The sequence below is a fragment of the Camelus bactrianus genome, chromosome 1 (assembly GCF_048773025.1).
Source record: "Camelus bactrianus isolate YW-2024 breed Bactrian camel chromosome 1, ASM4877302v1, whole genome shotgun sequence".
Classification (NCBI taxonomy): Eukaryota; Metazoa; Chordata; class Mammalia; order Artiodactyla; family Camelidae; genus Camelus; species Camelus bactrianus.
In genome coordinates this window covers 75117219-75251183 of record NC_133539.1, presented here as the reverse complement: position 1 = coordinate 75251183, position 133965 = coordinate 75117219, and the positions used below count along the sequence as shown (strand labels likewise).

General features: G+C 35.8%; 1 protein-coding gene and 1 non-coding gene across 2 annotated transcripts; both read left to right on the top strand.

Moving 5' to 3' along the window:
* The first annotated feature begins 23004 nt into the window (after positions 1 to 23004).
* On the top strand, positions 23005 to 102670 carry PIK3CA (phosphatidylinositol-4,5-bisphosphate 3-kinase catalytic subunit alpha). The gene is made up of 21 exons (XM_074367541.1): positions 23005 to 23431; positions 69221 to 69648; positions 70183 to 70392; positions 71766 to 72016; positions 73134 to 73379; positions 74070 to 74155; positions 77897 to 78002; positions 78509 to 78661; positions 78750 to 78884; positions 82101 to 82225; positions 83138 to 83219; positions 84059 to 84223; positions 84438 to 84541; positions 85540 to 85711; positions 87394 to 87500; positions 88018 to 88139; positions 88978 to 89056; positions 92323 to 92493; positions 93067 to 93184; positions 93290 to 93441; positions 94242 to 102670. The coding sequence occupies exons 2-21, from the start codon at positions 69297 to 69299 to the stop codon at positions 94510 to 94512; spliced, it is 3207 nt and encodes a 1068-aa protein (XP_074223642.1). The 5' UTR covers positions 23005 to 23431; positions 69221 to 69296; the 3' UTR covers positions 94513 to 102670.
* On the top strand, positions 56944 to 57045 carry LOC123614808 (U6 spliceosomal RNA). Its single transcript, XR_006722283.1, has one exon. It is a non-coding gene; the product is annotated as a U6 spliceosomal RNA (small nuclear RNA).
* Positions 102671 to 133965: the final 31295 nt, after the last annotated feature.

Here is a 133965-nt window from a genome sequence, read left to right as displayed (position 1 = left end):
CCATAGTAGTATTTGCTGGGGATGGGGGGAGGGGTAAAATATACATAACATAAACTTACCATGTTCACTATTTTTAAGTGTTCAGTTCAGTGCCATTAAGTACATTCACAGGGTTGTATGCTTATTTTTTAATCATTAATTAAACTGTCAAGGAGATCTAACTATAGCAACATGTGCCCTAGTAGTAGACAAACTACTGCAGGAAATTAAGGCTATTTCTTTGGCTGAAACACACCTTCCAGTACAACCACCAACAAACCAAATTGACTGTTTTCTAGAAATGGCTTCATAAATACAATGATTGTTTAGCAATCACACCCACAGCTAGTGTACATAGGCCATTTGGGGAGAGTAATCCTTCATGTCTCCGTAGAAAACACAGAATTTTCTGAACTGATTTTGTTTATGTATACATACTTTATATTAAAATTTTTTAAATGGACACATTGTTTATAGGGAGTCTGGTTTGATTCTTCTGCATGTAGCTGTCCAGTTTTCACAATACCATTTACTGAAGAGACTGTCTTTCCTTCATTGTATATTCTTGCCTCCTTTGTCATAGATTAATTGACTATATAAGTGTGAATTTATTTCTGGGCTCTGTATTCTGTTCCATTGATCATTTTTGTTCCATTGATCTATTTTTGTTCCAGTACTATACTGCTTTGATTATTGTAACTTTGTAGTATAGTCAAAAGACAGCATGAAACCTCTAGCTCTGTTCTTCTTTCTAAAGATTGTTTTCACCATTTGGGGTCTTCTGTGTTTCCATACAAATATTAGAATTGTTTGTTCTACTTTGTAAAATATGTCATTGGTATTTTGATAAGGATTACATTGAATCTATAGATTGCCTTGAGTAGTATGGTCATTTTCACAGTATTAATTCTTCCAATCCATGAACATGGTATATCTCTCTGTCTGTTTGTGTTGTCTTCAATTTCTTTCCTTAATGTCTTATAGTTTTCTGAATACAGGTCTTTTATCTCCTTAGGTAGGTTTATTCCTAGATATTACATTGTTTTTTATATCATGGTAAATGGGATTTTTTAAATTTCTCTGATAGTTCATTGTTAGTGTATAGAATGCAACAGATTTCTGTATGCTAATTTTGTATCTTGTGACTTTACCAAATTCATAAACTCTAGTAGTTTTTTGGTGGTGTCTTTAGGATTTTCTATGTATAGTATCATGTCATCTACAAACAGTGACAGTTTTACTTCTTTCTTTCCAATTTGAATTCCTTTAATTCTTTATCTTGCTTGATTGTGACTAGGACTGCAAACCCAAGCAGACTAATAGGGGGCATGATGCCACTTTGATATTTTGTTTATCAGTGTCAACTTATTTCCTGTAGTGTCTAATAGTCTTCAACATGTCCAGACAGTTCTCTTTCCTCAGTGAACAGAACAGTCACCTGAATAAATGAACTTAGGTCATTGGACAAGGACTGAGGCTACTGTCAGAGCATGTATTTGCTGTGATGTTTCAGGGACCTTCTTCTTGAGAATCTGGCCACCTCTTCATTCAGCAGGTTCTAGACCTGAAAACTGACTCAGGTCTGGGCAAGGGATCATCTCTTTTTAAATTATGATAAAATTCACATAGCATAAAATTCATGATTTTACATTTTGGAATGTATAATTCAGTGATTTTTAGTACACTCACAATATTGTACAACTATCCACTATCTAATTCCAAAATATTTTATTACCTCTAAAAATAAACTCTATACCCATTAAGTAGTAGTGACCATTCTCCATTCCCCCAATCCCCACCAGCAGCTGATAACTGTTCATCTATTTTTCTCTCTCGGTGGATTTGCCTATTCTAGACATTTCATATAAATTGAATCATACAATATGTCACTTTTGATCAGTACTTTTTTCTATTTTATTTATGTTTACTTGTAGTATAGCTGATTTACAGTGTTTCAGTGTACAGCAAAATGAAAAAATATATATATATATCAATCACACACACACCCCTGGATGGATTATTCTGTGCCTTAATCTTAGTTATTGGCCTGAAAGCCAGGGGAGAGGGCTTCTGTTGCTTTGCAGCGGAGAGGCCTCTGTAGTGTCTTCCCCATGGGGAATAAAAGGTAGTAATGCTGCCTCTTAATAGGGAGGGGCAGGTCATCTCTGTAGGCTCTGAAGGTTCAGAGAAATCTGAGGATTCAAAATCTTTGAGGTTATCCACACAAATGTCCTCATCCCATGTATCAGGGACCCAAGTTTCCCAACCAAAGCCCTGATCTTGACGAATTGCTGTCCTGTCTTAGCTAAGAAGTAAATGAAGTCTATGAAGCTTGATGACTCAAACTAAGTCCCGAATATGGTTTTCAGTAATTTCTGCTCTCTCAATGCAGGAAATAAAAGCTATTGTAATCACTAAAGAGGCCTTATGACCTCCACACTTGGTTTTCAACTGTTTGTTAAATGCCGTCAACATTTCATTAGCCTGCTGTAAAGCAAAGCATCAATGAAATGTAATACCAGCTAGATAATTTCATGTCTTTGTATTCATTGTCCACCCACCACTACCCTGGCACTTTTCCAAAGCCTGAATTATTGTACCAGTCAAGGTATCCTCCACCATTTTCCCAAATCACCATTGGTGAAAATGTTAGCAATTTGGCTGTTAACTTGTGCTAGAAAATATTTCTGTCTCACATACCACCTGGAATGCAGCTATCATTGCCAGCCAAATGATGAATGATCCAGTTTATAATCTTCACTGCTGGTGCCTTACTTTGTCACTAAAGGTCCTTGAGTAAGCAGACACTATGATGGTATTAGGAGTGCATGAGGTTTGTGGAGGGTGATATCTACCAAAGTTAAATGGAGTAAGTCAGGGTTGGGCAGGAAAAGTCTTCAAAAAACAATGTGGCTCTAACAGTCTTGGCCAACCTGATGGGGAACTCCAAAATAAAAACTTCCTATTAGAACCCTTGCATCCTAATTTATAATATGTGTCTTTGAATATAGAAACAATGTTTTGAATTAGTTACCATCAGGGAAAAGTTTAGTAAAAGCACAGACTTGTGGTAAGTGGACAAAATGCTGTAACAAAGAATGTACCAATTTTGCAAAATTGGATTGAGGCAAGCTCCTACCAAGCATGTTTTCAATTTCTTGTCAATTTTCTCTTTTCTCTTGAGGTAACAATACTTTGAAGACCCCAGAACCCCATAAATGTGCAGAGAGAGATAACAAAACTTTTGTTTGTAAGTGTTTGTTTGTTTTTTACTACACTACAAGCTAGGAAGAGAAATCACCAAAAGGAGAAACTCTGAATACAGGTACAAAGATAATTGAGTGCAAGCAGAAATTTCAGGCTGATGTCAGACATTCTGTAAGAAAAAGCCACTAGTGACATAAGAAAGACTGAAAGTCTCCTTAATCCAGGGTCAGTATATTTTATCATTTGGGGATTACTTGTCAAAAAACATTTTCAATGAAGAAAGTGAAGTTTTACCATTAAAGCTATAATTTTTAATCACATGTAAATTTAAGTCTCAAATGGTTCATGATCCTCAAGAACAACTTTATTCACCTACCCTCAAAATTAGTTTTTCATTGAAGCATGCTATTGTTTTCAGTAAAAAAAAATTCACAATTTATCACTTTTAACCATCCTGTTAAACATACTAAAAGGCAAATTTTTTCAGGTGAAATGTTCTCAGTAAATGGTACAGTATTAGCTAATAAATTCAGGAGACAACCACCCCACAGCTTTATATGTGATAGATTTCACCCCATTTATTAATTTTTTCAGTTGCTATTCTGTGCACTGAAAACTCACCATCTTGTTGAAAATATTTTTGTTTGCACTTTGCAAATAAAACAAATTCACAAATATTCTCATAGTAAATAAAAATAAACAAAAATCAATGAAAAGCTACATGAATAATATTTGTCTTAACATGTTTGAGTACATGTTTTGAGCATATAAAAATGTGTCCTTCGATGGTAAAGTTCAAAAAGGTCAATTGTTTCCGCTTAGATACGAATTTTTGAGGTAAAACATATTTTAGCCAAATCTACAGTACCATATTACCACCAAATTTTCTCCTATTTAGTAGCATCATTGTCCACAAGAATTCTAAAATTGATTTCAAAGGCAGATTTAATTATTTCATTTCTTGTTAAAAATTTTAGTAATTTTTCTTCATAGTTTGTGTGGTTGGTTTTTAAATACCACCGAAAGGTGGGCGGTTTTACACGGCTACTCGGACTTTATCCCCATAAGTCATACTAAAGTTCAAGCTATTTCGCACGTCCATGATAGTAAGACTCACGCTTGAAGAAGCATCCGTGGCAGAGACATATCCTGCTCACCAAATATACATGAGCTCCATATTCCTTTACCCTTGCCATTAGATAAGCCCATGTGGCCAGCTTTGGGCTGGGAAAGAAAACAATGCCTATCATTTCTAACTCAAAGCATTTAACAGCCAGTATGTGATCTAATCTGGAAGCCAGATTTTGAGATAACAGTCACAATATGGAAATAGATTTGAAACAGAGCTGCCCTGGAGAGTCACTGGACCCACAACTGACTGGTCAAATGAGAAATAGCCACTGTACTATTAAGCCACTAAGATTTTGAGGTTAATTTGCTACCACACATAACCTAGTATCTGAATATAGTCTACATTTTTTAATTACTGCTGACTCTTACTATTATGATTGGAGTACTGCTAACTCTTACTTTCTGCTAGTGAGGCAGTCTTCAGGGACAATGCTCACAACCTTTGATCATTTCCCTTATTTTCTTTACTTGAGTATGAGTAATTTATGTATTCATAGGTTTTAAGCTTATACATCAAAATTTCACTTGCCACTATCAATAGGTGGCCCTATTTGAAAATACAATTTTAAATATATAATATTGTATTTTTAAGAAGAAAAAGAGAGGCATTACAGTAATTTCTAAAGCAGAATTTCAGATGTATTTATATTAAAAGGGAACTCACTGCCATGGAAAGTATAACTAAGTGAAGTTTCATAGTTATAAACAAACGACTTAATTATGGGAAATTATGTTACCAAGTTGAGATGACTTATGAATAAAATATTTTCTATAATCAATATCATAAATAAACAACTACACAAACAAATGCATGCAGGGGTTTGAAAAGAGGTGATCTCATTCTTCAAAATACTAAATGTGTGAGCCTCCACAGGTAGCCTGAGATATCACACAGCCTAGTTTTAAACACTATTTTGGAGGCAGGGGGAGGGGATGGATGATAGGGAGGAAGTGGGCTCACAGCAAAAATGTTCCCAATTGGGAGGGGTCAAAGGGGCAAATATATGAGATTTCCTCAATGTTACAGAAGTCCAAATTTCCCAGTAATTCCTGGTGTATAAAAATATTAAAACATACACAAATTGAACAAATGTAAAACATAAAATTGGTAAAAAAATTAATAAAACCATGAAAGCACAAAACAAGATGACTCCTGATTTTTTTTGTGGATTTATGTGACACAATATTTTGATAAAAAATATTCACGATTTTCCTCCAAAATCTTCATATAAATTTAATGCTTCAGAAAGATGGGACATGTTAATCCTTTGGTTTAAAGTATCCTCAGAACACTGATATCTATAATCCCAGGAACAGAATTATGTCAACATGGGAAGCATCACTCTAATTTCCCTAAAGATTATCCTTGTATTATGCTAATACATCTGAACACTTTGAATTTTGACTGATTGTGTAGATTTCTTGTTATCAGTGCTTCCACCTAGAGATATTTTGTTTTTATGCCATCAGTTTACATTAAGGGACGTCAGTCAGTTCAGGCTGCTATAACAGAACGCCATAGATTGGGTGGATTAAACAATGAAAATTTATTTCTCACAGTTCTGGAGGCTGGGAACTCCAAGATCAAGGTGCTGGCAGATTCAGTGTCTGGTAAGAGCCCTCTTCCTGGTTGGCAGATGGCCATCCTCTTGATGTGTCCTCACATGGCGAAGACAGAAAGAGAGAGCACTCTTTGGTCTTTTCTTGTAAGGGCAAAATTCCCACCATGAGGACCCTGACTCCATGTTCTCATGACCTCATCTAAATCTACTTATCTCCCCAAAGCCCCACTTCCCAAAATCATATAACATGTATATGATAAACTTTGAAAGGACACAACCACTTAATTTATAACAAAAGGTAACATAAAAAACATTCATATAGAATTCTTTCAGGCATATTGCTGAGAGCATTTTATATGACTTCATATAATATCCTCTTTATGCATTTCCATGAAATAAATTAAATTTCTTTCATATCTCAGTTTGAGGTGGGAGGAGGAACAGCTTTCTTTTTCCAACAAAACTTCTTTGTGTTTTAAATTAATAATGCTAAATCTTTTAATTTGATCATTGCGAAGCCATTTGCCAAGATGGCCCCCAGTGATCTCCAAGGATCACATTCTTGTGTAGTTTCATCCCACAGTGTAATAGGGTTGGTCTGTGTGACCAACAAAATACTATAGAAGTATTGGTATGTCATTTCTGAGACTAGATCATAAAAGGCAATACAGCTTCTTTTCCTGCCTTCTCTCTTAAGTCACTCATTCTCAGAAATCCAGGTACCATGTTATAAGGACACCCAGGCAGCCCTGTGCAGAGTCATGGTGAAGAATTAATGCCTTCTGCCAACAGCCAGCCAGGAACCAAGACCATCAGCCTCAGCCAACTGTCATGTGATGAACTACCTTGGAAATGGATCCTGCAGCCCCACTCAAGCCTTCAAACAACTGCAGCCTTGGCTGACATCTTAACTTCAGCCTTGTGAGAGACGCTGAGCCAGAACCACCCAGCTCCAGCCCTCCTAGATTCCCGACCCCCAGAGATAATAAATGTTTGGTATTTTAAGCAGCTAAATTTTGAGGTAACTTGTTATACAATAAAAGATAATTTATCAATCTGCTTCCCTCTTTCTTTTGACTGTTAGGAATCCTAGATTCAAACGTGAGGCTCACCTCTAAAAGTTATGCAGGACTCTCAATGCATTATTTCCTTATTTTTATTTTTCTCATCTCCATTTCCTCTTCTTCTTATTTAATTTTATTACAATATATGCTAAAGCCACCTCAGATAGTTTTTATGGGAATGAGGCAAAGTACTTTTTATGACAAAATGAAGAAATATAACCAAAGGAAGATAACAGGATATAAGGAAAGAAGTAAACATTCGATGTTAGACCTAAGTTTGAGGCTTTCTTCAATGTGGAAGAAACAAAGTTATTACCTGTATCACCTGAGGCTTTCTTAAAGGATTTGAACATAAGTTCTAGGTAGGAAACAAAAATTCAACAAAAATATGTTATTTGAAATGAAGATTATGCTTTTATCCTCTGAGCAGTGATTCTAAACCACCAGACCATAAAAATAATTTCACCAATCTGCTAGAAAATGAGAAAAATAAGGACAATGCAGTCAATTTTCCATTAAGTTAAATTTATTTAACTAAAATTTGACTCTTTATACTGAAACTATGTTTTTTCTAATCTTGATGTATCTTTTTTTAAAATATGATAATGATAGTGTATTGTGGTGTTTTTTTAATGTTCCTAACCATACAATTTCTCCATTTCTCCCAAAACTTACTTGTTTTTGTCTTATTAAATGTTCCCTGTGTGTGAAATCTCCAAGGGCAGAAACCACTGCTCCTGGAGAGGTACTGAAGGGAGGGTGGGGAGGTGGCAAGGCAGCACACAAATCTCAAGGCCGGAGAATGTCTGAGGGAGAAAAACATACATATTTTCAATATACCCTTTGTTTTTATAACACTAACTCCAGAGAGAGAACTCAACCAATATGCATCTCAGCCCCCTCCACCCTCAACCTGGCTTAATTTTGATGTTCCAGAGCAGTAGACAGGGTCCTACCTTTGCACCTTGGACCTGTAGAGATAATACAAGAGATTATCCAATCCTTTTGCTCACTTAACATGATGTATAGTCTGAATAGTATCTCCAGATAATGTATGTACTATGTTCTAAATGTAAAGAAGTGCTAGGCATAACTAATCAAATTCCATTCAAAGTGGTCTAAATTCATGGCAGGTTTTTATATGTGTGTCATCTTCTAATTACTAGATACAAAAATATAATTACTATGAGATGGGCATCATAAATTGTTTTAGGTTTTTAATAAGGGCCCTTCAATAGTGGGGAACTGGTGCTAAATAAATGTCTTTGGATAGGTTTTAGGGGCTTGAAAGTAGAAAATAGAAAAGGAAGAATGAAGTGCTTAAATCTTCTTTCCCATTATACAAACTCCTGGGAAAGGTTCTTAACAGGGATAGAGTCTCAACCTAACACATAACTTTTTATTTCCTTTATCAGGTTAAGTGGATCCTTGTGCTATCCCTAAATGAAGTAAAATGCCTCACTTTTAAAGGTGAAACTTCCTTTTTTTCAGATTATCTGAAGAATGTGTTCATTAAGTCTAACATCCTAGTTATGAGACAATAATAAGACCAATTTCCATAAACCACTCTAGAAACTCAATAATTACTTCATAAAAAGGAGCTCCAGTTTCCACAAGTACTGTAAGTAGATGGTTATAGCCTGCAACTTATCAAAGATGAGTCAGGATATTCTGCAGCTCCTGCGGTGTTCTGAATATTTAAACATGCCTCTAGTACATACTGTACCTTCCATTTCATTTTATCTACCCCCAGCTTTAGGCTTCCTTGTGAAAAACTGTGTATCATGAACTTACATCTTTCCCAATACTGGATATTGAATCCTTTTAATGACAGAAACACTTGTTCAGACTTAATCTACCAGATCTTTTTTTTTTTTTAATTCTGAGAGGATGAGGATATGTTTGAAATGATTCTGCTATCTTTTAACAGATGGACTGAAAAGAAAAATGGCAAGCAGTTAACCTTCCTTATTTCTTTCTTTTTTTTTTTTTTTTTTTTTTTTGGCAGTGGGGAGGTAATTAGGTTTATTCATTTTTTTTTTTTCAGTGGAGGTACTGGGGATTGCACCCACGACCTACTGCATGCTAAGCACACACTCTACACTGAGCTATATGCTACCCCCCAGCCTTCCTTATTTCTCCAACAACTCTTTTACTGTAATTTCCCTCCCTGTTCAGGAACTGTTCTGTAAGCAAGGTTTGCATTTCCCTCAAATCTAGAGCATAAATAAAGTTCAGCAAAGTAAGTAGCATAAAAAAATCACTGCAACTTAGAGATGGAAAGGACACACACACACACACACACAAAGCCCATCTAAAGTCTTGAATTTATAAAAGAGGAAAGTAAGGCCCATGTGTCTCGACTGTCATACCATCACTTATAACAGGAGCTAAAATTCAGGTCCCCCCGCAGGAGCTCGGAGTTTCTTGTATGTAGGAATTCATGGTGTTTGATAGTACAACTGGATGGAGAATTGGGGACAGGAAGAAAGATCAAATATTCTAATAAGAGATGTCAATTCTAATTTGGTAACTCCCACAGGAAACTCCAAGAGGCCTTAAGCCTGGAAAGGCAGGAAGTCCTCCTTCCGGAGTCTCCTCCATCACAGCAAGTGCTGGCTTCAAAAGCAATTTAATTTTACATTTGCCTTGAAAGTCTAGTGATGATGTCATGGCAGACCTACCCAGTCAACACTTTCTTCAGGGCCACAGGTTTTCTAAAGTGAAATAAAAACCAAAGCAGTATTTTCCTTTGCACAGAATAAAAAAGAAAGGGAATGAGATGGAGGGAGAAAGAGAGAATGACATTATGATAGGCAGATGACAATTAGAGTCAGTGAATAAATTAAATGGTATTTTCTGACCTTAATTTACTTAGGGTTTTTTTTAATTATCAAGAAATGATACAGTCTATGTCATTTTTAAACATTAAAAGTCATCATTAAGTAAATGTTAATGAACTTTGAGCAGATGGAGTACAGGAACCCAGGAGACAGTAACATAGGTGTTCCAGATTGCACCATGTTCTATTGCACTACCTTAGAGTGTTCTTAATTTTTAAAGTAATATTAGTTACCTTTTATACCCACGATTCCATGAATTTTATATCAGATTATTTCACTGATTTAGCTTTAATATATAGACTCTAATCTGAATACTCATTACTATTAAATAATACCATCATTATGACACTTTCCCACTTTTTATTCAAATTTTAATTATGGCTTAAATTTTAAAATGAAATATGAATGCTTAGCATGCACAAAGTCCTGGGTTCAATCCCCAGTACCTCCTCTAAAAATGAATAAACCTAATTACCTCCCCCCAAAATAAAATAATTAAATATAATAATAAATAAATGAAATATTTTTTAAAATAAAATGAAATGTGAAGGGCAGTACTCCTAAAAAACCAACAGAATATCATGTTAATTAAAAACAACATTACAAAGAAGCTATATGAAAGGCCGACAGATACATGAGAAGATGCTCAGCATCACTAGTCACAGGGAAATGTAAATTAAAACCATAATGAGATATCACCTCGCAACTGTTAGAATGGTCATCATCAAAAAGACAACAGATAACAAATACTGGTGTAGATGTGGAGAAAAGGGGACCCTTGTGTACTGTTGGTGGGATTGTAAATTGGTGCAAACAGTATGGAGGATTGTAAAATGGAAAACAGTATGGACAACCTTCAAAAAATTAAAAATAGAAGTATCATGTGATCTAGTAATTCCATTTTGGGGGGATAGGAATATATCCAAAGGAAACAAAAACACCAACTCAAAAAGATATCTGCACCTCCATGTTCATAGCAGCACTATTTATAATAGCCAAGACATTATATACATATTATATATTTATATTATCTATAATGTGAGATATAGACATTATAAATCTATTATATAATGTGAGATATATAGATACATCTAATGGAATATTATTCATCCATAAAAATGAGGAAATCCTACAATTTGTGACAACATGGATGGACCCTGAGGGCATTATGCTAAGTAAGATTAGACAGAGAAAGACAGATACTGTATGATCCCATTTATATGTGTATCTTAAAACAAAACCAAATAAAATAAAATGAAGCAAAAGAACCAAATTTCTAGAAAAGGAGATCAGACTTCTGATAACCAGAGATAGAGGGTATAGGGAGGGGGAATTGGAGGAAGGTGGTCAAAATGTACAGTCTTTTAGTTATAAGATAAATAAATACTAGGGATATAATATACAACAAGATAACTGTAGCCAACACTGCTCTACAATATACAGGGAAGTTGTTAAAGATGGTAAATTCTGAGAGTTCTCATTACAAACAGAAAATTTTTTTCCTTTTTTCTTTTCTCCTTTCTTTCCTTTTTATTATTTCTGTATGAGAGAATGGATGTTAGCTTAACTTATTGTGGTAATTACTTCACAATATATGTAGCCATCATGCTGTACACTTTAAAATTACACACAGATATATGCCAATTATTTTTCAATAAACCTAGGGAAAAAGCATTACAACATCAACTTTATTACACTAGATGGCAGCAAATAATTAGAAGGGCCAAATAAAGGAAATTTTGGAGTATCACATAAATATTGAAGCACTGGAGTTAGTAGTGCCATAAAGGTAATATTTCAGAAGGAAAAACAAAACCTGGCTGACTCCTGAACATTCTTAAAGATTTATCATTTCCTTATTCCTTCATTCAACAAACATCAACAAAGTATGAAACAAATACTTAGACTATTACCAAGTGCTATGGGAGTACTTCCTCTACGCCGATTTTATAATTCTTAGATACCATGTTAGGACTTACTTTATTGCTCTTCTACAGGTAAGACCTATGTTTTGGTGTTTCAAGACTCTCTCTTTACTGTATAACTTTGATACAAAGTAGGCTCTCAGATTTTACATTCAGTTACTTGCTAGTTTCCAGTCATAACATGCACTCTCATACCTCTTTAGTTTTTCATGTTATTCTCTGTTGTTCTGTATATCTGGAATTATGCCCAACTCCCTGCTAAACACACACACCCGTACACACACACACACACAGACACATACACACAGAGAACGCACACACACACCACCCCTTACAAGTGCTTTCCCTTTGCCTAACCTTCAGTGACCATTGTAAGCACATCAGAGTTCACTCTTGTATGTGCTCATGGCATTCTGAGAACGCCTCTAACTGTGAGTTCTGTGTTAAATTTGACTGTCTCCTCCACTAGACTACGAGCAGTATGTTATATTTTTATATAGCCACTACAGCACAGTTTCTCTCACAGAGTAGGCCTTCTGTAAAAATTTGTTGAGTGGTTTAGCTGTGTTACAGAAATCAAGCTTCTATGTTAGAGGTCTGCTTATGACTTAACAAATGTAAGTGCCGATATCTTATTATTTGATGTTGCAGCATATTGATAAGACTTGTAAAAGTGGCCAAAATGCCTGAAGTCCCTCCAAAACAGATTCAAGGTTCATGATAAGACACTGTTGTATAATACTAACATAGGCACGCATCGGAGATGTCGCAAGTTTGGTGTCTGACCACTGCAATAAAGCAAGTATCACAACAAAGCGAGTTATGTTGATTTTTTTGGTTTCCCAGTAGATACAAAAGTTTGGTTTACACAATACTGTAGCTTATTACATGTGCAATACCATTATGTCTAAAAAAAGCAATATACATATCTTAATTAAAAACTTTATTGCTAAAAAATGCTAACCATCATTTGAGCCTTCAGTGAGTCAATCTTTTTGCTGGTGGAGGATCTTGCCTCGATGTTGATGGCGGCTGACTGATCAGGGTGGCGGTTGCTGAAGACTGGGATGGCTGTGACAATTTCTTAAAATAAGACAACAGTGAAGTTTGCCACCTCTATTGACTATCCTTTTCAAAAATGATTTCTCTGTAGCATGCATTGTTGTTTGATAGCATTTTACCCACAGTAGAACTTCTTTCAAAATTGGGATCAGTCCTCTCAGACCCTGCCACTACTTTATCAATGAAATTTATGTAATATTCTAAACCTTTGTTGTCATTTCAATAATCTTCACAGCATTTACACCAGGACTAGTTTCCATCTTAAGAAACCACTTTCTTTGCTTATCCTAAGAGGCAGCTCCTCATTCATTCAAGTTTTATCATGAGATGGCAGAAGTTCAGTCACATCTTTAGGCTCCACTTCTAATTCTAGTTCTCTTGCTATTTTCACCACATCTGTAGTTAATTCCTCCTCTGAAGTCTTGAACCCCTCAAAGTCAACCATAAGGGTTGGAATCAACTTTTTCCAAACTCTTATTATTAATGTTGCTTTTTTGACCTCTTTCTGTAAATCACAGATGTTCTTAATGGCACCTGGAATGATGAATCCTTTCTAGGAGGTTTTCAATTTACTTTGCCCAGCTCTTCAGAGGAACCACTATCTATGGCAGCTATAGAATTTAGAAAATGCATTTATTAAATAATAGAACTTGAAAATCAAAACTATTCCTTGATCCACAGGCTATAGAACGGATGTTTTATTAGCAGGCACGAAAAAATATGTCTCATTGGAGATCTCCATTGGAGCTCCTAGGCGACCAGGTGCATTGTCAATGGGCAGTAGTATTTTGAAGAAATCTTTTTTTCTGAGCAGCAGATCTCAAAATTGGGCTTAAAATATTCAGTAAACCACGTTGTAAACAAACGTGCTGTCATCCAGGCCCTGCTGTCCCAGCAGAGACAGAGGAGGTTTTGCATCATTCTTAAAGGCCCTAGTCTTTGGGGAATGGTAAATGAGCTTTGGCTTCAACTTAAAGTCACCAGCTGCATAGCCCTCGTAAGAGTCACCCTGTCCTTTGAAGCTCTGAAGCCAAGCAGTGACTTCTCCTCTCTAGTTATGAAAATCCTAGATATCTTCTTCCAATACAAGGCTGTTTTAGCTACATTGAAAATCTGTTTAGTGGAGCCACCTTCTTGATCTTAGCAAGATCTTCTGGATAACTTGCTACAGCTTTTGCATCAGCATTTGCTGCCTCACCCTGTACTCTTATGTTGTGGAGATGACTTCTTTCCTTAAACCTCATGAACCAAACTATTCTATCTTCAAACCTTTCTTCTGCAGCTTCCTCACCTCTCTCAGCCGTCACAGAATTAAAGAGAGTTAGGTTCTTGCTCTGGATTAGGCTTTGGCTTGATGGAATGTTGTGGCTGGTTTGATCTTGTATCAGATTGCTAAAACTGTCTCCATAAAAGCAAAAAGGCTGTTTCACTCTCTTATTATTCATGTGCTCACTGGAGTAGCACTTCTAATTTCCTTCAAGAACTTTTTCACAACTTGGCTAATTAGTACATAAGGCCTAGCTTTGGGCCTATCTTGACTTTTGACATGCCTTTTTCACTAAGCCTAATCATTTAGAGTTTTTGATTTAGAGTGAGAGATGTTCAACTCTTCCTTTCACTTGAACACTTAGCGGTCACTGTAGGATTATTAATTGACCTAATTTCAACGTTACTGTGTCTCAGCGAATAGGCAGGCCTGACGAGAGGGAGAGAGACTAGGGAACAGCCAGTCCATGGAACAGTCAGAACACATACAACGTTTATCCATTAAGTTTGCTGTCTTATATGTGTGTGATTCATGGTACCCTAAAACAATTGCAATAATAACATTAAAGATCATGGACCATCGATCACCACCACAAATATAATAATAATAAAGTTTGAAATCTTGCAAGAATTGCCAAAATGTGACAAAGAGACATGGAGTGAGCAAATGCTGTTAGAAAAATTGCACCAAGAGACTTACTTGACACACGGTTGCCACAAACCTTCTATTTATCAGGAAAAAAAAAAAAAAAAAAGCAATGTCTGCAAAGCGTGATAAAATGAGGTATGCCTATGCTAAGGAGAAATATGAGGTGGAGGAGGAGAAGCAGAAAAGGGAAAAAATGAGAATAAAGAGGAGAAGAAAATAGAGAAGGTGAAGCAGATGGAGAAGAAAAGACAGGCAACACTGTGCCAGGCACCATTCTAAGCAATTTATCTCATTAAATCTGTATAACAACCCCAGGTAGGTACCATTAATATGCCCATTTTACAAAAGAGGCTCTTAGCATTTGAAAAACATACTCGAAATAACAGACAGCAGGAATGGAGTCTACAATGATTCTACTGACCTTCAGCTTCGTCTGAAAACTACTGTCAGACTAATGCAACACTCAATCCACTTGTTATACAAACAATATGTAAGTTTTCTTAGCACAGTCTTATAACTTCTTGGCTTGTCTATCATACAGTTTTGGGAATAGAAGAATTCAAATTCAAGTAAAACAGTGTAGAATAACCACTGAGTATGTCTTACTTACAACATATTAGAAATCTTTGTCAAAGATGGTATGGATTAAGGAACTTGAGTACTGATGATAGTTGATGAAATTGTGAACAAAAGAACAAACACCTCTAAAATATATTCATATATCTCTTCCTCTTCAGGGATATTTAATCTTCTCCTTTCACTTTACTTTTCTTGATTCCTGTAGCAGACCTTAGCCTTTGTTTTCCTCCTCTTCCCTGACCTCACTCCCAGAACCTGTATCCCCTTCCATCTCTTTGACTTTTTTTCAACTATCCTGAATCCAAAAAAAATGAAACTCAAGGGAATTAGAGACAATGCAGTGAGGGAAAAAAACAAAACTTAAACAAATAAAGATTACTAATGTCCTGTGAAATGACAGAAGACAGGGCATCTATGAAACAAGAACAGAATACTAAAAAAAGAACATACAGTATCACTTACATTCTTTTTCCTTCATTAGAAGCATGTCATTAAGCCCAGTCTATACTCAAAGGAAAGGTTATTAGGCTCTACTTTATGATGAAAGTATCAAAGAATTTGTGGAAATACTTTGAACCAACACACAAGAAGGAAAAAATAGCTCTAGGAAATTATAAATAGAGTCAAAGCAAGACCATCAAAATAAAAATTTAACATGCACATTAAAAAGTCAACTTGAAAAAAGTTGACAAAAAAGTCAGAGACGGCGCTTGGAAACTTATAATTTAAAAATTCCACTCTGGAATCTTTTAGGATCTCCTCTTTATTTCTGGTGTTACCATGTTTTAGTTGGGGTCATTTTTTATACTTTGTGCTAGGCAGTAGGGAAACTCTTTTATGAAGTTAGGGATTTGTGTCCTTCAATTCTGGAAAAAAAATTTATTTAATTATTCCCTCTTTCCTTTGTTCCTTCTTCCTGATATTCCAATTAGTTGGGAATTTGAGAATCTGGATTAAAGGTCTATTTTTTCTTACAGTAACCAAGCACCACCTATCTGGTAATCAAATTTAATTCATTTGCATGGGGACTAAAAATCTTTATATCTACTAAGTTCCCCAGGTATTTTTAAAGATTAGTCAAGTTCAGAAACCATCTTAAACCAGTGAGGTTTAAGAGTTCTGAGGAGAGTGAGATAAATATTATCATACTGAAGTATTGCTTTTCACTAAAATTGTTGGACATATTTTTCCAATATTGTGCTATACATAAATCCATTGTTTTTTGTGGGTGGTAGAATTAACCTCATTTTATAGAATCATGGCAGAAAGTGGAAAAAAGAATTTCTAAAGTACACCTTAAGCTAAATTTTAGTTCCATGTAACATTCTTCTCAAATTTATACACAAGAACTGGTAACCTGTTTTCTAATAGCATTAAAGAAAGAATAAAAGGAAATGACTTAAACTACAGTAAAATAGCCTTAGGGTAAGGAAGTTTCCTGACATTGAGATTTGTTAAACACTAACATGGGTTTCCAGGGATGTTATGTAATATTCACCTTGAAGAGTTTTTAGAAAATGTTTCCCATCTGTCTGAGTTTAGAGAATAAGCCTGAAGGAAAGAAGATGGTTGGAAGGACTGAATAAATCTGTTTACTAAGTTCTTGTTGAACCTACTGCTAAGTGTCTGGCACTATACGAGGTGCTGGGGGGTATTTTAAGACAGCATTTTTCAAATTTATTTGATCATAGACTACTTCTCAAATAAAAAGTATCTCCATCAAGAGGAACTTCTAACATAACAATGCTTTTTTGCATAAAAAGAAAATAGAAAAAAAAGTCTCACAAATTAATGGCTGCATAAAAATAAAAAATAATATTTATGAACAAACTTTATCAAGCTTAATAAAACAGCTTTCATTTCATATTCTTGTTATAAAATGATACACATTTACAAGTTACATTTTTACACATTTACATAAAATAATCAACTATACTTTTTCAGAACTTGCAGTTCATCAAAGGGGTCAGTACAAGGCAAATATACAAATCTTTTCTATAATCAATTAGAAATGTAATGCGGGAATTGGAGTAGGGGGTCTATACCCTAGAGCAATCAAAAAGATAAAATATCTATCAATATGATTATAGGAAACATACAAGCTTTATAAGAAGAACCTGTTAGTAATTTACTGAAATATATTAAAGAACACTTGGATAAACAGAGAATCTTCAAAATCAAGATTAGGTATCGTAGAAATATCAGTTCCTCTCAAATTAATCTATAGATTCAATGAAATTCTATATAAATTCCCATGTATGGAGGAGTATGTATAACATGGGAAACTGATTATAAGTTCATCAAGAAGAATAAATACATTAAAATAGACAGAAATGGATAGCACATTGACAGAAGTTTAATTCCTCTTTTTCCAAAGTCCCACCTAAAAATGACATTAAATGGATTCTTGAAAAAGAACAAACTCATGGGGGAAGGAGGACAACGGGATACTAGCTGGCAAATGACATCAGCAAATTTTTGGAAAATGGAGAATAGAGAGATGATAATAGAAAAGAAGAAGTTGCTGTAAGTTAAGATGCTTATCAAAGAGAAAGATGTTGATTTACCTCACTGAACCCCTGACAGTCTCCAAACATGGATGAATCAGATCCTCAATGAAAGTCTCATCGATGAGAGGCAGGGATGAAAACAGAGAAATTGGCGAGACGTTTGTGTGCAAAATGACTGGAATGACAGGTCTTCTCCTCAGTTCAGCACAGCCAAATCACTATCCTCTCTGAAGAAACTGAAATCAGAAAGTCTCTCTGCTTAAACCAAACAGGCACAGCAGAGTAGAAGTAATTGTAAAAACCTGAATCTTGTGTAGTGAGAAACCAGAATCCTTCCTTCATCCTAGGAATTCCAAGGATCAGTCACATACCTCACAAGCAGAAGACTAGAGGATCCTTTTTTAAAAAGAAATTAAATGGCTCTGGAACAATTACTTAGTAATATCTAGTACTAATGTCTAGGGATTCTAACCGCTGAATCATCTTACTGTGAGGCCTGCCACTCAGCTTTTTTAGCACCTCATTCTAAAATATAAATGGATAGTCTGGGTCACCAAACATTTGAGGAAATGCATAATACATGCAGAGAATACAATATTCTCTAATACATAATACTGAAACAAACAAACAAAACAGAGGTGAGGAGTAACTGAGGGGGAAGGACCCCCAATGTAGATGCAAGAAAATACATAAAAGAAAACATCCAGGCATATTGTTATGCTCACTAGTGGGTAAAGGGACAATATCACATATATAACATGGCTTCTGTGTTGGTGTTGTGAAATTAGATGCCATATATTAGAACAGGATAGGTTGGGTTTTTTTCTTTAAGCAACAATCAGAGAACAAGAAATAGCTCTGGAAAATTTAAAACATTATCATAAAAACTAAAAACTCAATAGAGGGATCAGATCAACATTCCAGATGAGGAGGGAGAATATAGCTCAGTGGTAGAGTGCATACTTAGCATGCACAAGGTCCTGGGTTCAATCTCCAGTACATTCATTAAAAAAAAAAAAAGAAGTTAAATAAATAACCTTATTACCGACCTCTGCAAAAAAAACCAAAACAAACAAACAAAAAAAAAACACTGAAATAAATACTTTCCAGATGGTACAGCAAAGAGAAGATTAAACTGACAGACTATAGTGCAGATAATATTAACAAAAATAGAACGTCAGTTTTTACTCATCACTTAGCAAAAGTTAAAAATTCTGACGTGATCAATTGTTACAAAAGATAAGGGGAAATTCACAACTGATAGGATGGTAAGTTGGTATAGCAACTGGGGAAAGCATTTAGCAATTCAGCAAAATTGAAAATGTGTGCACAGTACTACCTAGACATTTGCATTCATACATGAGCCATAGAAGGATATCCAAAGCATTATTGCTTGTAATATGGAAAAATTGAAAATAACCTGACTATTGATTGGCATATCACTAAAATCCATTGGTTCATTCAATACATATTTATTGAGTAGCTACTCTGAGCTAAGCACTACTCTGAAAACTGGAGACATACATAGCAGTGAATAATACAAATAAAAATCCTTGCCTTCATGTAATTTACACTCTTGTAGAAGGAGACATATAATAAACAAAGGAGCAGGTAATATGTTAGATGGTAATGAGCTATGGAGAAAAACAAAATTGGGAAGGGATAATAGGAGCCCTGGTTGAGAGAGTGTGTGTAATTTTTAAAAGGCTGGTCAGGGAAATGCACCTTGACATTTAAATGAAAAGAAGTGAGCAAGCTAGCCAAGAGAATATAGGAGTTGGGAGTGGAGATTATCCTTAGGTTCTCTAAAATATGCACAGGAATACCTTGGAGATACTGCAGGTTCAGTTCCAGACCACCTCAATAAAGTAAATATCACAATAAAGCAAGTCAAACAAATTTTTTGGTTTCCCAGTGCATACAGAAGATATGTTCTTACTACACTTGTCTATTAAATGTGCAATAGCATTATGTCAAGAAAATGCACATACTCATGTATAATTGAAAAATTGTGCTCTACACTGGAATTTGACACAACATTGTAATATGACTATAACTCAATAAAAAAATGTTAAAAAAAAAGAAAACGCATATACCTTAATTTTAAAATGTTTTACTGCTGAAAATGCTAACCATCATCTGAGCCTTCAGCGGGTCACTGTAGTAACATCAAAGATCACAGATCACAGATCATGAGAACAAATATAGTAATAGTGAAAAAGTTTGAAATATCATGAGAATTACCAAAATGTGACATAGAGACATGAAGTAAGCAAATGCTATTGTAAAATATGGCACCATATAGACCTGTTTGACTCAGGATTGCCACCAACCTTCAATTTGTAAAAAAATGCAATATTTGCAAAGTATAATAAACTGAAGCACAATAAAACAAGGTATGCCTGTATAACTGTTGAAGGCAAAAATTACAGAATTGTCTGATGGGGTTTCCATATATATAAATACAATACATATACCAAGTATAAAATAGAAGTCAGTGAGTAGGGGAGAGAGGAACCTAAATGGTTGCAAGGTGTCTTTCCACATTTTACTTGAAATTATATAATATTCACACTCAGCAGACCATGAAAGTTTACGTGTATATATTGTAAGCCCTAGAGCAACTATTTTAAAAAATACAAATAGATCCAAAAGACAATATATAAATTAAAATGTAATATTAAAAATATTCAAATATTCTAAAAGAAGGCAGAAAAGTAGGAACAGAAAAACCATGGGGAACAAACAGAAAATAAATAATAAAATAGTAGGCCCAAATGCAACAATATCAATAATTACATTAAATGTAAATCATCTAAACACAGCTATTAAGAAAAAGATTGTCAGATTGACTTAAAAAAAGAGAGACCTATGTATTGTCTACAAGTACCCATTTTAAATAAAACAATACAGATAAATAAAAGATAGGAAAATATATATCATGCAAATATTAGTCAAAGAAAGGTAGAATGCCTACATAATATCAGAAAAAAACAGATTTCAGGACACAGATATTACAAGGGACAAAGAGAGATAGTACATAACAATAAAAAGAGTCAATTCATCAAAAACAGAATTCTAAGTGCATGTACACCTAACAATACAGCGTCAAAACATATAAAGCAAAAATATACAGAAGAGAAAAAAAATAGACAAATTCACAATTATAGTTGTAGACATCAATGCTCCTCTCCCAGAAACCAACAAAATTACTAGAGAAAATCAGTAAGGATATACAAGACCTTTTTTTTTTTTTTTTTAATGGTTCTGGGGATTGATTTCAGGACCTCACACATATCAAGTATGTGCTCTAGCACTGAGCTATACCCAAACCCCAGAAGACCTAAAATTATCAACCAACTTGATATAATTGATATAGAACATTCCACTCAGCAACACACATGAAATATTCCCTTACAGGTGTACATAGGACATTCACCAAGATATTCTGGGGCAAAACAAACCTTAACAAATGGAAAAGAAATGAAATCTTAAAAGTATGTTTTCTGACCATAACCAAATTAACGTGTTACACGACGGCTCACTTGTGTTATCACTCGGTGTTTTTACTGTTTGACTTGGCAATTTTATACATCCAAAGTATATTTCTTTGTAAGCAAGTTGACTCCTGTTTCCAAATGACTTCAAAGTTTAGTAGTAACTTAAGTGTTAGAGAATGTTTTGACTGTCACATTTGTGTATCAGTTACCTTTATTTTCAATGGAAATGAAACCAAAAGGCAAGTAACTTTTATTATCATTCCAATGTGTTAGAATAGAATGATAGAATAGAATAGAATAGAATAGAATAGAATAGAATAGAATAGAATAGAATAATAGAATAGAATAGAATAGTAATAGAATAGAATGTCTTGGACATTTCACCTCCTGACTTTAGAAAATAATTCTTTAATTCTGAAGTGTTCCATTTTTATTTGATTAACAGTCTAAGAATCACTATTTCAGTTTTTCCTTTAAAACATTCTTTTTTCAGTTGCAGGAACTTGAGCAATGGGTTTTGTCATATAGATGTCTTAACATACACTAAATACTGAATAATAGTGCAAACACCTTTGGAAGCAAGATAAAACATAATAGATCAATAGTCACCAAATAAACCAAATACATCAACTGTGAATTGGGCAGTAAATGCTAACCCTGCACCACTGAACAATCATACATTCACTTACGATTGGGTGTAGGCTTGTGGTATTTGAGCAAAAACTGGTTATTGGTGAGCTTTTTGCTCTGGATGACAAGTTGTAACATCTCTAGGGTGGGTCACCTCCAAGCCCTTTACTCTCTAAAAATCCAAGTGAAAGCCCTAGTTTTAGGACTTGTATGGCAAACTTCTAAGAATCATTGTTTCTACGCCTTTCCACTACAATGAAGGACCACTAGGGGGAGAAACACGCAGAAAATCCGACTCTTACCAGTAGCGATCCCCAAAGGCAACAAGATCCCATTACTCTCAAGCAAAAACAGGCTTCTATGGTACGCAGTACCAAGCACCACTTTGAATCTAATTTGCAGCCAAAATGGCTTTTTTGAAGTCTCTGTGGCAAAGACGCGAAAAAAGTACGTATTCTGAATAGTCAGAATTGAATCCTACAAGCTGATTCAAATCTGAAAAAAAGGACATTGCAAAACGTCTCCCCGAGTGAGTCAAAGGATTGCAGAGGGCTGTGGCAGTGTATTCCTCTTTCGGGATGGGCTACAACTTAACACTTACGTTGGCAGGACGCGCAACAAAGTTTCGTAAAATGCCTTCTTTCTAGTACCGATATCCACTTCTGGTTAGCCGCTGACAGCCGCGGTTAGCCACCGCGCCCCCTTCTCTCTCCCCACGAGAGGAAATCTCATTTCCTTAATGGGCGCAAAAGTGAATGGACTCACTTGTTCCCAATACTCCTTTCTGTATCTCTACTCTAGCCCGCCTGCTGCTTGTAGAAACAGATATACTACACATATGCAGCCCTACGATGACACACAGCCTCACCACTGCAAAAGACAACAGTATTAAACACACGCCCAGCAGGAAAACACCCCAACGCCACCAGAACTTCGGGCAGAAAAGTTAAGCGCAGGCGCAATGGCACACTGTAACCCGATTTGCCCACTTCCCCCTCCTGGTCTCTGGAATTTCACTTCCCCTCCTTTATGCATCTGCTTCCGGAGCATAGTAGGCTCGGCCCCTCCTCAGCTCTTACCCTCCTCTGCCCGAGGAGGGGGGAGTCGAGGGGGTGGGGAAGAGTTCGTTGTTTGTTTACACGATGTGAGCGGAAAAAGAGACCAATAAAGTTTATTCTGGAAACAAAAGGAAAAAAAAAAAACAAGGGTGACAGAGAAAGGAGACGGGGGCGGGGGCGTGTGGCGGGGGCTAGCGAGGAGAGCAGCTAGGAGGAGAAAGCGGCAGTTCCGGTGCCGCCGCTGCGGCCGCTGAGGTCTCGGGCTGCTGCCGCCGCGGCCACTGGGGCTGGGGCCGCCGGCGAGGCAGGGCTCGGGCCCGGCCGGGCAACTCCGGAGCGGCGGGGGAGAGGGGCCGGGAGGCGGGGGCCGTGCCGCCCGCTCTCCTCTCCCTCGGCGCCGCCGCCGCCGCCCGCGGGGCTGGGACCCGATGCAGTTAGAGCCGCGGAGCCTGGAGGAGCCCCGAGCGTGAGTAGAGCGCAGACTGGCCGGGAGCGGGAGCGGGCGCGGTCGGGATGGGGCCGGGTGGGTGCCGGGGACTCTCGGGCGCGTCCGCCGTCTCGGGCGGGGGCTGCCCGCCGGTCGTCTCTCGCGGCATCGGCCCGCAGCGGAGTTCGCCTGCGATCGCCGCTCCCTCTCCCTCGCCTGCTGCTGGCCTCACCCAGATGCAGAGGCGAAGGCTCGCCGCTCCTTCTTTTCTCCCTCTGGCCGCCGCCTTGCTCCTGGTTTCCTTCCTCTCCCATTTTTGGGGATGGGGCGGCTGGAGAGTGAGGAAGTGCGCCCAGGGCCGCCGCCCCGGCGGCTCAGTGGCTCGGTCCCCCGCGCCCTTGCACACCCACCCGGCCCGCGATCTCCGCGGCGTCAGGGATCCCGGCGCCGAGCCGCGAGCAGTTCCTGAGGGGCTGTCACGCCCAAGGACTCCAGCCCCACCAGCCCGGCGACCCTGCGCTTGCTGGGTTTAAATCGCCCGGCTGGGGCATGGAAGGAAAACCGCTCCCCTCACCCCGCAGTTCTCCTCCCACCCTTACACTCGAAGTTGTTTTTTTCCTTTTAACCGAGAGACAGTCAAACGTATTGGATCTTTCATTCATAGACCTGAGAGATTGTCTCGTGATTTGTGTCTTTAGTAAGTCTATTATGTGATACCTGCTTCATAGCTCCCAAGTGGTTCAGAAAGGTAGGGTAGCGCCCAGAATTGTTCTATGTAAACACCAGACGTTCGGCCACTGTATTTTGACCGCGGCTTGAGGGGTTTATTTTAGGATGCTAAAGGAATAGTGGCGATGGTGGCTAGTTACCAGACTTGGGAATCGAAAGCTGTTTTCTTAGATGTCAGTAACTGGGGACCTGTTTACGTAGTTATGTAAAGGGTAAGGGGAGCGGAACAAGAGGGGCCTTTGTAAAAACAGCGTGCATATTTTTTAATGAAGTAGAGTTGTGATTTCGTTTGATGAAGCTTCCTCATTCCAGCACTGCGCCTTTGTGCACATGCAGGACATGGGTTTGCGAGATGGTATTTTGAATCGTACTTTGTGAGGCCTGGAGGAACCCCTAGAAAACTTGGGTAGGGTAAACTCCTGGTAGCTCAAGTCGTCGAGTAATTATTACGGCCACATTTCACTGTGGGCAGTATTGGTCGCGTGTTTTCCTGCTTAGAAACTAGGTTTTCTGGGTATTTGCTTACATTGCTCCGTAGAAAATTTGTTTATGTGCTGGATTGCGTGTAGTTAAGGAAAGACCTGGAAAATATTTAAGATACCATGTTGCTGATTTGTATAAATCGGAACACCGTCTTTATTAATGGACTTTAGAAGCAACTGCAGTGTTAATTTGTTAATATGTCTGTGTATTCAAGTTTTAACATTTTTTAACTGAAGCATTGAATTCTGGTTGACAGCATAGATCTCTATCTAAACATCACATGTTCTGGAAAATTTTAATTATCAGATTAACTGTTCTGCAGTGTCATCAGCCAAAATTATCTGTAGAGGGCCCAGTGGGGGTGTGTGTGTGTGTGTGTGTGTGTGTGTGTCTGTATTGGTGTTTTGTTTTTTAGTTTTCTCATTTCATGTTTTTGGATAAAATTAAAATTTCATCCATAACTTTTTTCAAAATTATCGTGTGCATTCTTCATCGTTATAAAATAGAGTGCTTTCCTATTAAAATCACAAAATAGGTGGTTGAAAGAAATGATGGCACATCATAATGGTAATAGCATCATGGGGAAAGTTATAAGAAAGTGAATAAATATTAACTTAATATTTTATCATTGACTATAAATATAAAGTTTGAAAGGCATTCTTACCAGTTTTAGTTTAAGAATTTAAAATGAACCACATTTAAATGCACAACAGTGTTTTTATATGTCTAAAGGTTTCTTTTTAAACTTTAAGTAAATTGGGTATAGCATTAAAGAAATGTCACTAAATACAAATACTGTTCTTAAATAAAAAAAAATTGCTACATAAAAGTATATATTCTCACAGAGCTAGATATTTGTAAAAGGGGGACTGTAAAGGAGTAGTGGCTTTGCCTGGCTCTGCATGGAACAGCCCTTGTCAAGGCAGAGCTTCCTTCCTGTCAGGATAAGATCCTCTTCATCCCAAATAAGTATTCCCTTAAAAAAAAAAAACTAACTAAATTTATAAATAAAGTACTTACATAGTAAAGTAGGTCATAATAACTTTTCCTAAAACAGTTTACTTTGTGTATACCTTTCCTTATTAGTGCCCTTTACTGGATAAAGAATTTTTAACATTTAACATTTGCTATTACTATTTAAAGGACATTTACTCTGTTGATCTGTTTACTTGAAAGGGGCTAACTTAATCCTGTTTGATCTCTTTAGCAACTAGAATAGTATTAAAAGAATCAGTTCTTTTTTATTATTTTAATATCTTGAATATCAAGGCAGGAGTGATTCTTTAAATGAAATAGGTTTCTTTTTGTTTTAAATTGAAGTATAGTCAGTTACAATGTGTCAATTTCTGGTCTACAGCACAATGTCCCAGCCATGCATATACATACATATATTCGTTAAATGAATTATGTTTCTTAAGCACCTTAAAGATTTCGTCTCTGGTGAAAATATTTATGATCTTAAAAAAATTGTGCAACTTTAAAAGCATAAGTCTTGGAAAATCATTGCTTATATTTTATTTGCACAGTTATTGAGCTGTTTTATTAAGAATACTTATCTTGAGCTACACAACAATCCTGTAGAGAAGGCAGTATTACTGTCTCTGAGAAATGACGTTTTTATCTAAGGTCAGACAGGTGTCAGGTGATAGACCATTGACAAAACTAATGTTTTGTGACTCCTTTCATTATCTCATACTATCTCTAACTTGCTCCAGCCTGCTTTTCAATAGATAAAGAAACTAGGGCCCAGAGATATATTTAATTACTTAAGATCACCTTTTCCCTTATTCTTAGTAATTGTGTGTGTTTAATTCCCCCTGTAGCTTAAACAGTGGTTTTCAATCCTGGCTTCGTGTTAGAAGCATCTAATTAGCAGTGCCAGGGTCTCATTCCTAGAGATTCTGATTTAATTGGTCTGAGATGGTGCCTGGACATCTGTTTGTTTGTTTGAAGTTCCCCAGGTAATTCTAACAGACAAGATTGTAAACCCTTGCTTTTGAAGACCTATATGATTTGTTTCTTTCTTCCCTCTCTGAATTTCTCTCTCCTCCCTCCTCCTGCAGCTCCCTTGGCCTTTCCCTACTTCACGTGCAAATGCTGTTTGCTTTTCCTGAAACATTTGCACACTCTATACCCCTTCCTTAACTGGCTAACTCTTACTCATCTTTCATGTCACCTCCTTTGAAAAGTCTAGTCTGGGTTAGGTGTCCTTGCTTCCTGTTCCCATAGCATCTTGTACTCTCACTGTCATAGCATTGACTCATGCATTGGTAATTGCCTATTTATTTGTCTGTATCCTCCACCAATATGTAAATTTTATGAGGATAAGGACTGTCTTATTCAGTTGTATTCTCATTGCCAAGCATAGTAGCTAGTACATAATAAGCACTTATTGACTGAATAAATAAATATATTGGCAACAGACTTCTTTACAACATGTAATAATTTATAAATGCTGATTAAATTTTTATTCTTGCCAAATGCATTAATTATTTTTGGTCACTAAAAATACATATCCCTGAACCTGCCACACATATGAATTTCATTTGGAGACAGTTGAGATATTATAAATTGTATATAAATTATATCAAGAGTGACACTCAAACACACACACACATGCACACACATGCAAAAATAATTATACATAGAAATCAGGAGATACGAATTCAGATCCCAACCTCACCACAAGTGTGTGTCCTTGGGCAGGTCTCAGTCTTTTGGGGCCTTAGTTTCCTTATCTGTAACATAGATGAATTGTATTGGGTGCTCTACATGGCACTTAGTGATCTAACCTTAAAATCCTATGAGTACTAAAAATATTGGCTTTGGGAAATCTGAACCTCTTTGGTTCAAAACCTGGCTTCTATACTTACTGGCATGATTACTTTGGACAGATTTCCTAATCTGTATAGTGGGAGTAATTGCTACTTAGCAGGGTTGTTATTGTTTTTGTTGTTGAATTAAATGAGATAGTGTAGATCCAAGAAAGTTTTTGTCCTGGATCAGGTGTTTAATACATGTTCATTTCCTTTACCCTTAGGAGGTGTTAGAGCTCATGAGTGGACTTATCTGAGATAAGAAAAAAGACACAGTTTATGTAATAAACCCTATCTTCCACTTTGCTGACTGCCAGTTTTACAGGTGTGACTAGGGACCAAAAACCGCATGGCTTTTAGTTTCATTTTCTTAGAAACCTGTTCCACTGTCAAACACCCAGGTGTTAGTCAACCTGCTTGGAAAATAATTATGCCTAGAGGTTTGAACCATGACAAATAATACATAATATGGAGGAAGGGAGAATCTAAACTGATGACCTTAAACCATCTCCAAAAAAATGTAAGCTCAGACTTAACTGTTCCAAAAGAATGGAACAAATTAAGACTAAGGATGATTTACAAAAGAAGACCCAGAGATTTTGGTGAAATCTCTGTTCACCAAACTTTAAAATTCAGGGACAGTATTTTGGAACTTCTAGGAGATAAAGAAGTATACCTCTGGTCAGGACCAATTTCAGAAGATAAGAATGTTCTTGATGTCAGATTAAGCAGTTACAGTATCAGTTAGCAGACTGAAGTGATTGATATTTTTCTCTATTTGGGAGCCATGTATCTTAATTTTGTATAGTTATTTTAACCTTTATTTGGTAATAGAAAGTAACCTTATACACAATATAATAATATCTCTGCTGAAGTTTCTTGATACCAGTCTTATTTTTGTATAAAGCAAATTAACCTATTTGAGTTTTCCTTAAGTTTATGTATAAAATGAACTCTATCAATCTTTTTAGAAAAAAATTATAATAAAAATTAAAAACCATGGGTAGGAAAAAATGAAGTCTTAGAGTGTGAAAAAGAAACCTGAGTCAACACAATAAAGTCTGAGGATTCAACTTACAGTCTTGAGATTTCCAGCATTCGGAAAGGTCACTTAACCTTAGATATACTGATAATGTTTTATAGCTATTTATATTATTCACATTTAATCTCTTATTAATACAAATTAATTGATGTAGGTTAATGAATTTTTAGATGTTCTGTCTCCCCCTACCCAACTATGCCATTTGGAGAGTTTAAAGTTAAAATGCTTCAATACAAAGTTTGTAAGTTTGTAGTAGAAGTGGTGGCTTAGAGCTTTTTCTTTAAGGTTAACGTTTCTTAACAGTGAAACTCTTAAGTACGGATTTTAGCACTTTGGTCTGGATGGCTGAAAGACTAAATTCCAATCCCAAAGTGCTACTTTGTTTGGGGAAAAGGAGGCAGATATCTCTCATCTTTGCCTCTTTTCCTGCAATAATACAGTAGGAATTGCAGTATGCTGCTTGCTGAGTAATTCATATGATTAACAAGATAATTTAAATGATCCAAATTGCATAAAATTATTTAAGGAAACATAAATACATATTAATCATTATGTTAAATTTATATTAATAGAAGAATAATATGTTTCTTTTTTTTTCAAATTTCAAATTGGATCTCAAGTATATTGGTATATATGTAAGGAATAACATGTTTCATTTTTGGCCCCCAAAACTTACTTATACTGTATCATTTTAGTAGTTAGCTTGATAATTTATCTGAATTGTGCTCATTTTTAAGAGGTTAAGTTTTAGTAACTTTTAGTATATAATTGCAGTTGTTACAAAGAAGTCTCTGTATCAGGGCCAGCATTGCCATTTGAAGTAAGTGTGAGATTTAAAAACAGAAAAAGGTTAAAAATTCTTGCAGACTATGCTCATCTGGTCTGGTACACTTCAGATTTTAAACATTTGTATAGTGGAAGCCAAAGAAGTCAGTGTTGTGATGTGACAAAAGCTGCGCTAGGGATAGAATCATTCTGTTCTAATCATAACTCACCTGGAGTTATTAAGATTCAGTGGAGAGATACATCTTATAAAGTACTATAGAGATTTAAGGCAATATTAAGACGATAATTTTAAGCATAAATTATTTAACAAGAGGAGACAATGTTTGTGTTCATTCTTGTGTCCTCGGCATCTAGCATAGTGCCCAAAAGTAGGTGATCAGTAAGTGATCTTTTTGCAGTAGAATCATAATTGTGTATCAAAATACTTTTCATATCTTTTTATTAGTTAGTAGCTATATGCTTTAAGCTATCTGAAAAGTAGGTAAATTGCTATGTGCCAGTCTTAGTTTATTATTTACTGAGTATAGTTATGAAGGATACAGGAAATAATTTTCTGTAAGTTATTGAGTAGTTGCCTATTCCTATTGATGTTTGTGGACATTTTTAACAAAGATTGATAGGTTAGGAGAGACTGTGTCCTAAAAGAGCACTGAATCAAGAGTCCAAAAATCTAGATTCTGTATTGAACCAGCCGTTTGGCCTTAGATCTTGACCTTTCAGCACTTGCTTGTTCACCTGTAAAGTTTCTGATATTCTTTATCATTGCTAAATTCTCTGAGATTCGTAGCATTTTAAAGTCTTATGTCTGATTTCAGGGAAGCGTAAGGAAGCCACTTCCTAGAGGGAAGATAGTCTATCTCAGTTTGTTGTATTTTCAGATGCTAAAATCTTTTTATATGCCTGATTATAAATTTGCACATATTTGAAGTCCCTTATATAAAATTCTGTGGCAGAGAAGAGCTGCCATCAGAAAAGAATGGACTAGAAAAATTTTTTTTCTTCCCAAAATCATCAATGACTTTGGAGGATCAGACTTACTGCAGGCATGGCCATTTTGGTTGCTGGCACTGAGAGCAGTTAGATGACAGGCATTGAGAGTAGATCATCCATTGCACACAGTTGCCAGGGTTATGAAGGCCAGCAAACCTGTCACAGCAGCCTTAATAGCCACTGGACACCATCCTTACTTGTTAAAGACTTCTAGGAAAATATGTTCCATAATTTCCTTTGGTAACCCATCCCACTAGATGGTTTTCAGAAAATAGGTTCTAATCTTAGAAACATAATTCCAGAGGCATAGCAAGCCTCTTTTTTCTAGATGTCTGTTGTGCAGACAAATATATGGAAAGATGACAAAAATAATTGTCCTTGATCAGAAGGCAGTAGTGTGTATGTCATTGATTTGTTGTTTCTATAAGTATTCAAATTACTCACCTTCAACTTTTGAATATTTTTTAACCAGCAAACTGTTCAGGTAATGAGATATTATTTAGAGTTATTTTGAGTATGTACTCATTTTTCAACAAGCTAAGCAGATTTCTGTGGCTTATTTTTCTTTTACAGATTGTAGTTTTCCAAGTACTTTTCTGATGAACTTACTGCAGGTCTAGACCTGAAAGTAACATTGCATTTTGAAACAATTGACTGCCTTTAGCCTAAAAGCAAGTGAATTGTGTGTTTTCCTTAGGAGGTTAACTTCTTGGCACGTACAAAAACCTTGGAGTTTTTTCCTTAGTAAGCTACTATTCTGGAATGTAGATTTACAGAACATGTAATCAAATGTAAAGCAACATCAATGGAAAAATTTGGGAGGAAAAGATTGAAATTAGGTACTACTATGAAGTCTGATCTAAAATCAAACCATACATGACAGCAAAAAAGGAAAAACTATCACACTATCATTTTTATACATATTATATATATATATATATATTAGTAATAACATCATTTTAAAGTCATTTTCCACATGAAGATTTCCTTAAAATCTAATGGCTATTATTATTTGCAATTGAGAACTTGATAGGCAGCATCTTAAAGTATTTATGAAAGTAATGTTTATATTCTTTTTCTTTAACTATGTGCCAGTTGTAAAAATTGAACTTGGCTTTATCAAAGCAATTTCTGTGCTTGTCTTCATAATTACAATGGTAGTAAAACTCAGTGCAACTTATAATATTAATAATTTTATAGTGTGGAGACTGGTAGTTTCTTTGTTTTTTCTTCACTGGAAGTGACCAACTTTTAGCTTTCTTAGCGATAATGTAGTACTTCAGATTTCCTCAAAATCTATGCAATTAAAGCCTGCTCTTTTTACAGCCATGTGATGTTCACAGACACAGCTAATATACAGCTAAATGATCTACTAATGAACAACTACTAAAGCACAGCTAAATGAATCATGTGATGGTCTTTTGTTGAGTATAAATATCAGACATAAATTGGTTGAGGACATTCCTCCTGCAAATAACTTTTTTCCCAGTCAGAATGGGGTCAACTAATCTGACAACTGTACAGAATATTTGAAGTCAGGAAAGGCTTAGAAAATCCACAAAATATTGTCAGTGTATGTAAGGTTCTTTAATTTAACTTTTCTTCTCCTAAATATGTCACAGCGGTTAAGACCATATACTCTGAAGCCAGACTATCACAATTACTAGTTTTGTGTTTTGGGGCAGTTATTAACCTGTCTGGGCTAAATATTGTCTGGGTTAATACGTATTTCCTCATTTATAAAAGAGGGATAATAACAATACTTACATAATAGCATTATAATAAAGATTAAATGACTAATACATGAAAGCATTTAGAACAATACTTAGCACATAGTGAGCACTCAGTGAGTATCTGTATGCTTCTTGAGAGCATGAACTATGTCATATTCATATGGATTTATTTAGGGGATTTAATGTTGTGTAGTGAATTGAATTCAGTCCCTTCTGAGGATTTGCTAATGGAGCCACTCTCTGGAGAGTGAATAACAAGGTTTCTTTCTAACAAGCTTCTTGACATTAATGCTTGGTTTTTGTTCTATTATAACTTTTTTTTTTTTAAGTTTTGTTCTTACTCTGGGAATTTGAAGTTAGCATATGGAGATTTAACATTATAAGAATAAGGAATTCATGGACAGAAGTGAATTAAGTAAACAGAAGTACATTTTTCACAGCTGATCTGTGCTTCCTATGGATTTATTTTCCCTGTCCATTCCTAGAATCTCAGAATCCCCAGAAGATACCTTTTTTCTCTTTTTTTAAATTGAAGTATAGTTGATCTACAATATTATATTAGTTTCAGATGTTCAAGTAGTGATTCAGTATTTTTCTAGATTATACTCCTTTTTAAAGTATTATAAAATATTGGCTATATTCCCTGTGCTGTACAATGTATCCTTGCATTGTACAAACAATATATCCTTGTTTATTTTATACTTAGTAGTTTGTACTTCTTAATCCCCTGTCCATGTCTCTTCCCTTTCCCCACTGGTAACCACTAGTTCTCTATATTTGTGAGTCTGTTTCCATTTTTTTATATTCATTCATTTATTTTTTAGATTTCACATATAAGTGGTAACATATAGTATTTGTCTTTCTCTGTCTGACTTACTTTGCTAAGCATAATACCCTAGAGGTCCATATTGTTGCAAGTGGCAAAATTCATTCTTTTAATGACTGAATAGTATTCCACTGTACGTATATACCACATTTTCTTTATCCATTCATCTGTTGATGGACACTTAAATTGCTTCCATATCTTGGCTGTTTCATGAGACTGACGTGCTACCTACTGCACTAACGAAGCACCTATATCTTGGCTATTTTAAATAATGCTGCTATGAACATTGGGGTGCATGTGTCTTTTCAAACTTGTTTTTTTATTTTCTTTAGATATATACCCAGGAGTGGAATTGCTGGGTCATATAGTAGTTCTATTTTTACTTTTTTGAGGAACCTCCGTACTGTATTCCACAGTGACTGCACCAATATGCATTCCTACCAACAGTGTATAAGGGTTCCTTTTTCTCCGCATCCTCACCAACATTTGATATTTGTGTTCTTTTTGATCATAGCTTCTCTGACAGGTGTGATATTACATCTCATTGTGATTTTAGTTTGCATTTCTCTGATGATTAACAATCTTGAGCATCTTTTCATGTGCCTATTGGCCATCTGTATGTTTTCTTTGGCAAAATGTCTATTCAGCTCTTCTGCACTTTTTTTAATTGGGTTGTTTTTTTTTTTTTTGATGTTGAGTTGTATGAGTTATTTATGTATTTTAGATATTAACCCCTTATCAGTCATGTTATTTGCAAACCTTTTCTCCCGTTCTTTAGGTTATCTTTTCATTTTGTTGGTGGTTTCCTTTGCTGTCCAAAAGCTTTTAAGTTTAATTAGGTTTCATTTGTTTATTTTTGTTTTTATTTCCTTTGTCTTAGGAGACAGATCCCCCAAAATATTGTTATGATTTATGTCAAAGAGTGTTCTGCTTATGTTTTCTTCTAGGAGTTTTATGGTTTTCAGTCTTACATTTAGGTCTTTAATCCATTTTGAGTTTATTTTTGTATATATGATGTGAGAAAATGTTCTAATTTCATTCTTTGACATGTTGCAGTCCAGTTTTCCCAGCACCACTTATTGAAGAGACTATCTTTTCTCTATTGCATGTTCTTGCCTCCTTTGTCATAGATTAATTGAACATAGGTATGTAGATTTATTTCTGGGCTCTGTATTCTGTTTCATTGATCTGTTTATTTTTGTACCAACACCATACTGTTTTTTTTTTTTTAAGAAAATATATGTCCTTTTATTATCTCTGAGAAAGATATGTAGCTTTTAAAAATTGAGGTATGGTTGATTTACAGTTTTGTGTTAGTTTTGGGTGTCAGTACCATGCTGTTTTGATTACTGTAGCTTTGTAGTATGGTCTTAAGTCAGGGAGTATGAAACCTTCAGCTTTGTTCTCTTTTTCTCAAGATTGCTCTGACTATTTGTGGTTTTTTGTGGTTCCATATAAATTTTAGAATTGTTTGTTCTTGGAAGATGTCATGGGTATTTTGATTGGGATTGCATTAAGTCTCTAGATTGCTTTGAGTAGTATGGGCATTTTAACAACATTAATTCTTCCAGTCTGATACATGCATGCACTTGCATAAGACAGGATATCTTTCCATTTCTTTGTATCATCTTCAGTTTCCTTCATCAGTGTTTTATAGTTTTCAGAGTATGGGTCTTTTACCTCCTTGGGTGTATATTCCTAGGTATTTTATTCTTTTTGATGTGATTTTAAATGGGATTGTTTTCTTGCTTTGTCTTTCTGATAGTTAATTATCAATGTGTAGGTAGGCAGCAGATTTCTGTATATTAATTTTATATCCTGCAACTTTACTGAATTGATTTATTAGTTATAATAGTTTTTGTGTGGAAACTTTAGGGTTTTCTATATATAGTATCACATCATCTGCAAATAGTGACAGTTTTACTTCTTCTCTTCTAATTTGGATGCCTTTTATTTCTTTTTCTTGTCTAGTTGCTGTGGCTGGAACTTCCAGTACTGTGTTGAACAGAAGTGGCAAGAGTGGGCATCCTAGTCTTGTTCCTGATCTTAGAGGAAAAGCTTTCAGCTTTTCACCATTGATTATGATATTAGCTGTGGGTTTGTCATATAAATGGCCTTTATTATGTTGAGATATATTTCCTCTGTATCAACTTTGCTGAGAGTTTTTATCATAAATGGATGTTAAATTTTGTCAAATGCTTTTTCTGCGTCTATTGAGATTATCATATGGGTTTTATCCTTCCTTCTGTTAATGTGGTATATCACATTGATTTGTGGATATTGAATCATCCTTGCCTCCATGGTGTAAATCCCACTTGATCATGGTATATGATCCTTTTTATATATAGGTGAATTCTGTTTGCTAATGTTTTGTCAAGGATTTTTGCATCTATATTCATCAGAGATATTGGCCTGTAATTTTCTTTTTTTGTACTGTCACTGTCTGGGTTTGGTATCAGGGTAATAGTGGCCTCATAGAATGAATTTTGTGGTGTTTCCTCCTCTTCAGTTTTTTGGAATAGTTTAAGAAGGAAAGGTATTAGCTCTTCTTTTATGTGTGTGTGTGTGTGTGTGTGTGTGTATATATATATATATATATATATATATATATATATATATATATATATATATATATATTTAATTGAAGTATAGTCAGTTTACAATGTTGTGTCAATTTCTGGTGTACAGCATAATGCTTCAGTCATACATATATTTGTTTTCATATTCTTTTTCACCATAGTTCATTGTAAGATATTGAATATAGTTCCCTGCACTATACAGTATGAACTTGTTGTTTATTTTATATATATTAGTTAGCATCTGGATATCTTGAACTCCTAATTTATCCCCTCCCTCCCCCCACTTCCCCCACCCCCTCGGTAACCACAAGTTTGTTCTTTATGTCTGTGAGTCTGTTTCTGTTTTGCAAATAAGTTTGTTTGTCTTTTTTTTAAATTCCACATATGAATGATATCATATCATAATTTTCTTTCTCTTTCTGGCTTACTTCACTTAGAATGACAATCTCCAGGTCCACCCATGTTGCTGCAAGTGGCATTATTTTATTATTTTTTTATGGTGGAGTAGTATTAGCTCTTCTTTATATGTTTGATAGAATTCCTCTCTGAAGCCCTCTGGTCCTAGACTTTTGTTTGCCCCCAGCAGATACTTTAAAAGCACTCTGCTACTGAAGCAGTACTTGTTTCATGCTACTAGGTATTTCCTTCCCTTGTCTTTCTTCATACACTAAGTAGTATTTGTGTCATATTGTCGTATGGTCTGTGTGTTACATGGCTTTTGTAGAATTCTCAGGTCATGTTTTAAAGCTTCTTATATCTATCTCACTTCTCTCTTGTACTTTCTATGAAGTCTTTAATACAGATTTAACTCTTTTGTATATCATTCTGATACCTAGTTTACCCTGACTAGACATTGTATAAAACTTATATGTCATTTATGTGAAAATAAGGAAAGCAGCCACGTGTTTTGAATATTTCCATCGATTCAGTCTCTTAAGTCTTTGCCTTAATCACTAAAGTAGCTGCCTGGCATCTTTGATGCAGATTTCTGCAGCATCGTCTACCTGGTTTCAGTACTGTTGTTGGCACCTTATGTAAGTGAGATTATTAGTTTGTATTTAAGTTTTTGGTAACTATATGTGAGGTTATGTTTTCTTACCTCTTACTTTTCAGCAGTTTTTAGATTGCTCTCAGTGTCACACAAGGTAACTTATTTTTCTCAAGTTGATAATCCCATAGTCTTTCTCTCTCAATAAAACCCACACACTTTTAAAAACTACATATATTATTATAATTAATTTATACAGAAGTTGCTTTAGAAAGTATCTAATTTTTGGCATAGTCGTTCAGCATTTTTCATTGTTACTTGCTTTTAAAGAATTATTAAGTATACTCCCAGACATTTTTTATACATGTAAAACTGTATAGAATTTTGTATCTTTTGGGTGGTGGTGGTGGTAGGCACAATGAAAAATTAAAAAATAAAAACACAACAGTAGACTGCCCTTGTACAATAATGAAGTTACTGACAGACTGTGGGAGAAAATGTCCTTGATTTTCAAAATGTACACTTTAGTATGTATATTGTGAGTTACCTCAGACCCAAACTTTAGTATCATGAATCTGGGAAAGGAGAATATTACAGACTTTATGTTATCTCCCTTCATCTTCACAAATAGCGCTCCAATACACATTGTCTCTCCATTTCACAGATTAGAAAACTGAAGTTCCACATCTAATCAGTAAACAGTGGACTCCCATTACATTTAATTTACATGAATTTAATTGTACACACTCAGCAAAAAGTAAAAACACGACAAAAGTAATTATTTAAAGAGTGCATTCATATCCCACTGCTGAGCTTTTGCTTTAAAGTAGACATGTGATTTAAAATGTGACTTTGCTGTCACCTCAGTGGATCTCATTGTGTAGGTATGAACTCACTTTGTTGAGTATGATTCTGTTACTCAGACATACGTAATGTTTATACAGCATGGCCTCTAATACCAAGTCTCCAGTGCTGAACCAAAAAAACCAGCAGTTTGTCCCAGTGCTGGAAGAAAACTGTTGTTTTAGACTTGCTAAGCAATTGTGTTGATTTCCAAGATGGCCTGCAGTTATGGCCACAACAAACTATTATCTATGCATGTGCATTCTCTCTGATACATGCATGCACATGCATAAATCCACAGCATTTTAAGTACTACATGTATTTTATATATTCCATATATAATTTTGTTGTATTCTAGATTGCTGAATATGTATTATATCTTTTCACAAAACATTTCTGTACAAGGTGGTATAAAAAAATGTACATTGTAAGTTAAGAGTGATTTAAGAGTTTTCAAGGAAAGTGGTGAGTGTGTAAGTCCACAGACTATGTTTGTGCTGTTTGCCACCATAAACCCAGGGTCTAGCATGTTACCAAGCACAAGGTTTATTGACTAAATGGGGAAAAAATGTTTAATTATTCAGCTACTTTTTAAAAAAAAATACAGATATACATATATGGATCATATTTTCTCAGTCTTAATTTTTGAAAGCACTTTGAAAAATCTGCTTTATTCCTCAGATGGATTACTCTTAAGTCATATTAGAACAATACAGAAAACAGAACATTAGAAATTACAACTATCTCACAACATCTGGTACTAATGTGACCACTGGACTTACTGTTATTTATGTTTCTTTCTCCCATCTGTTCTTTTATATGTATATGGATTTGCTAAAGGAAGCACAACCACACTAGGCAGAATTTATTTTGTGAAAACTCTGAGTAGGTTTCTGCTAACTCTTTCACCTAGAGAAGTGGAAAGTCTAAGGATAGAAAATGTAAATAAGATGACAAATCTACGTGTTACTCTTATCTCCATATGTCATACTCATCCCCTTTATGCAAACACTTTGTGAATCCCTGTCAGATCTGTCTGGGGAAAGAGAACTTCCCCTAGATCCTTGGAAAGAGAAAAGTGTACCCCTGAGCTGCCACGTGCTATTTTTTTTCTAGCTGGCCTAGAAGACATGATCATTGGGCTGAGAAGACATGATTTCTCTCTTACACTGGGGAGAGGGCAGAAAGAAAAGGTTTGATGTGGTAAGATGGGACATTTGCTTATAATTCTACATCAGAACCAAAATATCTAACCTGCCTACTAACCGCATGACACTGAATAAAACCACTTACGTTTTATGAGGCGGAAAAGTTGATACTGAATGGCTAGTGACTGAAAGAGTTATTTCCAGGGTGTTGTATTCCAGAAATGAGCTTGTGCAAACAGACTTTTAAGAACATAGAACTCAAATAAAATAATAACTGTAAATAAAATAGGAGCAAAAATAATTCAATAGTATATTAAGTGCTGTGTCTTCCATAGAAATACGTAGTCAGAAGACTATTGCTTATGGAAAATTTATAGTAATTTAAGGAAATGTTTTTCAAGTGAAAAAAAGCAAGATACAAAATTACTATGCTGTATGAGCACAACTATATAAACCAATGAAGTAAACTAAAAAATATGTGTAGTAAAAAAAGCTGTAAGACACTACATCGAAAAATGATAATGATTGTATCAGATACATTTTTGACTGTTTTGTTTTCCTCATTCGTCCATGCACCACGTACTCTGTGTAGGTACAGAGCACAGTCCCAGGATCTTAATAGACACTTAAGTCAGTATTTAAGTGAATGAATTTCTATAATAAGCATGAGTTACTTTTGCTTTGAAAGAGATATGAATACAGTCGACATCTAAGTTAAGGAGAGTGTGGGAAGTGTTCTAGAAAGGAACCTGGTTAATAATACCTTACACTTAGACTTCCAGTTTTGAAAATGTTTTTACATTTCTATTTTATATGATTTTCTGTTCATAGCATCACTACTTAGCCAAATTAGAAATTTCTGTTAACCTTGGACTCTATCATCTCTGACCTATCAAAACAAAGCCAACTGATCACCAAATCTTGGGTATTTTTCCGGAAAATGCCTCTTGATTTCATCTCCATCTTTTCTCACAGTCACTGCCTTAGTTTAATCTTTTCTTGTATCACAGTTGTATCCCAACCAGTCTCTCCACTTTTCTACTCCTCTCTCTTTTACTTTCCACACTGCCACCAGAATTTTCAGACATGTAAATAATCAGCAGAATTTCGTGTATGTCCTGTAATAAATAGGTTCTGTGGAAGAAGGCAAAGAAGAGATTGGCACTGCTTCCATGCTCCTGCCAAAGTATTACCCTACAATACAAACTTGATCTGCTTAATGTTTTGTAATTCCTTGTGATCTACATTGCTGCTTCTCAAGCTTTAGGTGTATTAGAATCACCAGGGGGAACTTGTTAAAATGTGAATTACCCAAACCCTAGAAATTCTGATTCGGTGGATCTCTGGGCCTGGAAACATACATTTTAACAAGCTTCCTGCTCTTAAGCCTACTACATGTGACTCCGAGATAAGATTTTGAGGAACACTGACCTCAAAGTAGAGTGCAGTCTCATTCATTTACTGTAATTCTTCTCACAATTTGGCACCATACTACTTTTCTGTGCACATTTTCTACACTATCCCTCACTGAACACCTTGCAGTCTAGCCATTGGGAACTGCCTCAGACTCACCTGGGCCTTACTGGACTCCTGTGCTTGTGCTCATGCTGAGCCCCTTTTGCTGTGGCTGCTTCCATCCAGTAACTTGTTTACCTGGCATACTCTCTTCAGCTTATGCGTACTCTGTGTAAAGTGTTCCTGGACTTGCTCTCCTAGGCAGAGGTGGTCTCTCCCTCTGTACTTCCGTAGCCTCTATTACAGCACACACACTAAGCTATATGCTTACTTATTTACATATTTGTCTTCCTCAATAGACTGTGAGCCTCTTGAGGTCAGGAATGCCATTTTATTTATCTTGTACCTCTAACATAAGCTCGGCACATAATTGCTTAATAAATGTTTGTCATATGAATAACATTTCAGTAAAGAAGTCAGGGAAGGAGTGATTAGTCCCACTTTTCAGTGAGGAAAATGAGGTCTTAAGAAGTTAAGTATCTGCTTACAATTACCCAGGTTGTAAGTACCGTAGACGTGAGATTTGCCCCCAAGATACCTGGCTGCTTTTCTGATTTTGGGCTTCACTGAAAAGGTAGATAGACTATCATAGTAAAATTATGCACACATACACACCTTTTTAAGCTTTTTTTTCCTGCTTGTGTATTAATTTATCTTTTATAATGTTTGGAGGAGAATGTATTTTAATAAATTTTTTAAAACCATATTCACAGTTAATAAAATAATATCTATTCCTCTAGGGTAGGAACACATTGCTGAATATTAAGCTATTTGTCTCTCAGTTTTGCATCCAACCTCCTGTACTCTGCTTTGTGATGCTTATTTGTACCCTTTGCAGAAACCATATTATAGGACGTAATAGGGTGTCCATATTAAATTCAGCTGACATTTATGTGTAGTTAGCATTTTATTCTGCAACAATTAAGACAAAAAGCTATACATATATAATACATACATAAATATTCAACTGGGTTTGCATTGCATTTTTAAAGTTCAGTTTCCAAAGTTTAGATGTGTTTAGCTTTACTATAGACAGTAGTCTCGAAGTGTTGATGGAAATCAACGACCAGCTGCAAAGTTCAGATCCAGTATGCCATAGAATACATCTAGCCATGGCTTAAACCAAATGTTAGCAATGAAATATTTAGTAGCAACTGTTCTTTTAAAAGAAACGTTTTAGATAATTAGAGTCATCTTGTAATATCCTTATACCCAGCTGTCAGCTTTTTACTTTTTCTGCCAATATTTCTGGAACTGAAATCAAGAAAATGGAAATTAAGGTACCACACTTTGAAATACACTAAACACTTGAAAAACTGTTATATCTTATAAAGATTTCCAGATAGAGTTCCTCAGTTAGTGTTTCAAAAGATTTTTATTAAAAGCAAATAACTGTAATAACCCTCTCCAGTATTAAACTGAAATACATTAGTGAATAATAGCATTTGAGAATTGCCTCTGTTAATAGTCACTGTACTTGAAGATTATTAAAGTAAATTTGGGCATTTGAATTTCATTTTTAAAAATTTCTGCTACTGTTTCTTAATTGTGTTACCATGTTTAATCAGCATCTCACTATCCTTTCATTCCCCCTTTCTTTAGCTTTTGTTATTACTTTTCTACTTTTAATATATTCACATGTCCATTTGCTGTTACATCAACTTTCAGTAATATTCCTGATTCCCCCACTATGTTAGACAATGATGATAGTACCTTATTTTTCCTTTCAGGTCTTCTTCCACCCTTCCACAGCACGTTATGTATGCAGTTACTTAGTACATTGTCAAGTAGTGTGGTAACTTTTACATTCTGTTCTATGACCACACTTAAGTCTTCTTATGTTTTGACTACAGGTAGATTTTAATAGTTGGAGTTAATGGTATTTACATTAATATGATTATGTAAAAACATTTCACTCCACAGCCAAATAGAGTGCTAAGATTAGATTTCTTTATATATTCAGCATCATGAACCACACAAAAAAATTCTTCTTATTAAGATGACATGGTTCTTCTTTTTATACATTCTGTAAGTTGCTCAATACTGTGCTATTTTGCTTTGTATTTTAAGCATAATTGTATTACACATTTTGTTGTTCCCCCCCCCCAACATTTCAAGTTGCCTTTTTTCCTGTTTTAAGGATAAGCATATGCATTCTTCAGCGTGTCGTTAATACTTCATGACTCCCACGTTTTTAATTTGTTCCTTAGAACTTGTTGTATTCTTTTTTCTTAACACTTTTTACTTGGGCCACGCAGATTTCATTCCAGTTTGGGCTTATTACTCTCTATGGTTGATGTAAAACTTTACCCTAAGATCACTTTTTCTTAGAATAAATAAGATTTATTGTGTGATTTGGCCACTGAGTCGGTTCCACCACTTGTAGCATGTAATATCTTCTTTCTTGACCTCCACCTTTGGTTGGCTGAAGTAATAACAGCTCAGGTACCTTAGAATTGGTACATGGAAAGTAAAACCCATGGAAATACCTTTATATTTTCTTTACAATATGATTATTTTTTGGCTATAAAATTTCTGGTCAAAATATTTTCCAACAGATTGTAATTACTAGTTTTTCACTTTTATTGATAAGAAAAGTTGCCAGTCAGATAATCATTCCTTTGCTATTACTTATTCCACCACCCCACTAAAGCCTTTAGGCTCTTATCTTTATCTTTTATTGTCTAATATAGGTTGTTTTTTTTTTTTTTTACATTTAGCTGCTCAGTGGTCCCTTTTAATCTGAACATGTAAGTCTCTCCAGCTCAGAAACTTTCTTCTTTTATTTCTTTAATTTCCTTTCTTCCATTTTTCTCTTACTCTAGAATAAGTATTTGGTTATGGACCTCTCTTTTATATTCCCCCCCCCCCACCTTTTTTTTTCAATGTATGCCTTTTAGTGCTATTTTGCAGCAGTTTTTTTTTTTTTTTAGTTTTGAAATTCCAGTAGGCAAAATGTTTTATCATTTAATTTGCATTTTTATTATGAATAAAGATAAGCAATTTTATTAACTATGTTTCTTTTTCTGTGTTTCTTTCATATCCTTTGTCCATTTTATATTGAATTGTTTTTATTTATGCAGCAGGGATTTCTCCCTTTGTCAGTTATATGAGTAGCAGATAGTTTTTACTAGTTTTTCTTTTGTCTTTGCCTGTAGTGTTTTTCTCCTACATACAGGAATTTTTGTTTGTTATATAGTTGCATTTATCAGTCTTGTCTTTTTATGGCATCTCCATTTTACTCAGGAAAAAATGTCCTTGCACATATTAAAAAGGATCATCTCATGTTTTCTTATAGTACTTTTATGGTTTCATTTTTACATTATGTTTGTTATTCTAAGTAGAGTTTATTTTAATGTAAGGTGTAAAGAGGGAAGCCACTCTTACTTTTTTTGCAAGTGTCCAGCTACTTGATCCAAATGGTCTTTTCCTTATTGATTTGAAATGACACCTTTATCATATAATACATTCTTTGTCTATTTAAAAAATTTTTTTCTTTTGATCTGACTCTTTTTGAACTGTATCTTACCATTGTAATTATTGTAGTTTTAGCATATGTTTTCATGTCTGCTAGGGCTAGACTCTTCTCTCCCCCTGATTTTTCCCCTCCTCAGATTTTTCCTGGGTTTCCTGCCTTGCCTTTTTTTTTTTTTTTTAACATTAGAGTCAGCATGATTAATTCTATACACCCAAATCTTGTTGGTATTTTATTGCAATCATGTTAAATCTACAGATTATTTAAAAAGTAATTTTTGAGTCTTCCTAACCAAGAATGTTATATTTTTCTATTCCTTCAAGTCTTTTATGTTTCTCAAGAATATTTTGAAGTTTTCTTTGTATATCTTAAAGCAATAAGAATTCAACTTTTTTCTCCCCTCCAAGTAGCTAGTCACTTCCACCAGGACCATCTGTTAAGTAATCCAACCTAGTACCCTAATTAGAGACTCTGAGTTCTTTCCTATACAAAATAGCAGCAGTGACTTCAGTTCATTTCTGAAGTCAGTTCTATTCCATGGGTCTATATGAGCCAGTACTATATATTCTATTTTTGTAACCGAAGCTTTAATGTCTATTAAGGTTTGTCTCTTCTCATTACTTTTCTTTCAAAGATTCAGTGTATTAAAAGCTATTATAAAAATTAGGTACACTGTTTTATAGGCTCACACACACAAAGAAAACTAGACTAGTCTCACTTCAGGTAGTATTTATCCTAAATAAATTATTAACTAACAGATTCAATAGTCTGTTAAAACACACACATACACGCACACATGTACGCACACCCCACAATCAAATGGCATTTGTTGTAGAAATACAAGGGTCATTTTAATTTTAGGAAATCTGTAACACTTATAAATGCACATGTTCTCTCCCTCCCTTCCTGCCTCCCTCTCTCTCTCTCTCTTAAATACACACACACACACAGAAATACACACAACCTTAGAAAATAATAATAGAAGTCTATTCCTTGATATATTAAATAAGAGTTATCACAAGCCAGAAGTTTCACTCAGGCTTAATAATGAAAGATTCACATTTCATTCATGTTATGAATGATGTTGGGAACAATCAACTATTTTCTCACCTTTTTTTTATGTTGATGTACAATACTAGTTAAGTTAAATAAGGGAAAGAAAATGAGTATAGTAAGAAAAGAGACAAATTAATTATAATGTGAAAAATTTTACTTTTTGTATTCATTTCTGCCTTTCCTAACTGCCCACTCATATCCTGCTCCCCAAAGTGTAGCCAATGTTAACATGTGGTTAATTCTAGCAGAGGAAGTGGGAGGGGGTATAGGGATATATATTTATGTACAATATTTTAAATCCAGATTTTTAATCTTTTTATATAGAATTATAATCAACATTTTCTTGTTTGTATCTTCCAACTGTCATTATATTCCTCTTTTAAATTTTTGTGATCAAAACAAATGTATCTTCCAGTAATGATAGTGTGAAGGTTGGGTGATTCCCTTCCACAGAAAACAAGCATAAGAAAGCTGGAGTAACTATATTGATATCAGCCCATGTATTTTAAAACAAAGAATAATACTAGAGATGCAGGGATATTTCAAAATTATAAAAGAATGAATACAGAAGGAAAATAGAAAAATTTTTGAATATACATGCACTTAATAACAGAGGCACAAAATATAAGAAGTAAAAACTGACAGATCTGAAAGTAGAAAAATAGGCAGTTCAGCATTTGGTTTGAGATTTCAGTCCCCTCTCTCAACAGTTGGTAGGATAAGTAGACAGAAAAACAGAATATAGAAGACTTGAATAAAGCAGTCAACCAATTCGACCTAATTGACATCTACAGAATACCACACCCAACAACACATACACTGTATTTGAAACAGTCATCAGGATAAGCCATACTGTGATCCACAAACATAAAATATGTTAATAAATGTAAAAAGATTGCAGTTATGCAGTGTGATTTAAACTAATTTAAAAGAATTAAATTAAAAATCAATATAGAAAGATATAATGCAAATCCCCAAATATGTGGAAACTGAATAATGTATTTCTAAGTAACCCATGGGTGAAAGAAGAATTCATAGGGGAAATTAGAAAATAGTTTTAACTGAATGAAAATAAAAATAAAACATATCAAAATATTTGGTATATAGCTAAAGCAATGCTAAACAATTAATTTAGAGTTCTAAATGCTTATACTAGAAAAGAAAGGTCTCTACAATCAGTTATCTAAGCTCCTGCCTTAAGAAGCTAGAAAAGAAAGAGTAAATTAAACCCAACGTAAATAGAAGAAAAGACATAATAAAGGTCAGAGCAGGACTCAAGTAAATAGAAAATAAAGAAATCAATTAAATGAAAAGTTCATTCTTTAAAAAGTTCAGTAAACGGTTGATCAACTTTTAACAAGAAAAAAGGAGAGACGTAAATTAACAATGTTAGAAAGAATAGATACTATTACAGATACTATACATTCTTAAAAAGTTAATAAAAATATTATGAACAACTTTACACTTATCAGTTTGACCACATAGATAAAATAGACAGATTCTCTGAAAAAGACAAATGACCAAAATTGACTCAAGAAGAAATAGAAAATCTAAGTAGAGCTATGTAGAACAAGGAAATTCAGTTAGTAATTAAAAACCTTCCACCACCAACAAAAAAATTCAGGCCCTAATGGCATAGCTGGTAATTCTGTCAAACACTGAATAAAGAAAAAATACAAGTCCTACCCAAATTTTCAGAAAGTATATGTGTAAGGATAACATTACAACTCATTTTAAGGGGCCAGTATTACCCAGATACCAAAGCCAAAGACATTACAAGAAAAGAAAGCTAGTAGCCAATATTCCTCATGAACATAGACACAGAAATCCTTAACAAAATAATAGCATATTAAATTTAGCAATGTATGAAAAGGATAATACATTATGGCCACGTGGGATTTGTCCCCAAAATTGAAGACTGGTTTAACTTCCAAAAATCAATTCAGTGTAATACACAATGCTAATAAGACAAAGTCAGAAAACTGTATGATCATCTCAATGGATGCAGAAAAGGTATTTTATAAAATTCAACACAAACACATAGTAACTCCTAACAAACTAGGAATTGAAGGCAACTTTCTCAGGTTGGTAAAGAATATCTATGAAAACAAGAATAAAATCATACTTCATGGTGAATGACTGTATGCTTTTCCAGTTAAGATCAAGAACAAGGCAAGGATGTTTGCTCAACTTAAACTCCACTTTTACTCAACATTAAACTGAAGGTCCTAACTGATGCAGTAAGATAAGGGGAAAAAAATGAAAGGACATACAGAATAGAAAGAAAAAAGTAAAACTTTTATTCATAGATGATATGTATGTAGAAAGTTCTAAGGAATCTGCATTTTTAAAACTGTAGAATAGATGAATTTAGCAAACGTATAGTTTACAAGGTAGTAAACAAGAACTAATTGTATTTCTGTATACTGACAGTGAACAATCCACAAGTGAAATTAAAAAACAAACCATGTTAGCATTATATAATTATTTAGAAGTAAATTTATAATTACTTAGAAATAAATTTAACAAAAGATATGCAAAATCTGTGCACTGAAAACTATAAATTTTTGCTGACATAAATTAAAGACCCTAATTGAGTCATACCATGTTCTTGAATTGGAATACTGAATATTGTTAGGATGGCAATTCTCATGTAATTGATCTGTAGAGTCACTGCAGTACCAAAACCTTGTTAGTCTTTTTCATAGAAATTGAAACCCTGGTTCTACAATTTATATGGAAGTACAAAAACATAAAGTAGCTCCCCCCCAAATTTTTTAAGTACAAAATCTGAGGCCTTATAGAACCTGACTCTTTAGACTTCCTGTAAAACTACAGTAGTCAAAATAGTACAGTATGAGAGTAAGGATAAACATACAGATGGGTGGAAGAAATTTGAGAGTCTAGAAATAGAACCATGCTTAATATAATTGATTTTTTTCAAAGACACCAAGGTAATTCAAGGGGAAAAGAATAATCTTTTCAAAAAATGGTGCTGGAATAACTGGATATGTATATGGAGGGATTGAAAAGATTCTTAACACTGTCTTTACACTAAACTCCAAATTTCATTCAAAGTGGATCCTAGACCTAAACATAAATGCTAAAAACAACATGCAAAGTGAAAGAAGCCCGACACAAAAGATTACATACTGTTTGATTCCATTTATATAAATCTCTATAGAGTAAGCTGAGCTAAAGAGACAAAAACTAGGTTAGTAGTTACCTAGGACCTGGGGTAGGAGTGGGAATTGACTGTGAAGTGAGAAAACTTTTAGGGATGAGTAATTAAAGTATTTTAAACTTGACTATAGTAGTATTTTTCACAACTGTATATGTTTACCTAGATTCATTGAACTGAATTTTAAGTTATACCTCAAAGCTGAAATAAAAAATAATAAAATATAGATTTAAATTACTACTGAAAGGTTAATAGAAATAGTGTATTATCCCTCTTTTCTCTTATCCTCTTTCCCTAACCTCTTTCCCTAACTTGTCCTATGTCATTCTTCAAAAAAAAAAATTGTCAACTATTTTCACTACTTCTGTTTACCACCTTATAATAATGGGGTATACTGCTATCTCTTGGTCCACCAATATTCAACATCCATTGATTTCCTCTTATAAAGTATAATTTTAACTTTCTTGACATCTTCCTTCTCCTTATCTTGCCATCCAGATATTTAATTATTACTGGTTAAATAGTAATTTTCATTATGGTCATATAAATGTTGTTCAACAATGAAGCAAAAAGTGCATGTGATTATGTCTTTTCTAGTACAACTTTTATTGTTGTTACTTTAATTAAGTAATTGCCTCATTTAAAAAATTTACTTAGTTATAGTTGCATTTCAGTTTGTCTTCTCAGAGGCTTCAATCCATCTTTGTAATAATTTTCACCTCTAAGATAATTAGCTTGGTTATTTTCCTAAGACACCTTCCTAGAACCTTCAGTTTTTCTAATTTAATCTTGACTACTCCCTAGGTCTGTTTCACAGCTCTTGTCATGAGGCTTCTCTTTTCTTTCATCCTGGAAATTACCTACACCTGCTTCCTGTGTTGGAGCCTTGCTTTCCCGTTCCCCATACCTTCATGGTATACTCCCTCTTGTGGCTTCCTGTAAAGGGATAACTGAAGGGTGGATTTCTTGAGATTTTTGCATTTCTGAATATGTCATAGTCTACTTCTGCAGTTATGTGATATTTTAGGTGAGTGTAGAATTCTAGATTGGCAGGTGACAATTCTACCATTGAACCACCAATGCCCAGCATAGAATTCTAGATTGAAAATCATTTTTACTCAAAAAATTTTTAAGTATTGCTGCTTTAATTATCATCTGGCCTCCAGTTTTGCTGTTGAGTGGTCCAGTGACATTCTGGTTCGTGATCTTTTATTTCGCCTTTTTGGTGGGAGGGGTGTTGTTTTTCTCTTTAGAAGTTACTATTATCTTCTCTTCGTGCCTAGTCTTCTGAAATTTATAGCGCTGTACCTTGGTGTGGGTCTTCGTATTAGTTCAGTTCTTGGAAGTTTTCTCGGTTTACTTTTTTTGATATTTTCTCTCCTCTGTTTTCATTGTTCTTTCTGGAATTCATACAAGTCAGATATTAGACTTCTTGGATTGCTTTTTCTAATTTTTTAACCTTTCTTCCCTATTACTCATCTCATTCTTTTTAATTTGCCTTCTAGAAAATTGCCTTGACTTTAAACTTTTACTGAGTTTTTTTTTCAGCACTTATTCTCTGATTGTTTTCTTATTGGTTCCTCTTCTGATCAATGATGCAAATTTTCTCTTATCTGAGAATATTTTAATTAATTTCTTTGACATTTTTCTTCTGTCCCGTCATTCTCTCTGTTTCTCAGCACTCTTGTTTTGGTTTCTGTCTTTAATATTGGAGACTTCCTCAAATGTGTGAAGATCCTTGGCTGTCATTCATATTTAAAAGGCATTAAAAGCTGATTAAAAGCTCTGAGTTTGAGGGCAGAACTCTTGTCTGTTGGTGGACTGTGCTATAGGAAATCCCTAAATGTCATGATCTTCTCTAGGTAAGTCAGTTTTGGATCTTCTGGAGAAAGTCTACCTTCTCTTGTGTAGGACTGCTTATGTTGTAGAGCTTTACTGAAGAAAGGGGCTTGGGATCTTACATAATCCTGATTTTTAGTAATAATTTTACACTTATCTATTTCTGTGTCTATTTAAGTCCAAAGTTTCTTGGATTTAGTTTTTCCAGAAAGTATGCCTTCTGATTTCCGAAGGATTGGAAAGTCTTTGACTATGCTAAGTGTTGGAATTCTAGTAGTTTCAGGTATTTCCTGCTCCTGAACTGTTCTGAGGTTCTTTAAGAATTGGCTTGCTTCCTGTCTGTAGGCACTTAAATTTAATATTTCTTATCTCACTTATCATTCTTTTCTTCCCTATCTTTATAAATTATAGTTTAGGATTATAATTTTCTAGCTTCATCAAAGAAGGTGTTTTTTTTTTATTCTTAGGAATGATTGAGGGTACAAAGGTCTTTACTCTATTTTGAAATCTGAAATCTATCCCCCTTTCTTTTTTATAAACACACTGTTTTGCAGCTCTTCTCCCACCTCCTTACTATGTCTTGGTGATCTTTCCATATCAGCACATACAGATCTACATCATTCATTTTAATAGCTGTATGATATTTCATAAAATGCTTTACTATAACTTATGTAATCATTCCCCTTAATGAATATTTTGGTTGTTTCTAGTTTTTGCTTTCATAAATAATGCTGCAATGAATATACTTTAACCTAATTTTTGGTGAATTTTTACAGATGTATCCATATTCCTAGTAGCGGCATTGCCTAGTCTAAGACTGTGTGTCTAAAATTTTGAATCATATTGTCAGTTTGTCTTTTAGAAAGTTTGCATTCCTGCTAACAATCTGTGAGTGCTATTTTTGCAGTAGTGGGCTTCATCAAACTTAAATTTTTTTCAATCTGATAAGTAAAAAATGGAAATATATCCTTGTTTTTATTTGCATTTTAATTATTTTTTAAGCTTATTCATTTAAATTTCCTTTTCTGCAGAATATGTATTTGTAATGTTATCTTATTCATCTTTTTCTTATTGACTTGTCTGAGCTATTTGTAAATTACAAAAAAAAAAAAAATTAGCCCTTTGTCATATATGTGGCAAATACATTTTTCCAGTTTACCAGTGGTCTTACAATTTGATTTATGTTACTTGCCCAAAAAGTCTTTGACTTTTTAGTCATCTTTGTCCATATTTTTCTGTATGACTTCTTGGTATTGTAACATTAATATATAAATAAACCATAGTTTTCCTTTATAGGAACGATAACCAGTTATATAATGGAAGAGAAGAACCCATTCAAAAAATTAACAAAAAGATCACTTATCTAGAAATAAGCTTAATAAACCGTAACAGAACTTACATAAAGAGATCTTTTAAAACTCTACTGAGAAGGCAAAAATTTCTAGGACAAGGTATAGATAGTACTAATCATGAAAGAAAATTAAATAGGACTTTATCAAAATTAACATTTTTTGCTTATCAAAAGACATTGAGTGGGAGGAAAGAGTATAGCTCAAGTGCTATACTCAAGAGCACACGCTTAGCACGCACGAGGTCCTGGGTTCAACCCCCACTACCTCCTCTAGAAATAAATAAGTAAACCTAATTATTTCCTCCTTTCTAAAACAAAGACAACAGGAAGATGAATAGGCATACCACAAAATAGAAAAAAAATTATTCTCAGTACTTACAGGTGACAAAAACCTTATATCCAGAATATATAAGAACCTGAAATGAACATTTAAAAAAAATCAACTACCTAATATAAAAATGGGTTAAAGACATAGACATTTCACAGAAGATATACAAATGGCCAATAACACATAAAAAGATTCTCGACATCATGAGTCATTAGTAAATGCAAATTAAAACCAGAGTGTTTTAGTTTGTAGAGATACTACTACATTCCCACTAGAATAGCTAAAATTAAAAACTGATACCACTAAATAGTTATGAGTGTGTAGAGCAACTAGAACTCTCATTTATTTCTGGTGGGAGTACAAAATGGTCAGCCACTTTGGAAAACTGGAAGACAGTTTCTTATAAACATAACATTTACATTGTGTGTCCGGAGTTGACCAAGACCAGGTATGATGGTTTGCTAGGAGGACTCAGCATGTCGTCATACTCATGGCTATGATTTATTACAGCAAAAGATACAAAGCTCAGTCGGCACAGGGAAAAGGTACATGGGGAGAAATCCAAGGCAGACAAGGTGCAAGCTTCCAAGGGTTTTCTCCCAGTGGAGTCATACAAGATAACACTGAATTCCCCCAGCAAGGAGGAATGTGTGAAATGTAGCCAATAGAAAAGCTTGTTAGAGATTCAGTGCACAAGTCTTGCTTTAGAGGCTGCTCCCTCTGCCTAGCACATACCCATGTTCCAGAAGGAAAGCAGGTCTTAAACATAAACCGTATTTTTTTCATGAACAGTTTAGGTACACTGAACCACTCTTATCAGTTAGGAGATAGAAATCCCCTCAGTATCCGAGATCCAAGTTCTCAGACACTAAGGGCCGGCTTTGCAAGCAGGCCTTTTTAAGGATAAGCAGTCAGTCTATACACCATACAACCCAGCATTTCACTCTTTAAGTATTTACCAAGAGAAATAATGGTATATGTCCACTAAAACAAAAACAGTAAAAACTGATGTAAGAATGTTTATAGTCAAAACTCTAAAAAGCTTATATCTTCGACAACTGGAGAATGGATAAACAAATTGTAATAAATTTTGGAATATTCCTTGGTGATTTAAAAGAACTAATTAGTAATATATTAACAACATGGATAAATCTCCAAAACAGTGTGTTAACTGAAAGAAGCCAAACACAAAAGAGTATATACACTGTGTGATTCAATTTATATGAAGTCAAGAACCAGTAAAACTACTCTGTAATTACAGAAATCAAAATATGATTGGGGGCAGAGAGAGAAGTTAATTGGAAAAGAGCATGAGGAAACATTTTGGAGTCATCTGTATCTTGTTTTGTGTGATGGTTACACAGATGTAAAAAGTTAAAAATCATCCAGCTTAATACTTAAGATGTGTGCAGTTTATTGTATGTTAATTATAGTTCAATTAAGTAACTACTGATGAACATTGAACAATACTTAGAAAAGTGAAAATACATACTAGAATAAGAAGATTATCTTGTAAAAATGTTAATTCTGTCTTAGTATAAATCAAAGTGTTCTTAATTAAAATATGACCAAGTATTACTTGGAGCATTGTATTTGAACCTAACAAGGTGATTCTAAAGTTCATCTGGCATTGAAAGCCAAGTTTAATGAGACTGTGAGGAACTATAGGGAAGATATTTGGGTTGAATTTAAAGAATCAGTTTGATTGAAATGGCAATAGGGGATGGAGATAGAAGAAAGATCATGAACGTTATTTACAAATGCAAAGAAAACTGAAGAGAAAAGATTGATCCAATAGGATTAGAGCTTAGAGTGTGAGGGAAAAGAGAGTAAAGGCAGAGAGCATTGTTGTAATGGTTCATGAGGCTTTGAGTTTGAGCTATATTCTATAGATTCTAGAGATTCATCATATTATTTTAATTGAGTAGTGATATGATTAGATGTGTGTTTTAGGTAGTCAGTTCTAGTGATACTGTGGATAATCAATTGGGGAGAGGAGAAATTATATTGTGTATGCTTTCAGGGCTTTTGCCTTAGTTCATATTGCCCACTTAACTGGCTGTGCCCTCTGTACCTATGAGAAATCCTTTTCGTTCACTGTCTCCCTTAATAGGACACATATACACACACACACTTTCTCCTGTAATTATTACATTCTACCTGTAGATTAAAAGGTAATGGGCGGAGGGGCAGGTATAGCTCAGTGGTAGAGTGCATGCTTAGCATGCACGAGGTCCTGGGTTCAATTCCCAGTACCTCCATTTAAAAAGTAGTAAAAAAATTTTTTTAATAAATAAATCAACCTAATTGCTTCTCCTCAAAAAAGAAAGATAACAAAGGTGAGCATTCTGTCCTTCTGACCTTCATTTATAAACATATATGAATGATTGTTTTTCCTCTCTTTTTCATCAGTTATCGCTTCATGTTAATTTCCAGCATCTTGTAGAAAGCAATTGCTTAATGAATGCTTGTTGAGCTAGAAACAGATCAGTGTTCCATGTGAGAACTTTTTAGGGTCTAATAGTGATACAGAAGATGGCAAAGAAAAAAAAAAAAAGGATGAATTTGAGGGCAGGTTTAGTGGCTGGAAGTGACATCATGTAAGAGGAGTTGAGAACTCCAGAGGTTCTAACCTTGCAGATTGAGAGTGGTGATGTCGTGAAAAATGCCCACATTTGACTAATGAGCAGAGTAAGAGCGACCAACAAAAGAAGCAATTTAAGGAGGCTAGGAAAATATCACAGAAAGATTATTTTGACTTTTTATTAGGATAATTTGGGGGGAGCTTTAAATCATTTATAAAATCAATAGTCCCTTACCCTGGTAATTTTAACCCTTTAATTTTGAATGTATTTTACGATGAGATATAGCATATGAACCTGAGAACCTCTTGACGTTTAACCTTGTAGAAATGTCCACTTTTAGAATGGTCTCATATATATTATAGTGACTTTGTAATACATGCGCAAATAGTAAGAGAGAGAGAGAGGATGTGTGAGTGAGCACATGTGTATATGTGTCCGTATTTTGTCCTGGGAAAATGACATCCTAACAAAAGAACAGTTCTGAAAATAGCTAAAGTAAAGGTTGTTTTTCTGTCACCACAAAGCAGATATGGAGAGTAGTGAAAGCAGACAGATGGACAGTTCTGCCAGTTTTGGACTGTTCTAATAGAGAAAAGAAACATTCTGTTCCTTTTACTCAGAAAATGAATTTCTAGGCTAAATTACTGGTTTCAGTAATAAATTTCCTATTCTGACCAAAGAAACATAATTTTTTTACCCTAGGGATAATGACTCATGCTCTTTTCAGAATTTTGCTTTTGTGGAAACTAAAGTGCAGTCATATATATGGCACTGTTATTTGGATCTTAGTGTTAATGATACTATTATAAGTAGACTAGTGATGGGTAAGAACACTAGTATTTTAAGGCCAGTTTAACAAAGGAACCAAGCACAGGTTTTAATTAGTTGATTCCTGGAGATATAAAAGTAGATTTGTTTGTTTGTTTATTTTCTTTTCCTTCCTTTTGCTTCTTTTTTAAATGGAGGTACTAGGGATTGAACCCAGGACCTTGTGCATGCTAAGCATGCGCTTTACCACTGAGCTATATCCTCCCTTCAAAAGTAGATTTAAAAAAAAAAAAAGAATAAGCTAATTGTTGTGATTTTGTTTATTATGCTATAAAAATAGAGCCCATACTTTTAATCTTTTTAGAAAAAGATATTTCATTGTTTTGAGGACTTTGTGACAGAAGATGAATTTCTGACTTCCAAAAGAGACAGTAGAGATACTTTAAATAATTTTTTTCTGCCTATTTTTTTCTTATACCATTCAAAATTGGTTGAGACTACCAAATTATAATTGCATAGGCCATAAAGCAACTATTAAATAACAGAGATTATTAGTATTGACTACATGAAGTTAAACGTCTGTGTTCCAGTTTTAGTTTAACCTTAATCTTGCAATTTAAGAAATAGAGATTTAAATGTACTCCTTATCTAATAGATGCTCTCATGCTGAATTTTCATCGCATCAAGATTGTCCATCAGTGTATCCATTCCTATAATAACCATTATTGGACACAAAACACACAAAAGTATGTGTTAATGTCCCCCACAATGTCTCTTCAACCTAGAAATTTCTCTTATCTCTTCGCTTTAATCTTTGCAATCATTCCCTTTCTTGAGGTACTGCTTCCTAGTGAAGGTTTAGAATTTTAGCTCTTTAAGGTTGCTTTTTCAAACCTTCTTTTCTATTTCCCTCTGTGCATTTATTTTAATTTCAGCAAAATTAACTAATGAATCATTATGGGTGAAGCAGTTTGGGGGATAATAATTTAATGACTTATGTTAAATAACCAGTTTAAAAGTTTTTGTCAGTCATTACATATTAAGGAAGCACTTAACTTACTGAATTATTATAATGTAATTTATTGTTTAACTGATTGCCTTCGATGGCCAACTGATGATATATTTGCACCAATGAATAAAAATGAAAATATTCTACAGACTGATCACTTATGTTGATGTTTATACAGCTACACTGGTTTCAGTTTGTCATTCTCATTGCTCTAATTTTTAAGGTATGGTAACTGTCATTTCCCACATACTTGGTACATTGTGCTGTATCAAGTCTAAGTGAATAGTAAATATTTGAAAGGACAAAGTGAAACGCATCTACTAATATTTCTCTTCCATCATTAAATGGATTCTGAAGTATCTTATCCATATTGTGTTGGCTAAAAACACTGAGTTTTTTTAAAAAGTACCTGTGCTTACATGACTGCATTGTTGCTGTCATTTGTAGGACTGCTGCTTTCACAGCTGGGCTAGGCGATGCTTTTGCTGAAATTAAGCTACCATCTCTCTGATTCCACTTCTGGGAGATTTGTATTCCTTTGCTTGCCAGGCAGCTATCCTGCATTACTCCAAATTTTGCTTCTTTATTGAAGTAGTACTGCTTTTACCAGAGAGCAAATACTGAAGTGTGATAAATCACTATTAAAGTTGATCAATAATTGCTTGCAATGGAATTTTTCACCATTATTTGTGTAATACTAAAGCATTCTGTTATTGCCAGAAAATGGAGCAGATATCAGAATATAATGTTATTGTTTGGTCTTTATCATTGAAAAAGCAAATTTTAAAAATCAAGTTTCTACTATATTTCACATCTTTCATCTAGTGTCGTTGCATCCCTCTTGAAGTGTAGTGTTACCTGTAGATAGAGTTGGGTGGTATTCACTGAACAAATAACATAGTATCTTAAATTCATTAGAGTATAGTTTGAAGAAAATGGAACATATTTGCAAGTAGCTCTTTATAGGTTTATTTAAGTTCAGTAAAACTTGGGACTACTTGTTTTGGCCAATAAATTTGGCATGTGAAATGAGCAGATTAAGAATAGACATTATGTGATCATCTTAAGTGAAATGTAGTGAAATAAAATTTCAATGCCCTATGTATGCTATGCTTTGTATCTGTTGTAAAAATGTCAGTAATATATCAAAAGATACAATATAAGAGAAAGAATTTCTTGAAGAGATTACAATAATGGCTTCTAAGAAAGGAAATCAGTTCAAGGACAAAGTCTGAGATTGTGGTATTGGGGCAAAAGGATAATAGCAAGGTTAAGTAAATAAACAAAAATTTCAGGGATCTACATATTGATGTGATAACCAGACTTACTCAGTACATCTTCAGCCAGATTTATAAGTACTTTGTAAAACTAAAATGTGTTTTCATGACACTGTATTACACTGATGCTTAATTTTATGGGATGAATGAAACTAAAGGCAACGTCCTCCTAGTATTTTTGGTAAAAGTTCATTGGATAGTACCTGTTTCCACAGAATATACTACTAAAATTAGAATGGCAACAGAAGACTAGCATGGTCCCTGTGTAAGGTTGATACACACATTCAAGACATACTCCATATTTTTAAATTAACATTTTTCTTTGATTCGCTTACCAGCAGGCTGTTTTCCTGCTGCAAAGCAAATTGATGAAGTCCATTTGCACTTTCTCCTTAATTTCTCAGTATTGGCAAAATCACTACCATGATCATTGCAGCACAGTCCAGATCTTATTATTCGATTTTGAAAATATTGTCCTTGCAACAACCAATTACAGCAATGATATATAAATATCTGCTTTGTTCATTATTTGTGCATGGTAGTATGTAATCATAGGCACAGATATGGTAGTTGCAGTTTTATGAACACTTGTCCTCAGGAAATAGGGAAATGTATAGGAGACCACAGATATAATGAAGCTTTATAATTGGCCCCTCATTCTCTCTCCCAGATCAATTTGGCCTTTGGTAGATAGTACAAATCTATTAAATCTGGAATATTGAGTTGGTCAAAAATGAAAATAATACTCCAAAGCAAAGAGACTTTTTATGAAATATATCTGGATGCAGTTAGGGGAATATTTCAAGTCTGCTAATACCCCCAATCAAAGTTGCTAGCTCCAACTTTATTGGTCCGAATTAGAGTGAAAATTTACTATTTTGGTATTTGAGGTTTTTTTTTTTTTCTTTGTGGATATTAACTGCCTGTTCTGTGCAAGGAAGATAGAGCAACTCATTCTACTGAGAAACCTGTAGCTGACCCAAGGTTCACTTTGTTTATAATGGGAGCATAAGGTTTGTTATGCAAGACTCATCTTTTCATCATTGTCAGGAAAGACCATAAGGTTAATCAGTGGGGTGCAGACAAGTTTCAATACATCCAGACACTAGAGGGGTACCACCAGAAGGAATACTAATTGCCTAGGAGTCCCTAAATTATGTCTTCATCCTGTGGCATAAGGAAATAAGGTAGCTATTCATTCTTGATAAAGAGAGGAAAAGACAAAAGAGGAACAGTGTGAAGCAAAAGTTCCTCCACCCTCTGCATAATAGCAGGAAAACTTGAAAGAACACTGTTGAGGTATTCAAAGCTATGGAAAGGCTTATGAAGGCATTATACATATTCCAGAAAGAAACAAAAATGAAAGAGGGAAAAGCCATTTGATAAACTGCAAAGAAAGAAGTTCTCATTTGTGAATGACTTACGGAAATATCTTGCCTTCAGCTTGTTACGGGTCTTTAAAAGAATCAAGTTGAGTGAGCTAGAAGGCTCGTTTCTAGTGTTACCTTTTTCTAGATGTTTCTGATTTAATTAAGATGTTTAATCTAAATATTCTTAAATTCTTTAATGAATTTATCTAGATGGGCCCTGGATGATGTACTCTTTTGTCTCTTCTTTCTCCTTAGATCACTAGGAAATGACTATTTTCCAGATCAGCCAAGTCCAGGATAGTTGTTAGCTTCAGTAGGATAAGAAAGAGTGAAGTTATTTTTTGTGAAGCCCCCAGGCTTTTGAAAGAAAAAGAGGGGAGAGTTAATTTTAATACTGACTTTAAGCTGAAAAGTAGAGCCCTTTTATACTTTGTTAAGTGAACACATCAATCACGAAAGAAACAGTGTGGTTGGCATCATCCATCTAATTCCAAGTACTAAATAGATTTTCATCCTGAAACATATGGGACATGAGCCTCATTTGTAAAGGGGTATTGAAAAGGACAGTGAGCCCTGTTTTTTGGTTAATAATAAGTTTGGTTATAAACTTTCATTTATTGCAAAAGATTAAGCTTTAGGAACCTATTCTCATAACATTCTGTGGGAGCTAAAATTTTTGCTTAGCAGAAAATTGGAGTAACATTTCAAGAACCCCTCCATATTTTGCATTTCCTTATAGTAGGCCATGCTTCCTTGCTGGGCTGATCTCTTCACTGATCTCATATTGGTTAAATTTTCATGGAGGCAATTGGGTGCATAATTAGGCTTCTGTTTTCACTGTTGTGAAGTATACTCTTGGCCCTTAAATGTAGATGCAGCTGCCAAATTTAAATACCTTAGGGTTGTTTCTCTCTTTGTATAAAAGATACTACTTTGTAACCATTTTACTAGGAGTATCTTTTTTCTTATTAAAAAAAAATTACCCTCTACATTATACCAAATTTCCTTTAAGTATTGCTTCAGTGAACTAATAAACAGTATCTTACTAGAGGGACATGAGCTTTGCTGTTGGATTTTGGCCCAGAAAGATCACTCCTGCTTATTTCTGATCAATCCAAATATGATTAAAAGGCATTTATTTTAACAAGAAGAGAAAATCAGTAGTGTGGTCTGTTTCATTCCCCTTTACTTCTTGCTTTTCCTCATTGGTCATTTTTTTTTTTCAGTCCAAAGAGCCAAAAATATTTGTTACCATGACTTTGCGTTTCTACTGCTATTACTCATGGCAGTATCCCCCTTTTTCTTTAAAAGAAAACCAATATAATCTCATGTATAAACTTAAAAGTAGATTTTATAAATTATGTATAGCATTATTCTAAAACAGGAATTTTTGTATGTATTTCCATCTGCTTTTTTCTTATGTGTTTTGTTGACTTGTATTTGATTATTTTCTATTGTGTTTTATCATTGTTGAAATATATCAGAAGACCATTTGATTTTATGCTCTGCTGAGAGTGTACAGACTGAATTAAAGATATAGGCCTCATCCTTTAGGAATTTTGTGTTTTAGTAAGAATAACAGAGACAAATATAAAGATGAAGACAGACATCTGTACAGATATGAAACACAACAATAAAAAATATTTTTATTGCATCAAAATTTTTTAAAATAATTTTTTAAAATATCTTTTAAAAGTATCTGTCATCTCCTTACAGTAGGCCCGAAACAATAAAGTTCTGTCCCTTTCTGGACACATAAATCTAGATAGCATTGATCCAGTAGGTAAGAGAGAAGGAACCTTCATTGAATTTTTACCCTCTAAGCACTGTGCTAAGGATTTTTTTTACATGTATTATCTTATTTAATTCTTACAACATCACTGTGAGGTAATAACTGTTTTTATTCAACTTATGCAAATATGGGAACTGCCTGAAATTTCCTCTCCTGAAGAAGTCTTAAAAATTGCAGAATTCTCCATGGGATCAGTAGAGCTGAGGATGATGGAGCAGTGATCTGAACCAAAGAAAACACTCTGGTTAGACCATTTGTACTCTGCCGTTAGAACAAGACTGTTTTCATATATGTTGTTCTCTTTGCTGCTAAATACTGAATTATTTAGTATGGAACTAAAAACTGTGGAGGTTTCTATAACATTTTAAGGTCCCTTGTATTCATCTGCTGCACGTGTTAAGATGTTAAAGCTTAAGTCACTGGGTAGATCCTCTTTACGGAATGATTGGCTTTACTCTTTTCTTTGGACAAAAAGAGGCACCCTTGATGCTGTCCACTTGTCTTACCAATGCATGCTGTTAGTCACAAGGTGGCCTGGTTAATAAAGAGGAATCAAAGAATTAGAATTTACTACTCTTTTCTACAACTAGAAAAACAAGGCAAAGTATTAATGTATATTTTTATTTGAGGTATTAACCATTCTTTTAATTCTATGTTTTAAAGTCATAATTTACCAAATACTGCCATCTTGGTCTGAAAAAGTAAATGGGATTTCTAGAGTTACCTGATTTACAGTTTACTTCTGACTGCCTGCTGCTTGTTTTATGTGAAGCTATGATAATCTGCTTTGACTCCTCACAAAGAGGAGAAAAATACTTCCTGGAAACGAAGTAACTATGGAATCATTTGTCCTATTAAATTATGTGATATTATGAAATATCTCTTACTGTATTTTCTACATTGTTGAACTATATTTGCCTTTCCTCATAATCCTATCATTCTAATCTTCACCTCTGCCTATTAATATTTGGTCCTCTTTTAAGCTGAGATTTTTAAGAAATTTTAATTTATCCTGTCATGCACTAAAATTTGAATTTTTAAAGTTCAAATTGGGGGAATTAGTAACTATATTTTTATATTTGGTATGTTTTCTTTATCTATATAAACTATGGAAATTAAATTTGTAATTTATTTAATAATCTGAGATCTATATTTCACTTTATTAATTGGTCTTACGTTTGCTTACCACATTTGATTCTGCTACTTATACTGGGTTCTTTTAACCCACCTAAATACTCCTTGTTTACATTTGTTGATAATCAAAAGTCTACATGGTGTAGACCATAATTGTTTGTCACTGTTTTTAAAAATCCGTTAGTGAGACCCTTCCTAAGCCCATCTATGGACCTCATGTTAGGGAACCTTTATCTTAAATAATGCATTGTCTCTGAAATGTATTTTCATAACACCTTTTCTATAGCACTATGAATTTAATAGTGAAAATTAATTTCATCCCCTACTAAAGGAATTTGAATTTTCTATATCCTAGTGGTAAGAACTTGATTTTCCAACCTGAAGTTGTTAAGGTCTGTCTGAATCACTAAAAGAGTGAGTTAAATCTGTTTTCTGATGGTTTGCTTCTAAAGGTCAGTGAAGGACAGCACTCTGAAAGAAATGAATAACACGCATCCTTCCAGAGCTAGTGTATTTTACAGCTGTCCCTTTGGACTCACTCCAACAACAGCTCATTGACTCCTAGAGGAAGAGAATTTTAGAGGCCTTAACTGGGGATCAGAAAAATTGTACTGAAAGACACTTGCTTCCCGTGTATAACCACTGCAGTGAAATTCATTTGAAATTATGCTTCTTATCCCTCAAATACAGTTAGTCTCAATGCTTTTGATTTTCCTTTGTAGCATATCTTCATCCATCTCCTTCTTGCTTATTACTCTTGCTACCTCTCTTTGTTTAGGCCCTTGTATCATTTTCCCTGGGATAATTTCAACAGATTAGTTTTCCTACCTACTCATTTATCTTCTAGGACTGTAGTGACCCAAATAAAGACCCTATCCTGGAAAAGTTCACAGCCTAGCAGGAAGTCAAACATGGATGTAGATAATTTTGGTAAGAGTGTATTAAGGTACAATTTTAGAAATACATATAAGAGGCTGGGTAACATCAAGAAAGGGAGTAATTAACTCTGGAAATAAATATTAAAGAGTAATCAGACCATAGAATTATTAACTGAGATTTTAATCATGTTATTTCTGTAGCAAGTGTAGAGGCAAGTTTTTGTTCTAATGTTCTAAATCAGACTAAAGATTAATTTGTAATAAAAAAAAACAGAAAAGCTTATTTTCTAGGTAATGAGCAAATAGATACAATTGAAATGCGACTTTGGCAACTGAGTTAGCCACAAAACTAATGTTTTCCTGTTGACCTGTCTGAGAATAAGGGTGGAAAATATCTTGTCAATATATATCTAAATATACACATTTGTAAATGTATCATTAGATAATATTTATTAAATGTATCAGTTAAATAAAAAATAAGTGTTTATAAAACCTTTGGTCATTCAACAGACATTTATTACAGCTTCCGTATTTGTGAACATAGATATCTAGAAAATACAAGGTGCTTATTTTAGCAAATCGTGGCCGTTTGAAGCGATTAAGCTACAAGGGACTCAGTATAGATATTCCCTAAATTTGCAAGTGTATACTTCAAAATAGCAAGTCATAAAAAGTCTCTGCTGTCTTAGGCTGTATTTATAGAGACTTATAATCCACACTGAAGTAATAGTTTTCTGTACTCTGCCTTGGTGATATTGACTCCAGAGTATTGTACTAGATTTTGGTTGCTGCATTTTGAAATGAATATTAGCAAAAGAACACATCCAGTAATGGCAAAGAAGATGACAATAAACTATCTCACCTGAATCATGGTTAAAGGAATTGGGGGTAAAAAGGCCTCTGGAAAATTGTGATTGCTATCAATATGTGAAAAAAACAGATGGCAGAACTGTTGGAATGAAGTAGGTTAGGAATAGCAACCTTTAGGGATAACTTTAGAAGTGCTTCACAAAAACTTCTGTATCAGGTACTGAGCTCCCAACACTGAAAATACCTAATTAAGTGACTTACATGAGATACTTTACTATTTCAAGATTTTAACTTCACCGGCTTCAAATTAATGCCTCTGTTTTTGTTTCCAGAGGACTTAGATTGAAATTGTAGGATTGTGGTTGCAAAGGCAGGATTGGGGGTGACTTATTAGCCAGTGTGCATTTAGAAAATTCTCCACTTTATATCAAGTAATTCTTATGCCCTTTAGGGCCAAACTTCAGGGTCAGCAATCTTTTTCTGTAAGAGGCCAGATAGTAAATATTTTAGGTTTTGCAGGCCACATGGTCTCTATAGTATCTGCTCAACTCTACTGTTGTAAAAACATCACTGACAATATGTAAACACAATTTATTGGCTGTGTTCCCATTAAACTTTATTTATAAAAGCAGGTGGTGAGCTGGACTTGGCCTGTGGGCCACAGTTTGACAACCCTTGCCTTAAATGATGAAATCTGGAAATATCATTCTAATATAGGTGAAGAAAGGCTTGCAATGCAGGAGTTAAAAAACAAATTGTCAAGATATCATGGTGTTCTTGGGCTGAAAGAGTGCACAATCAAATGTTCAAAATACTGAATTGCCCAATGAGTTACCCAACGAATTAAGAAACCTTTCTCTATACAAGTCAAGTGACAGTGGCAAGTCTGAGACTATTTTCTGTTCATTTCTGCTGCATATTTTGTCCTTAAAGGTGTTTACTCCTGAGCAATGCCGTCTACCACTTGTGGACTACTAATGCAGAGCCAACCCTTACAAAGACATAAATGCAGGTTCAGGCTTTCTGAGAACCAAGATTTTCAGTGCCTCCTACCCAAACACAGAAATTTTTAACAGTAATTTTAATACTAGAACAAGGAAATAAACAGAAAAATCTGTGATCAGCAAAGAATCTGTTTCATATTTTGTGCTTCTAACCTCATAAAGCAAAGGTTCTCATACCATCATTTGATCTGTTGGCCTTTAGTTTATCAACTGTTAGAAAATGATGGTCAAGTGTTGATGCTGACTAGAAATGAGTAACAGGAGAATAGGAGACTACTCTCACCAGGCAGTCTGGCCACAGAGAATAAGTGACCACTGACTGCTAGAAAACAAGGGGATGGGGAGCATTTTTAAAAGCACTGTCTCCAAAACCACTGTCTTTGGTTTTAGGGCCAAAAATACTCTCAGACTCCTCAGTGATACTGAAAAGCTTTGCTATAATGTGTTTTACAAAACCAGTGATTGGTTTTATAATGAGGGCTGCGATTTATCAAGAAGGATACATTGTGAAATATATATATATATATATATATATATATATATATATATACTCTTTTAAGAAAACAGGACTGCTTCAGTTGAAATAACATTATTAGGTATATTAAAAATTAGGTAAGATTAGAAAGCAAAACCAATTTATTTCCTAAGCATTCTGAATAGTTATGATTTGTCATTATGCGACTATTTAGTACTTGTGTTATGAACTCAAAAACCCAATAGAGTAGTTCCTTGACTCTTAAAGTGTTTTATTTTTAGCAAATATATTTTTGTCACTTCACATCTCCAAATTGCATAGATTCATATTGAAAATATTAATTTTATATTGATTTATTCCCCTCTACTGCTTTTCAAATAAGTTCTTTTTCTTTGTAAATAGATGCATTTAAGTTTGGATAATTCTACCTTCTTTATCAACATCTAATTTTTTCCATAGTGTAAAGTCCCTTTTATTTAAAATATTATGTATTCTGATTTCTCAACATTAGGGATTATTTTCCAAATTTGGGAAAATTAAGTTTCTACACCTTGATTTAATGTTTCCTTGATTATATCCTATATTTGAAAAGCAAATTTTTAAAGAAATCTGAATCTAAAAATCATGAAAAAAATGTCATGTCATTCTTTTGTTCAAAATGCTCCAGAGACTCCCTTTTACTTAAGAGTGTACTACATAAAATTCGAATTCCTTAACATGTCTGCCCACCTTTCTGACACCCTACGTATTGCCATGCACTGCATACTCAGGTAATAAAAAACAACTTATATTGTTGGTAATGGGCCTCATTCTTTCATGGTCTGTGACTTTGCACACATAATCTTGTGGCAATCTAAAACAGCCTCCCATTTAGCTCTCCCATGTCCAAGCCATCCCTTCTCTGCAAAACCCCTGCTTATCTGTAATACTCTGTTTAAACTTTACCTCTCTCATGCCTTCCCTAGCCGCCTCAGGCAGTTGGGAGATTTCCTGTGACTTTTCCAAGGTTCATATTGTGTTACAACAGTTTTCCATTGTTAAAGTTTTTCTTGCATCTTGTCTTTCCCCAATAAACTCAACAACCAAAGAGAAAGTGTCTATTTACCATCGTTATCATACTATTTATTTAACCTAGAACCTGGCAAAAGCAGGTATTTCTCCCAATAAGGGGGTTACTAAGGGTTCCTCTCTCTCAAGCTATAGATAACTGTACCAGTTAAATAGGGATATTATGAGTCTGGGAAACTAGAAGTACCAGCATCTGAGCCACTCATACTATTCCAAACTCATCTGTGAGCCTTGCAGTACCAGTACTACCTTCACATTTCAGCACTTGATGCTGGCACTACTTTATGAAGCTTCTTACTTACTTGCCTCCCTCTGTAAAGAACTCAAACTCTTTTTTCCCCATCCCTAACTAATGCCAGTCCTGAATAATTCTTAATAGCTTGAAAAGATAATGTGGGTATACTTACTAGGTTTGTTAATAGTATGTAACATTTATTGAGTGCTTACTGTGTGCCAGTCTCTTTGTTTACAAGTTTTTCTTTTATTACTTCATCTAATACAGCAGGTCTGATGAAGTATATGCCATTATCCCAACTTAACAATTTGGGACAGGGCAGCTGGGGGAGATACAAGGTTTGACAAGGTGAATTAAACTGCTCAAGACCATACAACTATTAACTGAGGCAGACAGAATTTCAATCCAGTGTATCTTCAGAGCTCATTCTTTTGTTCACCACCAGTGAATATTCCCGCCATACCTGAAGCCCAAATAGTAGCATGGCTATAATGTGCACTTTAAAAGCATCTAGACCTGAATTCAAAATCCATATCTAACATTTACTGGTGGTAAATAACTTTACTTCTCTGACCTTTGGTTTTCTTATATGTAAAATGGTAATACTACCCCAAATGATTATTACTTGACTAAGGTGCGTGATACGTACTAAACAGTAAGTGTTAGCTCCATTTGCCTCTTCTACACTTCTGTTCATGTGAGCTCTGAGGTAATGGTTTGAACAGAATGAGGCCTAGCATAAGAAGACAAATAAGAAAGTTAGCTTCCTCTCTCTTCTGTGTAGTACTACCATAATGTCAACCAGTGACTGCCTTCCAGGATCTTCAAATATTTTTATAGTTATGATCACACTTATTCCCTTAATGAGAAGGGCGCATCTTGAGTATTTAATAGTTGTTAATTGCTCATAAATATACTATAGTAGAATAAGGATTAGCATCAGTGATCTTCTGTTTTACTAGACTTCTCTTTTGCTAGTTCTTAGGAGACATATGTGACTCTGAGGGTTGTTATTTATTGTATAAAATAGTTGCCCCCGTGATTCCATAACATAGATCTGTTAGTGCCAAATCAACAAAGAAAACTATAAACACAGCTGCTGTTTTGGTGTGGTTTGTGGTTTGGTTTTGCTTTTAGTTGAACTTTTTTACGTAGGCAGATCATCATTTAAAAGTAGTCATTTGGCATTTTCCCTTGCATTCTTCAAATTTTTTGTAAGTTTTTAAAAAGCTTAGCTTAAGTCACTTCTATAATTACACACTTAGGTTGATTCATCTGGTCTTTTTGCTGGCCAATGAATTTTCTTTTTAAGTATAGGAAATAGGATAATTTAAATCTTATAACTATTAAAATAGGATATTTAAAGTCCTATAACTTCAGTATGTCTCTTTTATAAATTCAAAGAAAATATTTTCAAGTATTAAAAAATAATTTTATATTCCTTGTTGTCTTTTAATTGATTTCTGTATTTCCAGAGGTAGGAGGAGGGCTTGGAATTTCTGCTATTTCTGCTCCACCTCCTTCATATAACTCTGGAGCATACTATAAACACTTGTTTGCAACTGAGAATTGGTACAGCAGAAGTGTCTGATCAAAAGTAGGTCCTGTTGCTCTAAGTCACACTGGTTGTAAAGTAAAAGATGGGTTGTAGGGGGCAGATACAGACATAGGGAGACCATTTAGGCCTTTGCAGTAGTCCAGACAAGATATAGGAGTGGCCTGACCAAAGGTACCAAGAGTGATAATGAAGGAATGTAGACATATTCAGGATACAGAATTAACAAAATTTGTGGATGAATTAGATGTTGGTGAGTATGACGTGAGTCAGAGGGGGCAGGGTTCTGGATTAGAGGTATCGGGCTCCTCACGTTTTTCTCATTGTGTTTGCTCAACTGCTGCTTATCCTTAAAGAATTTAGTTTATTTGTTACCTCCTGTGGAAAACCTTCCCACTCCAACTTCCATTAAGTTAGGTAACCACACTATGTGTTTTTATAGCACCTGGTACTTTTTATGAAAGCATTTTTTTCTGTTTTGTACCTATGAATTTTACTTCACACTCTCATACAGATAACCTTCACAGTCTTGACTTTGCCTTGTGAAGGCAAGGGCCATGCCTGACTTACTCATCATATTCCCACCACCTATCATGGTCCTGGGGACAGCACCAATACATTTTTGGGGAATAAGCAAAGTGTCATTTATAGCTATTGTCCACAGCGCCTGATAGAGTAACTGAATGCAATAAGTTATCTGGGCTTTTTTGATTCATTCCCCTGGCTTAACTTTCATTTCTTTTGTATTTTCTTAATCTCTCTCACTTTATTTTTTCTTATACCTTTACAGTTTAGCTTACTGAATAAAAGAAAATATAAACAGCAAGAAGTAAATTTGTGCTTTGCAGGTTTTGACAGTGTCTTCCAAAGGAACCCTGAAGATTATTTTAACATCTAAAAAGAGAGGGCTTCAGATTGTAATATTATACTTAATATTGTATATTCAGATTATAATAAAATACTTAATATTTTAAAAAGTATTATAAGTACTTAACATTGTTGGAACATTGTACTGAGCCAATGGATATGTGGATCAGTTCATTTCAGTTAGAAATAATAGGACTGAGTTATTTGATAAAGAGGGAGTGGATCATTGCAAATTCATCATGTCTCAAGGAAAATACATTGATGACACTTTATATTATAGTAAATATGTACCTAAATTATACTTTAAAACAGAATGGTCTAAGATATCACTTAGACAGTAATCAGTACAAAAAAGAAAATTACAAAGATTGATTTAAGAAAGAAAAAAAGGCAAAGCTATGTAATTTTTGATTACCACAGGATAGAGGTAGGGGATATAAAAGGAATAGAATTTGATTTTCTAGCCTTTTCTTTACTCATCTTTAAAAATAAAAGCAATGGACCCATGATCTAAAAGATCCTTTCCAGTCAAATTCTGTTGTTCCATAAAATAGAAAAGAATGATAAAGGTGGTATGTGATGGGAATTCTGGTTTCACTTGCATCTTACTACTTACTCTTTCCATAGCTTCAGCTCTGTCTTGATAAGACCTGACTTTAAAAATACATTCATATAAAAGTTTTTATTTGAATGAATTTATTAAATATAATTAAACACAAGTTACTTTTTCTAACTTCTGCTTTGGATCAATTATTTCAGCCTAATTTGGAACAACAATCTACATCAAAATATTTAAGATGAATTATGATTACTTATTTACCCAAATCAATTCAAATTACAGAAAGTGAATTTTTGCACTTTTGTAGAGCCATAAATGTATTCTTTGATGTTTCTCTTTTAATGTTTTCATTTTTTAAAAAAATCTTTATTGTTTTAATCTTACTTTAGTCTTCCAAGAAATCTTAGTTAATAACTTCAATACCTGATGGACAGATGAATAAACAGAGGTCTAGTGAAGTTACAGAACTCATCCACAATTACTAATTTACATTGTGACAAAACCAGAAAAAGATTCATTCCTGCTGATTTTCCAAAGTGACCCTTTCTGCTAGAACCACTTCATTTGTAAATACTCACTAGCCTAAAATTTACAAACAAGGTCAGACTGAATGACCTATACCCATTTTCGGACTCTACAAACTTCTGTGGGGAAAAATATGCATATGAGAAAGTAGAGTTTTCTTTTTAAAAAGGGGGAAAAAAAACTTAACATGTTTTCTTTCTTTGGTTTAGATTTCTGCTTTGGGACAGCCACGCATCTAATTCCTTAAAGTAGTTTTATATGTAAAACTTGTAAAGGATCAGAACAATGCCTCCAAGACCATCATCAGGTGAACTGTGGGGCATCCACTTGATGCCCCCAAGAATCCTAGTAGAATGTTTACTACCAAATGGAATGATAGTGACTTTAGAATGCCTCCGTGAGGCTACATTAATAACTATAAAGCATGAACTATTTAAAGAAGCAAGAAAATACCCTCTCCATCAACTTCTTCAAGATGAATCTTCTTACATTTTTGTAAGTGTTACCCAAGAAGCAGAAAGGGAAGAATTTTTTGATGAAACAAGACGACTTTGTGACCTTCGGCTTTTTCAACCCTTTTTAAAAGTAATTGAACCAGTAGGCAACCGTGAAGAAAAGATCCTCAATCGAGAAATTGGTATGATAAAATTTCAAAATGGCATTGTCATCCTATTCTAAATGCAAATAACTATGAAACTTAATTATTTCCTCATTAGTAAAATATTTTTTCTGAACTGGTTAATTACCTTGGTAATCTTAAGTAGATTTCAAAAAAATCATTACAAATCTGAAGTATTTTTTGACTGTTAGGCTGAGGAACTATTTTTAACACCTTGCTACTATTCTATCAAGTTTTCTTTAGAAAGTGTCATTTGTAGGGATGACTTAGATTTGTTATATCCCAGTTTTGTCTTATTAGTCTTTTAAAAAATAATTGATATGGATAATATTTGCTACCTTTGCTCCAAATTGCCAAATATATCATATTTTATATGTTAAAAATATTTGAATCCTTGTCAGCTCTTACTGTATGTATTCACGAAAAACTTTATTAACACAGGAAAACTTCTTTTTTGTGATCTTCCAAATCTGCCAAGTTCCCTATTTATAATAAACATGGTCTTACTGTGTGTTTAATAGAATGTTATATTCTGTATACAACTTTTTTAAGGTTTTGCTATCGGCATGCCAGTATGTGAATTTGATATGGTTAAAGATCCAGAAGTACAGGACTTCCGAAGAAATATTCTGAATGTTTGTAAAGAAGCTGTGGATCTTAGGGATCTTAATTCACCTCATAGTAGAGCAATGTATGTCTATCCTCCAAACGTAGAATCTTCACCAGAACTGCCAAAGCACATATATAATAAATTGGATAAAGGTAAGAAAATTGTAAATCTACCATAATTGGTGACTATAGTGAAAACTTCTGTCTGTTTTTATAGTCTTTTTATCCCAGCCAGATGATAAGCTTCTTGAAGAAAGGAGTGGCTCATACTGACAAGATATAGTTGAGTGCCAAGTACACAACTTGTGTGCAATAAATATTTATTGATTGAATGAATTGTGTGCATATACTGCTGATCCCTTAGTGAATTGTTTATCTCAGAATAAAACTAAAAAACATTGAGTTTGAAATTCACTGTTACAGAATTACAGCTGATTATCTTTTTACAAATAAAAACAAGTATAGATAGAAAACATTTTATAAAATTTTGGGAAACATTCTTATTGTATACAAAGAAAAAATAAATTTCTTAACGTTAAATGCAGTAATTAACTCTGATCATGATGAGTGATAATATATAAGGTGACTTTTGACACTTAATATACGAATTTCTAGAATTAAGTGAACATGGGAATATATAAATATATTATTTTGGAAATGAAAATATCATTGTATCAAATAAATATTTGTATTTTTCAAGGTAACAAAGTGAAAGTTTTCATTGAAAGTTATAGAATAGGTTAACTCACACACTTTTAAACATATTGTCAGTAGAATAAATTAAAACATCTTATTGCTATTTCAGCCATATTCAAAGTGTTTAATGCTTATATAACATAAGCTTTTCATTTAAAATTTCTTTCTACTCTAGCATACTTTTTTAAATGGAATGCTCTTTTCATTTTTTTCCCCAATACCCTTTATGAAAAATTTCCACTATATAGAAAAGTTCAAAGAATTTTACAGTGAACACCTCAACTACTCTAACAGTTTTATCTTTTCATTTTTATCATTTTGTTTGGTCCACTGACTTACTGCTTAACTAATTTTGAAAGGAAAAAATTAGAAAATACGTCTTCTTCTCCCACCTCCCCCATCTTTTCTCATTCTGATTCAGCATCTTTCTTTAAGTCTCCATGATTCTATCTCATAGTTACCAAAAACTTCTACTTAAGGTACTGTTGCAGCTTTGATACCATCATGAGTTCCTCTTCATAGGGCTTGTATTCTATGAAGTATGTCATGCAGTTTAGAATAGAAATTAGCTTGGTCTCAGGTACTTGTGACCTACCCTAGTCACAGTTTTGCATGCTTGCCATAAAACGTGAGGTTTGGGCATGGTCTGGCAGCCCTGTCAGATTTGAAGATTTGCTTTCTACCTGATATTTACCTGTATTTATTTAAGTTTGATTATAAGTCATTTGTGATTATGGTTAGAGTAATGGTAGTACATACTTTTTTGAAATTTATCTCTTAAAAAATGAAATATATGTGGTGATTGCATCTAATATTTTTTCCTATTATAGGGCAAATAATAGTGGTGATTTGGGTCATAGTTTCTCCAAATAATGACAAACAAAAGTATACTCTGAAAATCAACCACGACTGTGTGCCAGAACAAGTAATTGCTGAAGCAATCAGGAAAAAAACTCGAAGTATGTTGCTATCATCTGAACAACTAAAACTCTGTGTTTTAGAATACCAGGGCAAGTATATATTAAAAGTGTGTGGATGTGACGAATACTTCCTAGAAAAATATCCTCTGAGTCAGTATAAGGTGAGTAGCAAGTTTCAAAGATACTAATTTTAAATTTAAAAGGCATTCACACTAGGAACTGGTATCTGTATTTTTAGGACATATTTTTTGAAAATTAAATAATTAATATTAGTAAATAGCATTAATAAGTTTATTTTTATACTGTATTTAATTTGAGAGATTGATGATGGATTTGAGAGGACAGGCACTATCCTTCTAGATTTTATGTAATTAATATCTGGGGACTTGAGTGTACATATGTGGATAAGCTGATTAATGTTTTGCAGTTGTAACAATAGTTATATTGTTATTCAGATACAAACATTTGATTATTTGATTTGAAAAAAAACTATAAAAAGCGACTGGATTTGTACCAAGCATATGCCACATAGTGATTTATAATACCCAGCAAGACATGGTTCTGGCCTTTAGGTTGCTTATAGCCTAGGGAGGCTTGTGGGTAAGGAAATAGGTTTTTATAATATGAATACAGTAGTATTTATATTAAAATCTTTATCCTAACTACCATTTCAAAGTTCAAACTAATGCATTGTAATATTTAAATATATATATTGCATAATTTTATTAGTCTCATCTCTTTGTGGTTTTTAGTTTGGGATTTTTTTTTTAACAAAACAAATGTTTCTCAGGAAATATTGGGACAGAAGAATGAGTGGGGAGCAACCCTTGGATTTAACATCAATGTAACTTAATAAATTGAATGGCAGAGGCTTTCTGCATGATGTTGCTTTTCCTTTAACAAGTATAGTGTTTTCATAATGGGTATCCTCTGATCCTTGTTTTTGATTCCTTTTTTCTTTTCTTTTTCTGTTTTTCTTTTCCTTCTAGTTAAAGATAAAACTGCGGTCTCAAAAACTGACTTTTTTTTTGTTTTTATACAATTTATATTTCAAGAGGTGGCTTGGTTGATCTGTGGTATAACCTAACTCCCAAATGTTAGTATTTTAAATATTATAAATATAGCAACTACTAAGAAATATGATCTATAATGTTTGATTTTTTATAACCTTTGCAGCTTAGTATGTAAATTCTCTTATAATATTCTCTCACATTTTGATTTTAAAATGAAGAGCTTGACAAGAAATGGCTTCTCCTCTCCCACCTTAATCTCTTACAGTATATAAGAAGCTGTATAATGCTTGGGAGGATGCCCAATCTGATGCTGATGGCTAAAGAAAGCCTCTACTCTCAACTGCCAATGGACTGTTTTACAATGCCATCTTATTCCAGACGCATCTCCACAGCTACACCATATATGAATGGAGAGACATCTACAAAATCCCTTTGGGTTATAAATAGTGCACTCAGAATAAAAATTCTTTGTGCAACCTATGTGAATGTAAATATTCGAGACATTGACAAGGTAAGCTCAAGTGTTGATGTTTATAATTTTATATGAATTATGTTATATAAATCTCTTTATTGAACTATATAATAATCTGTTAACCTGCAGTATGTTTTCATATGGCTGGAAAACCATTTGTCAACCTCAGCTTACAGTCCTTTTCTGTAGTTCTAATATCCCTAATTCTAATAGTCTAATAATTCTGATACCCATAATTCTAAGCTCTTTAAACCAAACTTTGACAGAATTCATTTGGCAGGAAAACATGACCTAACCTGCAGCAACATTTTTTACAGTCTTTATTATTCCTACTTAGTGTAAATATCCATATGTTTTGTTGTAGAAATACTAATTTCTTTTTGGAGTGCTGCTTCAGCTGCTAAGAGTACTAAGTAATATTTAGTATATATGCTAGTTTATCTCTGAATTACATACCTGGCTTAAAGGGATTGTGGGCCTATATTAATTTTTAATAGTCTAATGTCCCCCTGAAGGCAGCAACAAACTTTGGTGAAGAATCTGCATCAGTATTAGTTTACTATTTTTGTAAAGGAAGGAGAATAGAAAAGCTACATCTGAACAGAGACTTTGACTTGATTCTGTCATTCATTATCAGTTAAATTGTATGATAATGTTTAATGGTCCTGTCTAGTATTTATGTGTGCATGTGTATATGTATGTATATACACATAACTTTTTTTTTCTTAGATCTATGTTCGAACAGGTATCTACCATGGAGGGGAACCCTTATGTGATAATGTGAACACTCAAAGAGTACCTTGTTCCAATCCCAGGTAAGGAAGTATATGTATTTATATTTCCCAAAGTCATATTAGTGTTTAGCAATGTACTCAGTAAAAGTATTATATTTTACATCGTTAATTTTATACAAGTCATGTAAAATTACTCAACATTTGCGTACAGAACATGAGGACATTCTGTCAAAGGGGTATCAATCACAGGATCGCTTTATTGATTCTCTAAAATTTTATCAGAAGGGCTTTTCTGATTCTCTCTTCCCATTGTGTCAAGGAGAGAACCTAGAGTATAGTTATAGTTTTGTGCTGATGATTTCTTACATCAGATCTATAAACCTAGCCTTTTATTCTTTTCTTATCTCCATTTCCATTTCCATTAAGAAGTGAGAGGTGGCAAACAACTTTAGAGCTGGACTACCCTAAGGCAGTCTCCTTTACATTACTCCCAAAAATATATGTTTATGGCATTCAAATTAAGGGTCTTTGAAAACAAATCAGTTTCTTAATGAGAGAGAGAGTTATTGGGAACATTTTAAATGATTATTGCCAAGATAAATAAGTAAAAGACCTATAATTCAGCAGACTAGCATCCTGTCATTTCCTTGCCTCTGTTTTTAGAATCATTTGGGAATAAAAGTCTATTCCTTAGTGTAATACTAATTTTTTTATTGAAATATAGTTGATTTACAATGTTGTATTAGTTTCTGGTGTGCAGCATAGTGATTTAGGTATACACATATATACATACATACTCTTTTTCATTACAGGTTACTACAAGCCATTGAATATAGTTCCCTGTGCTAGCAATATTTTAAGAGAACTCAAGTTGGTATTAAAGATGGCCTTTGTAGACTAGCAATAGAGCTAACTAGTGGATCTTCTACAAGTAGATTTCATAATGAATTCAGGCTGAGTTCTAGAAAAGCCAAGAAAAAGTTCTGGTCTTGTAATTAAATTGCTAGAGGTGGCCACCCTTATAGAACCTAAGTGAAGTTCAAAGAGATAGTAGCCTTTTCTACCAGGAGGAAGGAAAATAGTTCTTCACCCTACCTGAACTAATGTAGGTCAGAAAGTACATCATTCAAATTAGAAGTTATGCTGTGGCAACTTATAGCACCAGAATATTTTAAAAATTTTTGTTAGAACAACAAAAGTTTATTTTCCACTCATATGGCATATCTGTCACAGGTTGGTGGGTGGTTGTGCAGGGAGCAGAAAAGCAATATTTGGGGAAATGATGGCCAAAAGTTTTCCAAATTTGGTGAAAACTATAAAACCAACCATCTAAGGAGTCTGACAAGCCCACAGCAAAGACTCCAAGACAATGTTGGATAGATTTATCCTAGTTGTTTCAAGTACCAAAAGTAAACAGGCTTTAGAAAAGTGAAAGGTAAATTTGTATAATAATACAAGATTAAAATGTCAAAATTTTAATAAAAGTGCTATTTAGAAAGGACTTTCCTTTAAGAATTCTCTGTAAGGTAAAATCCCTATGGTAGCTGTATAAAGATTTCAGTAAAATTTTTAACTTTTCTGTATTTGCCAAAAAAGGAGATAAAAGTATATGAAGTTATTAGGAAGATAGAATCTTAAAAATCCTTACTGAAATTAAGTGATTATTCTAAATCTGTGCTTTCTATATGCTAAATAAATTGGTACTTTATGATTTCTTCATAAATGTTTCCAGTTATCTCCCAAAATCAGAATCAGTTTGGAATATATGTTTAAAACCATTGCCTACAAATAAAGAACTTAATTGTGGGTGTATGTGGGGACTTTAGAAGAAGAAAGGAAAATGTTTTATTTAGTTAGCATAGTACAGAACAACTACATTAATAGGACATAGCTCTCTTAGATATGTAGAAATTTTCTCATTAATTTAAGCAATTCTAAAGATTTAGAGGTAGTAAAAAGTACCAGGTACATTTGAGATACATGTATCTAATTTTTCTTAATTAACTGTGGACTTATCAAATCTCATTGTATTTCTTTTCACTGCATTTGTTGTTTCCTTTCCCTTTAGAGTTCCTTCTTGCTAAGTTCCCCCATTTTAAATGTAAGTCTTCTCTATATAAATGGACCATATATTTCTTTTTATCTTTGCCCATACTCAAGCAAAGGTGCTAGAATAAATAGAACTTATTTTACTGATAAAGTTTTATACCTTAGTTTGGCTAACTAAAAATAGAATTTGTATATCATTTTGTTAATTAAGTCTTCTGTATTAAAAAAAAAAGAAGAGTTATAAAAAAGCCATTTTGAAAAGTTTTCATAGTATCTACCTCTTGAGCTTGTAGCATAGACCAATTACTGTTCTAATTGCTTTACTTATATTAGTTAATCTTCACAACAACTTTTTAAGGGTACTGTTATTAGTTCCATTTCACAGATAAGAAAACAAAGCAAGGTTCACACATTTAGTCAAATAGTAGAGACAAGATTTTTACTCCAGTTAGTCTAACTTCTGAGTCTGTAGTCTTAGCTATTACTGTAATATTTTTTAATTTAAAAAAACCCTATTTATTGTACTTGGATCTTTACAAGTATGTGTACCAGATATAGACATAATTTCACACATAGCATCCAGTAAATTGAAGGGAATTTATCATAAAAATTTGAATAATTTTATCATCGCTTTTTGTTATAACTTTCCATTTTGTCCTTATTATGAATGTCAAGTTTTATTACCTCTTGTAAAGTAGTTATTTTAAAGTTTAAATACTTTCTTCTTATGTGTCCTTCATTTTATTTACATACTGACTTATTTAAATTAATGGGCTTTTCTGAATGAAATTACATTATATATAAAAGTAATTAAATATAATTTTAATCATAATGTGAAATCTAACTTTATCTTATTTAGCTTCCCTTTTCTATCTGCCTTTTTCTATAAGCTAATTTGTTTTTAATTTTATTTTTGCTGAAATACAGCACAAATGCATAAAATTATATAAATCATAATTGCACAGTTTAGTGAATTATCACAAAGTGAACACCTATATAACCACTACTGTGGTCAAGAATTAGAACATTTATCAGCATTCCAAAAGTGTCTCTCCCAATCCATTAATCTTCTCTCCTTCCCAAAGGTAACTGCTATCTTGACTTCTAACGCTATTGGTTAGTTTTGGTTGTTTCTGAATTTTATATAAATGGACTCAAGGAGTAGCTATTCTTTTGTGTCTAGCTTCTTATATTCAATATTATGTTTGTAAGATTTCATTATTGGTCATTTCTATTGCCATATAGTATGCTGTTGTATGAACATACTACCACTTACCTATCTTACTGTTGGACATTTGAATTTTTTGAACTTTGGGGATACTGTAAGTAATTCTATTAACATTGTATGCAGAAATGCTTGCATTTCTGTGGTTTAAACCTAGAGTTTGAGCTGAATCATCGGTCAGTTTTCGTAGGTTGTGCCTTCCAAATTGATTGTACAAATTACACCTCCACTAGCAGTATATGAGATTTCCTGTTACTGTACCTCCTTACCACCCCTTAGTATCATCAGTCTTTATAGTTTTAGCCATTCTCTTTTAGAGTGATATCTCCATGAGATTTTATTTTCCATTTTTTGGATGACAAATAATGTTGACTATTTTTCATGTTTATTGGCCATTTGGATATGATCTTGTGAAGTATGTTTTAGTCAGTCTGTGTCCTGTTTTTCCATTTGATTTATCTTTTTCTTGAAATTTGTAGGAGTTGTTTATATACTCCAGATAAAATCTTTTTTTAATAAATTCGTTTTTTCTTTAAAATTTTATATAGATGGAATGAATGGCTGAATTATGATATATACATTCCTGATCTTCCTCGTGCTGCTCGACTTTGCCTTTCCATTTGTTCTGTTAAAGGCCGAAAGGGTGCTAAAGAGGTAAAGTATTTCAAAAGGAACAATTATATTCACTTCTAAAAACTCCATTATACTACTGATTGAATTTTTTCAAGAAGTAGATATTTTTCTTCATTTAAAAAAATCAATAAGTCAGACATTTTTAAATAACACATGTGCTTATAGACAGATACCTTGGGAAAGCTTCCAGAATTTATTTTATAATGAGTATGTCCTGAGTTCATGATACACTTTTTAAACATGCAGAGTGACTATACATAAATATCTTTTAAGTGACTACATGCAAATATCTGTCTTGCTTGGTTTGGTTCCTATCTCCTATTTATAATTAAAGAAAATACATGCAGTTTCAAATGGGAAAAAGGAAAGAAAGCACATATACTTTGAAAAAGTTAATGTGACTTGTTATAGATACCATTATAAAGACAGTTGTTGAATTCTTCTTTTGGGGGAAGAAAAGTGTTTTGAAATATGTTTTATAATTAAATCCACAGAGTAGTGTACATTTTTCTGTTTGTTTTTTTAAGGAACACTGTCCATTGGCCTGGGGAAATATAAACTTGTTTGATTACACAGATACTCTTGTATCTGGAAAAATGGCTTTGAATCTTTGGCCAGTACCTCATGGATTAGAAGATTTGCTGAACCCTATTGGTGTTACTGGGTCAAATCCAAATAAAGTAAGCTTTTTATTATCATAAATTAGATATTTTTTCTTTTATGACAGGCAACCATAATATATATAATAACTTTTATTCCCTCTCTTAGGAAACTCCTTGCTTAGAGTTGGAGTTTGACTGGTTCAGCAGTGTGGTAAAGTTTCCAGATATGTCAGTGATTGAAGAGCATGCCAATTGGTCTGTATCCCGAGAAGCAGGATTTAGTTATTCCCATGCAGGACTGGTAAGGCAAATCACTGTGTTTTCCTTAAGGGTCGGTCATAATCAGTGGATTTGGGTGCAAGCTTTTTATATGGAAAAGTTCCATAAGTTTTAGTTACCCTGGCACAGATCCTATAGGCTCTAGAACAATATTGCAATACAGTAAAATTCTCTCTGCTAATATGTCTACTGCAGCTGTGCCTCTCCTTAGTTTAACCTGCCTTCATTTAACAAATGTTTGTTGAATGCTGACTATATGTACGTATTTATTATGTGATAATAACTAGGTAATAAAGTTGTGACCTAAAGAGACCTCTACTGATTGTACAGTCTAATGGTGAAAATAGTCCTGAAACTAGGAAAAACAGAAATGTAAGATTACAAATCATGGTAAGTGTCATGAAGGACACAATAGTGGGCCAAGAAGGACTAAGGGTTTCGGGGGTAGAGGCCCCCGAATAGTGAAATAATGGAATAAATCATCACTGTTACATCATCCTTCAGTCTTCTTGCTGCACAGCCCAGTGTTTTGCATCATTTTTCCAGAGGTATATAAAGCAGTCTACAAACAACATCTTTGTAGTTTTTTGTTGCTGTTATTTCTTAGGCTTTCGTTGAACACGACTAATAATTCAGAATTTTTCCCTTTCCAATCATAATGACAAAGAGAAGAAAACTGAAAGAGGAAAATATTTCGTAATTATTAGACTGATCAGAATATGAATGCAGAGACAGATAATAGAACTTTTAAGCAGTTTCTCAACCTCGACATTGGTAACATTTGGGGCCAAAAAATTCTTTGTCATAGGGGCTATTGTGTGCAGTACAAGATGTTTAGCAGCATGCCTGGCCTCTACCCCCTAGATGCTGGTAGCACCACCACCACAAGTTGTGACAATCAAAAATGTGTCCAAACAGTACCAAAGGTCCCTTGGAGGCAGAAGGGACTTTAAAGTCACCCCAGGTGATTTTAAAATCACATCCAGACTCTAATGATGATGTTGAAATTGATCATATAAGTGAAATATCAGATGAGAGTATCTGAGATGAATTTTCTCAAACTCAGGAAACAATGAACAATGTATCTCCAAAGACTAAAATGACTAGCATCAGTTAGTCATTCTACAGGAATGACTTCATCACACAGTATTTCTTAACAAGAAACTGGACCATGCCTCATCTGCAGTATTTGTTCCATCTTTTATGATGTGCACAAAATTTACTTTGTAAGTAAATAAGTGCTGTAGGCAAGTGTGTATACAAAGATGATTGGAAGGAAAAGGTGATGTAGAAATTTTTTTAAATCGTGGATTGATTATTCTGATTGATACCTGTAAGTATAAAGTATAGAAGCATTTTGCAATTATGAAGCAAAGAAGATTGCTATCCTCTCAAGCAAAATTATGTCATCAACTTTTTCAAAAGTATTGCATTTTAACAATGCAAATATGAGAAGAAAACCCAGAAGTAATGATAAGCTAGAACTTAATAGATACGTATTTGAAATCTGAAATGAGTATGTACAAGATGGATATATTTCAGGCTCACGCATGGCAGTTGATAAGCAAGTAGTTTGTTTCATTCAACGTATGTTGCCCATTTTGGGTTATGAATTTGGTTCCACTGTGTTTAAATTCTTACTAAGATGTCTAATAAAATTTTTTCACCATCGTTTTTTTCTTCTCTAAATTATTTTATATTAAAAATACAAACAAAAATAAGTAAATAAAAGACTTAAGACTCCATTGGAACCCAGATGATAAATGGTAATGACTACTTTTCCTGATGAGTTGAGGGTTAAGTATTTATTATCTCTTACCTGGACCATTGCAGTAGCCTCCCAGCTGGTCTCCCTCTTTCCCCAGAGCAGCTGTAATAATATTTATAAAACATAAATAATAATTTTCATCCTTTGAGTAGCTTTCACTGAAAGTAAAATCCAAACCTTTACCCTGACCTGCAAATTGTGCATGCTCTGAATATGCCTCCTGTCACTCCTCTCCCTCAACTACTGGGCTTTAGACTTACTGGTCTTCCTATTCCTCCTTCACACCACACTCATTCTCCCCTTAGGGTACTTTCACTGTTTCCTTCACCTGCAATATACTCTTTCCCTGATCTTAATGTGGGTGGTTCTTGTCATTTGGATCACAAATTAATATTACATTCTCAGAGGCCATTTCTGAACACCCAGTCAAAAGTAGCGACTCAGTCATTCTCTGTCACATCACCCAGAGCATCTATCTAAATCAGCTCTCCAGTATTTTTATTTGTTCATTTAATTTCCCACTATAATAGAGGCTCTGTTAATGCAGGGTGTTTTACTATTTTCTGAGCCCAACAGTAAGATCAGGACAAGGTACACAGTACATGTATTAATAAAGATTTACTGAGTATGTGCCAGTAATATTTCTTTATGCTGTTGGATAAATTAACAATGTTTAAATGTATTAACACCAAGCAACTTGGATGTCTACTTTTGTTTTTAGCCATTAGGGAATATATGTAACCCATCCTAAAGGGTGTGTGTTTGTTTTGCATGATACATTAATATGCATTCATAATTATTCATTATGCAGTTAATATATTTGTATTTAAAGGGATAAATACATTAGTTGAAATTTTGGAATTACACCAAAAGTTACAGTATTATCCTTTCAGTTTCCAAACATTCAATGTGCAGTGTTTTAATGGGGTGTTTCTTTCTCCTTTGTTCCCTTATTTATTTTTACTTTTAAAATTGGAAAGCCTTGCAGTGATTATAAGGATATATTCGGGCAAGGATTATGAAAAAATTTATATTTTTATTTTATTACTTTTATTTTCCATCTTATTCCAGAGACATTAGCAGATTAATTAATAAGATACTAAGAAGGGTCCTCATCAGGAAGAGAAGTAAATTGTTCACTACTACCCACTAGAATCCCAGTCTGGTCTTATCCCTAACTTTGGCAGTTACTATTCTTTGGTTGGTGTGACCAAACCAAAGAATAGTAACCTTACAAAAGGTAATGTTAACCAAGTGAGTTACTGGATTTGTTCCACAAATACTGTCTTAAGTTGGTTCTTTTCTATCCCTGAAAATAAAGTCTTGTAATGAAACTAAACTGTTTCACAACCAGTCATAAGCAATGTAAAGTTTATTGCAAATTAATTTTCTTTTTTTACAGATCACTCATGAATCCAGGTGGGAGAATATGGCAAAGAAAATCATATAAGATATTACTTTATTTTACAGAGTAACAGACTAGCTAGAGACAACGAATTAAGAGAAAATGATAAAGAACAGCTCCGAGCAATTTGTACACGAGATCCTCTATCTGAAATCACTGAGCAGGAGAAGGATTTTCTGTGGAGCCACAGGTAAGTGTTAAGATGGAGATTCTGTGTTTCTTTCTTCTATTGCAGAAGAAAGAACTGACTTTGACTGATACTGTCACGTTGCTGCCATTACCTGTTATAGTAAATAAAGCATAATTTACGTGACTTTTTATTACAAACACAGTCCATTTTTAAACTGTGGATATAGATGAATATTCCTAGAAGATCATGCTGCATTGGTACTAACCTTGCATATTGAAGGCTTTTTTAAATTCAAAATCCTTAACATGACTTTTTTTAGGATTTGGGTTTTGGTTTTTGTTTTCAAATAAAATTTAAGATCCAAAAAAAGTACCTGTAGTTTTAGATCAGTTTAGTTGTGATTTAGTTGGTCTAGAGATTTTCATTTTTAGGAGTTCCTTCCATTTTTTGTTTTTTCTTACACTTTTTTAAAGTAATAGTATAATGCCTCATTTTCACTTCCAAAGAAATTATCCTGCAGATTGGTAAGTGTACATTGGTTTATTTAAATAAAGCAGTAAAGCAGTTGCAGTGTATTTCTGCAAAAAGTTCATTTAAACATAAATTTTGTCCAGTGACCACAGTAGAAGTGCTGCATCCGCTCATGGTTCATGTTAAGTAAGTAGATGAAAAATAGGAACTATACAAAGAGTCTTAAAACATAAATTCATAATTTTTCCTAAGTACCTGTTCTCCATTTGGATTTTTCATTTTCTATGCCATTATAACTCTGTCTGAGTATATATATACATGTATGTGCAGCTATAGTGTTAAATGCAGATTTCTTTTGATTTTAAAGAAGGCTGGTAATGGTAAGAAGTTTTGAAAGTGTTTGGAACTTCTTGAAGATTATCTAATTGAAAATTTAGATATCTAGGCCTTTTGAATAACATGCAAGAATGGTTTTTATTTTGTTTTGTCGTTCCCACACAGGCACTATTGTGTAACTATTCCTGAAATTCTACCCAAATTGCTTCTGTCTGTCAAATGGAATTCTAGAGATGAAGTAGCTCAGGTAAATGCATGTTTGAAATTACTGAATAACTGTTGCACAAGTCTGGTTTGTCATTCAGATTGTTTTCTCCCAGAAAGGCTGTTTAAGTATAAAAGATTAAATAGACTTTGTTTTAAATTAACTAATAATGATAATACAAATGGTCCCAACTTACCATGGTTTGACTTAAGATTTTTTGACTTTACAATGGTGTGGAAGTGATACGCATTCAGTAGAAACTATACTTCAGATATTGAATTTGGATCTCTTCCTTGGGCTAGCAATGTATGATAATAAGATACTCTCTCCTAACACTGGACAGCAGCAGCAAGCTGCAGCTCCCCATCAGCTGGGCGATCATGGTGGTAAACAAGCAATCTCCTTACAACTATTCTGTACCCATACAACCATTCTCCTTTTAACTTTCAATACAGTATTCAATAAATTACATGAGATATTCAACACTTTATTATAAAATAGGCTTTGTGTTAAATGACTTTGCCCAACTATGGGCTAATGTAAGTGTTCTGAGCATGTTTAAGGTAGTCTAGGCTAAGCTATGATGTTCAGTAGATTAGGTGTATTAAATGCACTTTTGACTTAAGATATTTTCAACTTATGATAGGTTTATCAAGACATAGCCCACCATAAGTCACGAAAGATCTGTATAGTAAAGAAAAATACTGTTTATACGACTTCCTCTGATAAAATTAATTAGAACTAAACATTTTAAGCACTGAATTCATAAAGGAGAACTTTTATCTAATTTTTAAAATAAGAAATTAAGACAATGTCTTAGAGGGTTCATTCACAACTATCTTTGCTTTTTAAATATGATTTTTTATCTTACTCATACACAGATGTATTGCTTGGTAAAAGACTGGCCTCCAATCAAACCTGAACAGGCTATGGAGCTTCTGGACTGCAATTACCCAGATCCTATGGTTCGAAGTTTTGCTGTTAGATGTTTGGAAAAATATTTAACAGATGACAAACTTTCTCAGTACCTAATTCAGCTAGTACAGGTAAAATAATGTAAAATAGAAAAATAATGTTTTCTTCTAAATCCTTGCAACTTCCAAAGCCTACTCTATTAACTGGTTTTATGCTTTTTTAAAATTCAGTTTTATTACCTGTAGTACTACTCTCTTCCTGAAAAATCTCTAAATCCAACCATGCAGAAAGAAACTGACCCTGATTGGTGTGGAGTTATTTTTATGTTTGTTTTTAATCACGTAGGTCCTAAAATATGAACAGTATTTGGATAACCTGCTTGTGAGATTTTTACTCAAAAAAGCATTGACTAATCAAAGGATCGGGCACTTTTTCTTTTGGCATTTAAAGTAAGTCAAATTATTTTCCCATTTAATTCCTTAGATGTATAAGACTTGTATTCTCAGTAGATATATAAATATGCATTACTTATCTACTGTTGTTTTTGTGTGTCTAGAAGAGTTTTCCATACTGAATGTATATCATACCAGTGATAAGTTTCCCTCAGCTTTTTCTCTTTAACATTAAATAAGCAGTAAAATTCTAAATGAAATTTAACACAAGAATGAGAGCTGAAATATTTTTAAAGATTTTGATTCTACTGTAAGCAAAATAAAATTTGCTAGGTCCAGGATCATGCTGCAGTCAGTTTCACTGTATGTGAGGATTAAAATATCCCACTGCTTCCCCAAAATATCTTGCCTTGGTATTCAGAACAATAATGACAATATCCCAAGTTTTTTACAAGAACACAAGCTAATTAAGAATAAAAGGTATTTTGCAGAATATGATGTATTTAATACACAAAGTTAGAGGTATAAACCATGTACTTTTTTCTAAATTTAGAAATGGATTTGTAATGACATAGTTTTTTAAATATTAAAATAAATTAAAAATGGAATCTAGAAGCTAGATTTAAAATAACTTAAATTCAGACACAATACAGAAAAGGTCAAGTAGTGCTCACTTAAATTCAGACACAGTACACAAGAGTCAAGTAGTGCTCACTGAGCTCTTCACTCCCTTCTTACTCATTTTATTATTTTAGTGCCTAATTTCCTTTTGTAACATTTATATATCTTGTTCTGAGATTAGTAAATGAAAAATAGTTGAAATAAACCTAAAATCTAGTTTTTTATTTACATTTCCAAGAACTACCTAAAACTTCTTGATTATTTTGCTTCCAAATGATAGATTTTAAATTATTTTATTGTTAGTATGATTATAACATTCGTTGAATTTAGAAAAAAATTTTTTTTTTTAAGATTATATGTATACTCACTTAAATCTCAATCTATTTCTCTCTCTCTTTCTCTTTTTCCCCCCTAATGTTGCACTGGTGTTTTAGATCTGAGATGCACAATAAAACAGTTAGTCAGAGGTTTGGCCTGCTTTTGGAGTCCTATTGCCGTGCATGTGGAATGTATTTGAAGCACCTGAATAGGCAAGTTGAGGCTATGGAAAAGCTCATTAACTTAACTGACATTCTCAAACAAGAGAAAAAGGATGAAACGCAAAAGGTATGTGACTCTAGTTTGTTTTGAGATTCCTTTCATTGTTGTTCGGCAGGGTTGAGAGTCCAGTATATCTGCAGATCATAGGCCTCAGAATTAAGCAGATTAGAATTTAGATACAAGTTCCACTGCTTCTAAGCTATATAATGTTAGACACATTATTTAGTCTCTTGAGATTCATTTCCCTCACCTGTAAAATGGAATAATACTTTCTTTATAAGGTTGTTGTGAGAATTAAATCATACGAGATATACAAAGCACCTATCATGGTCTCTCGAACATGGCAGGTGCCCAGTAAATGTCTGCTCCCTCTTTCCCCTCCTTTCACCTTTATATAGCCCTGAGTCTTAAAGATGATTTTTCCTTGCTCTGTGTTACTTATTTTCTTTTAGTAATGACCCTAAAAATGAGAGAAAAGAAATCAGTTTTTCTATTTCTAAATTTAAAATGGACTCTCAGTCACACAGTAAATGTGTCACACACTCAAGTCATTGACTCAAGTCATTGGCAGTCTAAGTTTGTGTAACTAAGGAACGTGAAATGAAAAGGTTTTTCATGACTTTTTCCTACTCCTTATCCTTTATTCAATCCAACACACCCTACAGTAAAAAGTGAGCTCATTCTTCACCTCTAGTGAAATGAAAAAAAGAAAATCCCAGTTTATTAGTGAGTCCCCAAAGAGCAATGTAGATTAGTAGTATGAATAAATTTTTCAACATCTTCATTAATGTTGCTTGAAGAAAAACCAAGTTTAAAAGAAAGTTACTGTATTAATCTAAATGCCATACAATATGTGAGTGAGTTGATTTTATTGAAATTGTGGTATGTAAGTTCAAATACAGGTTATTAGAAAATAATTGTACTGTTTCTGCTGCTGGAATTATGAGCAAGAGGGGACTAGGCTGCTTTTAAATAATAAAATTTGTTATATTTATATTGTAACTGAGGTAAGAAAAAAGAAATTAGATACTATTTAAATTTGTAAATGCGAGCATTTCTTCTAAATTGAAATTTTCATATCACAGTTAGGCTGTGATGCAGTGGATTAAAAAAATGATTAAAAAGCACGTTACTTTCCAGCTATGTACTCGAATTTGAGTATGGTATGAGATTTCTCCCAACAATTTCTTTTAGCCTCACTAGACCATATACCCAGCAGAGAATGTGGTGAATGTGGTATTTTCTGAAAAACTTAAGAGTAAGATGATTAAGCTGAGATAACATGATGTCTCCATAATTTTTCCTCTAGAACAAAGGTCAGCAAACTTTTTCTTAAAAAACTAGGTAGTGAATACTTCAGACTTGGCAGGCCATGCAGTCTGCTGTAACTGCTCACCTCTGCTGTTCTAGTGTGGAAGCAGCTAATGTCTAAATGACTGGTGTGACTTACAAAAACTGGCAGCTGACACACAGGCCATAGTGGCCGAGCCCTGCTGTAGAGCCAAAACGTTGTCTCTGTCAACATGCAGAGTTTTTGTCACAGGAAGGTGCGCAGTATTGTCGCTCTCACCTGTCCATCTGAGTTGTGCTGCTTTGTGTTATAGAAATCCTTCTAATTAAAATGCAGCCAGTCCAAGACATGAACTCAAAGACTACACAGTACTGTAGTTCCAGTGTATAAAAGAGGTTAGCAATTAGTTTACCTTTCATCAAATCAATTTCTAACCATGATTATGCTTATTTGTCAGGTACAGATGAAATTTTTAGTTGAGCAAATGCGGCGACCAGATTTCATGGATGCTCTACAGGGCTTTCTGTCCCCTCTAAACCCTGCTCATCAACTGGGAAATCTCAGGTAAGGTACTTTATTGGAGGTTTTATTAATACATTTAAACAAGTACTTTCTCTGGAGAAAATCTTGAAAGAAGTCAAAATGCCCTTTATAATTGTGTTCAATAATATGTGCTACTCTCTCCCATTTCCTACCCTGCAAAATAAGAGTAGTAAAAATTTCTCAAGTTCAGAGCTGTACTTATTCAGAATGAGTTTTTACTACTTTAAAAATAGAATTTAAAAGTTTCTATGGCCAGAATTTCTGATATCATAGGATAAGAAGTAGATTGTAATATCTGTAAAACTAATTATATGTCCCTGTATTTATGGAAAATTCATATTCCATTATATATGAAATTTTTAAAGTTAATTTGTATTTTTTTGTACTCAGAAATGAATTTAGAAGTAAAATTGAGGAGAAAGTTTAAAATTTTTATAAATTTCAAAAAGCTATACTATATATGTATTTTAAAATAAATTTGAGACTATAAAGAATAACAAAGCTAAAGTTCCTAGTAAAGTTTTCAACTGTTTTAAAGGCTTGAAGAGTGTCGAATTATGTCCTCTGCAAAAAGGCCACTCTGGTTGAATTGGGAGAACCCAGACATCATGTCAGAATTACTCTTTCAGAACAATGAGATCATCTTTAAAAATGGGGATGGTAAGGAAGAGTATTAATGAACTTATGATACATGAATTTAGCTATCTTTGTACACAGGGTATTTATGAACCATGAAGACTGTTGAAAGCCATTTAGGGAATATGCATGTGAGAAAATATCTAATATTAAGCAGATGTCTTAACCTTTAGAATATGTATGTATAATTATTGAAAAGAAGTACTAGGTTTAGAAACAGAAGGTCTGAAATCAGTTTTTGTCATTTGTCTAGCTATATGAGTATCCATTCATTCCATAAATATTTGATGTGCTAGGTCCTAAGATTCTAAACATAACACAAAACAGAATCCCTGCCTTCTAAGAGCTTACAGTCTAGCAGGTAAAAGAGAGACATTAAATAAATAATTACAAAAACAAAATTATAGCCCTGGTACAAAAGAAAAGTGTAGTCTGCTATGAAATCATAAAAGAAGGTCTTAATTTACTTGGAGTACAGACTGTGGGAGAATACATTTTTATATACTAAAAAAAAATATGTATCATTGATGGGTTTCCATTGGGAAGTGACCTTTGAGCACTGAATTCTGTTAATCCAAATATTTTAATATAAACATGTTCAAATTTAAGGACTCTGAAAAATAAGTAGTTTAAATATTTTAATTCATTTTTTGTGAAATACCTGCCAGTTTATCTGACATTGTTATACAGATTATATAGATACTTTAGAAATGGGTTAAAGAATCAGATTATTGCTTCCTTATAGATTATTTTGAAGAGCAAATACAGCTCTGTATTTTTCATATGAAAACAGTGTGATGATATGATACTAAAATTTGCATTTGTGACATTTAATGGTGTATACATATTATTTGAATTTCAGATTTACGGCAAGATATGTTAACACTTCAGATTATTCGCATTATGGAAAATATCTGGCAAAATCAAGGTCTTGATCTTCGGTAGGTAACCAGTAAGGCAACATGTATGTTGAAAGTTATCCTGAAAATGTAAATGATTAGTAAATATTAATTATAAAGCATATAGAGTCATAATGTCTATAAAGGAATGTATAGAGTAGTAACTAACACTAGTTGATTACACTATGGCACTTTCATTTATTCTCTTCTTCATTGGCTTAGATTAGCTAATGAGATTCAGCTAGTTAAGAAGAACTGTCTCTAATAACCTGATAAAGACTCTGCAATTGCCTCCAAGTGTCACTAACAGTCTTCCCTTGGTATCTGCCAGGGATTGATTCCAAGACCCCTGTGGATACCAAAATCCATGGATGCTCAACTCCCTTATATAAAATGGCATAGTATTTGGATATAAGCTATGCATATCCTCCTGTAGATTATAAGTCATCTCTGGATTACTCATAATACCTAGTACAATGTAAAGGCTATGTAAATAGTTGGCAGTATGCAGCAAATTCAAGTTTTGCTTTTTTGGAACTTTCTGAAATTTTTTCCCCAAATATTTTCCATCTGCAGTTGGTTGAATCCAAGTATGTAGAATCCACCATTATGAAGGGCCAACTGTATTTTGGAATAGAGCATAGGAGACACGATACACAGAAGACCCTTTTTTTAATTCAAAAGTTAAGAGTTTCAAAGAAAGTTTCTTCTATAATATAAATTTTTTAATTCTAAAACTTTATAAACTGTCTAATCTTAAATCAGTTTTTCAGCAAAATTTATGAAAGCAACTAATCTTAAAGTTTTTGTCATTCTCTTGGTTTCTGCGCAACCCTCCCAGTTACCAGTATTGTCTCCAAATTTTCTCCCATGCTTCATCTTCTCTTAGTCATTTTTGCTTCTAATAACTTTTCATTTTCTTATCTGTCTCTTTGCAAATCCAGAGTCATTCAGGCAAAGGCCAGCCTCTCCAAAAGTACTTTTGTCTGTAGGTAAACAATAGGAGTCAACTCCAGCTGCAGCAGAGTTTGTTGGAGTTTATTTGTATGCCTCTTTATAGATTGAGTAGCTAATATACAAAAATGTGTTGGTGACAAAGATTAGAATCCTTTTATTGCAAAGAAGAAAAATGGACATCTCAAGTAACCTGCGAAGGGACAAAATTAAGTCATCAGTTTCAGATTCTTAACTCCTGATTCTTTGTGTAATCCCTGCTGCTTTCCAAAAGCAATTAGTGTTATACGAACCAAGTTCCTTTTTTGGCATAATTTCATGTGTCATGAAAGAGCCACGTGCCATTACTACTACCACCCCTAGGAGAGCAGAGTACAAAGAAAATGCAGAACTAGGCAGAGTAGAGAAAAGGATTGAACTATGTAATTCTGGTAATTACAGTATTTAATTGTAAATTAGTGGCTGTGCAAAAGTGCATTTAAAGTTAAGCTAGGTCATTGGAAGGTAAGTTGGATCTTTGGGAAGTTGTCACATCTTAAAATATTTTCTAAATATTTTTCTTTTAAGTAAATTTAAGTTAAAATCTTATTTAAAATTTAAATTTAAACAAGAAGTGAATTTAAGTAAAATCATAGCATTTTTAGTTATACTTCACAAAGCTTAGATTCAGGTCTATTATAACTCTGCTTAGGTTTTTTGTTTCTTTTTTTTTTTTTAGTAATAAGCCTTATAGGACTATGTGACTCTTTAAACCATAAACATGTTCAACATTAATAGAATTAAAATAAGAGAGAATGATCAGGAGTACAACCTTAAGAAATTCCTGTATTTACTAGGATAGAAGAAAAGATTCCATAAGAAAAATGGTCAAAAGGGTAGGAAGACCAGAGTAAGTGATTCACAAAACTCAAAAGGGGAGAGATTCACAAACAGTTTACAGTATTAGGTACTGCAGGAGTTTAAGAGCATAAGGACTGTGGAAAAGCCCTTGGATTTGATGATTCATGATTAGCTTTAAGAAGAGTTGAGTCAGCAGAGTGGTAGGCATAGAAATTAGGCTACAAGGAATTAAGTGAGAAAATGAAAATAAGTGTAGACCATTATTCTGTTAGGAATTTTAAAAGTAAAGGAAACATGGAAAGTATGAACAGTAGCTTATGAAAACAACAGAGCAAGAAAAAACATACTTCAGTACTTAAGTGCCAATTGGAATGTTAGGTGCTTTTTTTCATTGTTTCTTTAAATTAACACCCTTTATGACATATTTTGTGTTATTCCTTTTTCATATTCTGTGTGATGAATGGCAAGAACCCATAAAGCACTTCTGCATACCAAAGTAGAGTCGTATCAAGGAAAAAGCATTGGTAGGTTACTTGAGTTGTGAGCTGAACTAGCTGCTTTTACCATGGAACATTTTTACCTCAAGAATAACTATTAGACAAACTGTCATTCAGACATGGGTACTTAACAGACATTTTCTTGAAAATGAACATATGAGCCTCTCTCTTCAAGAACAACTGACAGTATTTGTTGTCAATGATCAAATTTAAGCTTTCAAGCAAAAATTAGAATTTTTAAAAACTTGTATCCACTGCTGTGAGCTTCCTCCAGATTAAAGACTTTTCTGGTGAGGTCATTGATAATGTTAACAATTGTGATTTTGTTTTTACTTGGTATAATGAAAAATATCAATATTTGGAAGATCTCCATAGCTCGGTGAACTAATATCTTCCAAATGACCAGTGCAGGATATTATAAAGTCATATACGGGTAAAGGTTCCATTCAGAGGCAAGATAGACAAATGGGGCATAATGTAATAGAGTATGAAAAGTTTACTGATACGGTTTCACATTCCATGTTGCAACTTGAGAAACTATCTCTTGTCAAGTTTTAGAATAGCATCAAAGAAAAGTATCTACAATTATCTGAAAAGGTTATTACAGTACTCGTTTTCCAACTAGATATCTGTGCAGGGCCAGATTTTCTTCACATGCTTCAGTTAAAACATCACATTAGACTGAATACAGAAGCATGTATAAGAAGCCAGCTCAGTACTATTAAACCAGACATTAAAGGAATTTGAAAAAATGGGAAACAGTGTCCTTACTAAAAGAAAATTAAAATCAGGTTAAAGGAGTAAAGGTCATACATAATAGGCAAAAGAATATTTTTGTATTAGCCTATTAAAATATTAGCTGTTTTAGAGAGCACCCTTCTAGTTGCTAGATGGGATGCTGCTCGATTCGTGAATCTCCTAATAAAGCCAATTAGATCTTCACTTTAAAAAAAAGATAAAATATTTGCGATTTTAAAATCCCATCATTTAATTGCAAATGTCTTGATCCTTTTTCAGAATGTTACCTTATGGTTGTCTGTCAATTGGTGACTGTGTGGGACTTATTGAGGTGGTGAGAAATTCTCACACTATTATGCAAATTCAGTGCAAAGGCGGCCTGAAAGGTGCACTGCAGTTCAACAGCCACACACTACATCAGTGGCTCAAAGACAAGAACAAGGGAGAAATGTGAGTTTATTATTCTTTTCTCTCTATGTTAATCTAAGTTTTGATAGCTAAGTCTTCTAATGGTTGACTTAGACCAGAAAAAAAAATTATATTTACTTTGGAAGAAAATTAAGTTCAACCTTTGAAATATTTGAGGTCATTGTGTTTAAATGATCAGAATTGCTTCTAATTCGGTAAAATCCTGTACATTCAACTTAAGTGTCTCAAATGTGTTTCTTATTGCTTATTCTTTTTTTTAAATTAACATTAAATAAAAATTAAAAATTTTACTTCTAATTCATTGTTAAAATGATTAGAAAAAATTTATTTTGATGACATAAGTATTTTTTCACTATAATAAGAATTATGATTTGGTCAGAGAATATCTAGAAATTTTCTTAGAAATCCTTGAAAACATCAAAATCTCAAAATTCCTCAGATCTTTGAACATAATTGCTTCCTTCCACTAATGTCAGAGATTGTTTCATTGTATTAGTACAGACTGTAATAAAGACTGACCATCTTTTCCCAGTTTGGACTGGATCACTCTATACTTCTTTGCTAACTCATAGGTGTTTCATTTCTTTTTTGTAGATATGATGCAGCCATTGATCTTTTTACACGTTCGTGTGCTGGATATTGTGTTGCTACTTTCATTTTGGGGATTGGAGATCGTCACAATAGTAACATCATGGTTAAAGATGATGGACAAGTATTAGTTCCTCTTTTTAAATGTTTGACACTTTTAAATTTACTAACAGGACATTTTTGCATTTGTCAAATTATAACATTCTTTTTTTTTTTTTTTTTTTGAAAGTTGTTTCATATAGATTTTGGACACTTTCTGGATCACAAGAAGAAAAAATTTGGTTATAAACGAGAGCGTGTACCATTTGTTTTGACACAAGATTTCTTAATAGTGATTAGTAAAGGAGCCCAGGAATGCACAAAGACAAGAGAATTTGAGAGGTAAGCTCAAGAAATCAAAAGCACAAAATAAAGAATTCTTGCTGTTCTACAAAAAACAATTGGTATTCTTCAAGTAGTTTAAAATAATAGGTATTATATTAACATTGTAGCATAAACTGAATATTTTAATGTGTTTATTTTTATTTATTTATTGTGTAATGCTGTGAAGGAAATGTAAAGAAAAACCAGTTTAATTTATAGAGTTAGTTAAGATCCAAAAAGAAAGTGATCCTTAAACTTCATAGTACATTAAAAGCTTTTATTTACTGCTGATAAAAATAATTGGACTCCACCTTCTTTTTATTGACAAATAACGTACAGTGCTTCAGACACTTTTTAGTTGTATAATCTGAGGAATTCAGTCAGCTGTAATTACCACGTTTATTCATAATTTTTCTTATTGCCTTATGGTATATCATTAGTCTGTCTTAAACTTTAAAGTACTTTCAAAAACCTTTTTAAAAATTCTGTTTTATCTGTAACTCAGTCCTGGCCCTAGCCTAAACCCTAGAGGTTTTAGTATGGGACCAGTTCATACATTTAATAAATCCTTATTAAACTCCTAATATGCCAGGCATTATTTTAGGTGCTAGTGATAGAGTAGTAAACAAAGTTCCACGTTCACATTTAGTGTTGGGTAAAGTGAGCAGAAAGTGCTGATAAAGGGAGTAGGGAAAAGAGTGCTATTTTTCATAGTTTTGTCCAAGAAGGCCTCTCTAATGATGTGACATTTGAGCAGAGACCTGAAGATAGTAACACGATTTACTCCATACTGACCAAACTGTTCTTGTTACTTGTAGGTTTCAGGAGATGTGTTACAAGGCTTATCTAGCTATTCGGCAGCATGCCAATCTCTTCATAAATCTTTTCTCAATGATGCTTGGCTCTGGAATGCCAGAACTACAATCTTTTGATGATATTGCATATATTCGAAAGACCCTAGCTTTAGATAAAACTGAGCAAGAGGCTTTGGAATATTTCATGAAACAAATGAATGATGCACATCATGGTGGCTGGACAACAAAAATGGATTGGATCTTCCACACAATTAAACAGCATGCTTTGAACTGAAATGATAACTTAAGAAACTGAAAGCTCAGTATCTGGATTCTATACTGCACTGTTAATGACTGTCAACAGGCAAAGACTGATTGCATAGCAATTGCACAATCCATGAACAGCATTAGAATTTACAGCAAGAACCGAAATAAAATACTCTATAATTTAAATAATGTAAATGCAAACAGGGTTTGATAGCACTAAACTAGTTCATTTCAAAATTAAGCTTTAGAATTATGCGCAATTTCATGTTATGCCTTAAGTCCAAAAAGGTAAACTTTAAAGATTGTTTGTATCTTTTTTTAAAAAACAAAAACAAAAAAACCCCCAAATATATATAGAAATGATGGAGAAGGAAAAAGAATGATGTTCTTTTTTTGTCTTGCAAATGTTCTATGTTTTGAAATGTGAACACAACAAAGTCTATTATTGCATTAGGTCCAAGTAAACTGGAGTTTGACGTTAAATTACATTAAGATTGGAAAATAACGAAAATTTCTTACTTTTTCATTGCTGTTCAATTTATAGTTTGAAGTGGATTTTTGACTCCTTGTTTGATGAAGAATGCTTGGGGTGTGAGGGACTCTTGAGATTTCACCAGACTTTTCCTTTTTAATAAATTGAACCTTTTGATGATTCGGGGTCTTATCTGCAAAGTTTGGGAAGCAGTCACAAATGAGACCTGTTATAAGGTGGTGTTTTTAGGTTTTTTTCTGGACAGTATTTACAAGAATCCGATTCTTACTTCCCAGGGAAATTCTGGGCTCCCACAAAGTTAAATAATAATCATAGAGAAAGAATGAGCAGGAATCGTTCTTGCTCCAGAATTGTACAGTATTCACCTTAGACTGATTTTTTTTCTCCTTTTGCAATTGAATTGAATACATTTTTGTGCATGTTTTCCAGAAAATAGAAGTGAGTATTAATGTTATTAAAAAGATTATTTTTTTTATTAAAAGCTATTTATATTATAGAAACTATCATTAATATATATTCTTTATTTACATGATCTGTCCCATAGTCATGCATTGTTTTGCACCCCAAATTTTTTATTGTTTGTAGCAGCATGGTCAGCTTTTCTCTTGATCTGTGAGTGAGGCTCAGGCACTATCCCATTTATACCAATGACTAGTATCTAACTACTTAAGGAAGACAGATTAAAGTTCCTCCTCTTTCCTTTTATTTCCTTCTATTTTCACTTGAATCCCCCATCTTCCATCCTCTTTTATAGTTGAGAATGCCTCAATCATATGAAATTAGTTACCAAAATTAACATAATTGAAACTATCTTCCTGATTTCTTAACCCCCCTACTGAGATATACTCATGAATAATACTTTGTAACATGGCAGAATAGAAACCATGAAATTTTTACCTTTTTAGACTATTTATTCAATATTTCAATAATAAAAGCAGGACCTTAAACCATTTTAAGATCATGTCCCATTTCTGAGTGGTCAGGGCTCACTCTCCAACTTTATTAAATTGCATTTGAGCACAGGATACATTCTTAAACATTTTGAAAAACATTAACCCAAGAAGTAGGGGCTAAGGCTAGTCATCACTCTAGAACCTGATATTTTACTCAGTATTTGAAATGAATGATTAATGCCCTAGGAAATAGCTTTAGCAAATGTCCAGGTGCCACACCAGAAAAAGTGCAATAATTTACTGACTGTTTTCTAGATTAGGCATGTTATTGGAATACAACTTTATGAAGAGTACACATTGTATACAGCATCACTTAAAAAATAATTCATTTATGAAATCAGTTACCTATAGTAGAAGTCTTGAATAGTGAACAGGGACTCTAATACAAATACTCTTAATATTTGGCTATTTTAGAACCCTTAAAGGGCATAATTATTGGAGATTTAGGTACCTCACTAAAGCATGTATATAATATAATATTGCCAACAAAAAAAATTTGAAGATTAGGGGAACTTATGTTTCTAAACTGTGTTGGAATAGTTAAGAAGAATTTAAACTCTGTTTTAAGCAGGAAGCCAGATAGATTATTTTGCAGATATAAAAGATACCATGACTTATTAAAACTTCATGATTAACATTTTGTGTCTTTTAGATTTATTCAGTTAATACATACTTGCATCCTAGTATTTTCTATGTCGGATTAATTACAGGAAAACTCAGTGAAATGGTACAAATCTGAAATTTTGATGGTAGAAACTGAAGTTTTAACAGAGAATCATGTTTTACCAAGTGCCAAAAAAGCTTTGAGCTTCTTTGCACAAAATTTATACAATTTTTGCATTTTTCACATCAGTCCAGATACTCTCCTTCCCCTGGGACCTCTCCACCATTAAAACACAAGCCGCATAGCTTATTTTATCATTTACATTTATTTTCAAGAGCTATTACAACCAAATTAATTGTGTGAAGAAATGTAAACAAATTCTATAAACAATATAGATTAAGTGATCTAGCTAAATGCAAAGTACATTTCAAACAAATACAAGCAGAGTTTATGCAAACAACATTAAAAATCAGAAAAAGGGAACAGGTAATACTTAAAAGGCAAAGAACCAAAAAGTGAGTTAAATGCAACATGGGGTGACTGGGATGTTTCCAGTCAGTGATGATATAGCTACTTCCAGGTACTTCAGTATCGGAGATCAATTCTGATTGGTCAGTTTCTATAGCCAACCATCCTTGTCATTGAATGTGGTATAACTGACTATTGGCTCAACAATTTCATTTGATCACTTAAGCAATATTTCTTTTAATGACTATTTTGGAGAAAAGAAGAAAAGCAGGTTTAAAGAAAATAAAACCTAATTTAAACACATTCTAGCAAGAAATAATCAACTGTTCACAAATCATGTTTTAACTTTTTATCATATTCTCAGCTATAATCGTTCATTTTGAAGATTTTTAGACTGCTGTTAATTTGAAATCTGTTAATCATATTGTGGAACTTGGTTTTTTTAAAAGATGTTTCTAATTGGATTTTTTTAAAGAATGGAATTTGGTCGCTGTTTTACAATAGAACCTAAGCTTTTTGTGGTTCTTAGTGTCCTCTGTAAAACTTAGTGTCAAAGTGATCAACTTTGGGGTTTTCCCTTCTAATCTGCTTTATATTACAAGCCCTTTAGGAAGTGGGAACCTGATGAATATACAATGAATTGTAAAATATTTTAATGTGTAACTTTTTCAACTGTGAAACTATGACTATTGGTTTTTTGAAGAAAACAGCTGCTGATAAAGTATTTTGTGTAAAGTGTAGTTCTTATTAATCAGGAAAATAATCAATTATTTGGTTAGAATGTATATATTATCTTAGATTTTAAATAGATTGGTGATTTCACATAGGTAAAACATAGTCCATCTGTATTCTTTTTTCCAGCAAAAATTGAGTGATTTGGCATTTACAAAAAAAGAATTTATGAGCAGCCTATCTATTTAAAAGACACCATAGAAATTTCACAGTACATAAACTTGGATTTGTTTCTTAATGATTTGTAAATCCATTTAATTCATATCCTGACCAATAGCCTATGCTTCCCAACTCTTTGAGGAAATTTAATTTCCAGCATTATTTTAAAGCCAGCAAGTTCACTTTTTCTGAATGTTTTTAAGTTCCTTTTGTTTCTGTGTCCGCAAAAACTGCAGATCTGGGCTGGACCCTCACACTCAGAATCTACCTTAAAAATTGATTTTGGTGTCCAAGACATCACAAATATTTCAGTGTAAAGACCATATGTGGTGTTAAATAGATTGTGGTGCTTCTGCTACTTAAAAACAACTTTCATACTTGAGTTGTTTTTGAGAAGAGGGGCATGTGGGAAGGAGGGGGCAAAACAGGGAGTTGTTGTTTGAATGAATTACATTCTTCCTGCTCAGATCAAGCACTAAGACAAGGCTAGAAGTTGTAAGAGTATATTGTGCATACCATGAGGGAATTATCTCTTCATCAAGGGGATTGTGAAGGCTGAACTATACAATTCAGCATTGACAACATCCTCAGATGATAATTCTTGGTGATAGAGGATAATACAGCTGGCTGTTCTTTAAAATACAAAGCAAACCATTTTTATTTTTTAATTACTACATTAAAAATTGTAAATGTATCTTATGTGCCATGACCTGGGAAGCCTTTTTTTTTCTCTTAAAAGTTATTTTCACTTTCTGAAAAGATTATAGCGTTTAGCTCAATATAAGTATGGTCCTGATAAAATTGGATTTAGATTGGTAACTCTACCTCGGGTTAATAAGGAAAAAAAAAAACAGATGAGTCACAATTCAATACTTCTGGCTCTGATATTACAGAGCACTATATTTTAGATTTGTAAAAGAGTTGCATGCCTTGTTTGTAATGGCATTGGAGATACTAAGAAAAATTTTTGGTTAAAATTTAATCATTGCTCCAGCCACTTGAAAAAGGCAGTAGTGCCAGGAGGTTCATTGAATTCAACATTTGAAATTAGTTTTGTTTTCTTTATTGTTAGTGAAACTGGTGTGTGTGTGTTTGCAGACATTTCAATTTGTATGCACATTGCTTGCTAGCCTTCGTTGAGGCATCTTTTATAAAAGGTATAAACATCAAGGTTCTAAAATTCAGAAGAGTTTATAATTGATTAGGAGTTTCCCAAGTTGGGATGTTAGTTTTTTAACAAGCTCATTTCGTTCAAGTACTCCATTTGAGTAAGGTTTTACACTTTTTATCAATGCAGCACCATTCCTTTTGCTTGGCTTAGATATGGTCATATTTCACCCATGCTAGTTAGCAAAAAGTGACAGTTATGAGCTATAAGAAAATCTTCTGACTTGATTTTTGCACAACTCCATTTAAGAGTTTTAGCAGGGAGGGGAAAAGTAAAACCAGTCCACTGTATGTATTAGTTGGGTAACGGATTTTCACTACCAACAATAGACTCCAGTCCTCATGTTGGTTAAGTATGGGAAGAGTTTTTAATGCATTTTGTAGGCCAGTTAAGTTTATGAATCTATCTAAAACATTATTTAATCTCTTACTACAATAATTTTGTTGTTATGCTAAGAGCCTTGTATATTTTTTAGGTGATTCTTAACTTTTGTTAATGCTTCTAGGCTAGCAAGGAGGCAGAAACCTTCATTATTTTATTATATTCTCTCAGAATATCTTTAATAAGACTAAACTTCTTAATTGTAGTATGTATTTCCAAATATGTCATTATTGATTTCATAAGAAAAAGCCCCTTATCAGATTAAATTTATATTCCTAAAAGTGGTTGGAAAACTTAACCTTCATCTGATTCCTAGAAATATTTTTGGTTATGGAACCAAAGTTTCAGATGCAATTAATGGTTTCAGTGTGATTCATTCCTCTGACTTTTTTGGTTGGAATAATATCCAAAAGAATATGTCCTTTTGGAACATAACAGTTTAACATCTTGGGCAATGTGGCACTACCAAAAGAAGACTACTGACACACCAAATGGAAGCTTCAAAAAGGAGCTCCCACCACCTTCTTTAGCCCCATTTTTTGTAGCAAATCTATTTTTCTATATTTTGTCACTCAGTGGGTTGGAGTCCTTTGGTATACTGCATTGATTAGAAGAAAAATGTTTTTAAATGTTCTTTAATGATGGCCCTGAAAGTATCTGACACAGCAAGATGCATGTGTTGTACTGAGAATACAGAATGATACAGTGCCACTAAATTCAAGACTTCTTCCCAGTCTTGCTGTTCCTGGCAAGAAATTTGGCCTGTGACTGCACTTACTATTTGTTCTCATCAGAAACTGTCACTGTCTGCTTTTCTTTAACTTTGCAGTCTGTAACAACAAACTGTTTATTAAAAAAAAAAAATTACTTTTATTTGTGTCCAAACAATCCTTAGTCTACTATATATTTTAACAAAAAACTGTGATAATGATATTTTGTCATTTATTTTGAATACTTAGAAGCAAATCAGTGTCGCTAATCAAAATTTAGCTGAATTTGAGTTCTTATCAATAATGACTAAATATAGCTGATTGAAAATCTCAAACTATTATGCCATAAAAGCCAATTTTTCTGTCCCAGTAAAGTGATGAATATTACAAAAATACTATTTAAATATTAACTTCCTTTAAGCATGAAGAACTAAATGCTTGTATTTTAAGCAGAAATAAATGCATTACACATACATGTAGGAATGTGTCTGTGGACAGACTTTTTCCCAAGTCAGTTGATGACAATAACCTAGAAGTGAAGTTAGACTAGAAGCAAACTGGTTTTGCTTTCAGTTACCACAAACCTTGCAAAAGGTAAGTCTGGGCTTTTCTTGGACTAGTAATGCACATGGGCATTGATACTTAGTACTTCTAAGCAATTAACAGCAAGTAATTGCTAAAATGTTGTTTATTTGCCAAGTGGTTTGAGTGACTTTGAGATAACATTGTTCTAAATTGACTTTGTTCTCCAAGCATAATGTCTCTTTCCTGAGGTGAACTAAGTAGCCACTATATGAATGGAAAACTGTAGTAACTGAAATACTTAAGATTTCACACTTTCATACATTTTAGGTTTCAAATTAATTGTTCGGAATTTGTTAGGAGAAAAATCTCAAGAACTGCATATCGTTAGATGGGTGTCAAACTTAGAAGTGGAATAGAGATGTGCCATTCACTTAAGAAATCTAGAGAATCTCAGTTTGCAGAATGATTTAAAATATGTATGCATACATACATTTTATTACAGAGAAGTCTTTGGCATACAAAACAATTTACTACAACCTTTTAAACAGCATGTTCTGGACCTTAAATGCATATCATATTTAGCCAAGAGAAGGTGGAGAGGAATCCTCTCCTGCAGCTTCCTACCCCCACCGCCCAATGAAAGGTACCAAGACTGACTGAATTTATTTTTACTAAGAATTGTATATACTTAAGATTTACAACATGATGATTTGATAGACATACACACGGTGAAATGTTTACTGCAGTCAAGCTAATTAACACATAATCTCCTCACACAGTTACCTTGTGTGTGTGTGTGTGTGTGTGATGCAAGCACCTACAATCTATTCTCTTAGTACGTTTCCAGTATTCAATACAGTATTAACTATAGTCATTATGCTGTACGTTAGATCTGAAGATTTATTCATCTTATAACAAAGTCTGTACCCATTAACCAACATCTCCCCAGCTCCCCTCCCCCACCCCAGGTAACTAGCATTCTGCACTCTGCTATGTATTCAACATTTTTAGATTCCATGTATAAGTGAAATGCAGCTCTTTCCTTTCTGTGTCTGGATTATTTTACTTAGCACAGTGACCTCCAGGTTCATCCATGTTGTTGCAAATGGCAGGATCTCATTTTTTTAAGGCTGAAAAATATTCCATATATGTATACACATTTTATATATATAATCACGATTTCTTTATTCATCTGTCGATGGATACTTAGATTGTTTCTATACCTTGGCTATTGTGAATAGTGCTGCAGTGAACATGGAAAGCAGGTATTTCTTGGAGGTACTGATTTCATTTCTTTAGGGTACATCCCCAGAAGAGGGAGAAGGCTGACTGAAAATTGAAAACTTAGCAGAAGTTTTTTTCATCTACTAACATTTTTATGCACCTCCACTAGGTACCAGAAATTAAGCTAGGTGTTCCACATATCCTACCTTGTTTCTTCCTTTAAAATAACCCCGTGAAAGAAGAGCTTATCCCTATTTATTGTTGAGAAAAGAGGCTCAAACAATTCAGCTGAATTACCCAAGGACACATATCTGAGAAGTTGTAATTATTAAAAAATCTCGAAAAAATCCTACTTTAAGACACATGTTCTCTCCACTATTCCTCACTAGAAAGAAGAGAAAATACAAAATTGTTCACTGCTGGTCAAGTCAGTATTGCTTTATTTAATTATTCATTTTATTTAATAATGTGTGACTTACAATTATTTGCTAAAAGGCATTAAATTGGCTTAGAGTCAAAGTTTCTGTTTTGATAACATCTACATATAAAGGTTGCTTCAAAAGTCATTCTTTCTGTTGCCCTTGCTATAAGATTTCTTAGTAAAATTGTAAAGCTACTTTGAGGTACAATGGTTTTCAGAATGAACTCTGTTTCCAACTCGTATATTCAGCTTAATCTGGAAAGCACTTGTTGGGAGAGTTTTGTGACATTCATTATTTAATAATCGTGGTTGATTCATTAATTAAAGTACGGACAGTTGTTGACTATCGATGTGGGACTTTTCTGTGATGCGGGTTATCTGAAATGAATGTTAAATTCCATCCAGTGTAGCTTCTCCCTGCTTCACAACACATTTCTAGCCATCTCTCCTGCTCCCTCCAGCATGTACACAACAAAATGAGCTTACGGAAAGCATAATCAACTGGAAAAAATATTGCTGAAAGAAAAATTACATGGTCCATGGCAAGGTTAAGTACAAATAATGCTAAGCTTAGTGAATTTTACAGGCAGCGGCTTCTCTCTTTTCTCATGGTGAAGTAAAATAGTAGGTCCATGTTTTCTGAAATTATCAGATTATTATCTTCCTATAGTGAGTAGTGAACTGTTCTTCACTAAGAATTTTTTGAGAAATGTTTTAATGTGAACTCTATTGCATAGAACTCGACTGGCCGTTCAGCGCTCACCAGGTTAGAAACCCTCCTCATCTACTTCCACAGTGACAAGTCAGATATAACTAGTTCTGCAGTGTGAGTTGATAGCAGATGAAGCACAAAGACCTTGAGCTCATTTTGCCACATGGAAACAAAAAGTGCTTCCTTGGCTCATGTGGAGAGATTTGGAGTAGAAATGATGGTGAATTTTTATGTATTTATAAAATAAATAGAATGAATGCATAATGAGACTACAAATTTTCTTCTGCCCATGAAATATTCATACTTAACTTTGCCTCTACATGGTTAGTTTGCAAGCAGGCATAATTAGGTCCTCAAGAGCAGAAATGGCAGGTTATCTGAAGGTCAGGACTTGAATATGGCCACCATCTTAAGATTGCCTGCTCCTTCCTTTGCTCCTCCCCACACCCCACAGTTAGAGCTGGTGCCGGGCCATGTAAGGTACTTTGCCACTTACCTCGTCTCTGCAGCGCTGTATTTTTCACACAGTAGGGACAGGTGCTGTGTTAATCGCACCACGCCAACTATCAGGGCACCACCTACCAGAGTCAGTGACGGCCAAAACAATGGAAGATAACCATTCGGTCATACTTTTTAATGAGAATAACATCTTCAGACTGGCTGTCTGGACTGTAGAAGCATGAAAAGGGGGTCCCGTTTTTGAGATCGAAGAATTCCTTTATGCCCAGAGCACTGTTGAGCAAATCTTTTCTATCTTGGTGGCACTCAGGTGTGTAGAAGCACTAGGAGTACAGAGGGGGAAGAAAGATGAGGGCACTGCCTCTGAAACCAAGCACTTAAACAAGTTTTAATTCTGAAATCACTTCAGACTGAAGCTGTTAGGAATTTTCATCTCAGAAGGTGATAAAACCTATTTCATAGCTCCTGGGGAAGGGTTGCCAGGAGAGCAAAGAATGAAATGGACATTTTTGAGCACTAAACAGGGATGTGGGACAGAATTCTTAGAATAAAGACATAGTACAAGAGGCAGTGACCATCTTCATAAGGACCATGCTCTTCCCTACATGCAGGGCCTCGCTCTCTTCCTGGATAATAACTTGATGAATCTATTTGTCCGTTCAACAAATATATACTGAGCTCTTTATGTGCCTTCAACACCTATTAATGCCTCTACCATCTGTAGTAAACTCTTTCCCTAAAGGATAACACATTGAGGCTTTTGTTCTAGGCCCATGGAGAGGGGGCCGTACGTGGGCTTTGGTTCCTGGGAGGCACAACCAGTGGAGAGAAGGAAGCTCCATCAGCTGGTGATTCTTTTTAAAAAAGCTTTATTACCATATCCACTAGGCACTCAAGGGCCTACAAAAATATTTGAGACCTTGAAAATTATTGCATCCAAAAAGAAAACCAAAATCATCAGACTGAAATTAGTGCTTAAAGAAACACAACAAAGTATCACATGTCAACTAATCTAATACAATTCAACTTTTATAGTTAGGTGAAAATGTACACTTTAAGTCATATGAACCAACTGAGTATCCTTTAAAGGATAATCTTTAAATTTCTTTGATAAGAAAAATTATATGTTTGATTTAAGGAGGGCTGTGAGAATATTTTAACATTTTTGATACGATGGGGAATGCGACCTCCATAAGTAAGACTGTTCATTGGCCCTGTCTTTAAATTCCAGATACCAGTTTGTGAAATTGGAATAATTCCACTCTTTTCTATATACCCCATTTTTCCTCCCCAGTGTTTTTAGCTTCATTTAGCCTAATTTGGCCACTGTCAAAACGTTCACTGGAAGGAAGCAGGTTTATCTAGAAATGAGCCTGGATACTGCACCCTGCTAGGAACAGTCTGGCATGGAAAGGTTGCTGTGATTAGAACTCTTTCGTTACATAAACTTGACCTTACCTTGGAATTTGTCTGGACAGCCACTTCGTTATAATGTAGGAGAGCTTTCTGCCCTGAATGGGTGAGGTTCACAAGCACCTGCAGACACGGGTACTTGCCCTGACCGCGGCAGTCCGCCCCACAGCTGAAAGCGCAGTCCGTCCAGTCCGTGATGTGTGTGTGGATGATGGTGCAGTTCGCTGCTTCTCTCTGAGTGCTTCAATTTGGAAAAAAAAAAGAAATGGTTTTCAGCCCTAGAAAATTTAGTTCTGTATTTCTAATGTGGTAATCTGAGGCATTTGTCCATCTCAAAGCAATGCAGGACCATTACAGAAGGCACTGAATGACTAGGGAGCATGGGGGGCCATGCAGCAGGGGATAAATAGCAGCAAAGTGCTGGGTTCCATCTCAGTTATGACCTCCTAGCATATTTCTCATTGTAGGTCAATGGTTTTCGGACTTTAGAATCACCCGAGTAGGTATGTTAGAATGAAGAATTTGTTAAAATGTAGATTCTAAGACCAGAGATTCAGGTTCAGCTGATGCAAGCTGGGGCCCAGGAATCCATATATGTAACAGTATTTAAGATGCAAGTATTTGGAGAACCATCTTTGAGCAACAGTATCCTCAATCTGTAACCACCGAGATTCACACTCAGAAATCTTATAATCTCTCCTGCCTCCTCATCTCAAGATGAGCCCACTGGCTTGTCCTGATGAAAATGTGCCTTTGGAAGAAGTCCAACCACAGGACTCTTAGTCAATCTAGCCTCTAAAGTTGTATTAACAAGGAACATTTCCATTTACCCACTCTACTTCGAGAGGCAAATGCAAATCATATGAGGAATCTCTCATTAGAAAACTACCATGTTTTTACTATTAGTAGTAAGTTCCTTAAGGTCAGGAGCTACATCCTATTCATCTTTATGTTCCTCAAAACACAAAGCACAGTGCCTTTCACATAGTAGAGGCTCAACAAATAATGTACCGAATTAATTTTCACTTGGAAAACATTCCATGAGAATTTGCACATACACAGAACGTCATAGGTGCAGTGAGAAGGGGCAGACAGAACTCCTGCTCATGAAGACTTCGTGGTGGTGCAGAAGAGGAAGGGCATTTGTGGGCGGGTATAGCTCAGGGGTAGAGTGTATGCTTAGCATGCACAAGGTCCTGGGTTCAATCCCCAGTGTGTCCATTAAAAGTAAATAGATAAACCTAATTACCCCCAAAAAAGTTTTTCTAAAAAAGAAAAAGAACATATGTGTATAAAATAGAGAACAAGCCCCAGATAAAGTAAATGAGAGTGAGAGGAAACGCTTTGTTTGGTTGAATGTGCAGGTCCAGCTACTCACATATCCTCATGCCCACGTCTAGGTGAGTCCCTGTGCTGCTTCCCAGTGTCTTAAACACAAGAAGCAAATTTGAAAGTCAGAATGTTTGAAAAGCACTGCTTAGCTAGGTTCAGACTGCACTCCCATGAAGATCTTGGATTGCATGTAATCATTTTTCTTTATTAAGGAAAAACCTGAGACACACAATGCAGTTTTTAACATGATTGCATGCCCAGGGCATAAAAATATCACTAGAAATGGCCTTAGAAGAATAAAATGTTGGGCAAGTGAAAATACAAAAATGGGAAATGAGGTTCTTTCACAGGTTTTGCAGTGGCCTGCCTTTTCACAAAATTACTTTCTCTACATATTTAGACCAGGCATCTTAAAATATTTAGACCTGTCGGCCTTTCTGTGTTAAAACTTCAATCCTAACCAAGTGCCAAACTGAGTTTGATTTGAACCTTCTTTGAAGATTTTAGGAAGCTCCAGTATAGAGAGTGCGACACTCCTCCCTATGCACAAGGGTCAAGGCCGGAGGCTTTCAGGTCGAACCAGAAATGTATTTAGGGCTGAAAAAATCAGCATGTCCCTCAATAGCATTGTGTGTCTGTCTACAAACAGACAAAATCCATCATTTCATTGAGAGATGAGGGTTTAAGGGAGTTGGGGGGATAGGTATGAGCTACCCAAGTCTCTCAACTATCAGCTTTTATGAAGCAAGACTACTCTCTGATGGCACAAGATCACAAGGCAACAGAGATGAGAACTCACTGCTCTTAAACAGTCCCTTAATTACCTGCAGCAAACAACTTCCAGAAATGCTTAGAAAAGTATATCTTAAATATGAACAAGAGTTTAGTGTTAGCTTACAGAAGGTATCTTCAAACCATCTCCCAAATATATCACATCATATTTTAAAAAAATAATCTGACCTGCACGCAAACACACATGTGCACACACACATATATACTGAACTTATATAGATATACATAATGCAGATATATAGATGGAAAATAGATTAACAGGAAAAGGAAGGTAGAAAGCTAGTATGAAGTCAAGAGTGAGGTATAAACATGTAACCCCCAGACCATAAGATCCTTGATAGTTATGAGAACTGGGCCACAAATTTGGCTCTGAGCTTCCTAGCAGCCAAAGAGATGGAGAAAATACAGCCAGACACAAGGTTCCTGGTATCCATTAGATTAAAGTAAGCTGGTTGATCAGGAGAACAGATTCTCCTGGTTGCTAATGTCAGAGAGAAAATTTCCCTAATAGTGGCACTGTGTGCTGCAGTGGAGGAGGACCCCCACATTATTGCCCTAACAATGGGAACCTAGGAATGGTGGGAGATGAGTCTGATAAATAACAAAAGCAGGCCACACAATTCCTTCCCTATGATCCCTTTTCTTCACTGAACTCCAGGGCCTCCCTCATCCCACTCCCCTGGGCCTTCTGTTGCTCTCTGGCTAGCCAAAGGGGAAGTGACCCTTGCATTCCCCCTACCCAGTGCTGCCCTCCTCCAAGGCACCCCATGTGTGTGAGCCAATCTCCAACATTAAACAGCTCCTCTACAGCCCTAACAAAACTCCCATCCCCCTCATGGCAGCAAACTCCATTTAAGTGTTAGGAGGCAACGAGTCTTATGTCAGAATGAATAGGCAAATTCTTCACTGCCTATTTGATCTTGGGCACGTAACCCTTTTGGAGCCTCAGCTTTCTCATTCATAAAGTGAAAATTAAAATAATAAAACAATCTTCCATCATGGGTTTGCTGTAGGTTTAAATAGGATACAATACAGTATATATTTGACATGTACTATATATGTAAGAATGATAATTTATTACATGTATTTAATAAAGAAATTACTTAAAAGGAAGAAAACTTTTGTTGAGCAACTACTATGCACTAGTAGTTGATAATTATCAAGCTCAAAAAACTCAGACTCAAAAAGCTTGTTGTGCTCATATAGAGGCTTAACCTAACCCTTCCCTGGGATATCTGCATGCTAAAGAAAGAATTTATTACTTGCAGGAATATACAGTACATGGATACATTGTTGAAAGAATTTTTGAGATTGGAGGAGGGGAGCAACAAAGGAGTCTCTTCCACTCTCTTACCACCTCTTCCTCCAAACCCAGCTGCCTCCTAGCACTGACTGAGGACCAGGAACTCTATCTTCCCTGTCCTAGACAAAGGTCAAGAGGGCTGGAGAAACCAAAGCCAGTCTCCCCTCCCCTCCTCTCCTCTACCACTGTGCCTGCATATGGTTTGATTTGGAAATTCTGGATCTCCTTTCTCTTTCTTACCTGAGCATGAAGGGCTTTAGGATGGTTACTCCAAGCAAGAAAAACATTAGGACAGAGAAGGCCATCATTGCAAACCCTAGCAGCATGGCTCGGTCCTCTCCAGCATTGGATGGCAGCTTCTTATGCACATATGGTTGGTCTCCATCACTGTGGTCTATGTTTCTCTTCCCTGAGGTAGAAAAGGCTGTCCTTTGGGGGTAGTGGGAAGGAGATATTTCAATAAGCTCATAAAGTGGGAACAGTGATGGTCATTTTGTGTTGTACAGAAATACTAGATCACTATGTTGCACAACTTAAACAAGCACAGTATTGTAGGTCAACTATAATTTCTTAAATTAAACAAATAAATAAATAAACTATTTCTTTACAAAAACAAAACAAAACCCTAACTTTAAATTCCTACATTTCTTGTAGAAAACATAAAAGAAATCCTTTATGACCTTGGTTTAGGCAAATATTTCTTAGATACAATACTACAAGCACAATCTGAAAGAGAACAAATTGTTAAATCGGACTTCATCAAAATTAAAAATTTCTGCTCTTCAAAAGACTGTTAGAAGAATGAAAAGCCAGCCCAGGCTGGAAAAAAATATTGGCACATCATTTTAAAGGACTCGAATCCAGAATACATAAAAAGCTCTCAAGCTCAATAATGCCACACAACCCAATTAATGACTTCAACGGACACTTCAAAGAGGATGTATAAATGTCAAATAAGCACATAAAAAGATGCTCATTAGTAACCTGTATATTAAAACCACACTGAGATACCACATCACCCCCACTCGAATGCGGTGTAACCAAAAAGACACAATACCAAGTGTTGGAGAACTGGAACTCTCATACACTATTGATGGGAATATAAAACGGTATAACCACTTTGTAAAACAGTTGGTATTGTCTTAAAAAGTGAAACATATATGGGACCATAGGACCCAGGTATTCCATTCCTAGGTATTTATTTACCAAGCAAAATGAAAGCACATGATCATACAAAGACTTGTACATAGATGTTCATGGCACCCCATTTGTAAGTAGCCCCAAGCTGGAAACAACCCAAATTTTTATCAGCTAGTATACAGATAAACGCTTACATTCACACAATGGAAAGCTACTCAGCAACAGAACTGACAAACATGGCACACAGGACAAACCTCAGAATAATTACGCTGAGTGAAAAAAGCCAGACAAACAAAAGAGGCCACACTGTATGATTCCATTCACATAAAATTGTAGAAAATGCAAAAGTATCTTTAGTGACAGAAAGCAGATTAGCGGTTACTCGGGGGTAGGGGAGGATGCAAAGGGGCACAAGGAAACTTTCATGGTCTTATCTTGATGGTGTGATGGTTTCACCCAAAACTATCACATATGTCAAAACTTATCAAATGGTTCACATTAAACATGTGCCAGCTGTCGTATTTCAGTCATAAATAAAGCTGTTTTTGACAAATGTTGGGGGGAAAAAAGTGGGAATATTTACCAACCCATGGTGAGTGGAGGGAGGGTCCCATTTGCTGCCCACCTGAGGGTTGTGAGCAGGTATGATGCAACACAATGAGATCTTATATTCAGAGCTTGGTTAAAGTCCATCTGAACAACCTAAAGTGATCTGTTATAAATTTTTTTTCATGTAACAAACAAGACTAAGGAATGTTGCCAGGATGAAGTCTTTGGAGATCTGTTTCATCAATGACTAGGAAAGAATTGCCTCTAAGTAGCTTTCATTCATTTTATGTAAATAGTGTTAGGAACTTACTTATCTGTCATGGATATTACATATTCCCCCTGAAAATATTTTTTACATTCTTTTATGAATTCCATATGGAAAGAATGACTCCAAAAGTTCACATTTGGAATTAACAGCATCCTGAAGTGGGATCTGACTTGTGCTTTCATATCCAGCTGCTGGAAAGGCAGCAGATCTACCACAGGGCTTCCTGGCCCACGGCCCAGTCACTCAGAACAGGGAGGGCCTCGCTGCTGGCTTCTCCCCTCACCCACGGCTCCTCTCTGTCCACGCACAGCTCTGCGTGAGTGGCCCTACGTGTCTTCTCTCCTTTTGCTCTGCTCTAGCAAAGGAGGTGATAAATTCTTTCACAATGGGGCATCCAGTGAACAAAGTCCAAAACAAAGGTCGCCAACTGGTGACCCATGGACAGCATCCCAGCCCACAGATGTGTTTTGTTTGGCCTTTCCTGGGTTGTTTTTTTCAAATGCCAGATTAGTTGTTAACACTTTAAAAATCATGAAATGTCTCACAAAAGTGCTGATTTCTACTTCTGAAAAAAAATCACAAGGCCCACATTCCTGCCTATGAACAGCTGGCCAAGTGAGGAGAGGCTGCCCCTGTGGACAGGGGTGTCTTCTCCAATTTGCCACAGTCCCACCACTTCCTGTGGACAGTCACTGATTTGCCGCTCCCTGCTCAGCAGGAGTTTGTGTCCCAGAGGTATTTCCATTTTAAGAGGCTTAACAAAATCTTAAGCCAAACAAATGCAGTCATAATGGTAAAAACTCAGGCTCCATCGAGCTGTGTAAAAAGCTTACTAAATTTTGAAGCTGAGCAAAAACCCAGTCAAGGGAATTGCTAGCTGTTTTCTTCCAAAAGTGTATTTAATATTTTATCCCTCATCCTTCCCCTTTTCTTCCCCTAGTCCCCTTTCTCCCTGACAATATCTCGGACCGTAGACAGTGAGCAGAATGTCAGGCAACCTAGTATGTTCCAGGAGCCTACTCTGGGAAGCACTGCTCTCAATAGATGGCAACACCCTGTCGTTAATACTGCTTTAGGAATCGAGGCCCTGGTTTGGGGGTGTTTCATCTCCTTTGATATGTTATGCACCCTCTATCATCCCACCCTCAGAGAATGGGCATGGGAAATTTTTTTAAAATAAATTTGAGCCAGTATGTTTTATATTTTCTCAACAAATATGATATATTGATTTATAAAAGATTTTTGGCCCTGAAGGAAGGTTTGGATATTTTGTAGGTTCCCAAAACCCAATGCCCTGTATTTCCTCCATGTTCTAAAACTGGGCTTTAGTTGCTTTGCATTGTAAGGGGTCTTGGAGGTTTACTGTCAGAGAACCATGGGATCCATGCAGGAAGGGGCTTATTATGAGGCCTGTCTGCCATTTCTAACACACTGATTTAACCTACCCAATTATAAGTGTATGATGTACAAAACTGATTCTGATCTAGTTTAGGAATAAGAGAGACATGGTAGTGTACTAGACTTTTTTTGGTCTTTCTAATATTTCTGCCCACTTTGTTCTAAGGCTTTATGAAAAATTAAACCCCTTGTGAAGAAGTCATTTTGGGGGAGGAAAGAAAACATAAAATAATTGCTAAAAATGAATACACAGATATATTTTTAGTGTTGTAATAATAACAGGCTTCTATTAAATGCTGGAGAGGGTGTGGAGAAAAGGGAACCCTCCTATTCTGGTGGTGGGAATGTAGTTTGCTGCAGCCACTATGAAAAACAGTATGGAGATTCCTTAAAAAACAAAAAATAGACTTAACATATGATCCAGCAATCCCATTCCTGGGCATATATCCAGGGGATATTCTAATTTGAAAAGATACATGCACCCCAATGTCCACAGCAGCACAATTTACAATAGCCAAGACATGGAAACAAATGTCCATCAACAGAAGATTAGATAAAGAAGTCGTGATATACAATGGAATACTACTCAGCCATAAAAAAGAATAAAATAATGCCATTTGCAGCAACATGGATGGACCTGGAGATTGTCATATTAAGTGAAGTAAGCCAGAAAGAGAAAGAAAAATACCATATGATATCACTTACACGTGGAATCTTTAAAAAATGACACAAATGAACTTATTTACAAAACAGAAACAGACTCACAGATACAGAAAACAAACTTATGGTTACCAGGAGGAAAGTGGGGGTGGAGGGATAAATTGGGAGTCCAGGATTTGCAGATACTAACTACTATATTATAAACTAGATAAACAACAAGTTTATACTGTATAGCACAGGGAATTATATTCAATACCTTGTAATAGCCTATAATGAAAAAGAATATGAAAAGGAATATATGTATATGTGTATGTGTGTGTATATATATATAAATGAGTCACTATGCCTTACATTAGAAATTAATACAACATTATATACCAACTGTAATTTAAGAAAAGAAAATTTTGAAAGAAAAAGAGAAAAAAAAAAAAGCAAAACCAAAACAAACAGCCTTCTATTTTATCCACATAATGGACTAGACATACATTTTAACTGCTAACAATAAAAATTCTGGTCAAAGCTTAAAAAAAGAGTTTGAAATACTTGAAGGACAAAAAACTATGTGAAAGTAGGAACCCAGAGGGGAAAGTGGACTGAAGTAAATGTTAACCTTGAGGGCATTTGCAGAACTTGGTGACCTTGAGCTTCAGCCTCACAGTCTAAGGGGAGGACCCTGGGACAGGAGAGAACACCCAGGGCCTATCCAAGGTATGGGACTTACTGCTCTCAGCCAGAGCTGGGACCCATAAGACCACATGCTCAGTGTGAGGCTGCCCTGGAAATAACCACCTCCCACACTCAGCTCCCTAGGAGTTACCAGGAAAACGCCTTTCTCAAACCTTGACACTGGGTAGAGAAGGAAAACTATAATCTCCCCGAGGTTTCATAACCATAAGGTGATCTTCAGGAGAGTTTATAGCCTGAATTCACACTATCTGGGAAATCGAAAAACCTCAAGCTAAGGATTTCATCCAATGTTGTCTCAAGTAGTTAGTGCCCTCTGGCAGCTAGCAGAAGCAAACACATAACTTGTCTGGAGGCACCCACCTCTAACCTAGGCCTCGAAGGAATCCTGTGGAGTTTTGAGGAGTATGTGCCCTCATTCCAAAATCATAAAACCATAATAAGGGCCTTTGAGTGAGAAAAATAGACAACAGAATCAGATCCCCCCCAAAACTTCAGATTTTGGACAACATATAAAAATGTAACATATACATTTGTATATTCAATTATCTACTGATACAAATGTAATCAGCAATAATTTAAAGAAATAAAGGGACTGGAAATATTAGAAAGAGCAAAAGATTCTAAAATATGGCCAAGCCAATATTAAAAAGAACCAAATAGAATTTCTAAAGATGAAAAATAAAATAACTGAACTAAAAACTTGGTGGACCAATTTAACAGTAGATTAGACACATTTGAAAAGATAATTAGTAAATAGATGGATCTGCAAAATAGCTAGAGTATAATACAGAGAGATTTCCTTGATGGAAAATATTGAAGAAAGGCTAAGAAGCATGGGAGATAGAAAAAATCTAACATAAAGCCCATTCAGAATTCCAGAAAAAGAGAAGCCAAGCATTACTTTTAAAAGACAATAAAATTCCAGAAATGTGATGAAGACCTTGTCCACAGATTCCAGGAGCCAAGGAGGATAAAATAAAAAGAAACCCACATCACTGAGAAACTGCACAGATACCAAGACAAGAGAAATTCTTAAAAGCAGCCAGAGGAAAAAGAGACTAACTTCACAGGAATGATAATTAGACTGAGAGCTTATTTCTCTGTAACAAGAATGGAAGCCAGAAGACAGGAATATTGTCAATAAGCTGAGAGGAAGTAACCACGGAACCCTACACCTAGCAAACATCTCTCAAGAATAAGCACAAAATAAAGACATTTCAGACACACACAAAGCTGAGTTTGCCATCAATAGACCTTCACTAAAGGAAAAGGTCAAGCATTTACTTTAGGCAGAGGGAAAACAATCCAGATGGAAGAGCTGAGATTTACCCAGAAATGAAGAGCAATTACAGGAGTGAACAGGTAAGTAAAGATACTAACCTTATAAAACAATAACAATGAAATTTCAATAGTTAAATATTTAAATTTAAATCATTTTTAATTTTTTTTAAATAATTAAAATGATAATGATGATGTCGGCTTGAGGGGTCAAAAGCCAAACACATTATCAGAGTATCTAACTTAAAGGGGGTGATGGTGTTGGTGTGTTCTAAATTCCTGATAGTTTTCAAAAGGATGATAAAAATTGATTTCACTTTGATAAGTTCAAGTCTGCATGCTAAAATTTCTGGACTATCCACTAAAAGAGTACAAATAGGTCAAATAACTTTCAAACTAGTAGAGAAAGAAGAATGGAAAGGGGGTAAAAAATCAATCTGAAAGAAGAGGGGGAAACAAAAAACCTCGCAGAAAAGTCAAGACAGAAAGCACAAAAACATGATAAAATAAATCTAAGTACATCAGTAATTACAATAAATCTTAATGGATTAAATGATCCAATTAAAAGATAAAAGATTGTCAGACTGGATTTAAACATACATGTTTTTACATATAAAACACACAGATACATAAAACGGTTGAAATTTGTTAGGCAAAGTCTAATGAAAAGCAAGCTGATATGAACTTTAAGATTAAAAAGCTTTACTAAAAGTAAAGAAAGTAGTGACATTGATTGAAGGTTCAATTCACCTGGAAGATATAATGATACTAATTTATATGTGCCTAATAGCATTGCCTCATTGACAGAACTGTAGGAAGAAATAGATAAAATCTACTATCAGACTGAGATATTTTTATATACTCCCCCAGTAACTGATAGCTCAACCAGACACATCAGTAAGGAAATTGATCTGAGCAAAGCAATAAAACGTTCTATCTAAATAATAAAGATAGAATACTGTCCCCCACAGAATATATATTCTTCTCAAACATACATGAACACAATTATGAGACCTAACCACAAAATGAGCCATAAAGAAAGCCTCAACAAATGTCAAATGATTTGTAAAAGTAATGAACTTATTTCATATCCTCATTTTATGAAACTTGGAAAATATGGATAAGTCTAGAAAAAAGAATAAAAATCACCTACAGTTCTACCACTTAGAGATAATTATTATTCATTTACTAGGTTATTTTACTCCTCTATAATATTGTTTTAAACAGAATGAGATCATACTGGATACAGTTCTTTTTTAAGCTTGTCTTCTTTACTTAACATAATAACCACTTTCCCATGTTGGTAGCAATTCTTTGTAACCCTTCCGCTGGCTACATAATATTCCATCAATTGGATATGCTATAATTTCCTTAACCATTTCCTTATTGTTGAATATTAGGTTGTTTCCAGTTTTCTGAGACCACAAACAGCCCTGTAATTACCTTTGTGGTATTTACACGCACCTTTCATCCAAGGACCTCAAAGCACTTAACAGTGACCTAATTTTGCTCTCCGGCCAGTGAGATGAGTGAGTAGCATTTTCACTTCTTTTTGCCAGCAATAATCTCCACTTCTAACCAATGTGTTACCTGGAGATGTTTTATTCATAGTCAAGGCAGTACCCACCCCTTCCTGTTGCTTCCTGCAGACAGAACTGACTTTCCCACCAGCTCCGACTACCACAGGCTGCTACAGGTGCCTTCTGGCTTAGCCTGAGGCAAACTCACTTTCAAAGAGCTTAAACAAGTTCATCTGGTTGTGATCCCTGCGGAAGCCAGCAGCCTCTCCTTCCTACAACTACAACTTGTGCAGAAAATGTTCCCTAGAAAGATGCTGCAGTTCATCAAAGTTTGATAATTCATCTGACACTCATTTCATGTGTGTATGTAATTTCTAAGCTTTGGGTATGTTAAACTAATAGTTCCTTGTAATTTGTGTTGCAAAGAAGATTTGGGTAATCATTTTTACCTTTCTATTTTTTTAATTAAAAAATTATTTAACAACTTTTGAAACAGCAAATAATGCTGAGAAAAGTCAACATGGTTCGTCAAGTTGAGCCAGAGGCAAAAGCAATAATCCAATTGGGTACTTGAGAAGTGAGAATGGGATACTGTAGTGCTTTGGGGAGAACACAACTGCTCTTATAGCTAGTTAATTATGTTGTGAATGGGGCATTAAAACTTGTTCCCTCGCATGTTTGTCATTTGATCTACTGCCATACAGTGATTCATTTTAATAGCCTCACAAAAGCATTAGTTCATTTCTAGGAGAGAAGTGTTTTGCCTCTATCTCTTTCTTCTGTCTGTTCCTCCCTCCTCCAGCCCCAAACTCCATCCAAACCCCTACCTCTCACTCTCTCGCATTCCCTTTCTCAGATACCCATGAGGGTAGTTAAAGAAGGGCAGGAGCGGGCAATGTGATGGCCATTGTGATTATTACTGTTTCCACTTTTTCAGCTCCTAGTTTCACGTGAGCCACTAACAAATCATCCTGGTTTCCAGATACAGTGAGTGAACTTAGCTGTGAGATGCACCCCTCCAAGGAGTAAGCTGGCAAGCTTCTACTATCTTATTCCTCAGACAGCCTCAGGCACCACTCCTCTCTCAGTGCTGGTGCCCACTTCTCACTGCTCCACTGCCCCGCACCCGGGCAGGCAGCAGTGCAGCTTCACACAAGGCTCTCGGCCCCTCTGCTTTGCATCCCCCCAGGGACAAAAGAGGTTCTCAGGATAACCTAACTACCTCACTTCCCCCTTCAGGAAGAGAGTGGGTGGCCAGTAACAACAGCTGAGATGTCAAGTGGAGTAGTCTAGGGAGCAGTACACGGAGAGCACGCTAAGGCAGGAGAGGCCGTTACTATCTCCATTCGCAGACTAGGGACAGGGCAGAGAGAGGGTAAGTGACTTGCCCACCATCCTACAGCTGGTTAAGCGATGGAGCTGGGATCTGAACCCGGGCAGTGATGCCAGGGCCTAAGCATGACTCACCAATGTGGCCAAATGCTAGGGTAATTTCTTCATTCCTTCATTTAACCAAGAGATATTTGTTGAGTGCCAACTATGTGCTGGGCCACATTCTACTGCTGGCAAGCCAAAGATGAGTTTAAAAAGATCCCTAGCCACCAAGAAACTGCAGCCTAGAGGAGGATGCCAACAAGGACGCAATACCCGGACAGCAGCGCTGCTGGAAGCCTCCTCCTGGGAGCCTTGGTGAGGGGACACCCTCAGAGGATGAAAACCAAACTCAACCTCCAAACTCGTTATGGCCGCTCTCCTTCCAGCCACTTGCTCAGCGAGATGCCCATGAAAACTGAGAATTTCTGGTGGTGACTTACCTCCCCTGGCGTCTCCGGCCATCCTGGAGGGTAATTTGAACGGGGATGCTGAACGGCTGCATGAGACCAGGGGGCTAGGCAAAATGGACTCCTTTCACCTGAGTTGTAACCTCTGAGGGGCGAGAAGGGTGAAGTTTAAGCATCAACGTAAGTAGGGTCCCAGGGGAGCCACCAGTCCCTGGTGCAGGCAGCCATCAGAAGCACCTGCGTGTCCAGGGCTGCCACCTTGCAGTGCGGGCCGCCCACTCTCCTGGAGAGGTGGGAGGTCAGGGCCAGCCGGTCCTGGTGGCCCTGCAGGCTCCTGGCAAGGTGGAACAGTCCGTCCAGAAAGCTCAAGAAGACCCTGAGTGGTTTTCTGCAGCCAGGCCTTCTCCCCATGGTGGCCCAGTGCCTGTGCCACCCTATCACCTGGGTTCTGCTTCGGCGGCTGGTGCATCACCATAGAGACCTGAAGGCTGGTGGAAAGTTCTGAGGCCCAAGGGACCCTATTTAACTGGCAAAGGACACATTCACTTCAAGGTTTATAAAAAGAGGAAATGTTTTGTCCTGGTCGCATTTCCTTTTTCACAAATTGTCTGTTAGAGTGTAAACTTAGAGGACGGGTTTTTCTCGTTAATAGCATGTTCTGATTAAGAGAGTCAGTTTCTATACCATACGTGAGTTCCCAAATTCTCAAGACTTAAAGGACTGTAAAATAACTCACCATTAAAACTATATCAAAGGTTTTCTTACACTGTATCAACTATTTTACCTTTTTTTGATCATTGAAAGACATCCGTGGGACCTTTCAATACCACCGAATCATGAACATAAACTACTCCCAGCAGCTTACTGAACGAGGGTGGCAGACTGCTAGGTAGACTGCTTCTGCTGTACGTTTTTTAGTAAAGGTAATACTATCTTGGTATTGTCCAAAGCATTGGGCATACATTCATCATGCATAATCTCATCTATACACATCATGTACATATAGTCACACTGACTGTTACCTACAGCTGTATTAATATTGTATAATGAAAAAATATACTTACATACTTCTGATTTGTACTAATTTTCTATTAGAGTTATAGACTAGGTCCTTTGTAAATCATTTGTTTTTAATGAACTGATGCAATTCGGAATAAAAACTGATAGCAACAAGAATTTTTTTTCCTTCTGCTTCCTACTTGTAACAGTCTCATAAAAATATAATAACTTTCCTTTTACAGATTTTGATGTGCTAGTAGAATCCCCCGCAGTCTGGTGCATAACTCTCTTTGAAGAACTGAATGATTTGCTGCTATTTTTATGTGTTTGATTCAACCTCAGAAATACGGTGCTTTCTGAGCCCTTGAGACCCCTACTTGAATGTGTACTTGCCTTTCCTGGGTCTTCCTGGACTGTCCCATTTTATGATTCGAATTCCACCTAAGTGAAAATACTCATGCAGAATCTTTAAAAATTTATCTTAAGAGGGTGTGAAGAGAGAAAGTGAGTTATTTTAAAGTGTTTTTAGTCCGAATTCAAAAGTTGCAATAGACTCAGACAGATTTATTCTGGGACCTGGACGAGTCTGGGCCTAGATGTGTCCTAGGAGTGGCTGGCACAATTGGCCGTTTGAGGTTGACCTTAGACCTAGCCTGTGCTTGGTTTTTTCTTCCTTTTACATAGGTCCGTGACGGCGAGTGAGAAGGAGTAAAGTAACCTTGTACCTCATGATTTTCTTCCTGGTGCCCCTTCACTTGGTAACTGAGCGGCCTCTGTTCACCAACACCAGATGACTCCCCTCCCACCCCTACAGCTAGTGCCCTCCACACACATACTCCACTCAGGGCTCACAGCCTACCTCTCAGGAAGAGCCCAGAGCGGCTGGTATGAACTGCAATCCCAATGCATCTGCTCAGGAACACACAAGCCAAGACTGAAGGAGCGTGGTGAGAAGAGATACCAGGTGCATGGAGCTCCCCTGGACGTCGGGATCTCTGGTCCCCACTCTTGGTCCCTGAGACCCTCCCTGAGTCTCTAGCTTATTCTTTCCTCTCAGAGTTGCTGGAGATCACGTCTTACTCCACAAAAGCCATGAGTCAACTGCAAAGCCAGCCTCCCCCAGCTGGGCCCCTTCCCTCGCTGCGTCAGAGGCTTTGGGTACTGGATTCAAATCCGAGCTTTGTAACTTTAAGTAACCCTTTAAACATCCCCTGCCCTGGTTTTCCTTAGTGAAAAGAAAGTAAATAAAACTCAGTGTGAGTTGTATGAGTATGGTGAAACTTAATTAGTGCCCATAAACTGTTGCAACTGTTGAGAGATCTGGAGATGAAAGGAGATGTTACTGCAAAATGCTGGCATCATGGATTCCTGGCTCCACAGTCATTTTCTTTTGCATTTAACAAATGCTCTACTCAAGGGAAAAGAGAACTGTCTCTCCCTTTCACCATGCTGGAGAAACCACTTCCTCACACATTTTCATGTTCTCTCAATTACACACTATTATAGCTAAGAATTCTTTGGCAGCTGAAACTCCCCAGGTTCATGAGAACTATAACTCTCTTTTCAAATTTAGAGATGCACAAATCACTTGCAAGAACCAAAAAAGTACACAACAGCCTACCTTCTTTGTGTGTCTCTGTGTATTTGTAGCAGAATAAATGAACCCCTAACTGAACACTCATCCTAGTATGGGTAGCTTTTGCTGAATTGAGAAACAATTTAAACTGTCAAAAGTAGTCATATCTGATCTTACACTCTCTTTGCAGGAAAAACAAACAAAGGAGTATGATCTCTGCCTCACACTTACAGAGTCTTGGATGGGAACTTCCTTTTTTTTTTGTCATGACTAACTCCAGCCATCTTTGCTCATCAAATGGACACTGACCCTATGATCTAGGCTCGTGTCAGAGAAACCAGTGTCACCCCCCTGTAGATGTTCTTCCTGCTCTGAAGTGATAATACTAATGACTAACATTTACTGAGCACTTACTATGAGCCAGGCACAGTTACAGGGCTTTACATGTATTAATTCATTTCTCGGGCACTTGTTCAAGAGCAGAGAGCTACACTGAGCTATATACAACCTCACAAGAGTCCCAGAACTGGGCCTATCCCAGCACAGAGAAAATTCACTGGGTAACTGAAACAGAAACCAATGGGAACAATAGCTGAAATTGTTTGACTGGTCAAGAGCCCTGGATTTCTGGTCCTGTTTGACCCACCGTGACCAAGTCTTCACCAGGAGGCACTGGTTACACACACATTTTACAGTGTTGTAAGTCAAGGTAATTATCTCTCCTCGAGTGGTACTTGATTTCAAGTGTGACCTTCTATGCAATATAGACTCCCAAGCCCCATCTCCAGAATTCTGATCAAATAGTTGGGGTGAAGAACCCAGGAACATGCATTTTGAAGAGCTCCTCGTGTGATTCTAATACAGGTGGTCCTACATTCATACTTTGGAAAACCCCAAATTGTGTTATGGGTTTACCAGATCTTGGAGACCTGGCTTTTGGAAACTAAACACTGTTTCTAGTCCCAGATCATATGAGCTCTCTGGAACCAACTCATTCTTTTGTGTAATGTGGGGGTTGGAGCAGGTGTTTAATGTACTTTCCACCTTTAAGATCCAATGAAGTATATGAAACCATAAGTTTGTTTGCAAGGAAAAGTTATCTCCTCTCCTGGAGTTACAATCACACAAGAACACCTTGCCTCCGCTGCTGAGTGATGGTGCTCACGTAGAAAGAAGAGAGCCCACCACCTGCCCTCATCCCACTTCTTCTGGACAAGTAGTGATAATTTAGGCACCCTGATCAACCCTGCTCCAGGCATTGCGCTCAGTGCCTTGGGAACATTATTTCCCTCAGTCCCATCACCCAAGGAGGCAGGTATTCACTCATTCTGCAGATGAGGACACAAAACCACAGCAATAAGGGGCAGGTCCAGGACTCCAGGAGAGATCAGCTCATGCTCGTACTGGCAATAACCGTCTGCCTTCTCAGTCAGTGGCTTGGTACATGTGTCTTATTCTCAAGGCTTGCCCAGGAATGTTGGTGGTCAGGTCTTCATAGAGACAGGATGTTCATAAGTTTTGATAGGTCTGGGTATCTTTTTTACTTTTTGATAAATTCTTGTTCCTGATTTGACAAGCCCTCATTTATTGGCAAGTGGTATCTGGTTATTAATTCTAATGCATCCTTTAAAATCATAGACCAACTCTGTTAACAAGAACTCAAATAATCAGAATTTTCAATTAACTAAAATTTGTTTTGTTTTGTTTTGTTTTGTTTCTGTTTCTGAGAAGACAATAAAATACAGGGAAATAAACCTTTATCAGACACGTAATTTTTTAAAATAAAGTTTCAGGAAAGTTCCTGGGTTAGTAGAGATTCAGGTAGCCTGTGCCTAGCTGGCTCCTGACCCCACTGCACACACCTTTAAAGTCAGTTCCTCCTGAGCTGATCAAAAGCTTAGCTCCATGAGGTCTGCTGTATTCACCACTGTATCGCCAGCTCCCAGAACTGTGCCCAGGACAGATGCTCGCTAAATAGTTCCTGAATGATTGAATAAGCTAGATACTACCTCAAAAATTACTCTGTGTATGGCATTAAAGACAACCACTTCCAACCAACTGGGGTAGGCTTGAAAGATGAAAACCTTTGGCTACCCCTGTCTAGAGCATCCATTTCTATCTACAGCCTTTCCACAGCGTGACGTAAAGTTCAAAACAGTGTTTGTGAGGATCTGCAAGATTCCTAGTCATTCTACCCAACAAACACTTAATGAGCTTCTCTTAGTGTAGAGTTCAATTATATTCACTTATTACCCAGCAGTGGTTCTCAAAGGGGATGGGGCCACCCCCTGGTGGACATTTTGGAAATCTGCAGGGTGTTTCTTGGTTGTCACCATGACTGGAGTAGACAGCCAGATGTGACAGATGTCCTGCACTTTGCAGGAAGGCCCCACACAACTAAGAATTGCCCTGAGTGCTGTGTAACTTTTCACATCTCACTGGACATTCACATAGATGAAAAGCCTGTTATTAACGATCTGAGCTAAAACCAAACACCATTTTACATGTAAACAAAAAATATCTCGTATTTGAGTGCCTTTTGCCTTTTTCAATTTCACTAAATTTTCCAAAACGCATCTGCTGTGAAAACTGAGAGAAATGGGTACTTGTTTTGTTCAGAACTTTATCAAAAGTTCTTCAGCGTTTTAGAAAATTACATCACCATCAGCAAAGCTGTTCGTGGTGTTTGAATTGCCAATATACTAAGACACACAAATCAGCCAGTTTCCAGCTGTCATATCCACGGAGGGTATCCATACAGATGTCAGCATCTGTCCTTCACTGCACCACTGATGTGGTCATGCTGAAGTATTAACATGGAGAATTACATACTTAATGGTAACTTACTTAACTTTAATTTCCCCTTTAATAATATAGTTAGGACATTATATTATTTTTAAATGTTTGTAGGTAGGTTATGTCATCCATGAATCTCATTTCAGAATAGCAAAATGTTTGCTATGAAGGGAGCATTAGGTCTGAAAGGATTCAATACACTCCCGTTCTCCTTGTTAAGAAAGTGGACAATTACGTTTCAGGAATTTTTTTTTAAGCTTGACTCAACACATTCTTTTCCAGGCTCTAGGATACAGTGTGCCAGCATCTTTCTTGGGCCAAATGGGACATGTCTACTCAAGTATATTCATAGTGCCATCTCCACTGGCTCTTTCGGGAGAATAATTAGGTATCAGTGCACACACGCAAAGAGAAAGCCACACAATCCCTGCATGGAAAACATCCAGCCTTCTCCGAGTTTCTAAGTTCACAGCCCCTGAACAGGAGAGGTAAGCTGTGCTTTCTTCCCACCCCTGCGCCTCCACCGCCCTCAGTACCATCCTCAGGGCGATGATCTCCTTGGACTTCTAGTACCTGCCACACAGTAGGCTTGAAATAAAAGGCTTGAATGAATAAGTGGCCAGGGAAGGTATTTTGTGCCAGAGATAATCCATAAAAAGAGAAGCAGGGAGGTGACATAGCAGGGAGGCTGCCTATATTTTTATCCAGATAGGAGGACTGGCACTGATTTCCTTTAACCAAAAATATGGCTTTTGTACATCAAACACTGTATACAATTCCCGCCCTGCCTCTTTTTTTAGAGCAAGGCTTCTTACCTTGTTTTCCTCAGCTTCCCTCCTCCCTCCCAAAATATCTCTGGTGCCACATCACCTCCATACCCGCCCAGCTGCTCCATTTTCCACCTGCCTTCGCACCCCACCCCCACCAAAAGGGGTCCTCTTCCTTCCCAAGAAACACTTTCAGCCTGTGCTTTGCTTCTTTCCCTTCTATCTTCTGCTGGATCTTGATCTATTTCCACTTTTATAATTTCAGTCTTCTGCTCCCTGGACCAAAATGTCCTGATCTACCCTATCTGCTTACACTGCACGAGGCACTATACTGAGTGCTGTGTGCGTGTGTGCAAGCATTCATGTGTGTGTGTTTGTGTAAACCCTTCACACATTGTTTCATTTGATTTTCTCAGCCACTCTCTACGGCCACTAACATTATTCTTACCTTATAGTGAGGATCACAAAGTAAATGTTTTCTGCCATTTGGACAATAAAACTTGACTGTATCCCTCCACAGTCGAGAAGGCTTCATGGTTCCCTGTGCCAAAACTGCCACAGAATTAAAAGGGCGATCTGTGGAAAAACTGTCCTGTGGTCAGACGCATTTGGGAGATGCCCTGTGACCATGTCCAACATCAGGAAATGAAGAAAGCACCCAGCACACATTGCCCCGGGTAGTTTTGTTCAAACATAATAATGACTGTGAAGTCCTTAGCCTGATGTCTGGCTGACAGCATGGGCTGAAGGAATGTTAATTCTTGTTCTTATTAACTCTTACCCTGTAGCCTGTAACCCCGTCTCCCTTCTGGGATGTTCCTCACTTGTACACGCTTAACAAATCATTTGTAGCCATTGGCTTAACTCCTGCCTTCCTCATTGGCCTGTAAGTCCCATGAGCATGGGACCCTATGTACTATTCCCCCCTCATCCTGCCTCCCCATCACAGGATGGTGTACAGCACTTAAGAAATGTAGGTACCAACCAAACAGTATTAATACAGACTTTTAAGTCAATGTTCACCAATTTTGGTTAACCATGAAACCCTTTTTACTATGCAAGAGCAATTATCATCCCACAGAACAAGTATTCCTTCAAAGATGTTTTGGAAAATGCTGCTCTATAGGTTAAAATTCAAGTGCCCTACAGAGCCCAGAGATTGCTCTGATTTGGTCTTACACCACGCCCTGTCCACACTTTCCCATCTTGTGTTCTTGCTGTTTCTCCTTGCCCCCATCCTTCATCTGACCAGCTTGTATTCACCCCCCCAAGACTTCTACTGTCCGTGGCCCCCACCAAATCAGACTGAAAGCATGTGCCCTCCTGTCTTGCACCGCCCTTTGGACTATTAGCTCCTCAAAGACAAGGACATTACTGTACTCATCCTTGTCCTCAAGTCCTAGCACAATGTCTGCAATGTACTACACTATTTATAAATGCTTAGGGAATAAACAACTAATTTTTTTCATAATGAAAATTTCATCTCAGGGATGACAGTACATAAAATCACAAATTGAATTATGTCTTTGGATCTCAAATCTGTGATAACCCAGTGGGCCGAGGGATGTACAGAATAAACCCATGGATGAATTGAGAGTGAGCAGAATGAGCTGGCTAACCCTCATGTCGTGAGTCATTAAGCTACAGTGGGCGGGATGAGGTAGGTGCCCTCCCCAGCACAGACGCTTTTATGACTAATGAGGCTGGTCTCTCAAGAGCTACTGACTGTAACTCAGGTTCGATGAAAACAGAGATGTTCAAGAGCTGAGACTGTCTCAGCCATGACTGTGGAGTTATCTCCAGTGGGTCAGGACACAACTCCTTGAATTTCCATCCCAGGCTTGTGAATAGAAGCGTGTGACTGGAGGGTGGCTCAGATGAATGGAATTTGACACAATAATGGTGATGTGAACTCTTTTGCACATGAATGGCCAAAGTTTCAAAGGCTTCTTTCTCTAGTGACGTGGTTTTTGGGTAAGTGGCTACTAATTAGTTAATTTTATTATTGTGTCACTAACCCTGACTTATCTCTTGCATATCAGATGTAGACATCTTACTTACTAACACGCTCACCAACTTGTATATTCCCACACAAATAACCATGGAATTGAACTGTAACACTATGAGACATCAGGGATCCAAAGACAAACCCTTTAGAATTCCTGCTGGCAGAAAACTCACAGTCTAATCGGGGAGAAAGACAAGTGCGCAAACAAGCACACAGTGCTATGTGACAGGTGGGTAAGTAAAGGCTGAAAGACATGCTCCCAGAGCGAGGAAGAAGGGCTGCCTAGTACTGCTTTGGGCGTCAGGGCAAGGGAAGAATTCTGAGAGGACGATTCCGAGATGAATCTAGGGGTCTGCTTGACCAGGTGGACAGTTCTGGCAGAGGGACTTGGACAGCTCCAAGCAGACAGCCCTCCAATTCAGCCTGCACAAAATCCATCACATCTTCTTCTCCAGTATAGACCAGACGTGAGGAGAGCTCGGCAATCAAGAATCATTCCCTAACATTCCATGGGTAGTTCAGTGAGCATCCGCTGTGATGCAGGGCCTGCTCTGGGCCTTCCAGTGTAACACTGCATCTAAGGGGGGAGGTTCCTGCCTTTCAGCTCTTACTCCAGTGAGGAGACAGATGAAAAGCAAGGACCCAGATAAAAGAATTCCAGATACATAGTGCGATGAGGAAAGAGAAATTGGGTGGGGATGGGGATCGAGGAAGAGATGGGATGAAGGCAGGCCACACTGAGTAGGAACACGACATTAAAGCTCAACCTGAATGGCAAGGAAAGGCCGACCAGGCCGGGGAGCAGAGCAGGGCCGCCAGCAGGGCAGCCAGGGCAAAGGCCCCGCGGTGGGGAGAGCCCGGTGAGCAAGGGGAACAACAAGGGACCCGATGGCTCTGGCGGGGATACCCACGTGGGGAAGTGGCATCCAAGAGTCTTGGAAGAGGAAGCCCAGTGGCCCCAGCCACACAAATAGCCAAGCAAAGCAGTGCTCTGGGACATCCAGGCTATGGCCGATATTCAGGAGTCAAGGTGACAGACCATTACTGAAGGATATCTGTCCACGTGAGGTACGGCCCCACCCAACGTGCCAGAAGGTCGGACAGCCGGGGCTTGTGAAAGTTGAGCAGGACACCGAGGCCCAGCCGTGGCGCTGGCCCTGAAGCGGCACTGGAGTGCTAGGACTACACAGGGGAGACCGATGTGCTAAAACTCTGGCCACTCAGATACCAGGCCTCATTCTCAGGGTCACAGAGACCTTCGTCCAAATTGGCAGCAAAGGAACCCAAGTCCTGGAGGAACTGAGAGAAGACATAAAGGCCAGACCATCATAAAAGCTAACTCCAGCCAGACCACGGGATCTCAGGCCTAGAAGGAGCCTTAGAGGGGAGGCGGAGGGTAAAGGGGGTTGGTTTTTGCTGGGGAGTCATCACAAGTGGCTCAAGAACTGGGCGCGGGGGGGGGGGGCCGTACCTGAGAAGCTGGGCACCATCTCGGCCTGCGACCTCTGTCTTTCCTCACAGCAGCAGCATCCACCCCATCCTCACTTAAGCTGGAGGCTCAGTCACCTCCTCTCCCTCCACCCACTGTCAGTGAGTCACTGTAGTCTGCTGCTTACTCCCCTGAACTCTCTCTTGAATCTGAGCCCTCCTCCTATTCACGATGAAACTGGGTTCGTTGAGTGTCTGTCTGACTGTCTGCCTGTCTCTCTCTCAGGGCAGAGGGGAAAAGGCAGGACTATGGAGGCAGCCTGGCTTGGAGGGCTGCCTCCTCTGGCTACTACTAGCTGTGTGGTGTGGGGTCAGTTAACTGATATCTCTGTACCTTAGTTTCCTCGCCCGTAGAATGGGAATAGTTATTAACTCCAAGAGGTTGTTCTAAGGATTGGTGGAAGAACTCTGTAAAATCAAAAACACTCTGTAAATACAGGTTTTTGAAACCAGGGTAAACTTATGTTTCCTCAGGTCTCCATATAGTGTTACATAAAAAATAAAACAAATAAAACCTCCAAAGGTTTAAAACAATAAGTGCTGGGGAGGGTATGGTTCAGTGGTACAGCACATGCCTAGCAAGCACAGCATCCTGGACTCAATTCCTAACACCCCTACCAAAAGTAATAAATAAATAGATAAAACTAATTACCTACCCCACCTCCAAAAAAAAAAAAAAAAAACCATAAATGTAAGCTTTTACGGAAGTCTCTTAATAGCTTTGTTTTAGCTAGCCAACTTCTCTCCAGTGCCCCAGTTTTCCTGAGGGCATCCCCCTCTCAGTTCGTGTCCTATTTCTCTATCTCCAGAGATGACACAGGGGACCCAGCCCTGGCCCATCAGAGCACCACATTCCCTTGGTCAGGTGTGTGACTCAAGAATGGCCATGTGACTGAACTAGAGCCAACTGGACATAAAGGAACTTTTTTCTGGGGTTAGTATCTGCCATTTCCACCACACGGAGGAATGAGCTCAGTCCAGACTATCCAGTTCATATGTACCAGCCCCCGGTCACAGGGACTAGTTCAAAGATGAACACATGGCCCAAGCAGGCAATGTTGGGACAATGGAAGAGAAACCTATTTTCAATCAGGGATGTGAAGCTGGAGAGTATGGGGCTAGGGCTACTGTCACCCATCTTGCCTATGACACAAAGGGAACCTGCCTGTAAAACACACAAGGAAGAAAGTTGCCTAGATGATAATGTTTGAACCCTAGATCCAGCTGTGCCTGAAGCTAATCCACTCCTGGCTGCTTTTCCCTGTTGGATGAGTCAATAAACTCACTTTCTTGCTGAAGCTAGATAGAGTTGAGTTTCTGTCATTTGTCTCTGGAAAAAAGAATCAATTTCTAAGCCATTCAGATAAAAGGTATATTAGAGTAAGTATTTCTGTTTTCTGCTTTCCTTGACAGAACACCTGACCCAGTCACAAACGTATAAGGATGATGAAGAGCACTGTACCCATCAGCTTACCTACTTTAAATGCCTAACGGTCCATGAGGGAGCAAATAGGCTAGAAAATCTTTGTGCCAATTATTAATGGAAGCCAATAACTATCCACCAATAATGGCAAAGGTAAATTATCAGAAATCGTTACTTTGGCCGCAAGGAAACAGGTCTCCCTTTTAAAAGGATGTATTACACCACGATTATTTCCAGAGCACGAAATTAGGTGCCTGGCTTTGCAGCCACGTGGGCAGAAACGATTGGCAACTTAATGGATTACCCCATCTGGTTCATCCAGGCTGAAATATCTAGGCCATATTTCCTTGGCAAGTTAAAAAAAAAAAAAAAGGAAACCCCACAAGTCCTAAACCTGGACTGAATCCTAAGCACCAAATTCAACAATCTGTTTACCCTTTTCCAAATTGTGTTTTATAGCATGGGCTGTCAATTCTTACTAACCCTCTATTAACAAGCTCAATTTATTTCCATTTGCTCCTCAGGAAGAGGATTATAAAAGCTTGATTCCACAAACCTGGTATGTGCCCTGCTACACTCCCATTTTGGGTGAGGAAACTGAGGCAGGTGGGGTGAGGGGTCACGTGTAGGACAACAGCCCAATGGCCTGGGAAATTTGAGGGCAAAACATATTCTCATGTCCTAACCCTTGGTACTGGGTCTCTTCCCATTTTCTCATGAAGTATCTTTTGTCTTCTGGGAAGCTGAGGATGTGTGAAGCCTCTTGCCACAACATGAATTCTGCTATTACAGGAGACAGTTTTAAAATATATTAATGGATTTTCCTCTTTTGTGTCTTCCTGTGTGTGATCTCCTCTCTAGTCAGGCGGAGACACACAGCTCTCTGGGGTCCCTGAGCAGAGGGAAGAGCGGACAGGATTTTTACAGCAGGAAGGTCAAGAGAGAAGGACTCTATAATCAGTTTCTGACACCCAAGGATGTGACTCTGGGGTCCGCAGCAGCACAATGGATTTCGAAAGGCAGGGTTTGTCAGGAGAAAAGAATGTTCTACATGCCTTTATGCTCCTTTTTAGTAATCAAGAAGCAGATCAGGTGAACTCAGTTCTGGGCAGCTCAATTTCTTCAAAACCAAAAGGAGGATGTGTTCTCCCCTAGAACGTGAGGCTGGCAGTGCGCGGAGAAAGGACCTGGGGGCAGTGACCCTCCCAGGCCACCCGGTGCCTGACACATGGTGTCATAACCATCTCTCCACCTGACCTGGAGAAACTCGGAGAGGCTTCCCCAGCCTGGCACCACTGGCACTCTGGGCTAGATTTCTCCTCACTGAAGTATGAGTTCAAGCAATCAGAAGAATCCAAGACAGGTAATCCACTCACAATCTCACTCCCTTCCCCACCACCACACTCCTAATTAGGAAAATGGAGCAATCCCTCCCCACTGTATTTACATATTGTGTATCTGTTTCTGGGTGATTTTGCTGCAGCTGTGCCCCAAACTCAGTGCTATTATATTCTGAAAATATAAACTTGGTTTCCTTTCCAGAGCCACAGCTGTGACATTGAAAATGAGGCCAGAAGGTCACTGAGTTGTTCCTCAGCATCGAGAGTGGGGGGAACGCGGGCCAAAGAGGCCTGCAGACCCAGGCAGCCCAGCAGACAGGACGCGGGGCACCGCGCTCCCGACTCCTCCGCCTGTGGGCTCACCCCTCTAGAAGCTTTGCTCTTTGCACGAGAAACATGAGTAACATAAATTCTTTAAAACGGAAGTGCTTTCCTGGATGGAGTAGGAATCTCCTGATAATAGGATAACTGACTAGATGAAAAGATCCACAAATCAGGGAAATGGGTCAAATCAACTTAAAGTAGAAGGTAAAGCCAGTGTCATTCATTCCAAAAATCTTTGTTGAGCATCTACCACGTACTACCAGATGCCAGGATGAAAAATGTACAAGGCCAATTTACTAGCCTCCCACTTCACCCCATCCCCAGGCAGAGCCGCTGTGGAGGGGCTGTTGAGGCTGGGTACCGCACACCCGCAGGAGGCGCCATTCATGCCAGTGGTGCCCCTGAGAGTCTACAACTTTGCCAGAGGTGTTCATATTCCCACTGGTAACAATTATAAAGGGGTAACTCTGTGGAACAGGTGCGGGAATAAAGGTAGGGGTGAGGGGTTGTGGGAACCTGGTCAAGTAATGAGATGATGCTGCCCTTCCTGCTTGACAGCCTCAGCACGCCCATGTGAAGGGAGAAGCAGACCCAGGGTTTGGCTGCCTGTGGCATTCCTGCAGGCTGCGTTCCCGGGTGTCAGGAAGTGCTTTTGGAAAGCAAAGAATATCAGATCAAAGGCAGATTTCTTAGCTCCCAAAGCACAGATCCTGGGCAGCAGTGAGGTGTGGCACTAACCTTAATGGGCAACAGCCCACGGGGCAGGTGACTCAAGAATCCACAAGCGCGCATTCTTCCTTTTGCCTTTTCTTCCCAGGAATACACAGCTTTATGGCTGATGTAAAGAGTGAAACCAACTGTTGGTCACATTTTTTTTTTAATTCCTTTAGTGATTTCTCCCCATTTTCTAGAGAGGAAACAGTGCCAAGTTCCTCGGAGACTTTGGAGCATCTCTGCTCTTGCCGAAGGGGCTGTCAAATGACTTCAGCTGCCTTGGTTGACTCTCACGGGACCCACAGAAGGATCCCACTTCAATCACCCATGGGGGCAACAAAACTGAAACTACTACCCTCTGAGTTACAAGTCACAAGTGAGAGTATTTTCTTTCCTGATTTATATTATAATTCTTTGCTTTAAGCATAAAAGTATATTACACAGATATCAAAGAAATAAACTCACCCTAACAGAAATCACGCAAGAGATGAAAAGCTACTTCAAAAAAGACTAGTTTATGTGTTTGTTAAATAATAATAATTGAATAATAGCTTTAAATAAATATTACAAGAACAAAATAAGAATAATTACCATTTCTTGAACCCTCACCATGTTCCAGGCACTACGCATTGCCTCACTTAATCCTTACAAGAGTCCCGTGAGACAGGCAGCATGAGACATAATTATCAGATGAGGAAATTGACTCAGAGAGGTTAGGAAACTTTCCTGGAATACACAGTAGTATTATGACTCACATTCAAATCCATGTTTTTTCTACCCCAGAACTTATCTCTCCATCACTATGAATAATCAACATTGATTAAATAAAACAAAAATTTGCGATGAATAAATATTGGTCAAATAAAACTGCAGTATGCCACATATCTGTTATCTGTGACACTTGGGATTGCCCCCTTTCCCAAAGCAGTGTTGTACAGACTTTGCCCTTTCTGTGTTTCACCTTTCTGTCTGGGGACCTCTGTTGGGGGTTAGGGTGGTGGGGAGGACACGCGGAGCCTACACAAAGTAAGAGGCACTCACACCTGCTACAAAGAGTTTTTTCTCACCTGCCTCCAAGGAACATCCATGGTCCACAATGATACACTGGAAGGGAGGGGGACATGTCCTTTTTCCTAAACAGTCTGAATTATGTCTTTCAACATTCCTACTTCTTGAGAGCTGGAAGCTTCAAAAGCCTGGACTATGTAACTAACTAGTAGGACTGTCAGGGCAAAAGGGGAAGAGCAAAGGGAGAGACAGACATGAGCATGCCTGGCTAGAAGGTGGGCCCCCGGATCACGTCAAGGATCAAACCTGCATATGGCTGGTTCATGTTAACTAAGCCCACGTTTCCCGTGACCGCAGAGACCTCTGCTCATCTTGGTTCTTGATAAGAACTGGTGCTTGTGCCAAAACCCTCCTGTCTTGGTTTCCTCTTTTGGTCCTCGTGGGTATTAAAAACTATAATCAGAGAGACAAGAAGGTTGGGGAGATTTTATTTCAATATGATCACAGGGACTCTGTTTGGCACCTTGCATACACTATTTCATTCAACCTTTACCCCAGCTTTGTGAGGTAGATGTGTTTACCTCTATTCCTCAAATGAGGAAAGTGAGGCTCAGTAAGGTTAAAAAAAAAAAACTTGCCAAATCACACAGCTAGTAAGTGGGCTTATAATGCACACTCTCTACTTTAAAATTCATTCTCAAAGCCACTCAAGTGAACTTTCACAATAGCTACCTAGAACAACAGGTTTTATTATTGGAAGATGTAATCGAGATCATCTAGCCCATCACAATCCAAATGTGAGCCATATATGTAGTTCAAATTTTTCTAGTAGTCACATTGTAGAAAGCAAAAAAGAGATAACAAAATACTGTCATTTCAACATGTAATCAATACAAAAAAACCTCCTTTTGAGATAGTTTACAGTCTTTTTCACACTGTCTTTGAAATATGGTGTATCGTTAACATTTGCAACGTATCTCAATAAGGACCCTACACATTTTCTATGGTTTAAGTGAAATGTACCTACCAAAGTTTTAAAGCAATGCTTAAAAAAAAATATTTTACACTGCTTCAGCCATTTAATTTAAATTCAAATTCATTTAGGTTAAATTAAATTAAAATGTCAGTTCCACCTCAATTGCATTAGCCATATCTTAATAGCCCCCATGTGGCTGGTGGCTACTGGACTGGCCAGTGCAGATCCAGCCCCACCTTTCCCTAGACTTACAGATAAAGACACAAAAGCCCACAGAGGGTAAGTGACCTGTTCAGGGCTGTTGCTAGTTGGTACCTGAGCTAGAACAAACCCTAGCTTCTTAACACTGAAATTTCCACCACACCAAGGTAGTGGGGGCACTGCTGAACTGATGGGCTGCTGTGATTTGCTAGCATTTTGGGAGTCATCCCTCAAACTAAACACATGCTCATCCCAGCCCTCTCACTCCCTGGACAAGTTCACCACGGTGATTCCTGCTTCCTCACCATAATTCACTCCGTAAACTCAGTCACTGAGTGCCCCAAAGCCAGGTCCCACAGAGCCCTATTTGTAAAGCAAGCTTGAAGTATGAATAAAGATTTTTTAAAAACCAAACAACAACATGACAAGACTCAAAGTCAGTCATCTTAACGCTATTTCTTTTCAGGGACAATTTAATATGACATGCCAAGAATTTTTAAACATACCTCCATCCTTCAACAAAAAGAATATGCTAAATTTCCCTTGTTAACATTATTTTATAGATTTAAAAATGAGATGCTAAGAAGTTGGGCAATTTACTCAAGATTGTGTAAGGATTCAGAAGCAGATTTCAGGTTGGAACACTTTCTAGAAATCCCTGCTCTGGGTCTATCTTTCTAAGACATAGCACTTCTCTTAAATTACTTGAATTTTCCAAACAAGGGATGAGG

Bases quoted from the DNA above. Each gene is read 5' to 3' on its own strand.
- PIK3CA (XM_074367541.1), top strand. From the start codon at position 69,297: ATGCCTCCAAGACCATCATCAGGTGAACTGTGGGGCATCCACTTGATG. The intron at 78,003-78,508 runs GTAAAGTATTTC...TGTTTTTTTAAG, and splicing joins GCCGAAAGGGTGCTAAAGAG to GAACACTGTCCATTGGCCTG. The intron at 87,501-88,017 runs GTAAGGTACTTT...ACTGTTTTAAAG, and splicing joins CATCAACTGGGAAATCTCAG to GCTTGAAGAGTGTCGAATTA.